Source organism: Wolffia australiana, chromosome 3 (genome assembly GCF_029677425.1).
Source record: "Wolffia australiana isolate 7733 chromosome 3, ASM2967742v1".
NCBI classification, from domain to species: Eukaryota; Viridiplantae; Streptophyta; class Magnoliopsida; order Alismatales; family Araceae; genus Wolffia; species Wolffia australiana.
Genome location: NC_135837.1, coordinates 16,552,895 through 16,697,073, shown reverse-complemented (window position 1 = coordinate 16,697,073; position 144,179 = coordinate 16,552,895). Strand labels below are relative to the sequence as shown.

The following is a 144,179-nucleotide window of genomic DNA, read 5'->3' as shown; positions in this document are numbered from 1 at the left end:
AGGGTTCAGCGAATTCCCTCCTATCTTCGATCATCTGCTGTCCAACATGGGAACGACGTCTTGTTGGAAGAGGGGGGTGGATCGGAGGCTCTCGTCCAGCTGCTCCGTTCAGAAAATTGTCGTCTTGCTCCCTCTCCTCCCCTCGTTTTCTTCTTCTCTCGAGGGGTGAGACCAAGATAGAAACACAAGACAATCACAATTTTCCTTTCTTCCTGGTCTGATCTTCTCCTAGGGCGGCCTTCTTCCTTTATAAGAGGGAGAGGCTAATTGGGCCCTAGGAGGACACAAGGGTGGGGGATAATTGTCCATTAAGGGGCCCCTTATATAATGGACCCCCATTACCAAAATAAAGGGAAAAACAGACATGATAAAAAAAGAGAAAGGGGAAACCCGGGAGGGGAGTCCAAAATGACTAGGATCCCCTCCCACATGACGACGACATGACAATGAACACATACGGACAGGCGACAGAGGCATTGCGATGCGAAGAAACACAAAATATGACTACGAAAACGAGGGAAACCAAAATAAGATAAGACAAGCATGATTCACCCGGGCTATCGACGACGGCGGCGGCATCTCAGGTGACTCCTTCGATGGGTCACGATTTGGTGCGCCATCAAGTGCCCCCTCCAAAAAAAAGTATAGAGACTAATAATGTGGAGTAAAATAGGGGATGTGGTTTTGGGGAGTTATTAAAAGTAGGGTATATTATTTTAAATCAAGAAGCAGAAAAAAATGTCATCTCTTGAATAAGTAGAAGGCATTAGTTGGTTATGCTATCTCCTCATGTTTTTGAATGGCATTTGAAGAAAAAATATTCCTCCATTAGTTGTCACCCACTCCATTAGTTGTTACTGACGTCACCAGATTTAAAGGAGAACCACAGAATAACACACTGATGAGTACGCCCAAATAAACATCTTAGCCTTGGATACAATGATAATGTCAATAATGATCAATTATAGAGATTCGAAGACTTAAACATTGAAATAGAGGCAAACTGATATTTGGAGTTCCCCATAATGTCACATAAAGGCGATGAGATCTTCTAATGCGAAATTAGAGTTAATAGGCTAGAAATTTTATGGACTCCTCTTAAGTCAAATATATATTGTATGGACTACAAATGGGACCCCATAAATGTTTTCTATGATAAAAGTAAAATCCAACTTAGTATACTTGCTGCCATTTTTCTCGTTGGGTCTTTGGTGATTTTTGCCATAGTTACATTCATAAGGGACGCATATTATGACAAAATTATGTAGCCTACAAGACAATCATATATTTTGTCATATTTAAATTCATTTTAATTAATATTTTATTCATCATCACACTCATGTTATGTTTATAATGAAATCCTTGAGTATATGTAACATTTAATTTAATTATGATGAGATCACAATATAGTGATAATTAGTCTTTAAATAAATGTTTGAAATATTTCTATTTGAAGGGTACTCAGGATTGACATCAAAATATCTATATAAATCATTATAAAATGATTTGTATGATGGATCATGTAGCTATTACTCTGGAGACACTAAGGACAGATAAAGGGTGACATTTAGCGAAAATATTATAGTGCTATTAGGCATCATTTCAATGCTGGAACAAGTAGAGTTTATAAACATCATCTTCATGGTTTGGATTTGTACAAATCCGTGAGTGGCATTTTATCTAAATATGAATCATGCTGATTCATGCCATACTTGTGTAAGTGGTCCTAAATTTGAGACACCAAACAAACCTTTTGGTTAAACATTTATGTTTTGACTATAGCTTAAAAGTCTATGATCATATTCTTCCAGCCAGTCTTAGCCTAGATGCAACAAAAAGTCTAGAATGGTGATTATGTGATCAAGATTGGATTTTGGACCCTCGACTAAAAGGATATTGAGTCAAAGAAGAAGATGCAATTAAATATGTGGCCAAGGTAGTGGAAATATCAAAGAAGATTTTTGTGAAAATTTTGACATGCATCAATACTATCGAAAATGTTTGAAAACGTTTATATTGTTAAGCATGCCTATAAGATGGTGTGATCAAAAGAGTTGATATACTCCTTTGTATATAGAATGATCGAAAGAGTTGAGATACTCCTTTGTATCATCTATAACATGGTATGAGGCTTGGCTACCTATGGGCTAACACCACATGTCACTGACAAAACATGTATTGGGATCTACAAGTTGGCTTTTGTCCTGGTGGTCGGTTGTTGTTGAGGGGGGGGGGGATTTTAAAAAAACGCTAAAATGATTAACCCTATTATTACAGTGATAGTCTGATTTCTGATATATCTCATATTTCATTTTTAATAGTTTTCATATTTAATGAGATCTTATTCTTAAAAAAATATTTCTCCATTGGAATATAATTTTATAATTTATAACATTTTTATGTATAGGGATATTATTTTCTAAGTTGATACATATTTTTTATTTTTATGAATTAAAATAATTTTATGGTAATTATCTAAGAAATTTGTTGTTTTATTTCCTGCCCTACCATTTATAAGCATTTGACTTACTCAAATGGCGACAAATCATCATTTTTTTCCTGTCACTAACACAACTAATCATTGCAAAAGGTACTATTATTACATTACAAATTACAATGCTATAATGATCAATCGGCAACTAAAAATTTGTTTTCTTTTATATTTTCAAAGTGATGTGGAACTATGAAAAAAAGGCGATATTAAAGTTGGAACGAAGACAGTTTAAAATTATGACATGTGGCACCTCCAAAAAATCCTAAAAGTTAATTTTTAACATATACCCTACCTCCCTGGAAACACATAAAGATATGTATCACATTTTGATGGGTGGATAGTGAAAAGTGCGTTGATTTGGCACCATATCATGCCTTAGTTGCAGTGATATTACTTTGATATCCTTTATTCTTTGAAGGACACATATTACAGTCAGACCTTTTTCTTTAAAAAAACTGACAGTCCGAGCTGTCAATATGGAATGACCCATAAATCTGTTGTTGAGTAATATTTTGAGAAATTAAAGATACAAAACCCTAAAAGTGATGTGGCAGTGATGCAAATAAGGAGAGATAATACTTGCATAAGATTAATAGGCAGGATTACTTGAAATCCATACCTTAATAACTTCATCTTTTTATCCTCTATATATCCAAGGCCTCTGATCTATAGTAGAGCTGTGTAAAGGTGTAATTTTTTTTTAAAAAGTTCTTCCTACATTTATAGGTTATTTGGAAAGAGAATGAGTAGAGAGATCAATCAAGCCCATCCTTGGTATCTTGGGCTCTCAAGGAGAAGCAATAAAGGTGGAAATTCTCATAAAAAAATATTCTTTTGAAATGATAGTATCATTTATGTTTTGTTGTAAAAAATTAAAAATAATTGATGTATAAATTGATCATACATTTATTCATTAATTTTTTTCTCAATCCATAAGAGGAAATATTAATGATAGAATATGCTTTATTGGTATTTTATTATAGTCTATCATTGCTTTTAAGAATAGGAAAATACAAAAATTTGATGGTTTTATAAAAAACTAAACGAATAAAGGGGTACCAGTATAATTCATGTTATGGAAAAAATAAGAAAACAGTGGAAATACTTCCTCTCTTTAATGAAAACAGAATGACTGAAATTTGGTAATATCTCTCTCTGTCTCTTACGCAGCGAGGAAAGCTCTCCTCAAGTATGTGCCACATCAAGGTCCGAAGATCCAAAAGTCTTGAAAGAAAGCTCAGCTTGATATTTCAAAACTTTTGATGATTTATTTCTGTGATATCTTACTTTTTGATAAATATTTGATTGACCTGCTTATCTGGATTTATGACTACTTCTACTGATATTTTCTTGACATTGTGTTGCAGAATTATCTTGTGATATATTTTCTAAAATAGAAAGATAAATATCTCATCTAAAGATATATTATTGGGTTTCTCAATGTAAACTTATTCATATATACAAAACATAAAGTGCCTTAAAAATTCCAGGGGAAAACAATAAGTAAACAGATTTTTACATCTAAATATTATTTCATTTTTTGTCTTAATTGGTTATGAAGATTAGACGTTGATAATATTAAAACTTTTATTCATTTATTTATAAAGAATGTTCAAAATCCCTTGCACTAAAATTCAGCGAGTGAGAACTATCATCATAAAAATTTGAACCAGCACTGTAAAATAGTTTTGTTTTGAATTTTGGTTTTCTTTGAATCAAAGTTTAAATGTGACGTAAACATCAATAATTCATCCATTTATGTGAGAACAAAATAGGTACACTTTGAAAACTCTTTTGAGAATTATATCATTAAAGTTTCAGATAAACCTATAACTCTTTGTGTTAATATTTTTTATCAAGTTCTCATGCAAGGTCCATAAAACTTATTAATGACACTATATAACCATACTTAGTAGATCATGTAATTATAAATCAGTTACCTGTTAGTATTCATCATGAATATTAATTCATGAAATTTAGAGTAGTTTTTGGAAATCATTTTGTGCCAGTTTATATAATATATTATTTTGTTCAATTTTTTTTTAAAATTTTTTTGTTTATTCAAAGCATAAAATTAGGCTCAAAATTATGAATTATTTGGATGATTTGTCATGTCAAATTATAAATTAGTGATTTAATATTACTGAACTAAAATTTACTTTAAATGTGACCTAAAAATGTTATGGTATCTAATTGTATTAATCTGTTTAATTGTTATATAGATATATTTTGAACCTGAAGTTAATCCCATTCGAATCGGGTTCTAATTCGACAGTTATTTGGACAATATTGTTTTATTGAGTAGTTAATGAGATATGCATCCTAGAATTCTTATGTAAATTATTCTGTAACTTCTCCCTTGAATAAAATATTTTATTTATTTCTTATACATTTAAAAGTTACTTTCAACGCAATTTTGCTTTGAATTGAATAATTCACTAAGAGTTCTAGATTTTAAGAAATAAAATTATAGGTCGAGATCTTTTATATTACATTGATTTCATTCTAATTAATAGTTTAATCCAATATATTCTTTATTAATAGATAAATGGATGATTGACATTGATTATAAGATCAATATACATTAAATTAATGGATTCGGAATATCTTATAGTCAAATATAAACAAAAAAAAATTATCAATGTAATTTAAGTCCTTTGTTGAGTTTAGAGGATACTGAGAATAATGAATATATTGGATTGGATGTTGGTATCAAATTGATAGTTTAGTTAAGAGAAAAACGGAGGCTAGCATGTTTTTTAGAGATTTCATTTTCAGAAATGGAAAATTTCTAGAGAGAAAAGGAGAGATAGCTATTGAACATATTTATTAACTAATCAATCAATAAAAAATATCATTTTATTTATATTATCACTTGTGATAAAGTATAAGGAAATATTATATGATATATACATCTTTAACTTTTGCGTTGACTCAAAAGGATATTTGTTTCGGCTAGGGGGAGTGTTGTTTCTGACTTAAAAATGGCTTTCGTATTTGACTTGTTAGATCCACAGGAGTCTTGCATCGATTCTCAAGGATGACGAAGATCGTACATGAATGTAAATCAATGTAAAACATACCTCGATCCATCGCGTCTTCTCTTAGTTGAATCGAACAATCTTTTGGGGAGGCCTTTTGGATCAATACCGGATGACTTCCTGAAGTCTCTCTGAGTAATGGGATGCTCAGGAGATAAGTCAATTACCTTATGACCCAAGGACCTGGCCCCTATTTTTAGAAGAGGAGATACTTAAGCCTCTTTAGCTTATCTTAATTAATCCCATCATTATAATTAAGATAGGCTTAGCCTCTACACAATTTATAACCATACTTATTGTTATAAGTGTCTTAATCCCATCATTAAGTGAGTCACATATAAATTGGGATTTGTCACTGATAGCTTAAAAAATATGCAATTATATACATACATATATAATTGTTCATAGATTAAGAAATTAATCTAACAATCTCCTACTTGGACAATATAAATACGTTCATGAAATATTGCATATCATCACTGTAGGAGCTCAAAATTTTTGCTATCATTACTAGGACATTTCAACCAATCTCGTCCATCACAAACTGGTATAGAACCAAGGGGCTTTTGTTACAATAATAGTAACTAAACCCAAACAATGATCACATACACCAATTTAATGAATGGCATAGATGAAGTATAGATGTGTAGCATGGAAATTACACAACACGTGATTCATACGTGTAAATTTCCAACTTAGTCCTCCGGATTCTGAATGGAGATCAACTGAAGTTTTTTCAGACATGCTTAAATTTAGGAGATTACTCATGCATGAAAAGAAGCTCCATAATGTGTCTATTACTTAATGAACATCAAAATACTAACTCCCACTGAATTACATATCCTCATGAGCTATTAAACCCATATGAGCAGTATGCTTATGAAAGACCTTTGGCGGCAGTTCTTTTGTGAGTGGATCCGCTACCATGGAGTTTGTCCCAATATGCTCAATGGGCAACTGCCCTGTCTGAACTTTTTCTTTCACAACTAGGAACTTGATATCAATGTGCTTTGATTTCGTTAAGCTCCTGTTGTTATTGGCAAACATAACGGCTGATTGATTATCACAATAGAGCTTTAGCGGTCTTTCAATGCATCAAAGATTCTCAAGCTTGTGACAAAATTCTGCAGCCTATTGCCTTGATTTGATGATTCATAGCATGCTATATATTCTGCTGCCATAGTAGAAGATGCTATCAATGGTTGCTTTGCACTTCTCCAAGATATAGTGGGAGTAAATACATCCAGCACTAATAAGTGGCTTATGAAAATTCATAAAACGTGTCATCTAGAGTAAAAGAAGACTCACAATGAGTCTTCAGTTAAATTTGTTAGTGTCTCCGAATTAACTAGGGAAATTACAGTGTAGTTGATTTTACTGCTTAGTGTTGGGAAAGCTGCAATTAGGTTAAGAAGGTGTACTGATAAACTCTATTTAGGGATAGCATATATATTAATTTATCTCACTTAGTTCATGAGAAAGAAAATCATAATTTTTTTCACTTAGTTTATAGGAAACATCGATCAAATCCTTAGAGAGTAAATGTTTTGGAACAATTATAGTAAGTGTAAAGAAGAACTTATTTATGAAACTATCTTTTTATTTTACATGGCTAATTTACACTAAATAAAAATTAGAAGAATTAGAAATAGAATAAATTGATTTTGATCTTAATTTATGGATTATATTGTGAATAAATAAATATAAACCTCTGTCAATACTTGGTGTATTTAGTTGTGGCTTCACAACCCTTGGCATTGGTCAGGTAATGGGTTGTGATAACATTAAAATAAACATGATAGTTATGTGCTACAATTGAAAAACAATGAATTTATCGAACCAGAATTTTTTTTTTTAATTTGATATTTGAAACCAACCCCACTTGAATATTTTCGTCGATTGGATTATTTCCCATATTTTTATGGCATTTTATTAAAATGCAAGTTTATATATTTGAATAAGTAACTCTGTACGTAAAAATACAGTAGAGAGAATATTCAGACCACAACTTTGGTAATTTACAGGGAACTTGTTCCGCCCATGCCTTTATCTCTTGAAAGATTTTTATGAAGTCATTCACATTTCCAGTCTCCAGAAGTATCTTCATGATCAAGGGACTCTTAGATCTCTATTTCTTATTCCCTTATTCTTCTTGAAGATCTTGTCAATCTTCTCGCCATCAAGATTAGTTTTTTATTGCAGGAGAAAGAGATAATGAATAAATGCGGTGGGGTTCCTTGATCTTTCTGGCCTGGGTGCCTAAAATGGGCGGCCCTTTCCTATTTATACTCTACATAAATATTTCTCAAAAGTCCCTTGAATAAAGTATATTAAAAAATGTCAAATTAATCTTGTTAGTTTAGGTGGCAAAGGAACAACCTAAGGGGGGGGGGGGGAATTAGGTTCTCTATTTATATTTTATTTTTATTTTAATTAGCCTAGGATTTTTCTACTCAAGAAATGAGGTAGAGGAAATGGAAGACACAATTATTTTTTTTAGACAGCTTAGACTAATTCTTAATGCTGTTCGGGGTTATCCGTCCCGAGGTGATGATGTGCCCTAACCAAGTTTGTGTGGATGCCCCCCAAGAAAATGACTTGGTAATAGGGTTGAACAACAATACCAAGAAAAAGAAAAAGTCGATGAAGCTTTGTCGTCCTCAACCCTCAAAGGCTTCCCCGAAATGACGCTGCTTAACCTTCTTCAACTTAGCCCCCAAAGCCTTCTTCTTATGGCCTCCAAAGCCTTGACCTGAGTGATCACAAAGATCGATCAATAACAGTTTATTTATGAGTAATGTATTCTCCTCAACAACACTTAGTATTGATGGCTACTCAAAATAGTATTCAAGACAATGATCAATTTTAAGAATTTCAACAAGAAAACTTTTATGTCAATATTTTATTAATTCAGAGTTAAATACTCATAAATCTAACTATGACTTCCCTTGAATAATACCTCCTTGTTGGGGTAGTTCTTTCTTCAGCCATTTTCTCCACCACGTTTTTCTTTGGATAAAATTTTTGATTCCCGTTTGACCTTTGATGCTTAAAGTTCAAATATATTTTTCAGTCCTGCACCAAATGTAATCATTCTACCTAGAACGGTTTGGTAACAAAATTTTTCACAAATACTGTCTGGCATTAAGTATTCAAAAATGAATCAGAGAAATCTCTAGAGATCAATCTTTGAACGTCTTTTGTTCACCCTCCGTGTCCAACTTCAAACCCCTGTAAATCTTTCCAACTCAACCAAATGATGCAATTCAAATTTCTTTGGTTTTGTATGGATATTAGAAACAATTCATATGTTAAAAAAAGCTCAAAATCAGTTTTAAAAATATGCTAAAAATTATAAACGTATCACAGGGTGGAAGATGTGCAAAGTTTGGATCCCAGCCCTCTTTTCTTTGAGTCTTGAAATAGCCTGCACCAAAAATCATGATTCCAAGTTCTATAGACTTGGAGTGATGTTAGCAAAAAAAGATCGCTTCAAAGAATGCTAAAAAACTGCTTGAAGATTGCTCTAGGACTTGAGAGATCTCTCTAGCTTTTGGAGTGCAATTTTTAAATGACGAGGATAAGGGGATTTGAAATTAGGTAATATGTCAAAAGTCCAACAGTCATATTCATTGATTGTGATTAACCAATATAAAATAACAATCATCTTAATTTTGATTTTTTAATATTTACAATTTTGCCATCCATTCAAAATACCTTTCAAGAGTTAAGAGCAAAAACTAGCCGTTATGCTAAGGACTTGAGATTTAAAATAATATTAAACTTTTAGATATGTTTAACACAACATTTAGAAAATGTTATATCAGGATTCAAAAATTATTTTATGTCAGAATGTAACATCAAAATCCTCAAGATTACTTCAAAGTTACAAAATTTAAATCATTGCACTAAAAATGTGTTTAATCATGTGTGCCTTGATAATACACATACATAGCTAGTGTAATGGAAAAATCTAAATATCATCATATTAACCTAATCGGAATGCGTGTTATCAATAATCCCTTGTCCTCATGAAAATCCTACATGACTTAGGGTATGGTTAGTAATGAAACCGTAATCTGTCATGTAGTTAATATAGATGCATAATGGGGAATATTGAAGAGCAACTTCTCCAATATCATCATTGCCGTGTCCACATATTTCATGAGTCAATCTTATTTTATATGAAGGTGGGGCAATCCTGTCTTCACCACTTAATCATCTGAGTGTACATCTTAATAGATCTGAGCTAAGGCTGACATGAATTCCATAATGATAGTGTGATAATCTGTAGTAAAAACATAATCCTACATCCATGAGATGTTTTTGTTGTCTCAAGTAAATAAATCACTGATACAACCATGACATAAATCAATCTTATTGATGTTTGGGTATAATACAAAGCCATTACCTCATTATATTTTGAGCCTTACTAGAAAGCAAAGGGTTTTTTTGCCACTATTGATTGGATTTTGTCCAAGGGGAAGATTGATGTAAATATATGTGGTTGTCCAGCCAATCAGAAGTTTGACATCACACTTTTTATCCATTAATATGATGTATGACATATAGTGCACATCTGATGCTTGTAACAAAGTCCATCAAAATATGATATGACTTAGTAAATTGTGTTGGGTTCATAATACAATAATCACTAGTATTTAAGCATGTGTTCTAAGGTTTGTGGATAAAGTAATACTATCTAGTTTCACTCATAAGATGAGTTTGCCTGGTGTTGAGGCGTTAGTATGGAGACACTAATAATAGGTAGTGCATGATCTTTCACAGAAAGATATTTTACCATACTTTCAGTCAAGTTTATTCACACCATGGTTGTGCAAGTGATCCTTATACGTGAGACACCAACAATGTATTCTAGATGTAGTTTGGGTGCAATATAAATTTTGTAATGTCTATTAAACTCTCAAGATGGGATCGTTTGATTTTAATTGATGAGGAGATACCTCAATGAAGATGGTGCGATGTACTCATTGGAGATGGTATTGGAATATCATAGAATAAGATTCTGATGATTGCCAACACATCAGTTCTAACTTTGATGTCTAATTTGGGTTTCATAGTTGAGAATACTCTAAGTCGTCTAAGGAACATTAAACAGATGACGAACGATACATGCACAATAACAAGGATAGACATGTTCCAGACACGAGTCAATAAACTGCTGTGTATATTCCAGAGCACAAGGTGTAGCTTAGCACCCCAGGGCCTAGAGACTCGACCTATCGATTGTGTTAACTAAACCCTTCTTTAATGAATCTATATGATGATATAGTTAATTAATTTGGAATTTCACTAAAAGATATATTTTGATGATTCACTAGAATGATACATGTGACTAGACAGTCACACTAAATGGTTTTCTTTTGGATGTTGAAAAATATTCTTCAAGTTGGGGATTTTTCTTGAACATATCACTCAGTATAAATCCCAGAAGGCCATAAACAAGATTTCTCCTCTCGATTTTTGTTGTACTTAATGGAGCAGGAACAGGGTTGGCCAAGACAAAGTAGGAGGTTTGACTTGCTAGGGTTCATGTGCATACAACTAGAAGATGCACACTTGAGAAGCTCTTAATCATTAAAGTATATTTTAATGATTTTACAGGTCCAATTCAACTTTCATCCTCATCTTATTCCCCTTGCCTTGACTAGGAGAGCTCTCACACTTTTACATTTCAATGATATTTTAGATCTTCCAATACTATCATTTGGTGTTGGAGTAATCTACACCTTTCACTTTTCTTGTCTGTAAGCATAGCATTCCTGGTCGAACCACCGAACCACACATCTTTTTTGGTGGGAGGGTACTCAGAGTAGTGGGTACCTTGTAGGACGTCGACCCGCCTACGCGGATCTTGTATGGATATGCAGGAAGGGGTGCTCCTAGGTGTATGTAGGGGGTTCTCCATGTCAAAAAATGGTTGTGTGGAATAGAATCAATAGATTTACCCAAGGTTCAGTATCTTAGTCAGAACACAAAATAATGTTTAAATAAGGCATTGGCACATACCCGTTAATTTCCATAAAATTCCCCTGATTATTTCTTTCATTTCCATTTCTTAAATGTGACACCAAATTTTGTTCTCCCACAAGTTTGAAGAAAACCAAAAATATATAATAATAATAATGGCATCCTAAATGTGCAGTTCATTTTGTGATATCACATGATGCCAAGTGTGATGTCCCTTTCAAAATATTTTCGAATAAAGTTACATGCAAAATAAAAGTATAAAAAATCAGGGAATTATTCTACAAATAGAGTAAACTCCAAACCTTTAGTTAAATAAGTCTAAAAATTTATGTTTCTCTGACTTATAAATATATTTTATTCAATAACTTAATATTATTTAACTATGTTAAATTACAAAAAAATCCATAAAAGTCATGACTTCATTTTAAAATGTAATAACTTTTGAAGCTTTAATAACATGCTGTTATTATTACTATTCGAAACAGCATATGATTATGCACAATGGAATAATGCCTTGTATCACTGGCACAAAAGTAATACATGTGTTGATGCTGTATTTCCAGTTTGCATCATCAATATGTGAAAAGAATCATCGCCAATAATCCATTAATCTCAAAAAGTGGAGACTCATATAATAAACAAGTTCTAGGTGTAAAATTTGTACTCCTTCTTTATGTTTATTTAGATATATTAATTTTCACACATATTAAAAATAAGAGTAGAGTGTATACAATAATCACAGTTTTTTCCAACTTACCATTATTTTCATTTCACAGTCTATAAATTTCTTTTTTTAGTTGACCAAATATTATGATATTTTCCCATATATCTTTTAGTAAATTATTTTGGATATCCAATTAATGATTTTCGGTTAAGGTTGGATCTTCCAAATAATGTTTTGACCACCACATCCTCATGCAAGTCCTATTTTTTAAACAGTGACTTTTTAGAGTTGTATCCTGGGATTCAGACATCAAATTTTGCATAATTTCTGATTATTATGAATATCTCATTTGTATATAGTTTTGGATTCGTTCATTTCACTTATATAGTTTTGGATTTTTTTTAATTTCTCAATTCTTGAACTTGACTGAGCTTTATAAATTGGTTCATGGTGTAAGCACTACCTTTCAGTATTCATAGTATGTTCATAAATCTTCTTCAAAATATTTCATCCATAAATGGTAGACGTTCTCTCTCAATCTAGTCTCTGTAAATATAATTTTGTAAAAATATCTTACCATATTCTCCTGTGCTCAATGGAAAGTCACATGCTAGGTCAACACAAATGAGTTGGCTTGTACATTGATTTTATCCCTATTTAAAATTGTTAATTTTATAATTATAATATTATATTTACAGTCAATTTTGTAATATTCTCTGTAACTTAATATAACTATTCTACAACAATTATACAATAGTTGTATAATTATAATATTATCCTCCTATTAAAATATAAAATTAAAAATTTGGTCTAAATATTAGTTACTTGACGTGGTCAACCCTTATGAATGAGTTTACTTGTTCATTTAATTTTACTCTAATTAATTGTTTTTAATTTAGTTTAATAGGGCTAATATACTTTTATAATGATTATACCATCTTATGAAATGATTTCACTTTATTCATCATTAATTTATAAAATTGGCTGAGCCAATTGAGTAGAAGTCAACACTTCTTTTCAAAATATTAGACGAATACAGATTATTGTGCTTGAGTTTTTGATGGCACACGCCATCAAAGATCGTCGACAACATCGTCTGCGCCGCCCAAAACCGATGTCGAAGGTCAGGTGAAACTGCTCGAATTATCACATTTTGTTTTCTTCGTTCTTTCTCATGTTTTGTGTTTTTTTCATCTCGTCATTGTGTTTTCGTCGTGTCCGCGACACATCCTTACATCCTTCGTCATCGTCACGGGGAGGGATCCTTAGCCATTTTGGGTCCCCCCCTCGTGCCCTTCTTTCCTTGTTTTCTCTTCTTTTTATTTTTAGTTTCCCCTTTTATTTTGTAATGAGGGGGCCCTTATATATAAGGCCCCTCTTAATGGACCCTTTCTTCCCCCCTTGTCGACCCAATTGGGGGCCCATTGGCCTCTCCCCTTTATAAGGGAAGAGGGGGCGCCCTAAACATTCAGACGAGGAAGAACAAAGGGAAATTTCGTTTGTCTGAAGTTTCTGGTCTCCCCCTTCTATAGAGAAGTGAAAACAGAAAGGAAGGGGAGCTGAAGGAGAACGAGGAGGATTGGAAGAAGGAACTCATCGGCCACCAGATTGAGTTGATTCTCCAGTTCGCGGACATGTAATTACTGCGATTTTGGTGAGCGATTTCCATCCGGCGCAGGCCAGGATCATTCACGACATCAACAGACTACACCGAATGATCAGAGATCTTCCCAATTCTGGACAGGGATCCTTCGAACGTGATTCTTCGCCAGAGATCATGAAAGGGGTGCCCAACGTGCGTGCATTAAGGAGAACTGGCCAGGCTGACCAACGTGCGACCACCGAAATCAGTAGCTTGCCGCTGCTAGGACAGGGAATCTGCAGTAAATTGGGGCCCCTGTTCCCTCGACGACGGGCCGTTGGGATGATCATGAACTAAGGATATCAGGAGGCATTGGGAACTCTGATAATGACCAAGAGAAAAAGGAATAGGGGGATTCTGATCCTACTGACCGTTCCTCAATCGTTTCCCCTACCTCACCACATCCCACACGTTCCTTCCCACCCCCTGCCGTTGGTGCTCTTTCCCTTGTAGGGTTAAGGTGGAATGAACATCAAGTTCATCTTCCCCCCTTGGCGCATTTGGAGTCATCGGTGTGGCCTCTTGGTCGCACTGGTAACCGAGAATCAGCTGTTTGCCACCCCACGAAACATCCCTTGCCCAACCCCTAGAACAGACATGGAGCAGCACCTTGACATGGGAGAACCCGACGTGGGCCTTGTTCCGCCAGGTGCTCGACATAATTCCCCAGGCGTTGGCACCAGTTCAGCCGACTCGCACATCACGGGACACCACTACCCCTTGCGGCTAAGGCTCCAAGGTGCTGAGTGAAATCGACCAATTGCACATGCCCGACAGCCATCACATCATCAAGCGGGAGTTCTGCCTCATTGGTGGAACCTCCCGTTGCCGCTGATCTCCTTATCTGCCACCTTCGTCGAAAGTGAGCTACCTCCGGTTGTGCCACTAAGACCAGTGGCTGGCTGGAGCCGTGACCGTTGCCTTGCTCGTCTCCTTGATTCCTATGACCTTTACGTATAGCTCCAGCATCATCTTGCTTGTTGAGCCGCTGTCTGCTCTCCGGCGTCTCTCTGCTCCACCCGCTCCGAATCGCCATCGACGTCGATGAAATACTGCACTGCGAGCCACTCCGATGTGGTACGCCATCCTCTCACGACGCTCGTTTATTTACCTTTTGCAGTATACTTTCGTCTCGACTACACAGCGCTTGGGCTAGGTAGGTGAGAGAGGCAAATTGAGAGAAACCTATGACATTTGAGTGTCTTACCAGTACGGATGAGCACGTCCGTTACATGCGAGCCCTACGGATAGATTCCGTTCGGACGTAGACACCTTTGTTGATTCGACAAGGTTTGAGAGGCCACCATCGCCGTCAGCCGGCGACCCCGTCCAAGCTTGGAGCTCGGCGCCCCGTCAAGTTGGAGAAAGTATACTGTCAAGGGGAGAAACTCTAAGACAATGGTATGCAAAAACTATGGATTGTAAGGTCACAAACTCTAACGGAATGTAGATCTGACACAAAAAAGAGAGAGACATAAAGATAAAAACTAAAAACGTAAATAGGTATTGATCTAGATTCCACAAACCTAAATAGAACCATGATATTTAAAGATCTGGAAACCCAATTCCGGTCAAAATTTGAAGGCAGCTTCATCTTTTTTTCTTTTTATCTACAACTGGAGGTGCTGAATACTGGAAAACCATCTCCTTTCTTGTTCAGTTGAAGAAGTTGAGTTGGATATCCATCAAGGTGTTATTGTTGTTGTTGTTGTCTATTGAAGAGACGCGACGAGAAGAGGAGCATCTATAAGTTGTCTTTCTCTTAACAGAACTAAGTACCATGTTCTGATCTTACCATTACCCTCGTCGCTCCAGCTCTCACCATACAAGTATCACACCCATTTAAAGAATATCAGTTTCGTGATCACTGCTTACGAAACGGATCACACCCATTTCGCGATCAATTTCGTAAGCAACGGCTGTCGTCGGCCGCGGCCGCACGCGACGGTCATTGTCGTCTACGACCGCAGCCACAGCCGGTCACGCTCGCAACCATAGCCGGTCACGGCCGCAGGCATAGTCGGTCACGGCCGCACCCACAGCTGGTCACGGCCGCATCCGCAACAACAAGCCATGACCACGCTAGTGGCAGCCGAGAGCACCGCCACTGCCACTCTCGGCTGCCCTCGGCTGTTTGCGGCCATCATCAGGCGCCCACGACCGGCTTGTCGTATGTCCTTTGATTGCACTCCACCGCGCTCAGGATATAATAGGTGAGAGGATAAACAGACACGAGTGCATCTAATGAGCGTCTTCCCTAGGTACCGGCCGAGCCCGTCCGTTTCGTGAGAGCACCAACAGATTTAATCCGTTCGGCACTATAGACTCCTTCGTCGCTCCGAGGAAGGTCAGGAGATCACCATTACCATCATCGGTCACCCACCTCGGAGCACGGAGCCCAGAAAACCCCATGACTCGAGGCATACATGCACCGTCACCTAGGGTTATCACCACATCACGTAATCGCATCTCTGTAAGTCCACACCGACGGATGACGTCTACGATGACTTCTACGTATCATCGCTCTCTGGATACAAGAACAGTCTCGCATACGCCCCCCATCAGGACGACATCTGCAACGTCGCCCTACACTATCTCGGCGATGCGATGAACGCTGGTGGCATAGTTCACTTCTCATTGATTTCACTATTTTTTAATAATGTCTTTTCTTTATTGGTTTGAATTATTTAATATATGATTCATTTAAATTACTCATTTATTGTTTCTTCCAATTTTGAGTTTATATGTTTTTGTGATTTTGAAATTTCATCATGTCTTAAAATGACCTCATGATTTGTGTCCACCATTAATTTATTGAAAAGGGTGACATATGGGATTGCTAATTAGATGCACATATTGACAAATTATGAGCTGATGTTCTAAAATTTTACTGCACACAGAAAATAAATGGATTAAAAGTAAAATGAATCTTATTGTTGATGGATGGGCACATGGTGCCTTGAAAATATTCCCCAATTTTAATTGTTTGCAAACATGTACGAATGTAGTGCACATAGTGAAAAATTATAACTGATGTTTTACATTTTACTGCACACAGAAACTAAAATGGATTAAAAGTAGAATGAATCTTATTATTGATGGATGGGCACATGGTGGCTTGAAAAAATTCCCCAATTTAAATTCTTTGCAAACCTGTAAGAGCATTGATGTAGGAGTTCCGAGTCACAATGACATTTCAGGGACTAAATTAAAGATTAAAGATGACTTTCTTTTCTAGTTGTGGGGACACGTCTTGCTGATAAATGTAGATCAAGGATGGCCATATATCATTTCCAATCATAGGAGGATCCTTTGCAAATTTTAAGGACACAAAAAACTAAAGTGATACAAAGGAGATGCTAACAAGGATAGAGAAAAAATAAAATCAACGACTGAGATTGCATGCAAAGAAAAGCCCAAAATTTTATGTTCTAAGAAGACCAAAAAATGTGAAATTTTGAGGTCAGCTTCATCTTTATCCTCTCTGATTGATATCTAGAGGTGCTGAACAGTGTAAAATGGTATTTAAACTTTATTTAAACACTTTTTACCTTAGGGGAAGACATTTAATGAGACATCCATGTAGGAGTTATTTGTGTTTTAATCTAATTTAAATAAAGCAGCGTACAAAAGGAGTCGTTCACTTGCATTTTCAAGTTTCCATGGTCTTTACAGAACATTAGGGTGTAACGTTTGTCTCTTGGCCTTACATTGTTTAATTTTTCATCAAAACCCATCTACCTTAGATCTGTCCCTTCTTTAAACCACACAACACAAAATATTTTCCACTTTCTAACCCTTTATATTGTGCTTTCTCATCTTCCCTTCCTTCCGAAACTTACATACCTATTTTTCTAACCATCTTATACATATACCTATATATCTCTTTCCACTCTCTCATCCCAACGTACTCTAATTCAGTCATCTTATAACTTCCTCAAATACCCTCTTCTCAAAATCATTCATAATCACTGATTGTGAACAAATTTAAACAATCACCTTCTCAGCTCCCCTTTCAAGCATTACTGCTTCCTCTGGAGACGCATTCAGTGTGTTCATGTAAATCCAGTAGTTACATGCAACACATTCTCAGATCACATCAATTCTGTGGTCATATTCAGTTTGCTTGCGCCTTCCTAAATTTTTCACTAATTAATTAACTCAGCAGAATTCACATTGTGTATGCACTCAACAACCGATATAAGATCTAATGTAAGAAATGAAGGAGTCCTTGCATCCATTTTTCAAAGGTGAACACATTAATAATGCATGATTCTACACCTGTCCACTTCAAAGACTTGAAGACAAGATGAGGTACCTCAAAAATTTAGAAAATAATTTTGGGAGTTGAAATGCGAGTCCTTCATCTCAAAGGCAGTGGGGTTCCAATATGAGAGTGCCAACCATTTGATCCTTATTGATATGTAAGGCGATGGTTTAAACATCTTGTATCAAAATTAAAATTTCTGAATATATACATTGGAAAGCTCAACATACTTATTTAGCCAAGAAATTCAACCCAAAGATATGAAAGAGCAAGGTATGGGAAAACTTTTCTGCTTTCGTTAACCCATTTACTAACCACAATCTGTGCGACAGCTGAATCATACCATAATTTTGTCAACTTGTGCAGGAAACATTGTCCTGTAGGAACTGTAAAGCTCAATCGCTCTTGTGGGTCAAAGCAAACAAGCAGGCATTGGCCCTATTGCCTGATGTCATTCAATTTTATCATCTGCTCTATTAGAAAACCATAAGCTTCTCATTAAATGTGTCAAGTGATACAAACAGAGAATACCACACAAACTATTTGTGGGAAAATATTTGTGATCAATTCAGCTCATTGAATGAATTTTGCATAAACAAAATAATGAATACAACCCCAATATTCTCATTGCATTATAAAGTATTTACTTTATTATTTAAATAAACGCTTATTTGATTATGTTGGAGGCATGTTAGTTTAATTGATAGATAGAGAAGAAAATTCTAAAAAATGATTTTAGGCAGCCACATGAATCATGTGTAGTAGAAATCTAACAGCCAATGTTAAAGTCATTTATTTATGCCGCTGGTTTTTGCATCCATTTCCTGAAAACATTTTATGGTGATGGAAATGCAAGTCCATACCTTGTAGCTACCTGAAACAGTCCGCATCTTATAAAACCCAAATCCACCAGGAATTATCTAAGAGCGTTCCCCTCCTATAAAACCCAAATTTTCTCTCTCGTGATGACACTACTGCTAGAAATTAAATTTTCCTATAACCAAAAATGAAGAAATATCCTCTTCTCAATAATATTGATTCTTAGATCCTTTCCATCTGTGCGGTGACAACCTCTTGCTCCTGAAGAGAGGGCATAGAATGAGAGCAAGAGAGAGGACTACAGATGACAAACCTGAGGAAGGATGTTGACGGAAACCACCCAACATGGCAGAATAATATGGTAATTTGACGTTCAGATACCACATATAAAATAAAAATAAATTGAGTTAAAATGAAAAATTCACACGTAAAAATAATAAAACATCTTATACACATTTCATCAAACACCTTGCCACTATATCATTTTCTCTTTAATTTTACTTATTATGTTATCAAATTTCCATTAATAAAATTCATATAAATACCAAAAAATTTGGGGTTAAATTACCATCTTGTGTGGCTCTATTTCATTTCACATGATTAGAAACAACCCAATCTGAGTATAAAACACTAGAAAAATACATTTCCGCTCATTTTGGTACTTTTGTGAAACACATGGTGTGCATCATTTTTATTTTCTTTATTTTACCACTCAGTTTGTCTTTTTTGATAGCTTGGTCTCATCCGAACACTCTTTCATGCTTTTGCATGCCCATACGTATTTATCTTCCCATTTTTCTACTTAAAGTTTGTACACTAACAATAATGTCCCTTATTAGTGTTATGATCTTATTCTATTTTATCCCTCGATTATATTCTATCTCTATAGTGACAGTTGCCCTGGAGATGACCACACAACTTTGATAGATTGACAGGAGCATTGGTCTAGGGGGAGGAGCAAATCTTGCCCTGGAGTCTAGCTACCTCTACACGAGTCTCACACATCACACCACTCAAATAGACTTTATATTCAAGCTTCATCAGCTACATATAGGGAAAGGCTTTGAATCCATTCTTTCAGAACATTGTCTTTTGGTTATCCAAAGGTTATGAAACATATTTACTTCTTCTTCAGATTCATATTCATTGACTTCATAACATTCATATTCATGGGGTCCCCCAACACATTCTAAAAATATAGCTTAATGGGGATCCCAAGATACTAGATTTTTAATGGAATCGGGTATTAGGAAAATACCATCTTAGTTTATTTGAATAGAAACTTTAGCTTCCTCTTTAAAGGGTAAAGGTACGACCTTCCTCTCAACGATACATTCCTTGAAGAGATTAAAATTTTATGGATACTATTTGATCAGAGTAAAATTAATTACAACAATGACTTAACACCGGTAATTTGCTTCATGGCCTATCTCATCTGACCTCATCCATTTTTTTCATCTTCTCTCTAAGACCCCCATAGGCTTCTCATTATGGGAGTGAAGGGATCTTACATAATGATACCATAAAATCCAGGAAGGGAAAAACTTTCTTGATCTTGCTGACTCATTTAGTAACCCCAATATGGGTTTCTGCCCAAACAATCAGCAAGTTTTTCAACATAGACAGCTATCTTGTTCATTAGCATGCTGTCAAGGCCCACTTCTCTTGTTGGTCAATTCATAAAAGCCCACAGGGCCCCTATCACCTGATGGCATCCAATTTTCTTATTATATGTTAAATATTTCTATGTTTTACTCTTCATGTTAATCACTATCAACTATGTCTTGAAATGGCTTCCAAGAATGAACTTTTAGGAAGCATGAAGAAAACTGAACTATCTACAACACTGATAAGTTAATTGGACATGTCGGATTCACCTTGTCCTCCTCGTTTTATCACACACCTGTATGTTTTAAAAGTTATTTGATAAATGGCATTCTAAATTCAAAATACTGACTATAGAGATTCCACGCATTAATTCCTGAACTCTAGTATACAGGAGAATATTTCCAATTATCTTCCAATTAGGACATTTTTAATTAAAAGTCTCGGGATAGTGACTGAGGGACAGGTCCTACCATTATAAATCAGTAGTGTTTAGTTATGATATACCTTCCTTTTTTACACAACCTTTTCAGTTATTTTTGGAAATTCATTAAACAGGAATGATGGGTATATTTATTAAACTCATTCAATTGATTTTGTTCAAGTTGACAATGTTTCAAATCGACTTACTCTCATATCAAACGCCCTCCTATCAAGGCCATGTAGGTAAAAAATGGCCTTAATGTTCAATATGCCTTAAACTGAACTTTTCATAAAATTGTGATAGATTTTTTAATATATTGAATTTAAACCAGAATAAAATATACTCAACCTCGTATTTAATTTCATCATAAATACCAAATCAAATTACCAATGATATATGAGAATTTCGTTGGGAGTTTTCTATGTTTCCTCTTTTATTCATTAGTGATAAATGGAGATTTTGGTATACAATATGATGTTTATATTGAGTTAACAAATAGTAATTTATAAAAATCTACTAGTACAATATATTTTTAAGTTAGTGACGAGGAAGGGTTGTCTCCACACGAAACAGTTTTTTAAAGCTTTTTAATGTTCTTTAAAGGGTGATTAAAAATGGAATGAGAGGATATACATATAAAATAGGTGATAGGAGACAGTGATGAGATAAGGACTATGAGATGAGATAGGGATAATGGCTTGGTGATGATCATGGACAAAGAAAAATCATATTCCAACTCAAAAATTTATTTTCATTCAATATATGTTGTCAGAAAACCACTCACAACTCCTAAAAAATTAACAAAATTCAAAAAATAATTTCAAACTAAATTGTAGGCTTTATAATATGTGTATATAATCAATTTAATGCAAATAAACATGTAATTATAGTCCAATAAACCGACTAAAAATGTATGCCATCAATTAGGTCTCTTCTAGGATAGGTTAGATATCTATAGGTTGAGCCTTCATACTAAAGTTTCCAAGAAGTACTCTCAAAAGTCATCATGGAATTAAGATTGAAATAAATATCAGCCAAAGCATAAAAATGTTATTGGGATTGAAATCAATAAAATTACACTATAAGATACTTATATTGTGAATTTTATATGCCTTCTCCTGGGATTGATGTTTCAAATAGGGACTGTCCAGACGAAGCTTCCTCATCAAGACAGATTTAGAATTTCATTGATCTCCATGGGATCAACCTATTAGCATATGGGTTTATGATAAAGCATTATATGGGTTAAATGTTGAAGATTGAAGGCCATTGACGAGAAGTTACTGTATGAATTTTGATAAATTTCCCTTATGAAGTCTACATGGAATTTGGTAACCCATGAAACTCTATCAACCAATGACAATTATATTTTTTAAAAAAATTGAAATCATGTCCAGAGATTTTTTTGATGAGTTGTAAATTTCCTGACACAGTGAACTTATGCTCATACATGCACAAATCACCTATGGTCGTGGAATGCCTTAACATAGTGAACATAGCAAGTAAGGTCAGTGGAACAGACCGACAAATCTTGACTCCCAATTGGGACAGTGAACCATATAATTCCTGTGAGACTGGATCCCAAATTTCTAGACTAATCAGAGGAGAGAGAATGCACAAGGGGCATATACACAATTATTTTTGGGCCGCGTTCAGCAGCAATTCCAATCTTTCTAAAGGACTTTTCCGCAAAAAGGAGAATTCAAAATACGCCCGAAAATGAGAGGACGACACGTCATGGCGTGTTAGAAAAATGAATGAATAAATAAATGAATTTAAATCCACTGGCTTAAATTGGTTTAAAATTCATTTATTTATAACTTTTGATCCTGAAGTCCGATTGAGATGATGTTTTTATGGATTTTCTCATCTTAATCCCCTCTTTCTATCTGTATGTTTGGATCATTCAGAACAAGCCTATATTGATAGATAAAAATTAATTACTAAACGGGGGTAAAATGGTAATTTTGACCATGTAACCTAAGTATAAAAGCTAAATTTCGAGAGGGGGAGCTCATTCTTGATGGTGCTCTATCACAGCTGCAAGACAGAGAGGAGATCCAGCTTGGATCGACATATTTGGTATTTGTTTTTCTTTGTATTTGAACTTTTGGTGTATTTTGGATGTTCTTAGTTGCATTTCTTAATCGTTCTTCTTGATCCCTGTCTGACCTTCTAAATCGCTTGGCTTGAGCGGAAAAGCACTGACTAGGATTGAGAGGAGAAATTGAGAGATTTCCTAGCTATTCCAAGTGCATATAAAAGAAAACTGTAAAAAAAACTTATAAAAGGGTTTACATTCTAGGAGATTAATTTTTTCATTTCATTATCCAATAGAGTAGTTATTACTGAATTGGCAAACCTAAATAACCAACCAAAACACATCTAAATTTTCTTCTTAATCTCTCTCATTGAATTCTTTGATCCTCTCAATTGGATCAATTAATTCAACTTAAAGCCCCTTATTTCTTCTACTTCTCTCATCTCTTCTACCCCGCTCTCTAACCTCCGTGTCTAATTAAATTGATTTGATCTTCATTGAAGATCAAATTAACTCTAATTAGGGTTGAATTATCAAGAAAATCATCAAATTGAATTCCTTACTAGCTTCCCTTGGATGATACCTTTACTTATCACTATACATCTTAAGTTAGGGTTTTATAAGTTTTATTGTCTAAGCTAAAATTGACAATGACAATGGTTTAAAATTGCATAAAATTCACCCCTATTTTTAGTTTATCAACCATCATACACTACATAATTATAAAATTCTATAGTTAAAAATAAGTTAAACTAGAAGATTTAAAAATGCCTAATTCACCCCCCTATTAGGCATAATTTAGCCGTAATAAACTAATAAATTTGTTGTAGATTGACGTTAAATTTTACGGGCAGTTTAGTAAAATAATGTAAATGGATGTTTTGATGAATGTTAAAGTAATGCATGTCGTAATAAGGTTTGTGACCAATCACAATAGGTCCTCAGTCAAATAGTTGACTAATAGTTAGCAAAAAATCAATTAGTATCTATAGTTATATTAAAAGACAACTTAGTTTGACCACTTGATGAACAGGTGAAATCACTGATTTAAGACTTTGATTTTCTATGACACAAATATAAACATATTCTCTAATATTGTTCACATATTCGTGAAGATTTAACCTCATTTGATTGGTTTAAAGACTTTGTCAAATAGCTGAATACTATATTCAAGTATTTAATTATGAATTTATTGATTACTTTATGAATATTAAATACAAGAATATATGACTATCCATTTGTGATCTTTAATAAAATTGTGTTCTAAACATTTATGAACTTTCCCTTTTTACAAAATCTGAGGTTGTAGGCATAAATAAAGACTAGGTTTTAGTCTTGACACTTAAGAGGGGCTTTAAATTATGGAAAAACGGTAACTATAAAAATCCAAAAATAAAGATGATTACTCTTTCATATTATCTAATTAGTTAATACACATGACTGGAGTCTTGATAAATTTTGATTATGCCTATTCAGCTTTTTCTAGGCCATACATACAATTGTGAGCCCTAATTGCAAATCCCCTTTTCTCCTTTCTCTTTTAAATGACTGGAGTCTTGACAGATCTTTTAAGTTTCAACCAGTTTTTTTCAGCACTTCTTTGCAATGATATTTGTTCTTAACATCAATCCAAGTCCATAGAACTTGGAATCATATTTTTTGGTACAAGGTGATTCAGGATTCAGAGGAAAGAAGGCTGGCCTCTGAATACTGCATGTCCTTGACCCTTGTAATGAGATTCATATCTATAACATAAGTTTATATTGATTTTGAGAATTTTCAACTTATCACTAATTTCTTGCATTCATAAAAATCCATAGAACTTGAAACTGCATTATTTGGTTGATTATTGAAAGAGTTAGAGGGGTTTGAACTTGGATGTGGAGGAATCAAATAATTGACTAAGAACATACAAATATCAAATTTTTGAGATTGATTTTGAATATTTTGGCTCAGATAAAGTTGTTGGTAATTATGTTAAAGATCCATAAAAGTTCATATTGTCTCGTATGGTGCTGGAATGAAGAATATATTTTAGTTTGAAGCACTAAAGGTGAAACACGGATCACTGAATTTCAGCCAAAGAGAAACGTGGAGTAAAAGAGTACTAGAGGTAAGAGCAACCACAAACTGGGAGGTATTGCTGCAAGGAACTTAACTACATTTGAAAATTATTCAATTTGAAGTAAAAACGTTCTGATCTAAAAAAATTTCTGTTAAAATACATTAAATTAGGCCTTCTCTTGAACACTAATTATGGAGACTGATGATAAATTGTGTTGTTGAGGGGAAATATATACTGTTGAGAAATATGTTGTTCTTGTCAGATTTTCATGGTCATTCAGGTTAAGGCCTTGGGGGCATAAGAAGATGGCTTTGGGGGCCAGAAGAAGGTAACCTTGGGAGCCATAAGAAGGAGACATTGGGGGCCATAAGTGTTGATTTAAGTTGCTAGAGGTATCCTAAGGGGGTGGTGAATTAGGCTCTATCCTTACTCTTTTCTTTTCTCCCGTTAAATCTTTTATACTCACGAGTGATATGTTATATATAGATATCTCAGATACTACTTAGACTTTAGATGAGGTAAAGGAAAGCACACTATATTTTTATACAGGTTAGGGCTATTCCCTTACTCATGTCCCGGGATATACTGGCGGAATTTATAATCAATCCCTAACCAAGTTCTTCAACCCCCGAGCTAAAACAGCTTGGCAATAGGGATACATGGATATCACCTAACTAGGAATTGAAATGGAGAGTAGTCTCGGGCCCCCTTAGCCTTCACAAATTCCCTCATCCTTTCAACTCCTTCTTGGTCAGACCACCCTAGGCTTTGTGACTTGTTGATGCTCCTGCAACTTAAGATATCCACTTCTATACGTCTGACTTACACAGAATGTAACCTGAAAAAATGATTGTGCAAAGTCTACTGATCTTTTAATAATGAAACTCTGATACAGACCTGTAAAACTTTGTGCAAAGTCTTGACACTTCTCCCTTTGGAACTTAGAATTTTCCAATATCTTCTTACCTGCACCGTGAGCCTTTCTCCACTACACAACTAGGAATATCTCACAATATATTAAGTAGACTCCCTTTATCAAGATGATCTTCAGATAACACTTACTGACTAGGTTTAAACACAGATTATTTTCAGCAATGAAATTCACCTACTATGATTTCCTAGTTAAAAAACTCGATATCAATCAAATGATCGACACCTCAAGTGAAACACCAATCAGTTGATTTGAGATGCCATAAATCTTACCAATCTCAGTTCACCGCAGATAAACTAGTTCAGCAAAATGATATGTTCAGTGTGGATAACTTAGATCATAAAAGTTATTAGTTCAAAGAAACTTTTTCAATAAAAAAATTCAGAATTATACTTTCAATGCAAATCGTTCGAGCAAAGAAATACGATCAGAGCTGTAGTTTTAATGCAAAGTTTTCGATCAGAGAAGTGCGACAAGAGTAATAAGTTCAATGCAAATTTTTCGTTCAGAGAAATATGCTCAGACAGTTTAATAAGATATTTTCAATCAGACGAGCATTTAAAGGTTTAACAGTTCGACTTCAAAGGTTCTGCAGCAGCTTTAGACTCATGACTTTCTAACTCAATGTACGTTAAATCAATCCACAATTAAAATTTCTCTGATTCCTCTAAGCAATTTAATCAAGGTAGAATATCAAACAATGCAATATAATTATAGCTTAGATTCAATACTTCCTTTTTACGTAGGAGCTCTTTCGGTTGCGAGATCAAGCTTTTTTCAGAGCACAGCACTGGAGATTTCTACACCAAAATCCTTTCACCACTTTTCAACTTTCTTCTCGCTATTCTATACTTTTCCCCTTTTCTTTTTTTTCAAATTTCTGCTCTTGTACCGAAACTGTCCCTGCATTCTCAATATAACGGCTATTTTCTTCTAGGGTAATAATGAGAAGATAGTAATGTTAGCATAAGTTATGGATAACACTTCTAAAAATAATATTAATAATTCACATTCATTACTGGTCACATTTATCTTAGTTATAAATTTGGTCACAAAAACATTAGTAACTTACTCACTTAAATTCATCAAAACATCACCCCGAAATGGGATGATCGAATTGATTGGCTAAACATCAATCTTGAATAAGAAGATGGCTTTAGGGGATATAAGGAGGCATTGGGGGCCATAAGAATATGGCTTTGGGTGAAAAATTAGAGATGGCTTAAGGGTCAGTTTGGAGTAGGTAAAGCGATGTCACCTCGCGGAAGACTTTAGGGGGAAAGGAAGATAGAGCTTCATCAAAGTTTTCCTTTTTGGTATCCTAATTGAGCCCTATTTCCATGAAATTTTCTGGGGGTGGGGGTGGGGGCATTCACACAAATATGGCTAGGCCACATCCTCACCTTAGGAGGGATACCCCCCAACAGCATTAGGGATTAGCACAAGTTTTCTGAAAAAGTAACTATGTCTCTTGTTTCCTCTACCTCATTCACGAGTTGTAAAAATCCAAGGTTACTGACAAAGGAAAATATACTATAGCTAGAGAACCTAATTCACTCCCAGTCAGGTTATTTCTTGGCCACTTAAACGAACAAAGGTTTTTATTGTTATAATATTGTATATAGAAAAAGGGAAGTCCATTCCCATCCCTTTAGCCTCAATCTCTCTTCATCATGTCTGGCTCTCCCTCTTGTGCTAGTGCCTCTTCACCACCACAATGAGTCACACCCCGTGCCACTGCCACTACCTAAAATAGTAAAGTAATCAACCCAAAATTAGGGTTAGAAATATTGTTCAAGGCTTCGATTTTATGTGATAATATTTATAATCTTTCTTATGAGCATAGGGAAATGAGGAGTTGAATCCACATGGTGCATGTATTGAATAAATAAATTTTAACTTCAATCTTTATTTTATACTTATTTTAGGAATTAAATATAATTGATAATTTTATACCAGAAAAAAGTAACTTAAAATAATCCTAGGAAGGGTAGAAAGTGCTAATCATATTTAACCTAATAGGGATGAGTCTTATGGTTGACTTGATAGTCAACTTGTGGTGCATTCATTCTAAACCTTTCAAGATCACACAGGATTGGGAAGCTGACCTACCTGCGATATGTGTGGATTGGGGATGTGGGTTGACAACTTCAAAGAGCCAAGGGTGCTGGAAGCAAGTAGGATGCAACCAGAGCTCTTGAAGTCACACCATGGGAGATACAAGGAATAGAGTTTTACGAAAGGATTCCAATGAACTAAGGTTGATAACTAAGAGCAGGAGTGGATTAAGTCATAAATTTGTGCTGAAACGTGACTTGATCAAACCCTCTAGGGGTTGAACAAGGTGATTAGAGGCTCCAGGTTATCTCCCTCGGGACTAGAACATGTGATTTCTAGTTATTTCACCCCTCTAGTTATTTCACCATGAAGTTGGTAGTTTCAAAATAAACCAGAGGAGTCTTCTAGGCCCAATTCGCTATTTCCTTATGGATGGAAATATATGTGATTAACAAGCCTATCACACATTCCCTATCTCATTACATGTTCATTAATAGACCATACTTATTATAGTGCACAAGTAATGCTTATAATTAAGTCCATGAATACACGATTTGACTTACTGACTTATGATGAGATCATAATACACAGATCACTAGTTTTTAAGCATGTGTTCTAAATATTCCTATTCTAAGGAAACTCAAAAGGACATTGAAGTATCTGGATAGAACATCACTATCTAGCCTCACTCATATGATGAGTATGGATGGTCCCATAGCCATTAGTGTGGAGACACTAAAGACGGATAGTAGGTTTTCTTTAGAGGAAAGAGTTCACTGAATGTATCTATATGAATCCCTGAATGATGTTATACCAAACTATCAATCAGGCTGATTCATGTTACAGTTGTGTAAGTGGTACTTGGATTTGAGACAACTAAGATATTGTGTTGACGAAGAATTGTTCTTTGACTATGACCTAGGAGTCTCTAACCATGGGTTTCTAAACAGTCTTAGTTCGAGTGCATCAATAATTTCAAGGTGATGATTAAATGTCCAAGATGGGATAGTCCATCCTCAATATAAGAGGAGACAACTCAAGGAAGATGACAAGATGAAGTCCCTAGCCAAGGCTGTAATGTTTTGTGAATGCATTAGTACTAACTCAGATGACCAACTAGGGTTTTAGAGTTGACCACACCCTAAGTCGTCGTAGGAGTGTCCAGTGGATGAGGGACTATATGTACATGGTAACTAATGGCAAACAGTTTCCATAGATGAGTCGACGCACACTCCTTTGCGGAAGATATACCTAAGTCTTGGGGGATTTTAGATAAGATACCCACACAGTACGGATTGTCCAACCAATATCCGTCCAATATCCGGTATTAGACAACTGATATCTGATATTTGGACAAAAAACGGGATGATGTCTGCTATCGGATATTGGATATCAGACGATATCCATCATTTAGGTGTAGACGGATATCAAAGATGGATATCGGATGGGAAAGAAGGAGACGGATCTTGGATACCCAATATCAGATATTGTTATCCAGATATCAAAACCAATATCCAGATATCTATATTCGATATCTTGGTATTGTTTTCCATACCCCTGTAATCCCATATGGAGGAATTCTAAAATTTTGAAAAGTATATATCTTGTCCAGCAATTTTTCACATATGCCCTTGTTTAAAGTTGCACGTGCAAATGGATGCAGCCCGTAAAATATTGGAGAAATGCCCTCCTCTTCTCTATTCTCCAAATTTCACTAGATAAACTATAGGAGAATCAAAATTAATTTGTCAAGCCCCTATCAATATTTTTTTGGATTTTTACCCATGCAATAAGTAACCGAGAGTTGTTTTTTAGGCTCATATTTCAAAGGAATAGTGAAAAAATTTCCTCGAATTTAGAAACTATTTTTATTATCACTATACCATGTTTCTTGTAAAGAACTAAAGATGTCATCTTATCCACAAATTTGTAGAAAAATCTTGAAAATTCTGTAATTAATCCCCACAATATATTGACCTGGATTTAATTTTAAGAAAAGCAATTAAATTTTAGTTTAAGTAATTTCTGGCCCTAATGAATTCCACAAAATACATACATTAACAAAACAAATTAAATAGAACCCGCGTTCAATTTGAATAATAATTTACGTATAAATATTTTAAAAGCTCTTTAAATGGTTGAAAACCTGCTATTTAGTTGAGTTAAACACATTATGATATAGAGATTGAGTATCTCATATCTTGATTTAAACTGAAACTAAGATGTAATTATAGTGGTTGCAAGATTATTATTCACTAGCTGTGATATTCATAAAAAAATTGAATTCCATGAAATTCATACATTAACAAGACAAATGAAATAAAACCCAAATTTACTTACGCGTAAATATTTGATGGCGCACAAATTTTAAGCTCTTTAAATGGATCGAAATGTGCTTTTTAAATTACTTAAACACATTTTGATGTATAGTTTAAGTATCTCATATCTTAATTGAAAGTAAACTAAGATATATTTGGAGAGGTTGCAAGACTGTTATTCACTAGCTGTAAAATTCATAGAAATATTGAATTCCATTAAAGCCATACATTTACACAACATGTTCCAAGAAACCCGAATTCACTTGGAATAATGACTTACGCATAAATATTTGTTGACGCACAAACTTTAAGCTCTTTAAATGGATGGAAATATAGTGATTATTAAAGCTCTTTAAGTGATGATTTTTCATCCAATGATGAAAAATCATCCCGTCCAGTGATATGGACAAATTCTGGGATGAAAATTTGTTCCAGGGATGACAGGCCTGGATGATTTTTGTTCCATTAGACAAAATAACTGTCCGTCCGTAAGACACAGACGATGGACGGACGAATGCTGGACAGAGAGAAAATTGAATCAATGGATTAAATTCCCCAAAAAATGTATGGATTTCCAATAAAACTTTAAAAGGTTAATATGCAGTCCCTAATTAATGAAGAATATAATTAACTTTTATACATGTCATTATCATCTTATTATATTGTTTTGTTTTTTTAATTAATTGTGTGACATTAATATTTTAACATATTTTTTGGGTAAATTAAAATTTTCAGAATACCAATTTTATTTGGATTAAATTCCCAAAAAAAGCAATAAAATTGTAGAGAAATGCAAAACTGTAATTACTTAATCCCCAGCAGTATAATATTATTTTTATTACAATTGAGTCCTTTTGCTATCAATTTATTCTTTCCTAAATCCTTCCATATGTGTGCATATATCAATGGGGGCCCTAAGAAGATAGACAGACAAAATGAGAGATTAAGGGAGTGGGACGGTAAAGGAGAGGAAGAGAGACCGATGTAGATACAGGAAAAAAGGGTGAGGAAGATAAAAAGAAAGATTAAGGGAGTGGGACAATAAGAGAGAGGAAGAGAGATAGAGTTAGATTCAGAAAGAAAGACTGAGGGAGAAAAAATAGAGATGAAGGGAGCAGGAGGGTAAGAAAGCGGAAGAGAGGCAGAGTTAGATTCAGGAAGAAAGATTGAGGGAGATAAAAGAAAGATCAAGGGAGTGGGAGGGAAAGAGAGAGGATGAGAGGCAGAATTAGATTCAGAAAGAAAGATTGAGGGAGATAAAATAAAAGATTAAGGGAGTGGGACGGTAAGAGAAAGGAGGAGAGACAGAGTTAGATTCAGAAAGAAAGATTGAGGGAGATAAAATGAAAGTTTAAGTGAGTGGGAGGGTAAGAGAGAGAAAGAGAGACAGAGTTAGATTCAGAAAGAAAGATTGATGGAGCTAGAATGAAAGATTAAGGGAGTGGGATGGTAAGAGAAAGTAAAGGAGACATAAAGAGGAAGAGATCCATAGTTAGATTCAGAAGGAAAGATTGAGGGAGATAAAATAAAAGATTAAGGGAGTGGGAGGGTAAGAGAGAGGAAGAGAGATAGAGTTAGACTCAGAGAAAAGATTGAGAGAAAGATAAAATGAAAGATCAAGCGAGTGGGATGGTAAGAAACAAAGGGAGACAGATTTAGTTTCAAAAAAAAAAGGTTGAGGTCGATAAAAAGAATGATTAAGGGTGTGGGAGGGTAAGATAGAGGAAGAGAGACAGAGTTAGATACAGAGAAAGAAAGACTGAGGGAGAAAAAAAGAAAGATTAAGGGAGTGGGATGGTAAGAGAGGTAGAGGGGTAGAGTTAGAATCCGAGAGAAAGATTGATGGTAACAAAGAGGTACAAAGGAAGAGGAAGAGAGACAGAGTTACATTCACAAAGAAAGATTGATGGAGATAAAATGAAAGATTAAGGGAGTGGGACGGTAAGAGAGACGAAGAGAGGCAGAGTTAGATTCAGAGAAAAGATTGAGGGAAAGATAAAATGAAAGATTAAGCGAGTAGGATGGTAAGAGAGGAAGGGACACAGAGTTAGATTCAGAAAGAAAGGTTGAGGGAGCTAAAAAGAAACATTAAGCGAGTGGGAGGGTAAGAGAGAGTAAGAGAGACAGAGTTAGATTCAGAAACAAATGTTGAGGGAGAAAAAAAGAAAGATTAAGGGAGTGGGATGGTAAGAGAGGTAGAGGGGTAGAGTTAGAATCCGAGAGAAAGATTGATGGTAACAAAGAGGTACAAAGGAAGAGGAAGAGAGACAGAGTTACATTCACAAAGAAAGATTGATGGAGATAAAATGAAAGATTAAGGGAGTGGGACGGTAAGAGAGACGAAGGGAGGCAGAGTTAGATTCAGAGAAAAGATTGAGGGAAAGATAAAATGAAAGATTAAGCGAGTGGGATGGTAAGAGAGGAAGGGACACAGAGTTAGATTCAGAAAGGAAGGTTGAGGGAGCTAAAAAGAAAGATTAAGCGAGTGGGAGGGTAAGAGAGAGTAAGAGAGACAGAGTTAGATTCAGAAACAAATGTTGAGGGAGATAAAAAGAAAGATTAAGGGAGTGGGAGAGTAAAAGAGAGGTAGAGAGACAGAGTTAGATTCAGAAAGAAAGACTAGATTAAGAGAGTGGTACGGTAAGAGAGAGGAAGAGAGACAGATTTAGATACAGAAAGAAAGGTTGAGGAAGGTAAAAAGATATTAAGGGAGTGAGACAGTAAGAGAGAGGAAGAGAGACAGAGTTAGATTCATAAATAAAGATTGAGGGAATGATAACATCAAAGATTGAGCAGTTTCCTTCGTCATCACTTCTTCAGTTTCCACCGCCGGTTAGCACAGGTGCTGTAGAACAAGATATGTGACAGCAGTACAACAAAAATATGGTGCACAATGGAAATAGTTGGGCATAAGATAGTTTTTTATTCTGCCCAGAAAGCTTGCTCCATCAGGTTTATCATCCTCCATGAGAAAAAAGATTCAAATTTTCTAAAATATTAGCTTATGTTCGTCCCATTGGAGCCAAAAACATCAAATAGTTCACAGCTAGGGTGAAAATAGTCAAAGCAACAGTCTAATTTGTGGCTTGTAATGCGAAGATAAGGGCATCAAAAGCAGGAGCGATGGTGGCTTACTTCTCTGAAAGTCAACTGGAAGAATTTTGTGAAACTCAGAATAAGAGCAAGAATGTTGTATAAAATGAGAATGTGAGAATAACTGCATGGGTGAAGAAACAATAGGCAAAAATACTTTTCTTTTCCTTGTTTTTCTGTCTTTCTTTTGTCTCTTCCTCCTCAGAATCGGAAATTTCAAATTCCGAGTCTCTACCCACCCAACCCCTAAAAACGAGATTCATCATTTCGGAGATATAAAAATTGTACAACAATTGAAAAAAGGGATGTAGCGCAGCTTGGTAGCGCGTTTGTTTTGGGTACAAAATGTCACGGGTTCAAATCCTGTCATCCCTACCTATTACTCCTCCTATGGGCAGTAACGGCGGATTAATTGAGATCACTTAAAATTAGACATAATCTTTCATTATTATCCTACTCTATGCATCCAAGATTTATTTTCTTGATTTAAGCTAAGCGTACAAAAGGAATTCTTTTCCCTACAGTTGTATTTTCTATCATAAGAAAGCGCTCTTAGTTCAGCTCGGTAGAACGTGGGTCTCCAAAACCCGATGTCGTAGGTTCAAATCCTACAGAGTGTGACTATATTCTTTGTTGTAGTGAATAACAATAAACTACCTTCAAAAGTTGAATTACAACTGCAATTTGACCTCCTGCAAAGAGGAGGTCAATCAAAAAAAAAGATTGAAATCTTACTTAATCAATCAAAGGTCCAGTTGATCACCCCATCTGTATTGTAAATACGCCGTTACAAATAATCCTGCCAAAGTAATAGGAATTAGCCTAACACAATTCCAAATAGAAGAACTTCAATCATTTCGATTTATTTTTTGTTTAAGTAAAGGAAAAAGGAGAGGTACAAGTTATTCCTAAATATTAATCTGAATCATATATGAATCTCAATTACCCTTTTTAGCAATTGACATGGAGAAGAACCTTAGAATACTTGAAATCTCATAGAAATATTCGTTGTTTTTTATTCTTGACTCAGTTAACTTCAAATAAGATGTATTTTGTTCAAACCAATGAAAAGCGCTGAGGTTATAGTTGAAGCAGCCAACAGAAAACCGAAATAACTAGTTATAGTAAGCATGAAACACCCAAAAAAATATATTCTTTTGCTACATATACTCATAAAACATTTACCTAAGCTTCTATTTTTTTTTTGCAAGATACAATAAAAAAAAATACCAACAGAATAGAATTAATTCAAATTTAAAATTCTTGATTCATCAGTCATTATAAACAATACTAACAAAGATCGAATGACATAGAGATAAAAAAAGATTGAATTTTGTGAATCTAAATTAATTTAATATAATCCTATAATTATGAATCGGCGATTCATTGTGCAACTCGTACGTTAATGCTTGAACCCTATTCATTTATTTACTATTTTAACTCATTAGATTTAGCAGGAAGCAATTGACCATAACATAATAAATCAAAAATCTCCAATCCAATAAGAAGATAAAAAAAGGTATCCGATGATAGTATTTAGTAAATAAAATAAATTTTGACTTTATTTTTGGGGGTACAACTCAATTCGAGCGTTAGGAGTTTCCACTACATTATCTTTTGAGATTCTCCAGTCTTTTTTGACATATCCTCTTAGGTAGTTGGATCATTAGATTCTAATTCTATTCTGGTTAGGTCCAAAAGGAACCTTTCCTTTAGCTGAACTAAAGGTTGCATTATAAATGTAAATTTCTAGAACTATTGTTTTATTTGTTCTCTTCATTAACGTCTATATCTTATTCTTTTATAGTCTATTGTATGACGCATCCACTTTTTGAAATTAAATAAAGTTAGAGTAGAGCAAAAAAAAACTTTTTTTAAAATGGATTTAGCATTTATTGTATTGCCTCAATATCAAAAAATTTAATATAATATTTAATTAAGAATTATATTAGAAACAGAAACCTTTTATTCGAACTTTACTAAAATCAGGAATTTATATTATTAAACCAGCAATAAAAATTTTTATTCTTTATACTAATAAATAAACACGTGAAGTTTAAGTATATTGTGTTGAATAACATACACATAGACAAGCAACAATAAAAAATAGGCAAAAATTCAATAGGATTTCATTTTAATACTGTTCTAAAATGCGTTGCTGTGTCAGAGGAAGGATAGCTATACTGATTCGGTATACTCTAAATACACCTTCGGTACAATATTGACGATCTTACAAAGATGTTATATCAGTAGTTTTCTATTTACTGATCCCATCTTTTACAGAATCGATTCCCCTTTTGACTGTACAAGAATATGTGGAGCTCAGCATGTCTGGAAGCACGGGAGAATGTTCTTTTGCTGATATTATTACCAGTATTCGATACTGGGTAATTCATAGTATTACTATACCTTCCCTATTTATTGCGGGTTGGTTATTCGTCAGTACGGGTTTAGCTTATGATGTGTTTGGAAGCCCTCGGCCAAACGAATATTTTACAGAGAACCGACAAAGTGTTCCATTAATTACTGGACGTTTTGATTCTTTGGAACAACTCGATGAATTTAGTAGATCCTTTTAGGAGGTCCCCAATGACTATAGATCGAACCTATCCAATTTTTACAGTGCGATGGTTGGCTGTTCATGGACTAGTTGTACCTACCGTTTCTTTTTTGGGAACAATATCAGCAATGCAGTTCATCCAACGATAAACCTAATCCAAATTATAGAGCTATGACACAATCAAATCCAAATGAACAAAATGTTGAATTAAATCGTACCAGTTTATACTGGGGGTTATTACTCATTTTTGTACTGGCTGTTTTATTTTCTAATTATTTCTTCAATTAAGGTTAAGGGAAAGAACAAAATAGTAAGGATTCTCTTATCCCATTCGGAAGGATACTCTCTTCATAATTATCCATGACTGTTTTTGTCTCTAGCATGATTACTTGATGAAATGTGGAGGAAGGTGGGATAAATGGCCGATACTACTGGAAGGATTCCTCTTTGGCTGATAGGTACTGTAGCTGGTATTCTTGTGATTGGTTTAGTTGGTCTTTTCTTTTACGGTTCATATTCCGGATTAGGCTCATCTCTCTAGTAATAAGATGAGCAGAATTGGACACATCAAAAACTAATAACTCAGCAGGACCATACCCTCGAATCAAATAAAATAAAGGGTACGGTCCTGCCGAGTTATTATATGACTTTTTTTTTAGAGTACAACGAACCTTTAAGTCATTCCATAAGCTAAAAGAAAGCAGGAAAATTATTTATTCAACACAATCACTAATATTTTTACTTGTAAATAAAATATCCGAAAAAAAATCGCTTGTTCTGATATTTTAGTTTAATACTTTTAAAATGGGATTCCTTTGATTTGGATTATCTCTATTTTTGAAGAATTGAATTCGTTAATGAGAATTGAGAGTTGCTCCCTTCTCTATTCTTACTCTATTATCTCCTTATCATTGATGTTCCATTTTTTTCACTTTTAAAAGTAATGGATCCATTCTATGGATGATACAAATCAAATCCAATTCTATTTATACGTAAGAGCAAAATTTCACTGCGATAATATTATGAAAATAAAAAGGTGTGTATAAATTATTCACTTTTCAATATAGTATGACAGAGCCTAAGAAAAAAGAAGAAAACAAAAGATAAATAACTTGCAAAATTTTTGTTATTAATTCTTTTTAAAATAAAATTAAGGGAATTGACTAATTGATTGAAGGAATTCAATTTTATCAAACATTTTTTAAAAAATCATCCGCCCTTTTTTGTTTGTTCACTAATTCTTATTAATTTAAAAGTTCTAATAGATTTGTAAAAGGACAAAAAAGTCATTTATCTTTCACGCACAGGAGAAAACAAGGATTATATTGTTCTTAGATTCGACACAATAAAAAAAGGAATATCCCTTTATTGTGTCGAATCGAAGAATAGAAAGACTATAAAAACCCCTTAGAAGCATTTGTCTTTTCTTTGTTAGTTATACTTGACCAGGTAGTTGGTTCCTGTGTATTGTCTTTGTATACCTAATATCCATTAGTAGTACTATGTACTAGAAATTAAAGGTAATAAAATCTCGATGTCTCTCAAAAAAGCGTATAAATAAAACAGACAAAAAAGACTGTACAAATCTTTATGATTATTAAAAATGATGCCCTCAATCAAAAAAAGTTCGTCCTTTCCTTTTTTTATCAACTTAGTATTAAGAAATACCTATATCTAAAAATTCATTTCGAACAACTGAACCTTTTCAAACTGTTTCTTTTTAAGAACTAAAAAGATTTGTGCTAGAACAACTGATGCTAAGAAGAACAAAAGACCTTGGACGCGTGCGGTATCTTGAAGGACTATCTCAGCATCTGCCTGACCAAATCCCCCCACATTTGGATTACTCGTTAATAGTTGATCAAGTTTAATAGACTCACCTTCTGAAACAAGAAGTTCCGGTCCTGGAGGTATAATATCAATCACTTCATGCCCATCCGATGGATCAGTTATGGTTATTTCATATCCCTTTTTCTCTTTACATACTATTTTGCTTATTACACCTGCGGATGTAGCATTATAGACAGTATTGTTACTCTTGCTGCCATCAGGATAAATCTGACCCCGTCCCCTGTTTCCCCCTACGTATATAGGATATTTTAAGAAATAAGCGTCCTTATTAGTTGCGGGGTATGGAGAAAGAATAGGGAAGACTATTTCCCTATTTTTCTGACCAGGCACTGGACCCACGACAATAATATTTTTTTTGGTCGGACTATAACTCTGAAAAGAAATATTGCCGATCTTTTCTTTCAGCTCAGGAGAAATATGATCGGCAGGGGCTAATTCAAATCCCTCAGGTAAAATAAGAACAGCCCCCACATTCAAACCACCTTTTTTGCCATTAGCAAGAACTTGTTTCACTTGTGTATCATAAGGAATTCTAACTACTGCTTCAAATACAGTATCAGGAAGCACAGATTGCGGAACCTCAATATCCACGGGTTTACTAGCTAAATGACAATTGGCACAAACAATTCGTCCCGTTGCTTCTCGTGGATTTTCAAAACCCTGCTGCGCAAAAATGGGATATGCACTTGCAATAGATGTCTGAGTTATTACATATATCCCGATCGATACAGAAATAAATCGAGTCATCTGCTGCTTTACCCAAAAAAAAGTATTTCTATTTTGCATGGTCCAATTATTCTTATTGATCCCCAAATTTCTACAATAAATTAGGTAGGTAGCTAGTCTAGTTCCCTATCCACGAGTCTGTCGTTGTACTGGAATACAAATACTTTAACTAAACAGGTAGAAGTATAAAGAAACAGTAAGTCAAATTAAAATTTCGTTATGTACGAAGCAAGATTCAGATTGGATTAATATAAGGAGATCCAATAAATCCTTCAGTCTCATTCATTCATCGAATGATAAATCACTACCAGGGACGGAGATACATGATTTAAATAATGGAAAATCCAATATTTTACAATTGTATCTAGAATAACTGGAAAAGTGGAAACAAGACCGGATATAATTTGATCATTATGTGCCAATCCAAAATCGTTGTATACCGAACCAATCATTAATTCCCAACCATGTGGAGAATGGAATCCGATCCATAAATCCGTGACTAAAAGAATCGAAAAGGCTTTTATTGTGTCACTTAAGTTATATAAGAATTCCTGAATCCAAGAATTAAGAATGACAAGTTTTTTATTACTCAGAATAAAATAACCACTTAGAATAGCGAAACAGATTATATTTGTCGAGAAATGCAAAATACTATTTAAATTATATTCATTATGCATTTTGACCAATTGTACTGTTTCTTTGTGGATCCTATACGAACCTTTTGTAAATTTATCTCGGGTACTCCTTTATAATTTCACCCAACAGCAAAAGTTCTTCTACTTCTATGAATTTTTCTAGAATGTTCTTCTCTTGAATATCATTCAAGAAAGTTTCGATTGCCTGTTATTTAACCAATCAGTCATCCAAGGTTCCAGACATTTAGTAAATGAGAGAGAGACCCACCAGTGTAAAAATACCATAGCTGCAATATATGGAAGGAAAATAAAAGCTTTATTTTTTTTTTTTTCACTTTGTTCTTTTCATTTTTGAATTGTTACTAAACCTGCTTCATTTGTTGATTTCTCTTATATGATCTTTTCTTGAAGCATGAGTTATATAACAAGCAAGGTATGGAACCTATGGATCTATTTCCATTTTTTATATAGAGATAATTATTTAGTTCATTTCTTTAGCCTTTAGATCTAAAATAGAGAACTAGAAAAATAGGCTTTTGTTTCGTATAGAAAATAAGCGAATAGAGTTCTGAGCTATTTGAATTGAACAAGAAACAAATGTCTTGCATCCTTTTTTGTTCTCTTTTCAATTACTGCTTGAAACAAAACTCAAATAAAGACTAGTCTTTGTTTGAGTTTTATTTCAAGACAAAAAAACTCCGTCTGTGGATCAACTCATTTTTTGAAAAAGTTATACACCGAGGAAAGAAGATATTTCATATTTATGAAAAATAGTGATGATCAAATCGGAAACAGGTGGTAAAACTAAAGTAAAGATTAATTTTATGATGATAAGAGATCCAAGTATTTCTTTCGTCAAAACCAAGAAGATAAAAGATCAGTTGACAAAAAAAAAATCACTGAAATTTTCTTTTTATCTACTTAATCTATCAATTATAAAATGGCATATTTTGCTCAACTTAAAACAAAACATGAATTCCATATTTAAAAATCTCCGGTTGGGGTATATGTGATCAATCTAGTCTTATTAGACTTGTTAATAGTCTGAAAAACTTGAGTTGAATTACATACACATAAAAAAGGGCAGACGAAAAAGGAATTCTTATTATATTTTAGTCGTTTTATTGCAGATGCACCCCCTCCCTTTTTCTTTGATTTTTTCTATAGGTCACCACATCAACCCAACAAATATATACAATATAACATGTTCTACTCGAACAAGCGTTGTGAAGATAAACTTGAGTTTTATTAAAAAAAGACGAAGAGTATTCCTGAATTCCTTCCCTTATACTTAGCTTAGAAAGTAGTCATTGCACCCCCATTTTAGTTCAAAAACCTTCAATTGGTACGCGCAAGAAATAGGCTAATTCCGCAGCTTTTTGTGCAATTTCTCGTGGAGTTAAATTTTCATCAGTCCGAGTTAAGGGAATAGTTCCTTGGCCCCTGACTTCCATATAAAGCACACGTCGAGTATAAAGGCCTTCTTTAACCTCCACTCTGATTGATTGAACATCACTCATAAGGAATCGAAGGAATATACGACGATTTTTTCCCGGAAATCCCCAACGAAAAATAGACACTATTCCTTCTTTTGTATCGAATCGATCATAACCACTACCTACATTCCACAAAATAGTGGACCACAAATAGGAACTAATAAATAGACCCGCAATTCCATAGAAAGACATTACAATCCCTTGTGGAAAAAAAGAGATTTCCTGAGATGGAAATAAAGATATCAGATTCCTACCAAGATAACTAGAGGTTCCAACAACTAAGAATCCTAGTGAACCTAAAAAAAGGATACAGGCCCAGAAAAAATTACTTGTTTTTCGAGACCCTGTTATAAATTCTATCCATATATGGTCTGATCGCCAGTTCATACTATACTAGATCCAATTGCATTCGATTGGAATTCGGAGAATAAACCAAATAAATTTGACTTGTATTTTCCTGCTCCCGAGGTAACTCTCATCAACTAGCACTTCATGTGAACCATTAAGAGTAATTGGTTAGATACATTGATTTTCCACTTTATATGAAACCAAAAATATCGGATGATGTTTTTTAAACCAGCTAGACCTGCATATACATGCATTTATACGGATATAATGTATACACGTGGAAAAGGTTTTTTTATGAATTTGTCATTACAAGCAATCCCATAGCATATCAACATTCTACTTAAAAATAGATACTAAAAAAATGATTCAGTGTTGATTAAAATAACTTTGTGAGATTTGGTCCCATAGATGAGTTATACAATCTTATTTTTTTGAACATAAAGAAATAAAGAAGCCATTGCAAATGCCGGAAATACTAGGCCTACTAAAGGCACAAAAATAGAGGGTAAGTTGAAATCTGTCATAGAATGGGTGCCTCGATTTAATATTTCAACCTCTGATAAAGATATCTTATGATAAATATATATCTATTATAAGTAATATTTAGTAGTTAATAAATGGAAAGTAATATAAAAAGTCCTATAAAGTAGTTAATAAATGCAACAAATGTAAAACTACGTTAAGTGGACCCTTTTTTTTGACACGAATATGTATGATAATTCCATTTAATAAACTTATTCGTTTTTTTTCTTATCTTCTTTCTAAAAGAAAACTAAAATACTACTAACTTTTTATAAGTTCGCGACTCTAACTAATTCCAGGGGGATTGATAGTCAAAAAAGTTTCGGACGTTAGAGAGGTTACATCAATTACTACCTACTTTTGTATTTTATCAAATAGGTATATCATAGGTATATTTAATCTTTTTTTATTTCATATTTATTTTCTTATATTATCTAGAAAATAAAAATAATTTTTATTTCATTATGATATTTAATTATTATTTAGTACTTTATAAATTCTATTCTATATATAATTTTATATAAATTATGAAATTAAATCTATTTTTTTATAAATTATATATAATACAATTTTGACATTCTATTTTTTTAGGCTATTGAAATTTAATTCTTATTTATAGTTTAAATTTATCTATATTTTATCTTTTATTTATATTAGTATAATTTATACTAATATCTAAAAACACTATTTATATATAATATAATTTTCATTACTAGATATTTATTCATTTATATCTTAAATTTGGTTATATGTTCACTTTTATTTTGATATATTACATTAACACTAGTACATTTACATTAAATTTCTATTTTTTTGACCTAAAAAAAATCAAACAGATAAAATATAAATAAGATTAATCTAATTAGATTAAGTAAATAAAAAAAAATAACAAACAAAAAAAAATGAATAACTAACAAAAAATTTAAGTCAAAGGAAAGAAACCGTGGAGATGACTAGTATGATTATTCCAACTAGATTGAGTATCATACATGTAACGATAACAGTATCGACTAGTATTTTTAGATCCACTATTCATATAACTCGAATTCGGGGAACTAGAAAAAGAACGTTCTAGTTCAGTGATAAAAGTACTCTCATTGTCAATCTCAAAAATCTGATTTTCAATATCAAAATATATAGAAAAACTGTCCCCGTTACTATCCCTAACTAAAAAAGTGTTGTCAGAAATGAAACTCCAAATGTCTATGATATCCAAAAACTGGTCAACATTACTGAAATTACAACTCCCACTCTCATTCCAACTGGAAACGTTCTTATCCATAGTATTTTAAACCGGGTCTTCACTTGCATTGGTATATCTAATAGGACCAAGACTATCCATCGATCTACTTAACCTAGACTTGTTTCTAATTTATCAGTAGAGAAGAGAAGATCGAGTTGAACCAAGGGTTTTCCATATAGTATTACCACCGCTTATTTAAAAATCTAATAGATGAATAGTCATTCGATAAACAATTTTTTGTTGGATTTAGAATTAATAGAGATTCAGCCCTTTTGTTTGGACCGCTACGTTAAGTAATACGAATAAGTTAAGTATTTATTTAATTTAAAGAACTAATTAGAGTGTTCTGGAATACGGGGTCTAATATCAATCTAGATTATGATTTATCATATTTAGGTTTAGGATTTAAATCATCGAATCTTTTGCTCAATTATAATACAAAAGAAGGATTTATTCTCATATTGTGTACAAATTATCATCTTATTCAAAGTATAAATACTAGTTTACTGACTTCATTCTCGCTTCACGCGACACGGAACGAAAAAGACAATATACAGGATCAGTGGAAGGCACGTTTCCCTAGCTTGAGCTATGGTCTGCAACTCTGGTATATTAACTAATCCACCAATCCCAAGGATCCATAGGATTTATTATGTATAGAACATAAGAAAAAAAGAAGTCTTTTTTTTTAACCTTAACTTAGTCTTGGATTTATATCGTGGATATATTGATTCTAAGTAAGGTCCTTGTCCCTGTACATTCTGTATATATTGATACATAAAAGAAAAGATATATGCAAAAAAGATATATGTAAATACAAAAGATCCTCATTTTTTTGGCCCAATCTTTTACTAATAAAGGATTGAGCCGAGTTTAATTGCAATTAGGAGAAAAAACAGGAATTACTGAATTAGGTAAGCTTAGTTTTTATTTAACATCTAGCTTATCTACTGGTTCGAATTCAAATTTGATCGCTTTCCAAACTTCACAAGCAGCGGCTAATTCAGGACTCCATTTGCAAGCTTCACGGATAATTTCATTACCTTCACGAGCAAGGTCACGTCCCTCATTACGAGCTTGTACACAAGCTTGTAAAGCTACACGGTTAGCTACTGCACCTGGTGCATTACCCCAAGGGTGTCCTAAAGTTCTGCCACCAAACTGTAGTATGGAATCATCTCCAAAGATCTCGGTCAGTGCAGGCATATGCCAAACGTGAATACCACCTGAAGCTACAGGGATAACACCAGGCATAGATACCCAATCTTGAGTGAAGAAAATACCACGAATTCTGTCTTTTTCAATAAAATCATCACGTAATAAATCAACAAAACCTAAAGTCATCTCACGCTCACCTTCTAGCTTACCTACTACGGTACCAGAGTGAATATGGTCACCACCAGACATACGTAATGCTTTAGCTAGTACACGGAAATGCATACCATGGTTTTTCTGTCTATCAATAACCGCATGCATTGCACGGTGAATGTGAAGAAGTAGACCGTTGTCTCGGCAATAATGTGCCAAACTAGTATTTGCAGTGAATCCACCAGTTAAGTAGTCATGCATAACAATTGGGACACCCAATTCTCTAGCAAACACAGCTCTCTTGATCATTTCTTCACAAGTACCTGCGGTAGCATTTAGGTAATGCCCTTTAATTTCACCAGTTTCAGCTTGTGCTTTATAAATTGCTTCATCACAGAATAAGAAACGGTCTCTCCAACGCATAAATGATTGTGAGTTTACGTTTTCATCATCCTTGGTAAAATCAAGTCCACCACGTAGACATTCATAAACCGCTCTACCGTAGTTTTTCGCAGATAATCCCAATTTTGGTTTGATGGTACATCCTAATAGAGGACGACCATACTTGTTCAATTTATCTCTTTCAACTTGGATCCCGTGAGGTGGGCCTTGGAAAGTTTTGGAATAAGCAGGAGGAATTCTCAAATCTTCCAGACGTAGAGCTCGTAAAGCTTTAAACCCAAATACGTTATCTACAATGGAAGTAAACATGTTAGTAACAGAACCTTCTTCAAAAAGGTCTAATGGGTAAGCTACATAAGCAATATATTGATTTTCTTCTCCAGCAACAGGTTTGATATGGTAGCATCGTCCTTTGCAATGGTCAAGACTGGTAAGACCATCAGTCCACACAGTTGTCCATGTACCAGTAGAAGATTCCGCAGCTACTGCAGCCCCTGCTTCTTCAGGTGGAACTCTAGGTTGAGGAGTTACTCGGAATGCTGCCAAGATATCAGTATCTTTTGTCTCATACTCAGGAGTATAATAAGTCAATTCGTAATCTTTAACCCCAGCTTTGAATCCAGCACTTGCTTTAGTCTCTGTTTGTGGTGACATAAGTCCCTCCCTACAACTCATGAATTAAGAATTCTCACAACGACAAGGTCTACTCGACATGGATTGGGCGTGAATGAAACATTTGAAAAGAAAATAAATTCTTTTACAAATTTTTTTAATTCAATTATCAATTAATATTCTCAATTAATTAATAATACCATGTATTTGATTCGTCAAATACATCATTATTGTATACTCTTTGATATGTATGGCGCAACCCAACCTTTGATTTGCAAGTTTGTAGTTTATCACTTTCTTGGTTTTATTTAAATGTCTTTCTTATCTAAATAGTTATCTAACTGTCTTATTTCAATATTAAATATTCTCTAAATACTCAAAAAAATCCCTCTTGACAGCGATATATCTTGTATATGTAAATCCTAGATGTAAAAATTAACCTAACTCATCCATCAAAAAGGTATATTCTAACCCACAAATGGGCAAAAATCCTTCTAAAAAAATAAAAAATAATGACCAATGAGATAGAAAAAATGAATAATAGATAGAGTTCAGGTTCGAATTACATAATTACATAAATCATAAAATAAGATATGATATGTATGGAATTATCTATAATGGTAGATAAAAGAAACACACTTCTTCATGCTTCTTAGTCATCTTCATCTACTTTAGTTGAAAAAACAAATTGTGGTTAAACTTGAAAATTCATTCATTGAATGAGTAAATGATTGAATTAGATTCAGTTGGATAGTACCAACTAAATAAAGTGCTAACTTTCATTTATTATTGAATTAACCGATCAACTTGCTATCAGACATTTTTTTATTCGGAAATATAATATTCCAAAAAAGTTCGACATATTTCACTTTATCATCATTATGCAAATAAATCCTACTACTTCTGGGACTGCGGTTTCACAATTGGAAGAAAAAAAACCTAGGGCGTATTGCTCAAATTATTGGCCCAGTACTGGATATCGTTTTTTCCCCGGGTAAAATGCCCAATATTTATAATGCCTTGGTAGTTCAAGGTCAAGATGCGGATGGTCAGGAAATTAAAGTTACTTGTGAGGTACAGCAATTATTAGGAAATAATCAAGTTCGAGTTGTAGCTATGAGTGCTACAGATGGTCTAACGATAGGAATGGACGTGATTGATACGGGAGCTGCTCTAAGCATTCCAGTCGGTGGAGCCACTCTGGGACAAATTTTCAATGTTCTTGGTGAGCCTGTTGATAATTTAGGTCCTGTAGATACTCGCACAACATCTCCTATTCATAGATCCGCACCCGCCTTTATCCAGTTAGATACGAAATTAGCAATCTTTGAAACTGGGATTAAAGTAGTGGATCTTTTAGCCCCTTATCGCCGTGGAGGAAAAATTGGACTATTTGGGGGAGCTGGAGTGGGTAAAACAGTCCTGATTATGGAATTGATCAACAACATTGCTAAAGCTCATGGAGGTGTATCCGTATTTGGTGGAGTAGGCGAACATACTCGTGAAGGAAATGACCTTTACATGGAAATGAAGAATCCGGAGTCATTAATGAAAAAAATATTGCAGAATCAAAAGTAGCTCTCGTCTATGGTCAGATGAATGAACCGCCTGGAGCTCGTATGAGAGTTGGTTTGACCGCTCTAACTATGGCGGAATATTTCCGAGATGTTAATGAACAAGACGTACTGCTATTCATTGACAATATTTTTAGATTTGTCCAAGCAGGATCCGAAGTATCGGCTTTATTAGGTAGAATGCCGTCTGCGGTGGGTTATCAACCTACCCTTAGTACAGAAATGGGTTCTTTGCAAGAAAGAATTACGTCTACAAAGGAGGGATCCATAACTTCTATTCAAGCAGTTTATGTACCTGCAGACAATTTGACTGACCCTGCGCCTGCAACGACATTTGCGCATTTAGATGCGACTACCGTACTATCAAGAGGATTAGCTGCTAAAGGTATTTATCCAGCAGTGGATCCTTTAGATTCAACGTCAACCATGCTACAACCTGCAATCGTTGGTGAGGAACATTATGAAACTGCGCAAAGAGTCAAGGAAACTTTACAACGTTACAAAGAACTGCAGGAGTGTTAAATCCTGCCATGAACAACAGTCCAAACTTAGATTTGCACAACAGTAAAAATGAATCAAAATGGAAAAATTAAAAAGGAAAAAAAATTGAATGACCAGATATTCCTGCATGGAATCAGGGCTGTAATCATTTGGCTCCTTGATCGAGATGTCTCAAGCATGAAAGATGTTGGACATAATTTTATATAGTGTTTTCTGCTAAGATGGTACCCATTAGCTTACAAATTAATATAAGGGAAAGAGTTCTTATCCAGTCAAATGAGATAAAAGGTATATTTAACATAACTAATGAATAATCAAATCAACTTGACCTAAAATTGAATAGACTTGAGATCTAACTTCATGTTGAAAAAAAGATGCAAAACATATCTTTAGCTATGAAGAAAACCAGAATAATATTGAAATGACGATATGATTTCATAGATAAATAAGTTAGTTTTATGCATTAAGTGAATATGAAGCGCAACAAAGTCAGTTTCATGGGTAATATTTAAACCAATAAATTTATCGTAAATGAGTGCGAGTTTGCAATCATCTAAACCCAAAGGATATAGTGTAAAAAGATGGCATAATAGCACAACTTACATTAAATGTCAGAACGTATCAGCAATGTAAACCCGTCCAATGTGATCATGTTGTTCCCCCTTTACTCTGTTACATAAAATAGAGACATGTTAACGCCCATGTCAGAAAGTGATAGAATATAATGCACGAGCACTTGAGCTGTCATCATTGTTGGAGTCATCATCAGAGATGGAGGAGTCCTGGTCTACACGACGGAACCATGCTCGAAGCATCATCAGCATCCCAACGCTCTCTACATCCAAGTGTGATCTTCAATACATGGTGATGCCTCGGCCAACTGAAAAAAGCCGCTCCACTGGTGCACTGGTCTGATTCGAGACAAGAAATTGGCAAGCAATTTTGGCCAAATTTAGAAAGCATCACGGCCCGACATTCTTCAACCAGCTTAGATGATTATCCTCCTCACTGCATGGGATATTTAGATACCTTTCCAGCTCTTGTCTAGGCGTTGAGCATGGTTGCTGACGATTGCACTAACGCGTATACTACTTCTTGGATGAAACATATTGTGGTGGACGGTGACTTTCCGACAGTTCTCCCTACTATGAGTCACATTCAGTTGCTTTTGTAATATATGCATACTCTAAGAGACGGCCAAGATAGGAAAGTACACTTTGGCGACATGACAGATGCACAACTTCTATTCTAAATAATGGATCTAATGTCGCTGTTGTAGCAACGGTATGATTGTCCCAAATTACCATTGCATATTGGGTCAACTTGTTATGCATAGCACTACACGCCGACCGCAATGCATCTCTCCGCTCAGCATCCAATGTTGTCCATGCATTGTACGTAGCCTGCTCAAGGTGAGTCTTAAGCACCGCGATCAATGAAGTTACCTCAGTTATTGGCAATTCGTTTGCCGAACACACAAAGTCAGTACCTTGGCATAGTGGGACGAGGATGCGCATGTATTCATCAATCAACACCTAGTCCTCCTGACATAGGCTGTAATCTTTGGTTGAGGTCGAAAGGAACCTCATAGGCATATGGTCCAATACCTCTCTCTTGGCAAGAGCATGCTCTAACATAGTGAAAGTGGAGTTCCAGCACGTTGGGCAGTCAACATTTATCTTGTTCAAAATTGGGAGCTTAAACATTTTGCACATATCAACATATTTTTCCATACATTGTGTGGATCCCTAAAATGCATTAACGGCGGCTCTCACGCGTGAAACGGCTAGTTCCAAAGGTGCAATTGTCACCGTAGTATCTTCCTTGACCTGTGATTTGGTTGGTTCATCCGTGTCCAATGTTATATCTGAGAAAAAATCTCAGACACGTAGCATATTACTTCCCAAAGGTTTTAGATTATGAATGACCTTGATTCCGGCCTAGACTACGAGGTTTAGTACATGAGCAATGCATGGTACATGTCCGTCCATAGTGAATTGTGGGCTTACAGTCTTTAGTTGATCCACAATGGAAGCCAGCATCGTTCCGTCATTAGACGCATTGTGCGTGGTGATGGCACAAAGCTTTGACTCGATGTCGTATTCATATGCAACGTTTACGATGATCCTCGCTAAGTTGGTGCCGCAATGGGATCCCTTGATCTGTCAGACACTAAGAAGAAGCTCATAGAGCTTCCAGTTGGTGTCGATCTAGTGAGCAGTGACACCTAGAAGGGTGGGATTATTTTGGAATGTCCAAGCATCCACGGTTAGAGAGACGTTGGGGATGTCAGTCAACATCTCCACCAACTTCCCTTGGACTTCTCTGTACATCTTTTTAGTTGTCGCATTGACCGCATTTGGACCAGGGATGTCCCCAACCACTTGTGTCTCGTAGAACCATAGTCTTCGAAAAGGCTTCTTCTTCACAAGACGCCAAGGAAGATTGTTGTCACAAATGAACCTAATGAACTCCTCAAGATGAAGCAGAGAACTATTCACAATACACCGAAAGATTGTTGTCGTCTGCTCCATGTTGATGTTGCGTAAGTACAACTTGCAGGAGAGTAATTTGTAATGAAGAATAGTTCTCTGCTTCATCTGGACTCCCTTAATTTCATCGTCATATTTATAGTGCGCTTTCTCGAGATGTCTCCAAAATACATACGTGCTCTTATCTTTATTCATCTTGATGATGATGATGTCGCATGTCATCTAGGACGTCCTCCAGTCGACACCGAGTATGATGGCTCCGTGCTGATAAAGAATAGCGGTAACAAACATCGACGGTGTCATTGTTCGACGGATAAACCCTAACGGGTCGATATAACTATGATGCACAAATGAATGTCCTACGTATCCTACGTGCAGGCTCTGACTCGAGGGAGGCACCTAGCTCCAAGCTTGGACAGGGCAACCGAGTGACGGTGATGGAGGCCTCTTGAACTTCATTAGAGCAAACTAGGCATCTACGGCCGAACAGAGGTTATCCATTGGGCTCGCACGTAATAGAGGATCTCGTCTGTACTATTAAGACACTCAAAGTCGTTCGTAGTTTTCTCTATTCTTTCCTCTCTCACCTACCTAGCCTGAGCATGGTGGAATCGAGACGAAAGTATACTGCATAAGGTAAAATAACGAGTTGCCGAGAGAGGGTGGACCTCGTCGTTGGGCAGCTCGTCGTGTAGGCTGTTTGTCAATGCGTGGACGGAGCGAGAGCGATGGAGAGGAGCCAAAGAATAAGCAGCAGCTCGACTAGTGGCATGGCGCAGGAGCAACTATGAGATCCGGAGTCGAGGGAGGATGAGGGTACAGTGGCGAAACAGCTCCGGCAACGATGCCCCTCCACAAGCGCAACCTATGGGAGTGCGGCGCAAGCAGAGATCCACACGGATGCGTTCAGCAGCATCGGCCCAACATGTGTGTCGCGTCCGATCAAATTTGGGCGGGGGGGAGTAGCAATTCTGCTCCCAAAGAAGTCTGGCGGCCAAGGCACGGGAATGGCAAGGCCGGCGAGTAGGACGTCAGGGTCGTCTCTAGGCGGAAAACTCCTGGTCGGTGGCAACACTCGTTGTCTTGTCTGAGCACCCGAATTACCCCTCGTGTCAACTCCATGGAGGAGAATAACCCACTGAGTGAAGGCAGCGACCTTTAACAGAGCGTCTGACTACCTTAATCTCAGAGGCATTAGTTCGCCCAACCACTAGTAAGAGGAATCACCGGGTTTTCCTTCCCGCCATTGCAGGGCGGCAAGATCTGCCCAAGAAGAGGGAATTGCCAGTTTCTTCCCGCGACAGAAGGGCGGTAAATTCATTTGGAATGAAGGGAACTCACCAATTCTTCCTGTGACGGCAAAGTAGTGAGATCTCAATAATCGGAGAATCGCCAATTTTTCATGCGACGGTAGAGCAGCGAGATCTGCCCGGTAAGTTGGGAATTCACTAATTCTTCATGCGACGGCAGAGTGGTGGTGACCGTTGATTCCGAGAGAAAGAAGGCGAGAAGGTTGGTGGAGGGTGCCTGAACGAATCAGAAAAAAAGCCCTCTCAATGCCTTCAACACAGTCGTCCTCTTCCCTTCCTTCTCCTCCCTCTCCTCTTCTCTCCTTTCTCTCTGAACGAAAAGGTGAGACCAAGAAAATCAAACAACAACCCCAATACGATGAATTCCTGATCTGCCTCTTAGGGCGCCCCCCTCTTCCTTATAAAGGGGGAAGGAGATGGGCCCATAAGTGGGTCAACAAGGATGAAAGGATCCACTGGGGGGGCCTTATATAATGGGCCCCCTCATTACAAAATAAAGGGGAAAATTGAAATAACAAAGGAAAAGGGAAAAAGGCTAGAGGCCCCTTCCCGTGATAATGAAAATCTGGGCACGAGACACATTGTGGTGCGACGAAAAACAGGACGATGAATGAGGAAAACATGAGACACGACTAGGAAAACGACGAAAATCAAAACAGGATAATCGAGCACCTCTTCACGCGGCTTTCGATGACGGCTGCCGGCAGCGTGGACGAGGTCGTTGATGATCCTTGCTGGCATGCGCCATCAGATGACCTTACGGGTGGGGTTCTGTGCTTGAGAAAGTATACAGTGGTACTCGTCCAGGCTAACTTCAACAAATTGATCTAAAACTTCAGACCTATTGAGTCTTCCTCTTTGAGATGAGTTGTTGTCATCAACCTCTATTGGGACGCACTCCGCGGACACTAACGGCGTAGCCCTAGCCTTCAACTTTGGAGTGGTAGCAGATGTGGACTCCATTACTCTACCAAATTAATTCACAAGATATAACCATTCGTACAATGCATGTGACCCACAATTTTCATGGCACTGAGATATAAAAAATGAACGATACTTAAATAATTATTTTCCAAGCTGGAATTTCACAAAAATTAAAAAGCGCATAAAATAATGATGTTGTATTACTATTAATCACGTGAAAGACACTTATATCATATGGATAGCCACCCATTAATAAGATTTTCTCCATGGACTGAACAAATCCTACCCCATCGAGTAGAACAGATTGATGGATCCATTGCACTAGTGGAGATGAGAAGGATGATGTCTGGAAAATAACCCATTTCTTCTTCTCCATATTGCATATCCCATTTAGTAATGACCATTGATAATTAATCACAACTTTCTAACCAACTGAACTAACTATAGATCCACGGATATAAAACAAGACTGACTGACTCTTACACATTCATCACAGAACACACAACAAATTGATATATATTTAACTAACACAGTTTGCCTCTTTTGGATCAACGATAAATACACACTAGATGAGGCGCCTACGCTCGACTTATATTTTGACCTACTGAGCAGTGGCGGTAGTGCCGTGTTAAGTGATGTCGCGCGGACGTCTCTGAAATCCAAGAAAGCTAAGGTAAAATTAGATAATTGAAAAATTCCAAATAAATTGACAAAATCTAGAAATCAAGAGAAAGAGTGAATGAGCGAGATGGAGAGTGAGAGAAGGGAAGAATAAGACAATTCGGAAACATGATCATTAAATAAAGAAACTGAGATTGAATGAGAATCAACCATCACGTTCAATGATAAGAGAGACATGGATGGCCAGTGATAAAGAATAAAGACAGAGACGATGGAGTAAAGAGCCAGAAGACTTAAAGAGGAGTATAGAAACAAACTCAAAGAGGAGACAGACAGTGCCAGGGATATATAATAGTAAGATGGAACAAGACGGACCAAATAGAAGAATGAGCCATATAGTCTCTAATCTCTAGTCTCCACTCTCTCTCTGTCCTTCTCTCCTCTCTCTCTCTACCTTTCTCTGATATCTCTCTCTTCTCTCTATCTGTCCTTCTCTCCTCTCTCTCTCTACCTTTCTCTCTCTTCTCTCTCTTCTCTCTCTTCTCTCTCTTCTCTCTCTATCTTTCTCTCCCCTGTTTGTCTACGCTCTCCCTACCTTTCTCTGATCTCTCTCTTCTCTCTCTCTATCCTCCACGCCTCAGCTCCACCGCGCGACATCACTCTAAACCCTCTTACAATCTTTAATATCTACTCTATTATCTAATCTCTACTCTATTCTCTAATCTCTAGCCTCTACTCTCTGTTTTCCTCTATTCATCATCTTCCTAATATATGTCATCTATATCATTTATTAACATGTTAATTATCTTAGATTGACTTCATTGTCAAGTCTCACCATCACATTACCTCTGTACACTCTGTAATCACATGTTACCTCCTCTATATCACCAACTTGACATTATCTTTCTCGGCATTTACCTTGTATGAGTCATTCTTTACCATGCTCCCGCCATTCTTCGCCTTATCATTTCATCATTGTTGCACTCACTCGACCTCCTTCAATCTTAGTTATTGCTATCTACTAACTACTATCTCACCTTGCACTTTCCAAAATTTTATTCAATATGTATCTCCTCTCACCACAATAATCATTCTGTCAAGATATTGAATCCACTCACCATTCCTCATGGAGACAATCTCTGCTCATCACTCGGTAAAATTACTAAGTAAATAAAGGATTTTATTTTTACAGAATAATATCAATAATATCAAAAACAAATTAAAATCCTCATTTTTGACATCAACTATTTATTTAAAATTTATAAAATTGCAAGAAAGAGTTATGGATCATCAGAACACATTTATAATTTCCTTCCTTGGTCTTGAGTTATTAATATATTTGATTTACTATAGGTTTAAATAGAATAATAATAAATATTATTTCTTATGAACATTAATAATAATAAGAAATTCAGGTATAAATATGGTTAATGATAAGGCTGTCCCCAATGGTAGGGCATTGCACTCAAATATGTGGCAACGGTATTGAGGTAGCATGTTATGGATAATTCTGATGTAAATAAAGTCAAATATATGAAAAAATAGATGATGTTACACATGAAATATCAATCTAGTGAGAAAAAGTATACTTATCAATTGTGATTGCCAATTTGATGGTCTAAGAAGCCTTCTTTTATAATATCTGGAAGAGGCTCTTTTAGAGTTCTTATTTGTGACCATATATAATTTTTAAGTGGTCTTATATATTCTATAAAAATATGTGGCTTATCAAGGAGCTCAGGCACAAATATGAGAGAAATTTATGGTCTGAAAGCCACAATACAGAGCAAGACCAATTTTGGAGTCCACTTTAGCCCGCTCAAGAACTGGGTCAAAAGAAAACAATGAATGTTGAATAAACCGACAAATATAATTTTGGTTACCCAATAAAATAAGGATATCACACATGTATATAAAGTCAGCCCAGCCCTTCTTACCCTATATAATCGAATCTAAAGTCTAGATGAAATCTGAACAAGTTTTTTACAAGATTTTGTAAGAGATGTCCTATGTTACTCAAAAAATATAAATTGGTAAAACTTTGTGATCCTACATTTGATCAATCTAGGTTTTTCTAGGTTTAACACTCCATCAAAAACCACAAAATTATAATTCTTAATACAAATAAAATAAAATTGTGATATAAATGAAGTGTTAAATAAATTATTCTCTAAATTAAAACATCCCAATCATACTCCAAAAATCAATAAACCTTTTATTGCAAAATTTCAAATTATTATAGGAATTTATGGAAACTTTCTTCTTCCAAATATGTATAGAGTAAGCATTTCATAATTGAATGAACTTTTTGGACATCAAATGATTCACATTTTAATGTATTTGGTTCATAAAAACTAAAATGAAATAAATAAGTTTTATTATTTTTTATGATTTAATTGACATTTAATATATTTTTATATTATTTCACTCAATAAATTTGAAATCTATAGAGAGAGGTAGGTTCAAAGACGACAACATATATGTTGATTATAAATGGATTGAGAGGGATCTAGAGATATAATACTTTTTGATGTTACAAAATAAATGCTTTATGTTCAAATGAATGTTTAGGGATAATAACCATCAAATATGAGAAAGATCTTGATACGTGTTTACAGGATTTCATGACCAACACCCTATTATTATTACATACATACATTTACTACCGAATTCTGATGTCATGCGGAATAAGATTCAGAAAACAAGCTATGCTGTTTTCTAGAAATGGTCTATTGGAGAGGGTTTATCACTATTTTATCACAAGCATAAAGAATTGACTTAATTAATTATGTGAACCATTTTTAATGTCATGGCAATATAAAGGTATTTACACATATTTTTAATTTTCAACTGGATTATAATTGTGCGCAAGTTTATTCAAATAGAGATTAACTTTATGCTCTACACTTGATAGATTTAATTGTGAATATTTAGTATCTACCTCAAAATCCAAATGTGAATAAAATTTTCATATACCATTGCTATATGCTCATTATTAAGTGAATTTTATGAGAGAAAAATATGCTTGCAATTTTGAATTATATTTTATTATAATTTTAGTACACTCAAAACTGTACTATATTGTATAATAATTTTGATAGTGTATCAAGAAAACAAAACTCAAAAGGGTCACTAATCATCATGGTAGTTATTTTTGGGTTCTATGGGCTTAACTGACTATGTAAAAAATAATTCAGGCAGCAAACAATGTAGAAATCAAATCAAAAGAAAATATCAAACAGCAGATGACTATATGTGTAGTATATTACACGAGCCATTTGTTGTATTTATTTAAGCCGTTCACATGTCTAAGATCTAGATGTATCCACGGGTCTCTTATATGTTGCATCTCTTCTTGTATCTATTTAAGACCTCTTGAACATCTAGGTAATCTTCTCACATTAAAGTCCCTTTACACAGATGTTTTCATGGGCATAATTATGATTATGATTCATAATTTGTAGTCAAACAACAACTGTCTACCCACAAGGTGTCTTTAGTTTCTCAGGTCTAAGAAACACTTAGACGACCAAGAGGATTCAACCCGATTGATGTTTAAGTATAGTAGCATTGAAGGATTTGTGCAAATCAATCAGTGAACTCTTACCCTGAATAGCACCCACCATTCATCGTTAGTGGCTCTACGCCAATGGCCATAGGATGAGCTATACTTTTCATATCAGCAGGATTTGATTTTTTTTCTAGAAACTTTGATGTTCATCTTGAGTGTAATATTTAGATTATATGTTGAAAGATGAGTGATCATTGAATTATGATCTCATCATAATTCAATTTGTCATTGTATGTATTAAAGGGCTTCATCATGAAGATCATAAGAGAATACTAATGAATAATTGAATTTAAAGGAGACATAGAAGCATGATTCACTTGAAGGACAAATAATACTCAGTTGGGACTGATTTATTAGGTAAGTGATTAAACTTGGTCATCATATTCAGTATCATTAGATACATTAATGAAAATTTCTCTCTCCATGTATTATTTCTCTCTCTTTTCTTTTCAGGCTGTCATTATTCATAAGTTATGATCATAATTTATGAACAAATAGGTGACCTTCATAAAATAGAGCAAACACATTAGGCAAGAAAAACACATCCAGCTTGTCAATTAGAAAAATGAGGAATGTTTCTTCCTACATTTCCTAAGTTGCCCCTTCTTTCATTGTCCACACAAGTAAGAGGATCCAAGGATATCGTTTTATAATAGTTTTAGGGTTGTGAGTGTAGGTTATGAAGTTAAAAGGTTATAGAGTCAAAACACAACATTCTTTAATAAATTTGGCTCATTTTTGGCAAGGCAGTGTTTATCATCCTATAAAACCTTTAATGTCAGAACTAACTAAAAACTATTATCTTAGGTGAATAATAATATGGAATCATATGGAGGTATCTCATAATTTCTTACAATGGCTGATATGTTCATTTCACTGCCTCTCACTTTGTAGGCATCCATACACATTGTATTAGAAATTTTATTGTAAATTTTGACGTGAATACTTAATTTTGAACCCTCTAACGCTATTCATAAAATCTAATTAAAATAATAGAGTCGGGTGAAATTTCACATACTTGCTAATACATATATACATACCATGCTATAAAATACATTGTTATCATGCATTTACATGTTATCTCTCATTATTTTATGCAAGAAGAATGATGCACATTATTGATAGGTCCAAATTTAGACATTTTATGTCATTGTTTTGATTCAGACTTAATCAACAATGTTTATGAAAAATTTTCACTTAAATACTCTATGATTAATATAGGGAAAGTAAGGGGTCGATCCACAAAGAGGCAGAAATTTAATTTCAGATTTTTTTTCTTAAGCTTGGGGTGAAGCAAATGATTTTATAAGTGAAAAATCCAATTTCTGGGATGTTTCTGGATTTTTTGGCAGTTTATATGATTTCCTATGATTTAAATTGAAACAGAAATACAACGAAAAAACAAAAAAAAAAATTTACACTAATTTTACTAATTTTGTTTAACAAAATAAATCAAAAATTAATATTTTTAGAAATTTATGAAATTTAATTTACACCAAAAACCACAATAAATATTAAAAACAAGAGTTAGATATGTTTTAGAATTTTTGTAGATGTTATAATGAATGTAAATTGATTTATATGAATTTTATGGATTTTCCTCATTTTTTTGGAATTTTTAAATGCAGAAAATAGTTTTTTTTCAATTTTTTGCATATTTTTGCTGATTTTTTAAATAATTTATAAACACTAAAATAATAAAATTACCTGCTCCAGCAATCGTCGGCAACGGCGATGGCGGCAGCGGACCCGATGAGCCAATGGGGCTGGTGTGGCCCGTATAGGGCTGGCCTTAGTGTGTCAGCCCACCAAGGCTCAGCCCAATTTGGCTAAGTCAAGACTTAACCAAATGGGCTAAGCCCTATTGGGCTTGACCCAATATGGTCAGGACTTAGCCAATTTGGTTAAGTCCTACACAGGGCGACCTCTGTGCCCTGCAGTCCTGTGCGCTGTCCGCGCGAGGACCGGTGGGCAGAGGGCTGTAAATGTCACACAAGCACCACATAGCACCGCATGGCAGCGCATGATGGCGGCTAGGGAAGGGAAATTTTGAGTTTTGAAAAGATAAAAAGTGGTATTTAAATGCACTTTTTTTGGGATTCGAAGTGAGGAATGCTTGAGGATCTGGAGAGAGATAGGGAGATATTTTAGAGATATAAATAAACTTTTTAAGAGAGAGAGAAAGGTTGAAACGAGAGGATAGAGAGAGAAAATGAAGAAATGGTATAGAGAGGGTTTGAGAGGGAACCGGAAGGTGTAGATGGAGGAGATTTTTTTTGAAATTTTGAGGGGATGAGCTAGGGATATGGATGAAGGTCTAGAGAGAGAAAGAACCATTCTAAAGAGAGGAAAGGCCGAAATGATGAGATAGAGAGATAAAATGAAGAGAGAGAGTAGACAGAATTTGAGATAGAATTTGAAGGTGCAAATGAAGAAGATTATTTATGGAATTATTAGCGGAGTAACTAGCAATATTGATGAAGGTCAAGAGAGAGAAATAGCCAATTATAGAGAGAGAAAATGCCAAAATGAGGCGATAGAGAGAGAAAATGAAGAGAGAGAGTGTAGAAGGAGTTTGAGATAGAACTTGAAGGTGCAAATGAAGAAGATTTTAATGGAATTCTTAGTGTAGTAACTGGGGATATGGATGAAGGTCAAGAGAGATAAATAACCTATTATAGAGAGCGAAAGTGTAGAAAATGTGTATTTGGAGTGAGAAAATGATGGACTTCAAGGGTAAATGGATGGATCATGATGGGAAAAATAGAAATCTAAGATCCTGAAACCTCAATGCAAGTTCACTGAGCCCTCAATGCTTCATATCAATTCTTTATCCTTATATTTTTAGGATCAGGCATTTTTCAATGCAAACAAGAGATGAGATTAAGAAAAAACTTCAATAAACTAACGTTAAGCAGGTTGAATAACGTGGATTTTGAAAAATGTATTGTCCTGATGGCCAACCACCTGCTAGAGCACATCCAGAATGAGGGGATATGAGGGAGAAAAGGTCTATTTATACATTCATATAATTACTAAAATACCCTTTTGGGCATTTTCTATTCTCGTTTCTTGCCATTTTGACTCTTTTTCTCCATTGGTTGAGAGCTTTCCCTTGTAATATTTAGCGTCTTTCTTTATAGTGCTTTTGAGATCCCAATGGATAGGTCAGGTAGTGGCCCATCTTCCTCATATTTCTCTTTTAATGGTCCACAACTCCACTTGATCCTTTAAATCCCCTTTGTAGAACCACTAAGCTCACAAAAATTCTCCAACTCTTTAAGAGTTACCATCTTCTTAATCTGGTAAATTTCTGCACATGTAAAACCATAGAATAGTCATCAGTACCACAATTGGTTTACTTCAAAGAATTCAAGGATTTTAGTAAAAAACAACCATTATGTGCAAAAATTAGAATTTATATCTGGTGCATAAATATTTAGTTAATTTGAGTGATAACATGATAAATTCTAAATTAATAATACCAAAAAATCTAAAATTTGTGAAAATATAAATGTATTTATCATGTTATCAATTATCATATTCATATATCATATTATCATTATTCATGCGTAATATTATTTATTATTTTATATGAATCATATGTAATTTGATGAAATAGCATACATAACAGTATTATGGAACGTTTCCCAGTCTAATATAAAATTTCTAAATTGAAATGAAATTTTAATTTATGAAGGATTTTATTTCATAAATAAATGATTTATTTAAATTATAATATATTTTGATTTTTTATTATGATCTAATTCTGGAATTGTGGGCTTCTCAGATCTGCAATCTTGTTGAGGAGGCTAATCCAGAAGGTTGCATGTTCATAGGTTGAAGAGTGAGTTCATGGATTTGGATTGTGTTATAAGGTCACAAGAATGATGTTTTTTATGCCAATAGGGATCATGTAAGTGGGCTTGTAGAGAGGGAAAAATTTTGATCAGAATTGGCTGATTTGATTTAGAACAGATTGAGAATCAAATTTTGAAACATTATATATGCGGTGTACTGAAAAAATACTGCAAAATCCATGATTGGGGAAAAACACACGCAATGCTAGTGTTGTGATTATGATCAGATGCCCATATTATCCTTGAGATAGACTCGCCAGTTTTTTGTTCCCTTTGAATCATCAACATCAACTTAGAGCATCATTTTGAGTTTTTTGGAAAGTTGAGATCCTTGTGTTTCTTGTGAATACAATTTCACATGAATTTATGCTCTAACGGCGTGATGATTTTGCATCTAACGGCATGGCCATGCTACATCCACACATGAGTTTTTTGGAAAATTGATAAGCCTAAAAATGGTGTTAAAATATGTCGTTGTTTGGGCTCTTAGACTTATGCAATAAAATTTATAATAACCCTTAATTACTAAATACTATGTATAGAGTGAGAAAGGGGTCGATCCACAGAGAGGCGGTGCATTAATCAAGACTTCGGTATTAGTATAAGAGGGACGAATTAGGTGAGAAGATAGGAGTGAAATGGATGAGAAGAATAGAGTGAATGTGGAAAGAGGGGTTTCGATGATTCTAAAATATGTTGGAAGATCAAAATTATCGAAAATCAGAGAAGATATTTTTGTTTGGATGGTTTTATCATAACAGATAAAGAAGACTAACACAAAAAATCAAACTACAAAACACGGCATTCCAAAACATGCGGCCGATCAATCTAGTTTTGTCGCACTCCAATTGTCTCTATCGGAGTTTAAATTTGCGCCAAAGCCTGGCGTCTAACACGATAGAAAACAACCAAGCGAAGAATACCTAGAACTCGGATAGCGACGCCTTGTCTCCTATCCTCAGTCCTCGCGGGGTTCGTCTGTCATGTCCGAACCTTGAGCGGGATCTCAGAAACAACGTAAGCTAATCTTCGAGGCAAATCAACCAATGCAAGTGAGAAGAAATAACTTGATCCGCCAATGTCCCCTTGTCCCCAATGGCTCGAAACATACAAGACGCGGATCAAGCGAATCACGAAGGAAATTCACGAAGAAGAAGAAGATCTACCGATCCGAATGCATGAAAACGCCATAAAACTTGAATTGACACGGTTGACTCATCATTGCGTTGTTTCCTTCTGGCCAACAATTGTTGGGACGGAAATCAAGGTCAACCTCTCTACTCAAGATCAAACAAGAACACAAGATGAACAAATCTAATCCAAATACTATGAAATAGCCACAATAGGACATGAAAAACACAAGATCTAACATAGAGAGCACATAAACTATAGAAAAACATACCTAAACATGATAGTTTGATCCCTAGGAGTCTTCCTCTCCATGGCCATCCTCCATGAGAGACTACATTCGGAGATAGAGATTTTTGGAGGCTGGCCTCCACTTTTTTACAAAGCTAGTGTTTGGGAAGGAAGAGGACGATGAGACGATTATGCCACTGAAATTTCGGCCCGATCCGACGGTTGGATCTTGAGATATCGCGTGTTTAATCCCTGGCCGTTGATCTCATGGTCTGCCTCAAATAGGCGCTTCCAGATCGCACCACGTGGCGCATTCCTATTGCGCGTTCTAAAAAAAAGGGCAGACGCATCTCTCGCCGTTGATCGCGTGGAGCGCGATCAAACGGCTCTGCTTTTAGCTCCATCCAGCGGTTCAGATTTGTGGATCTGGTTTAAGGCATCAATCGAACGGTTTAAATGCGCCGCAGATTCTTCTTTTCTGTCCTTTGTGGCGCTGTCGATCGGAGGGCTTAGAGACGGCCACGTCCGCTTCGATCGACGGCCCTTTTTAACCCATGAGATCGTGACACGTGTCGTGATCTGTTAAGTTTCTACATAGGGGCCCTCAATAAAGATTTATTGCATAAATGTCCCTTTAATCATATCCTTTTCAGATCTTTATTTGCGCCTATATTCCTAACGCAAATAAAGTCCTCGAAATCGATATAGAATCATAAAAAAATCATTTTAATCATATAAAAAATCCAGAAAATTATTTTTTGCCCTATAAAATTCATTTCTTCATGATTCAAGTGCCCATAAAATATGCAAAAATTACATAAAATTAGGAAATGTCATGAAATTATGATAAAGGCAAAATTAATCAGTTTTAATCATGAAAACATGCAATTTTAATTAATTTAACTCATATATATGCATGAAATGCATGAATTTGCATGTTATCAAGATCCTATAGGAAACTTCTGCCCTCAGTCCATGATTACACCTTTGATATTGGGTGCTCTTTGTACAATCCTGCATAACACTGTCTCTTTTTCTCTATATGTTTTGTTTCAACCCTTTTAATCTATTATTTCTAGCTCAAGCTATTTTTTAAGTAAATCTTTCATATACATATTTATTGCCATTCAATGAGGTTAAGTGATGTGATTGATGCCTCAAATCTGATTTTTCCAGAAAAATTTTGAATTACAATGGATATTCTGCAATGAAACCCAAACATGTTTAAGATCTAATCATCCTCTGTAGATGTGAATACAAACAAATGTTTCCTTAAATTATTCTATTTATGGTATCCATGTTTGGCCTCTAGATGTATCCACATTGTCCTTGGTATACCAAAGTTTCTAGTCATCATCTTGAACAGCACCACGAGAGATCCCCGAAGATCTCCTAACCATTCTACTATCTTCTAGATAAGAAGGATGCTCAAGATGACAAAACAAAGAAGGATAGGGTACCCCTTTAAAAGTTGCATGGGTGTTTCTAAGAAGAGGGCTTTTCATTTTGTATTGAGATTGAATTTTTTTCATAGGCCTGTACAATTTAAATGTATAAATATCTTTCAATGTGCAATAAGCCATATACATGTGACTAAAGTGGAAGAATATGATTAAAATACGAAAATGGGGAGGAGATAAACTAGATAAATGATGTATTGTCAGATCTAGATTCATTCCTGGTTAGGAGCTATCCAAGAAGAAAGGGCTCAAAACAAGGGAAAAAAATGTATAAATAAGGGAAGATTATTTTCTATTTTATTGGTATTGAACGTGAATTTGGAGATTCTTCTAATCCAAAAACACACTCGTAGAGACAATATCTTCAACAGAGACCAGGAGCCTTATTCGGTCAAGAAAGAATGATTTTTTGAGAAAAAGACCAAACAAGAAAAGCCTTCAAAACCTTAAAATGTTATAATGAAAGCTTATTTCATTCAGCCTGATGCTTCTGGAGTTATGCTCTAAAAGTGTGGCGATTGAAAAAGGAAGGGTTTTATACATGGCACATGTACAGCCCAAATTCTCTTTCCTCCCTAAATTACTCATAAATCAGACGTTTTTATAGAAAAAAAGGTTTTATGAAAACATATTTATAGACGTTTTTATAAAACTGATTTTTTATAGAAAAAATAATTTTCTTGCTCAAAGCTTTCCTCCAAATTTTGGCTTGGGAATTATCTCCCTCTGCTTACTAAGCCTTTGTGTTAGCTCCTATATTGGCCCATCTCCTTCCTCTTTATCAGATTGACATCTAACCATATACCTAGCTGTTGAACATAGTTACAATTCAAAATATCATTAAAGACTGCCCGCATGGTCTCTATGATTTTTTAATGGTACTCTAAACTACATTTAGAATTATATCATAATAAAAAATTAGGAAATGCGCTTAAGGGAAATGTCTCATGAAAAATCATCAAAACAAATAATAATCTATAAATATATATTTTAAGTAGTGGTTTTGAGGAATCTGATTAAAAGTAATTCATCAAACTATTTTAAGTTGTGTAACACAGTATTTCTCAATTTCAAATTCGTTCGAATGTCAATCTATGTTCCTGGGTTGTTTTTCAATAAATGAATATGATTATTGGTTTAAAATATAAGATAACTGCATGATGGTGTACATTTATTAACTGTCATCTGGAGAAATCCATATTCCTTGGAGTCCCCAATGGTTCCACACATAATGAGTATTTCATGTCTCATTGAGTGTCTAAAAATATTAGATTTAGTGACATAACAAAGCCGATTATTTCAAGCCGTAGTGCCAAATGACAACTTTGTTCTTCTAATTTGTCTCATTATTAGATGTGTCATGTGTCCTGAATCAACAATTTCGTCTCATTAAATGTGACGGCACTTCTAATTGAATGGTGGTGCCACAATTACAGCGCTGCCTTTCATCATAAGATACTCATCAAATATCATAAAATCCAACAAAATACTTTTATTTTGGTGGGACATTATTCAATCAAACGGCAACACCTATTTTGAGGAGATAATCTATACCCCCTGGGTAGAATTTGCGTGCAATTTTTAGAAAGTTTTGTCACAGTATGTAGCGATAAACGCATGATTTATGACGAGTTCATTACTTTTATCGTATCTCCATTTCAAAAGAAAAATAAAGAAAGATGGATTCATAGATTCTAGTACTCTTATGACAGGAGGTCTGTAAATCTGCTCAATTATTGAAAGAAAATGGAGAGATGATGGACGATTCGTGAATTATTCAAATAATGTTTATTAGATTTGGAATAAAACGAATAGGAATGAGATTCTTAAATTGCATGAATGATAACGACGAGACGGTGTAGTTACTACATACCGTCACATAGCATAATACATCATATTAAAATTTCATCTCTTTATTAGCCGAAATAATACTAAAAAAATTCTAATGCCCTGAATGGTGCCACCGACTTTTCGTAAATGTAAGTGAATGGCGTATCAAGAAATCTTAAAAATCTACCGGAAGGACAAACATTCGTCACAACCTTCACTGATATTTTCTAGGCGTGTGGCCAGCGTGGGTACACCGTTCACTGATATCCCTCCATATTAGGAGGAAATCTCTCTCAACTTCCGTCCAAAATTTGGCTCCGGGCTCAGCTCCCTCTGCGCAAAGCCTTCAAATCAGCCTCTATATTGGCCCGTCTCCTTCCTCTAAATCAGTAATTGAAATTAAAATGGATACCTATATCTTGAACATAGTTTACGATTAAAAATATCATCATAGACTAACAACTAGCTTTCTACGAGTTTGTGTGGGACTTCTGAAGTAAATATATGTCAGTTATAATAATATTAAATAGAAAATATATTTAAAGGGCATGATGCAATATTTAAGAAGTGTGTCGCAACGTTTTTGACATTTGTTTTAATGATCTACGTTGATGTTATAAATATGCCTTATCACCTGCATCCAACATTTTGAGAAATCTTATAAATAAGAAAAAATGTCAAGAAAAGAAAAATTAATTCATCAAACAATGTGAAGTCGGGTAATCTACAATTATTCTAAATTAAAAGTTAAAAATCACAGTAATGTATCTCCATATGTTATGAATGTTTTCTAAGAAATGGATATATTTATGGATTCAGGGTCTGAAATAACTGCAAGGTGATGTGTGTTTTTTCAACTGTCATCTGAACAAATCGATACTCCTTGGATTCGCCAAAGGTTCCAAACTTGATGAGAGGATTTTTCATGTCTCGTTGACGATCTGAAATCACCTCTATCAGAACTGTCACAATGTCCTTGTGTGAATTAAAATATGTAGAAAATTTTAGTTTTTATGACCCAACGATGTTGATTTTTTCAACCTGCAATGCCAAAATGACGATTTTCTTCTTCTCATTTCTCTCATTATGCCATGTGTCATGTGTACTGAATTAACAATGTTGTCCCTTTTAATGAGACTACGGTTCCATTTTAATGTCGGAGCCACATTTACGCGCTGCCTTTCACCATATGATACTTCATCAAATATCATAAAATCCAATAACATACTTTTATTTTGATGAGATATTATTCAATCAGATGGCGACACATATTTTGTTCAGATTATCTATTTCCCCCGCGTTAGAACATGCGTGCAATTTTTAGAAAGGTTTATGACAGTATATGGCAAAAAATGGACGATTTATGACGAATCATGACTCTTATCATTTCTCCATTTGACAACGAAAATAAAAAGATTGATTCACAGATTACAGTAGTCTTAGGACAGGTCTGAAAATCTGCTCAATTATTGAAAGTAAAGGAAGAGATCTGGACTATTCATAAATTATTCATAGATTTTATATTAGACAGAGTCAAACGGATTCGGATGTGATTCTGAAATCGCTAGTATGATAAAGACGAGACAGTGTAGTAACTACAAACCGTCACATAGCAGAAATACACAATACTAAAATTTCAACTCTTTACTTGCCAGAAACAATTTTAAAAAATTGTCAAAAAATCATTCTAATCTTCTGAATCGTGCCACCAACTTTCCATAAATGTTCTGAGTAAACGAAGTGTCTCCAAAGCCTGAACATCTACCGAAAGGACAAATTTTAATCACGACCTTCAATTATATTTTCTACAGCTGTGACCAGCGTGGGAACACGGTTCACGCGGGGACCTTTAAGTGACCGCCGAGCGGACACATGTAAACTTATAAAAAAGGACCACAAGACAAAACGCCATATCATATTCTCCATCCTATTACAGTTTTTACACCCTGATATTCTTACCCTCTTACGCTCTTCTTTCCCTCAAGGCTTCAATAGTTCGGGCTGTCTTATGCGTTTACCAGAGCACAGTGCTTCCTAATCTCCCCCTTCTTGCCCGTGCGCACGCCGACTCTGCCCATCTTGATCATCGCCACCCCGAAATCGTGAAAAAACTGGGGAGTGTTCCTGGCGTACGCATAGACCAGCTCCTTCGTTACCTTGCTATGTAGCAGGGCAGCGTCAGAAGCGAAGAGCCCTCTCCCTCGGATCACTCCCCTGTAATAGCTAGAATCGAACTTCAGGACACTCCCCCTGTCCATCTCTACGATACTGTTCTCATCGCCCCGTTTGCATTCCTTCTTCAGAGTCAAGGCGTACTGTTGATCCAGAGACGGGTCGCGGTCGCCCTTTCCTGTGAAGTTGTAGAGCCTGCCGCTGAATGAGCTGCAGTGCGCGTTACCGATGGTGTGAGCTCCTGAGTGACAAACCAACCCATCAAGAAATAGTCAGGGCACTCCGAACTCCATACAGAGACCTTGAAGAGAGGATAATATGAGCGCACGCTCACCTGAGAGGATAGCGAGGTCCTTTACGTTGAACCCCTTCCTGGCAAAGTTCGCAATTAACCCTTCAATATTGGCGTATTCAGACGGGAGATCAGCGACGGCCTCAGACGCCTTCGATATGCGTCCGTCGTGTCGGCCCGTCTCCACTGCCCAGCTCGGTCCGCCCTTCTGTAGTCAACAACCATAGAAACATAGTTGGTATGGCTACCGATCGAAGACAAGTTATGGTCTTAAACTCGCTCTATCTCCGTTTTTCGCCTGCGCTTTCAGATAGAATGATGATTTACCTGAGAAACACCGTCCCTGGCGCTAAGGGCCAAGATGTCGGCGCAAGACACTGTACCGGGGCAGACTTTCTCGATGGCCGCCTTCGCAGCATCGATAACGTGGAAGCCGTCGAGGGTCAGGTTTGGCGAAGCGTCCTTTTCTGCTGTGTTACCGATAGTGGAGTTGAGAAGCACAGATCCGTCGCAACCCTGTCGTGATTAATCGTTGAAAAAATAAGCAGAGAATACGACGCTGAGGAGCAGTAACAACGATCAAAAGAATTGCCTACCCTGACAAAGCAGTCGTGGAAATGCAAGCGGAGTAACGCTGCGACGACGGCAGGGTCTTTCACAACAAAGCCCGCCACCGTTTCCCTAACTATGGCTTCGGCTTGTGGGCAGGTCTTCTCGTAATAGCCAACTCTCAGTCGCGTAGCGTCCGCCACTGCCAAGAGGACTGTCAGTAAGGCCACAACGAGAGAGAACTTGGAGTTCTTCATCCTCTGCTTCTCTTCTCTGGTCTTCTCTTCTATGTTTTGCGCAACGCGTTTCCCACCGTTTTTCTCTCTTCTCTTCGGCGCGGTATGAAGAGAGAAACATGCTACTTATACACTTACCCAAGAAGAGATCGCCATTCGCAGCGGATTCGTTTCTTCAAGAAATCCGCCTTTCAGCGCGCGCCGTGGCTCCAGCCAATTGTTTATGAGAAAAGCACTCGACAGATGGGAGTATCCCTTCTGTTTAGTCGCTGATCACGACAACAAAATCGTGCTCATCCGTGTCTTTCGTCTCTCACTGTCTACCTTATCACTCCAATAGAAACTTAGACTGAGAGAAGAAGTATATCTAGACTGGCCGTGCGCGTGCAAGCCACGCGTTTCATCGTAAGTCGTCATAGATGACGAATCATGAGTGTCTCGTGGCGATGAGACGATCCTTTTCCAGACTTCTTCAGGATAAATTCAACAGTGTTTCCTGTGAGTCACAGCACGCGGTATGCCGAGGGTTTTGACCATTATGGTGATGGCGGGGCGAAACAAATGACCGGCCATAAAAGAAATGCTTGCTGAAGTTGCCGGGGGAACGTTGAACGTGGCTTGAGGAGGCCACGCGTCCTCCACTGTGAATCAGACAGCTCATTGAAATGGACATAAAGATAGATGTGGACAATACTTTCTTACTATTTTTCTTGAAGAACGCGTCACCAACTCAAATCTTATGGCAGCAGCCACCTATTTATTTACAAGCACATGTTTAAATCTCATTCCACCGACGCCCTAAAGTCAAGTTACCGAATTAAGCAATTTAGGATGTCGATCTGATTTCAGCGATCGTTTGTGCCGATCAGTTCCAGAGGATACTTACTTGAAACTACCATCATCTTATACAATCCAAGTGGTCCTCTTGAGTACGCATTCTAGCAGAACCATGTAAAACATTTTATCTTCAGATAGGTCGCGAATAAAAATCACACAAGAACGCTTCAGCATATATTTTTCTTTATATTATTGACCCATCGATCCACATCCAAAAACTTAAATGCTTTAGACTTTGTTTTATACCTGCCCAAAGCTTATACGGGTCATTTGAGTTGCTTTAATTGGAACCCTATCTGGTAGGTAAGCTGCCGCCTTCAGAGCTACTCCCAAAAAGGGTTCAGGTAAATAAGATCAATCATACTTCTTACCATGTGTTTGACTCATCTGTGTTTTCTTTTAGCTATATCATTCATGCTTGGGGATCCTAGCATAGTGTACCGAGGGTCTTAGATGTTGTTTACCTAAGTCATCATTTCTGCGGTAGTATTCTCCACCATGGTCAGAACTAATAGATTTGATTATTTTTACAAGTTTATTTCTACTTCACCCTTATATAACTTTTTAACATGACTATTGCTTGAGATTTCTAATGGATGAGATGCAAGTATCCATATCAATAATTACCACAGATGAATGAGATAAAAAATTGTTGACTATAGGGGTTTTCCACAAATGTTTAAATGAATAAGTTCTAAGCCCTATGAAGCCTGATTGAAACTTGTTCTCCTTGTGTTTTTTCATTTTCTATTGATACATATGATGCATGTAAAAATATTTTAAAAACAGGGAATCAAGAATTCCTTCTGACATGGGCACTGCAATTCTCTTTTGAGAATGTGGCCCAATATTTTATGCCATATAGATGATAAATCCTCATTACCCAACTTGCATTTTGTACCAAAAAAGTTTGTATGGAAGGACTGGTCTTACGAAGATGCGATATTGCCAACTTATACAACTTATTCGAAAGCACCAAACATCTATTATCTATGATTACTAAAATAAAATAAACTATCTATCTCCAAATGGAAAATGATAACCATATTTGTCCAATACAGAAGTAGATATTAATTTACATCCAAAAGAAGCTATAAAAAGAATCTGATTAATTTACATCCAAATGCGATATTTTTAAATTTTAACTTCAAGGCACCAACATCATTGGCTTCCATCACTTAATCGTCACCATGGTTGATGAATTTCTCATTCTCATTCAGTCTGCTTCTGTTGAGGCAGCCCTATGTTCATACATCAATTTGAGGAGAAACATATGAACCTACCCACCATGTGTATCTTGGTACTGAATCAAGGTTAACTTCAACATAAATAAGAGAAAAATGAGTGCTTGTTTTTCATTTATGATGGACACTTGAAGGAAGAATGTGCTAAAGATGTTACTTGGTGCAAGAAGAAAGGCTAACTTCAACATAAATAAGAGAAAAATGAGTACCTTTCTTCTTGCACCAAGTAACATCTTTAGCACATTCTTCCTTCAAGTGTCCATCATAAATGAAAAACAAGCATTCACATTCCTCATGTTCCTTCCTGTTAGGTGGACCCTCAATAGCTTTCTTGCCCTTGTGCTTTCCTTTACCCTTGGACTTTCCCTTGGAAGAAATAATGATGTGAGCTCATTGTGAAAGTAATTAACCAGAAATTAGGGTTAATTCTGTCACATAAGGCTTATTGTTTATGCAAAAATATTTATAATTTTCCATACAAGTATAGTGTGAGTAAGGTTTGAATCAATAGGTGAGGAAGAATTGAAATTACTACGAAAAATAGCATGTTGTATTTTGTTGTAAGAGAAGGGTACTCAGATAGGTATAACTCGCCGAATTGAGCTCTATGCAGATAATGCATTCTTCAGGTAGCTCCAAGAATAGAGCCTTGAGCTTGGAACAAATATAAGGCATTTCAAGGTACTCTCTTATGCTGTGTTTACCTTTATACCACATGGTAGTTAGGCGATTCATAAAGGTACTTATCTCTCAGATCTATCACTTTTGTAATACATCTTCTCAACTCTTGAAGAAGAATCGTGGCTTCATGCCTTTAGATATGTAGATAAGAATTGAAGTTCAAGTCCATGGAACCAAGATAATGTGTCGCAAATTATTCCCATTTTATAAAATTTGATCATTAATGACACAGATATTGAGTACGTTCATAAGACCATATTTACATATTTCTTTACACTAACTTGATTACGAATGCATATTATAAAACCTAAAATGATTAAATTTATTTTTTCTAATGATATTTCTAATTTTATGAATTTTTAGGAATATTAAGCTATTTTTTCGACATGATACTCTGAAATAAGATAGTTTTTGGAGTAGGAATCTTATGGTTTCATTTTTCTTCCTTAGAAAATCTATTCCGCATATTTGGTCTAATATTTAATTTGATATGAATTAATTAATGGTTCTTCTGGCCTCAATCACAATTGTGTCACATGTCACCATTCAACTTGTCAATTGATGACCATCCAATATTTCTGTACTGACTAGCACACCTAATCATTACAAAAGGAAGTCATTATGACTTCACAAATGGTGATGCTATAACAGTAAATAATCGATAGACAAATCCTTAATTTTTTATTCATATTGGTAATCTGGCATCATCACTAGAAAGTTTATGGCAGGGCATCACATGGTATTGAGCACGCATCATTAGTATTCATGACTAACTAAGAGAGGGCAACTAGATAGTGGATGCACTCGCCAACTATGTGGTACGCCCTTTCACCCACTCTCTTTGCACTACTTGGCAGGATCTTCCTCGGGATGCGGGGCAGTCATCGTATTGAGAGACTTGGCCGGCCAGCTCTTCGTGCATGTTAAACCCTTCGACATGACAGCCCTTGTGAGCGATGTATCATGTGGAGTGATGAAGGGGGGAATCGATGTCCCGCCTAGGTGCTGATTACTTTGCAGATTTCTCTGATCATACCCCATGACCAATGGAGACAGCACCTACTCCATGCATTGCCATCTCCAAGGGGGACAAAAAATGAGATGTTGGCACCCAATGACTTTTCAGGGACCTACAGAGTTACCACTATTGTATATTTCTTCGTTTGTTTCATGGGTGTGGGTGAGTGGTCCATTGGACTCCCATAAACTCTTACAAACACTCAACCTTTTCATTTATAAAAACCCCCATAAGTGGTTTCCAGGACACTGCAGGATCAATCTACTAGCATGACCTTGGTTCCGTAGTACTCAAAACCCTGCTTTTTCCAATAAAAAAACATGGTCCAATAAATAAATATTAGAATTACTTCACAATTAATGCAATGTGCGAGCCAAGTAAACAAGAAATCAAAATAATTTGCTAATTTACTTTTTAAAAAATAAAAAATGGCAGCGCTTAATACATGGCATGTGGAGCCCATGCATATTCGTGGAGAGCCATTGTCAATGGGGGATTGGAGTAAAGATTAGAAGTGATGACGAGGTGCACGTTGAATCTTCACCAGATTAAACACTTTCACTCATCATTGGTTCTCAATCTTGTCGTTTCTGCATTGTGATGTGTGGTGTGCCATGAGCCATTGATCGAGAATGATGTGTACAAATATAGGCCAATAATTGTATAGAACTTTATAGATTTTAAGTAATAACTCCAAAGACAATGTGGTGACGGTGTCAAGAACAAGGAGAGAGGAAGAATTAGATTAAATAAACTATCTGGACTTGTCCAAGTTTAGGGCTTGATATTTAATGATGCAAAAGGTTGGTCGAGGTGGAATTTTAAGGATACCTTCCTATTTATCTTCCCTATTCGTCTTTATTGTTGGATCTATAAGATGGGCACCCAATTTTTGTAAAACAAACATTGGCCTTGCTTCCTCCTTAAAGAGGCTAATTAAAAAAGAGTGGTGTTTTGAAGATCTGTCAAGTGTCCCTAAGTGCTTGGAGAATATCAACAGAGAAGAGGAGAGGCTTTCCTTCATCGCAAAATTTTTGTTGAGTTGGTGGTACATGATGACCTATGGTAAGTAATCTTTTCTTATCATTTCATTTTACCAACATCACTACATCTCATGCCATCATCTCTGTCACATCTTGTCTTCCAACCCTCATTTTAAAAATAATTCAAATATTTCTTCTTATCATTTCCCCTTATTTATTATCTCATCTATATTACTCATCCTCATTTGATCAATTCACATCCTCCTATTTTCTGCTCTTACAATGACTTGTCTTATTCTTATTAAATATTTATTGTCATCCTCTCACCTCATCATTTCCATCGCATTACTCTTGCATATTTTATACATATTCCATCTCATTCCTTTTGAATCACCATTGAAAGAGTACAAAATCCCTTTATCACAAGGTAGATTAGTTTAATCAGTATCATTTTATATAAATTTATTGGTTAAAAAACTCAGAATTTGAGCTCCCCTCCTGCATTTAGGGCCTCTCTATGTGCAACTTCCGCAGAGAGAAAGCTTATGTAGAGAGAGAGAGAAATAGACCCAAAGGCAGGTGATCTCCGAGTTAGAGAGGGAGTGAGAGAGAGAGAGAGAGCTCCTGAGAGAGAAAGATTTGTCCCCATCCTCAGCGGTCATCTTTCCTCATCACCGCCAGTCATTATCCCCATCCTCGGTGGTCATCTTTCCTCATCAACACCAATCATTATCCCCATCCTCGGTGGTCAGCTTTCCTCATCATCACCAATCATTATCCCCATCCTTCGCATTCAGCTTTCCTCATCATCGCCAATCACTAGCCCCATCCTCGGCGGTCATCTTTCCTCATCACTGCCAATCATTATCCCCATCCTCGGCGGTTGTTGTCCCTGTCTTTAGCGGTCGTCATCCCCATCCTTGGTGTTTGTTGCCTCGATCCTTAATGATTGTCTTCCCCATCCTCAGTTGTTATCTTCCATGTCATCAGTAGTCATCGTCCCCGTTGGTGGCGATTGTCATCCCAATTGTCAATGATCATCATTCTCATCCTCAGTGGTCATCTCATTCTTGATGGTTGTCATTTCCATATTCGGTGCTTATCATCCCTGTCCTCGGTAGCCATCACCCCATCTATGGTGGTTGTTATCACTGTCATTGGCAATTTCCATCCCCGTCCTTGGCAGTTGTTTCTCTCTGTCATCAACGGTTGTCCTCAGTGGTCATAGTTACTATTCTGGGGATAGTCATCCCACTCTTTGGCAGTCATCGTTCCCTGTCATCGGTGATCATTGTCCCCATCCTTGGTAGTTCCCTGTCATTGGTGCTCGTTGTCCCCATCCTTGGTAGTCCCCTTCTCCATCCTCATCCATCCTCGGTGGTTGTTGTTTCCCATTGCCAGCTGTCATAGTCCTCGTTGCTGGCAGTTGTCGTCTTCATCCTTAGTGGTTGTTGATGAAGCAAAAATGGGGTGTTAATTTGTCGTTGTCATCATTTTTGCTTCAATCAAATAAAATTAATGAATCAGTAATCTTAAGCAGAAATTTATAGGGTAGAGTAACGTCGTATCCACAGGGATTGGCTCTTAGATGTAAAATTAAATAATGAGTTGGGGGAGTAGAGAGGAAGGATTTTAAAAGGATAGTACTAATATGGAATTTTGTGACTAATGAATATTTGTGTTTTTACAAAGAGAATCCCCCCTATAAATTTTATTTGAATCTATTATTTTGTAAACAAATATTGGAGGTAGATTAGTGATTTAAGGACATTTCTACGAAATTTTCAAAAGTCGATTGATAGGAGAATTTCCAGAGTCAATTTGTGAGGGAAAGGTGTTTGATAGAATGCCTAAGACAAGAAAATGGATTTATATTGTATTTATATAAGGAACGACATCAATTTTTAATGTATTTTTATGAGTAAATCAGTAAAATAAGTAGTAATTCCTATATTTTATTCATTATTTTAAATATTTTTTTACTTGGATGATAGACATTAAGAAAAGTTGTTTAAAAATTTGTTAAAAGTTGGTTTAGAAAAAATACAGATTAATTGTTTGAAGAAATGCACGAATGAACAAAAATGATTTCTAATAAGATTTTTGACTGATTCACTTTAATTTTTTTTCTTATTTCGATAAAGATAAGACTTAAATGAATGTAATTTGTGACTTACCAGACTATGTCGTCTGGTGGATGATCGTCGTGGGCTTCAGATATCCACGCTTGGTGGTGTCATCTTCCTGGTTTGGCACACGAATTCTTCCTCCTCTTTTCACACTTCTCTCACATATATCTCTTCAGGTCAAGATTCTGTCACAGCCATTGACCAAGAGAACTAAGAAAAATGAGAAGAAAGTGGAGGATTGCATTTCTGCAGCAGCTCTAGGTTGCTGGCGGCTCTAGACCCCGTTCCAACCACGTCGTCCTTCAGGTAAGAATTCCTTGATTTCTCCCTCTTCCACTCTTCTTCCTCACTAATCCCCCTTCAGGTCGCAACTCTATCACCGCCGTTGATCGAGAGAGCCAAGATAAATAAGAAGAAGACAGAGGATCCTCTCCTCCGTCATTTTTTTATTTCAGAAAGTCAATTCAAATTTGGGTGAGAAAGATGCTTTTCCGGTGATCTACAGCTCATTTTATAGGTCATGAACGGTGTAAAGACCTTCCTCACCAATATGGGACCTTTTCGTCGTCATCACCGACGACAAATTGACCAAAATCTGCCTTCTTGTTGTCAGAATAATGGCTCCAGCAACGGAGATGGCAGCAGGAGGAAGAAAAGGTCGGTGCTGCCCTTGGACCATTAGATCCACACTTTGGGGATTCAACGGCTACGATTAAATCGTAGCTGTGGACCCCTTTAAGTTTGATGGCCCCCTCCCAGTCAGCAGTGTCCATGTCAGCCCAAACGTCCACGTGTTCACATTTGATTCGTCCATGTTGACGCGCCTCGCTGAGTTGTCGCATGAAAATAATAGAAAATAAAACGGAATAACAAGGATTGATTTTGACCTTTCAATCTTCTTAAAGAAGATCAACGGTCAAGATTATATTGTGGGCTTTAAGAAAAGTCCATACCATTATGGGCTTGGGCCTGGGCCATGTGAAGCCCACATGTATGCCCCTTTATAATTTTCATAACGGCGGCCCGTAGACTCATTCACCCTCCTTATAATTTCCTCGGCCAGGCCTGTATGTTTTTTAAACCTCTATTGTATTAATCTCATATCGATTTTTTTGAAAGTTCGTAAATGATATATAAACTTCGAAATGGATATGAAATGATTTAAAGCGAACAGGACTTACCTTGGGCGCGGGCAGTTGTTACCTTAGAGCCGCTTTGAGTAGTTGCACCCGCGGCTGTCCCTGCGGTTGCGGCCTTGGCTGCACTCCTTGGCGGCTCCTTAAGAGCTCGTTATTATTATTTTTTAATACTTATTGTTAGATATATTTATTAATTCTATAGATTGTATTATTATTTTTTCTCTACTCTATCAATGAGTCACATAATATTTTATAGTCACGCAATATTTCTTTAAAAATGGAAAATTTTACATAATGAGTGAATAATTGCATGAAATGGAATTTAACATGAAATTGCATGTTAATTTCATTATATGACTTTATAAACCCTTAAAAAATATTAATTTGTAAGCATGATTTGTGATACATCAGTCGTCATCATTGTTGCCCCGCAATCATCGTTACCCGTCATCTACGGTCCATCCCCATTGTCGATGGTTCTCGTCACCTCCTTCATTTGTCTTCATCCCCATCCTAGATGGTTGTTGTTCCCGTCCTCAGGGGTCCTGGCCCATGTCCTCGAAGGTTGTGGTCCTGTCATCAGTGATCCTGGTCCTTGTCCTGGACGCTGGTTCCTGTGGTTGGGGTATATATATGTATCTATATGTATACACTATATATATCATATATTTCTTCACATTTCTGTCGTCCTTTAACATCATCAGTCATCCTCACAATCGTTCCAAATTTTCGTCATCAATCATCCCCGTCATCCCTCATATGTGCCGGATGACTGAATACAGTTTGTTCAGTCATCCGTCAGTCGCTGCGGATGATGGTAGATGACGATTTTTTGGCTGGAATGGATGATTTATGTCGGTCCTGCAAGCCTAGCTACAAATGATTACTCAAATCTTATCGACATGATAGATTGCTTTATTCGGTAGCCCGACTTCAGGGAATCGGTAGAATGGAAATACGCTTAAAAATACGTAGATACGGCCATTAGCTTTGACTGGATGACGTGTTCTTGAAAGCATTGTCCGTCTTATCTTCTCTGTCGATTTCGATGAGCTGTCTGATTCATAGTGGAGGTCGTGTGGCCTCCTCAAGCCATGTTCAACGCCCCCCCAAACCCAACTTCAGCAGGCAATCATTTTCTAAGAGGTCATCTTGTTTCGCCTCGCCATCGCAATAATCGAGAAAACCCGCGGCGAACCGCGTGCCGCGACTCACAGGGAACGCGCAGTTGAATTTATTGTGAAGAAAGTTGGAAAAGGATCGTCTCCTCTCTTCATCCACGACCACGAGCCTTGCCCTCTGTTACCCACCAGTCGTTGCCAAGAGGGATCCATGATTTCGTCATCTACGACGACCTATCATGGAGCGTGTGGCGTACACGCGCACGCCAGGCTAGATATTCTTTTTCTCTCACTTTAAGTCTCTATTGGGGTGATAAGGTAGAGAGGGATGAGCACGAGCCAGTATTCTGGGTCAAATAAACTCTTTTCTAGAAGGGATACTCCCATCTGTCGAGTGCTTTTCTCATAAACAATTGGCTGGAGCCACGGCGCGCGCTGAAAGGCGGATTTCTTGAAGAAACGAATCCGCTGCGAATGGCGATCTCTTCTTGGGTAAGTGTATAAGTAGCATGTTTCTCTCTTCATACCGCGCCGAAGAGAAGAGAGAAAAACGGTGGGAAACGCGTTGCGCTAAACATAGAAGAGAAGACCAGAGAAGAGAAGCAGAGGATGAAGAACTCCAAGTTCTCTCTCGTTGTGGCCTTACTGACAGTCCTCTTGGCAGTGGCGGACGCTACGCGACTGAGAGTTGGCTATTACGAGAAGACCTGCCCACAAGCCGAAGCCATAGTTAGGGAAACGGTGGCGGGCTTTGTTGTGAAAGACCCTGCCGTCGCCGCAGCGTTACTCCGCTTGCATTTCCACGACTGCTTTGTCAGGGTAGGCAATTCTTTTGATCGTTGTTACTGCTCCTCAGCGTCGTATTCTCTGCTTATTTTTTCAACGATTAATCACGACAGGGTTGCGACGGATCTGTGCTTCTCAACTCCACTATCGGTAACACAGCAGAAAAGGACGCTTCGCCAAACCTGACCCTCGACGGCTTCCACGTTATCGATGCTGCGAAGGCGGCCATCGAGAAAGTCTGCCCCGGTACAGTGTCTTGCGCCGACATCTTGGCCCTTAGCGCCAGGGACGGTGTTTCTCAGGTAAATCATCATTCTATCTGAAAGCGCAGGCGAAAAACGGAGATAGAGCGAGTTTAAGACCATAACTTGTCTTCGATCGGTAGCCATACCAACTATGTTTCTATGGTTGTTGACTACAGAAGGGCGGACCGAGCTGGGCAGTGGAGACGGGCCGACACGACGGACGCATATCGAAGGCGTCTGAGGCCGTCGCTGATCTCCCGTCTGAATACGCCAATATTGAAGGGTTAATTGCGAACTTTGCCAGGAAGGGGTTCAACGTAAAGGACCTCGCTATCCTCTCAGGTGAGCGTGCGCTCATATTATCCTCTCTTCAAGGTCTCTGTATGGAGTTCGGAGTGCCCTGACTATTTCTTGATGGGTTGGTTTGTCACTCAGGAGCTCACACCATCGGTAACGCGCACTGCAGCTCATTCAGCGGCAGGCTCTACAACTTCACAGGAAAGGGCGACCGCGACCCGTCTCTGGATCAACAGTACGCCTTGACTCTGAAGAAGGAATGCAAACGGGGCGATGAGAACAGTATCGTAGAGATGGACAGGGGGAGTGTCCTGAAGTTCGATTCTAGCTATTACAGGGGAGTGATCCGAGGGAGAGGGCTCTTCGCTTCTGACGCTGCCCTGCTACATAGCAAGGTAACGAAGGAGCTGGTCTATGCGTACGCCAGGAACACTCCCCAGTTTTTTCACGATTTCGGGGTGGCGATGATCAAGATGGGCAGAGTCGGCGTGCGCACGGGCAAGAAGGGGGAGATTAGGAAGCACTGTGCTCTGGTAAACGCATAAGACAGCCCGAACTATTGAAGCCTTGAGGGAAAGAAGAGCGTAAGAGGGTAAGAATATCAGGGTGTAAAAACTGTAATAGGATTGAGAATATGATATGGCGTTTTGTCTTGTGGTCCTTTTTTATAAGTTTACATGTGTCCGCTCGGCGGTCACTTAAAGGTCCCCGCGTGAACCGTGTTCCCACGCTGGTCACAGCTGTAGAAAATATAATTGAAGGTCGTGATTAAAATTTGTCCTTTCGGTAGATGTTCAGGCTTTGGAGACACTTCGTTTACTCAGAACATTTATGGAAAGTTGGTGGCACGATTCAGAAGATTAGAATGATTTTTTGACAATTTTTTAAAATTGTTTCTGGCAAGTAAAGAGTTGAAATTTTAGTATTGTGTATTTCTGCTATGTGACGGTATGTAGTAACTACACTGTCTCGTCGTTATCATTCCAGCAATTTAGCAGTTCACGAATGGTCCGCCATCTCTCCATTTTCTTTCAATAGTTGAGCAGATTTAAGGATTTTCTGTCTTAAGAGTACTATAATCTATGAATCAATCTTTCTTTATTTTTCTTATGCAATGGGAAAAAGATAAGAGTAATGAGTTCGTCGTAAATCATGCGTCCGTTGCAACATACTGTGATAGAACTTTCTAAAACTTGCATGCATGTACTAACCCAGGGAATACAGATTATTTCCTCAAAATAGGCGTTGCCGTTTGATTGACTGATCTCTCACCAACATTAAAGTATGTTGGTGGATTTATGATATTTGATGAGTATCATATGATGAAAGGAAGCGATGTAATTGTGGCACCGACATTAAAATGGAATCGCCGTCTCATTAAATGGGACGAAATTATTTATTCAGTCCACATGACACATGTCATAATATGAGAAATCAGAAGATTCAACCTATTCCAAGTCATTCTGGCACTGCAGATTGAAAAAATCTGCATCGTTGGGTCATTAAAACTAATTTCAATTCACAAAAAGACATTGTGACACTTCTGATAAAGGTGATTTCAGACAGTTATTGAGACATGAAATTCCTCGCATCAAATTTGGAAACTTTTGCGACGCCTGGAAGATGGATTTGTTCAGATGACCTTGCAGTTATTTCAGATTTTGAATCAATAAATAGGTATATTTCCTGGAAAAATCCATAACAAAATGAGATACATTATTGCGAATTTTAATTTTTAATTGACAACAATTATGCGTCACATGACTTAACATAGTTTCATGAATTATTCTCTTGAAATTTTTATTATCTATAATTTCCTCAAATTTTTGGATCCAAGTGAAGGTAACTATTGATTTAATAAGTGTTACAACTTTTTTGACCATTTATCATGCATCATATTTTATATTGTTTTAATATAATTGAATTATTAATTTCCTCAATTTTTGGATCCAAGATGTTAGTCTATAATGATACTTTTATTTCAAACTGTGTTCGTGGTCTAGGTATCCATTTAAATTTCAATTTCTAAATTAAAGGAAGGATAAGGGACAATATAGATGCTGATTTAAAGGATTTGGGCGGAGGGAACTGGGCCCGGAGCCAAATTTTGGAGGGAAGTTATGAGCAAAAAACTATGTTTTCTCTGTAAAAAATTCTTCAGTTTTCCTCCTAATAAGGAGATATGCAAATTCATCTTTAATAATGTCCATCTTAGAGTGATTTTGGAGGGAGGAAGGGAATTTTAGGCTATTAAAGCCCGTTTTCTTTCCCCTCTCCTCTAGTCATTTGAAGGCTTTGAAGATCGTTCTTGTTTGATCATTTCGTTAAAACTCATTATTGCTTGCTCAAGTAAGGTCCCTGGTGTGGGTGGATGGTACAGTCCCTGGTGAGTATGTTTTGGATTATAATTGTCTCCAAATTCATGGTCAACACCTACAAATAACAAAAATATCTTTTCTTACTTAATCTATATTTTCTGTCCCCTTTATCTCTCTCTTGTTCTTCTTGGATAACTCGTTATCAAGCACGTATGTGAATCTGACAGTCCATCATTTATCTAGTTTCTCTATTCCCTATTTCCATATTCTAATCACTTTGTTCCTCTCTATTCGCAAACAACACTAGGTATCAAATCCCCGAGGTTCAATCCCCACAGAAATGTATATGATGTGTGGAATAACTAAGACGAAAATATATAAACATGTCGCATAATCTGAACATAAAACAACAATAGGGAAAACATTTTTTTATTTATCAAGAGGGAAATAAGATAAGAGAAAAAGTAAAGATGAAAAAAAAAGAACTCTTACTAGACAGTCTAAAGTGGCAACTTGGCCACTTTTTGGGTGATGCCATGGTCTTAATTGTTTGGGCATTTTTTGGGCCTTTATATGGACTTGGGTCATGATGGAAATATATGTGTCAAGCAAGCCAATCACACATTCCACATCTCGTTCGATGTTCATTGGTAGAACATATTCATTATAGCGCACGTGTGATGCTTATAATGAATTCCATGAATACATTATCGGACTTCGTGAATGACATCCCTGAATATGGAGATCGTAATACAGAGATCACTAGTCTTTAAGCATGTGTTATAAACATTCCTATTCGACGGATACGCGAGAAGGACATCGAGGTATTTGGATAGAATGGCACTATCTCTTCTCACTCATACGATGGGTATGGCCAGTCCCATAGTCATTAGTGTGGGAGACACTAAGGATAGCTATTGGGTGCTCTATAGTAGAAAAAGTTCACTGAATTGATCCGTATGCATCCCTGAATGGTATTATACTAAACTGTCAATCAGGTCAATTCACATCACGTTTGTGTAAGTGGTCCTTAGACTTGAGACACCAAAGATTCTTGTGGACAACGGTTGTACTTTGACTATGACCAACAAGTCTCTAACCATGGGATTCTAAACGGTCTTAGTTCCGATACATCAAGAAGTTCACGAAGACAATTGAGTGGTCAACATGGGATTGTCCACCCTCGATAGAAGAGGTGACAACTCAAAGAAAACGATGCGGTGAAGTCCTTGGTCATGGCAATCGACTATCAGAGAAGAGTTCTCCGATGATTTCTGAATGCATCAGTATTAACTTGGAAGACCGATTAGGGTTTGACAGTTGACCACACCCTAAGTCATCCAATGAGCGTCAAGTGGATGAGGGACTATACATAAACGGTAACCGATGGCGAACAGGTTCCATAAAGGGATAAAGTCCTTTGTATCTTCTAGAACACGAGGTGTAGCTTGGCACCCCACGTGTTGGAGACTCGACCTATTGATTGGGTTAAATTGATCTAATATTAATTAATCTATATGATGATATAGTTAATTAATTTGGAAGGCCAATAAAGGTTATTGGGTTGTTAGCATTGTTAACTAGAGTGATACATGGACCTAGAGGGTCATACACAAATGATCTTTTGGACATCAGAAGATATACTTAAGTTTTGGGGGCTTTATGAAAAATGTCCACTTAGTATAAATAGGGAAAGGCCGTGAATGAAATTTACCCAAGCCAGAATTGTTCAAGGGCCTTTCCCCTTCTTCTCCCTTCTCCCCACACCCTCTCTCCAACCCCGATACGATCAAGACGATATAATGATGACGATGAAAAAAGAACGGAGCTCGTCAATGAGAAGGAGGAGATCCGACGTGCCAAGGGTCGTGTGGATACATCTAGAGGCTGCACATTTGAGTAGCTCGACTCGGCTCACTCTAGGATCCAAGAAATCACAGATGCAATATATGTAAAGTTACTTTTGATGTCGCACAACATCTAGGACATCATCCAGTCCGCACCGAATATGATGGTTCGGTGCCGATGAGGGATAATGGCATCAAACGTCGACAGTGTCATCGTCCGACGAATAAACCCTAATGGATTGCTGTTACTACAATCCAAAAATGAATGCCCAACATGTCTTACATGCAGGCTCCGACTCAAGGGAGGCGCCGAGCTCCAAGCTTGGACGGGTTCGCTAGTGACGGTGGCGGTGGCCTCTCAAACCTCGTCGGAGCGAAGAAGGCGTCTACAGCCAAACAGAGTCAATCCGTAGGGCTCACACGTAACAGACGGTCTCGTCTATACTGGTAAGACACTCAAATATTGTAGTTTCTCTCAATTTGCTTCTCTCATCTACCTAGCCCGAGCGCGGTGGAGTCGAGATGAAAGTATATTGCAAAAGGTAAATAAACGAGTGTAGGGAGAGGATAGCATTCCTCGACGGCGTGGCTCGTGGTGCAGAACTTCATCGACGTCGGTGGCGATTCAGGGCGGGTGGAGCGAAGAGATGCTGGAGAGCAGACGGCAGCTCGACGAGCAAGGGATGTTGGAGCTCTGATAAAGGACAAAGGAGGGGAGGGTGGCAAGAACAGCCTGAGGATGGTGGCAGGTGGCTCAAGTGCACATTCTGGTTTGGCAGGGGCGCCCAATGCGGTGGGCATAGAGAGGCCAGGAATTGTGGAGAGCAACAGCAGGCACCGCGTCTGACCGGCTCGAAGGCTCAGTGAGATGTCAACATCAAGCGCAGCTCAGGCGCCCCAAGTTACCCGACTAATGGCAAGGAGGGGCTCGGAGTCGGCCCTTCCACACTTGGTTTTGATGGCGAGGTCCTTCAACGATCTCTTAGTGAGCGGTCGATAGCCCGGGAATGAGCCCACCCTCGTCAGGAACCCGACAACGGCGTGTCTTCCTTCCTCGACTTGGCAAGCTCGAAGGGGCCTGCTTCGATTGGTCAAGCCCCGCCGGACATGCAAGCTGCCTACGTCAGGTGGTTTTTCTATTGACCAATCTCCCCCTTACAAAGTGTCAGAGTCAGGGGTGGCCCGAGTATCAGTCTTCTATTCCCTCGTGACTCAACGAGGCTCTTAGAGGAACCCAAGTCGAGCAGGATAAGGCTTCACCAAGAGGGCAGGGTCACTGGCGTTGGTGACCCACGATGGGCTAATTCTCTTTAGGCATGCGATCAAAGTCTAGAGACACAGTTGGCCAGCCTCTCGCCCATAATTTCGAGTCCTTGACTACCAGATTCACAAGCAAGAGGGCAGGTGATGGAGGACCATCTAGTCAATCACGCCCCGATCTAGTGTTCGCCCGTCCCGATGCCGGTACCGGATACCGGTATCGGGATGGATGCTGGACGGATGCCGGTACCGGAAACTTCCGGTACCGGTTTTTTCCGATATCCAGATACCGGATATCGGTATCGGATATCGGTTGCTACAATGCCGATATCCGATACCGATATCCGTCCGATACCGTGATCCGTCTCCCATCTCAGGGGGACAGATGACGGTATCGGATATCGGATGCGGATATCGGTTTTCGATATCCGCATCGAATTTCATAAACATTTCATATAAGTTAGTTCTTTTATGAAATTTCATATAAGTTACGTATTTCGAATTTTTAAAGTTTTGAACCTTGTTTTCTGGCAACGGCGGGAGCAGGCATCGGCGAGCACTGGCGGGCAACAGCGAGCAACGGCGGCAGAAGGCAACAGGGGTAAGTCGATTTTCAGCTCTCTCCCTATCTTTCCTCTTAGCTTCCTCTTTTTCTCTATCTTTTCTCTCCTGTTATCTTCGTCCTCTCTCAATTTCCTATCTCTCTTCGTCCTCCCCTCTCTCACTTTCATATCTCTATTTTACTTCTCCCTTTCTCAATTTCGTAGCTCTATTTTTCTTCTCCCTCTCTCAATTTCATATCTCTATTTTTGTTCTCCCTCTCTCAATTTCATATCTCTGTCAATTTCCTATCTCTATTTTTCTTCTCCCTCTCTCAATTTCATATCCCTATTTTACTTCTCCCTCCATCAATTTCATAACTCCATTTTTCTTCTCCCTCCCTCACTTTCATATCTCTATTTTACTTCTCCCTTTCTCAATTTCGTAGATCTATTTTTCTTCTCCCTCTCTCAATTTCATATCTCTATTTTTGTTCTCCCTCTCTCAATTTCATATCTCTGTCAATTTCCTATCTCTATTTTACTTCTCCCTCTCTCAATTTCATATCCCTATTTCTCTTCTCCCTCTCTCAATTTCATATCTCCATTTTACTTCTCCCTCTCTCAAATTCATATCTCCATTTAACTTCTCCATCTATTAATTTCATAACTACACTTTCCTTCTCCCTCCCTCAATTTTATTACTCCATTTCTCTTCTCCCTCTCTCAATTTCATATCTCTATTTTACTTCTTCCTCTTTCAATATCGTATCACTATTTTTTTCCCCATCTCTTAATTTCATAACTCTATTACTGCTCTCCCTCTCTCAATTTCATATCTCTCTTTCTCTTCTCCCTCTCTCAAATTCATATCTCCATTTAACTTCTCCATCTCTCAAATTCATATCTCCATTTTACTTCTCCATCGATTAACTTCATAACTCCATTTCTTTTCTCCCTCTCTCAATTTCATATATCTATTTTACTTCTCCCTCTCTCAATTTCATATCTCTAGTTTACTTCTCCCTCTCTCAATTTCATATCACCATTTTACTTCTCCATCTCTTAATTTCATAACTCTATTTCTCTTCTCTCTCTCTGAGTTTCATATCTCTATTTTACTTCTCCCTCTCTCAATTCATATCTCTAGTTTACTTCTCCCTCTCTCAATTTCATATCACCATTTTACTTCTCCATCTCTTAATTTCATAACTCTATTTATCTTCTCTCTCTCTCTCAGTTTCATATCTCTATTTCTCTTCTCCCTCTCTCAAATTCATATCTCCATTTTACTTCTCCATCTATTAATTTCATAACTCCATTTTTCTTCTCCCTCCCTCAATTTCATAACTCCATTTTTCTTCTCCCTCCTGCAATTTGAAATCTCTATTTTTCTTCCCCCTCTCTCAATTTCATAACTCCATTTTTTCTTCTCCCTCTCTTAATTGAAGACGAGCTTGTCTGATTGAGGACCGGCAGAGTAGAAGACCCACATATGGGCATTATTACAACTGAAGAAGAGCTCTTCAACGGTATTTCTTTATTACACTATGGATTTTATTGTTGATTTGGTGTTTAGGTGTCAGTCTAGGCAATGTGATTTTTATGGTTAACTTAGATCTACTTTTCGCGCATATTTTATCACTTCACGATTCTGAAAACAAACGTCGAAATTGTGGGGAATATGTTAATTACGATGATGAAGATGGAGGTCGTGATTTTGATTATGCCAAGTTTTCTGTACTTCCACTATTTCGATTGATTATTAATGTATCTAGATTTGAATTTAATTGGTCCAAAACATGTAGGTTAACTTGAAATTGTGCAGAAAGATGAATCCAACTAGAGGCGGTGACCCAGCCCAAGAAAGAGCTGGGTCAGGAGTCGTACGTCCTGAACGTACAGAGGAGGGAACTTCCCGTGTCGTACAGAGTTGGCCTCGTACGAATCGTTCCCTCATCATCGACTACTTCGAGCTGACGGAAGATGGGTACTATATATGCTTACTGTGCCGGGAGTTGAACCCGCACAATAAGAGGAGACCCATTAAGAGGCAGGCGGACAGAAGCACAAATGTGTTTTGGCGCCACTTCAAATGATGCCATCCAGATCGTCATGCTGAACTGAAGGGCGAAGTCCCCGAAGAACGTGATCAGACACGCATCACCGACAGAATGCAGAGCAGGCAACAGGGAGAGCCAAGCCGACGGGGGCCGATCAGGGGGCACACCCCAGACGAGACAAAGAACTTCATTGCGCGGTTCATATGCCTAACAGATTCTCCATGGAGCATCGTTGACAACGTCACATTCAAGGATATGTGGCAGTATGCTACGCTTATAGACCTGGATCCTCCAAGTGCGAAGGTCATAAAGAGGTGGACCATCCAAATGCACGGCCAAATAAAGATTGGTGTGAGGAAGCTTTGGGAGACCGTGGCCCGAGTATCACTGACTGTAGAAGCGTGGACTGCGGACAACGGGACCGGGTTGCTAGGCATCACCGTCCACTAGGTGGACGACTCGGGACGTACAAAGAGCGGGTTCTTGCCATCCGTGAAATCGTCGGTAAGCACGACGGGGGGAACATGGCGTCCATTGTTCTCCAAGCACTAGATGAGTTCTGTTTGCGGACGAAGGTCAGAACTCAGCGTGTTGTTTACTTAGTAGAGCTTGCTAGTTTTCTTGTCTAACGTAATTATGCAGGTCTATGCTGTTACTATGGACAATGCGACGGCGAACAAGAAGATGTTGGCTTTGTTGGCGTGGAAGGTCAGGAGCGTGAACCCGACGTTTACTGCCAGGAGGCATGTCCCTTGTGTCGCACATATTTTAAACATTGTCGTGCAAGCGGCGTTGAAAAGATTCAACATTCCTTCGGCCTAGAGCGTGGAACCTGAAGAAGGCGATGTGATGATGACCACAGAGCAGTATGACAGCGACCAGGACAATGAACTCGTAGATGTCTACTCAGTATCCGATGAGGTTGACGGGCCGCGCAAGCGATTATGTCTGGGTGACGCAGTTGCGAAGGTACGCAACTTAGTGCGGAGTATTCGAAGATCTATGCAACGACGAGAACTGTACACCCAAGCATGTGAAGACGACCCCGAAGTTGAGGACACCAACATGATTGTCCTAGACTGCCCCACCCGATGGAATAGCACGTACGATATGCTGCCGGCCGCCATAGAGAAGCGTGATGTGCTGGACGAAATCTCGACGGCTTTCGGCCAGAAGGCGATGTCCTCGAAGCTGTCGAAGGACGAGTGGGAATTGGTCGGACAGTTCTGTCGCATCCTTGGCCGTTTTGCCGTATCCACAGACCATGTTTGCAAGTCCGTGACGCTAGCGATCTGCAATGTCTTACATCTCATAGACGGCATGAGGGTTCACATGGAGGAAGTGGTAGAGCAAATTGAAGACGGCACATTCTTCACATCTGTTTGATGTTTGCACGAAGAAGATCGGTCGAATATGGCACAGGCGTGTAGAGCGATGCTTTCCAAACTTAAACAGTACGCGGAGATATTGTGGGCGACTGAGGCGACCACTACTGCAGTGTTGATGGACCCAATCCACAAAGGGTCAATGCTCCGCCTGGGGGTTCGAGATGCGACTATCGCATACGTACAGTCGTTGTTGCCCGGTGACAGGTCGAGCCGTGTTCCGAGAATGGCCACTCAGAGGGGGCGGCGAGGAGGTGCAGAGTTGGTTGGGTGGCTTAGCACCACTATGCGACACGTGGAATCGGCACCGTTGACAACGCGGTCGGCCTGGGATGAGTTCGACCAGTTCCTTGCAGAGACTGTGCCGAACGAGGGTGTCTACACTCCACTGTCTTGGTGGGCAACGAAGGCGGCGTTTCCCTTGCTTGCAGCCGTCGCGAGGACTTGTTATCCGTATGCGACGAGCGCCCCGAGCGCATGTTCTCAGTTGGCAACGCTATTGTCACGCATAAGCGTTCCGTCTCGCCGATAAGCATTGAAACACTCATCACCGTGAAGTGTTGGCTCCGTGCGGACAACAAACGTTGGTACAATGATGTCGAGCTAGGCGAGGATATTGAGGACGACGAAGATGGTGGGGTTAGCTGTTCTTGAGGTACACGTCACATAACTCAACCAAATGTTATTTATACATATTTATCACTACTTATCACTTCTCTTATGCAACGCAGGTGACGATCAGGTGAGCAGAAATCTTTGACAGAGACGTTGGGCTTATGTTTTTTTGACATGGCTGCATTCATAGCATACCCGTAAATTTTTTGACCGAATATCGAAAAACCGGATACCGGCGAACACTACTGTATGGTGTCTTTTGTATTAGTAGAGTTTTAATGCACTGGCCAGTCATGTAATTAAATATCCCGAACTTACTACGACAATACAGTTGAATGCACTTGCCATTAATTTCTTCATCCCATTCACTAACTATCAAACTCCATAAATGAAAATTAACTACAACCCGTGAGTATGTTCGCTTGAAATGAAAATCGTTTCCAGTTCTTAATTCAATTAACTATCTATGAAACACCATAAACTCAATTAACTTAATATGTTCGTTACTCTTAATAACTAAATCTGCACTCCTCAATACACTAACTACAACGTGACTTCTACGCTCCCAAATACACTAACTACGCTCCCAAATACACTGACTACGCTCCCAAAAACACTAACTACAACACGGGACTTTGTTCACGTAAATGAAATTTGTATTTACTCTTTAATTCAGTTAACGCAAATTTATTATTATTTTTATGAAATACATCACGTAATTCTGTTAGCTTAAAATAAAAATTGTTTTCACTTCTTAATTCAATTATGAATTATTTATTACTATTTTTTACTGTTTCTGATAACTACAACACGTTAGTTAATATTTTTGTTACCTACATCTATGCTCCCAAATACACTAACTACAACACGGGACTTTGTTCACGTAAATGAAATTTGTATTTACTCTTTAATTCAGTTAACACAAATTTATTATTATTTTTATTAACTACAACCCGTAATTCTGTTAGCTTAAAATAAAAATTGTTTTTACTTCTTAATTCAATTAACAAATATTTATTAATATTTTTATTAAGTACATCACGTAATTCTGTTTACTTAAAATAAAAATTGTTCTTACTTCTTAATTCAATTAAAACAATTTAATAATATTTTTTACTGTTTCTGTTCAGTATAACACGTTAATAAATATTTCTGTTAACTACATCCACACTCCTTAATACACTAACTACAACACGTGACTTACTTCTCTTAAAGTGAAAACTCCATTAATTTATTAATTCCACTAACAAAATATCAAATGCCATGAATTTTCCCAAGATAACATTAAAATTCTTAGTGTTTTTATTAACTGCAACCCGTAATTCTGTTAGCTTAAAATAAAAATTGTTTTTACTTCTTAATTCAATTAACAAATATTTATTAATATTTTTATTAAGTACATCACGTAATTCTGTTCACTTAAAATAATTTTTTTTTACTTCTTAATTCAATTAAAAAATTTTATTAATATTTTTTACTCTTTCTGTTCAGTACAACACGTTTATAAATATTTTTGTTATCTACATCTACACTGCCAAATACACTAACTACAACACGTGAGTTTGTTCACGTAAATGAAAATTGTATTTACTTTTTGATTCAATTAATACAATATTATTATTGTTTCTATTAATTACAACCACACTCCTTAAGGTCATTTTGAAATGTTAACATCGTTATTAATGGGCCACGGGGCGGCTCAAATGCGTTTCAATTAAAAAGTGGGCCGCCCGTACTTATACTCTCTCGGAATTTAAAATTTTCCGGTATGGGATAGCAAAAACTGTACAAACAATTTGCCGGATATCGATTTTCGATATCCGGATATCGAAAACCGATATCCGGTATCCGAGATCTGCCACGTCCCTACCCCTCCGATATCCGATATCGATATCCGTCCACCACCTGAGGGACGGATATCGGCCGATATCCGATATCCGAGATCCTATACCGTACCTCTTTAGTCCGGATATCGGATATTGGTTGTCCGATATCGGATATCGGACGGATATCGGGACGGGCGAACCCTACCCCAATCCATCGCCAGCCATGTTGTGAAGCCCGAGCGGACGTGAAGAATCTACGGTTCCACTACCAAGCTTGAGAAGCAACATCGTCTTAGCGCTTCGCGTCGTGTATCTTTACGTTCTTTCTTTCTTTCGTCGTCTTTGGATTGTCGTGAGGCCCCTCCTGCGTGAGTACCGGCCTCCCCCTCATACGTGTTTTATTTTTAATCATGTTTAAGTGTCATCTTTAGGGGGAGGAAATCCATATTGGGCTTCTTCTCCCCCTAAAGATCCCTTTTAAGGGGAAAGCCCAGTAGGCCTTCTGCTTAAAAGCCTCCATAACTTCCACCCCCCTCTATAAAGAAGAGGGAGGAGTGGACGTGGAGGTCAAGAAGTCATTTGGTTGAGTTGTGAAAATCCAGATCTAGTTCAGTCTATTGGCAGTTATTTTTTTGGTTGTTCATCGTTCTTGTTGTCTGAAAGAAGAAGAAGAAGATCTCGTCTTCCATTCTTGGTTGGATCAGGAAAAAGAAATTGGGAAGAAGATACCTCTTCCACTTGAATCACCCACCCCAAATCTCTAGTGGTTCTGGTTGTTTCCCCACGCAGATTCGATACAACTTTAAAAGAAGCAGACGCAACGTACGTCGACGTGAAAACATTGAAGCTTCCAGGTTCGGTAATTTTGTTGTACCGCCATAATCCTATCGATCTTCTCTTCTACTCGTATTGCCGAATCTTCGGCAATTTCAGTTGGGGTTTCATTCGTTTCTGTGAAGTCCTGCCATCGTCGTGAACGTAACGCCCCGGGTTATTGGATCTTTGACTCTTGTACCGTCGTATCCTCACGACGACCTGCCTCCATAGGTCAAACCAAACTCCTTCTATAGGCCCTCTACAGGCCGTCGCGATTGTGTGTTGCTGACATCCTCACAAACAGTCCAGGAGCCTTCTTCCCCAGTTACTAGTTACGCCAAAGTGATTGCAGATTCTCATGTTATCAGCAATTTTCGTACCTCATTGACATCAATATTGTCGAAGGGGTGTGGTTGCGGCCAGATTAGGCGTGACTAGACCCACGACCTGAATTCTCCACCGCCGTCTCTACACGAACAGCAGCCATAGTGAATGGTTGTTGCTCTTGTGCCTACGCCATTTGACCAGACTTCTGCTCGCCAACGATTTTCATATGCTATAGTGAAATTAGATGGAGTGGATGTGGTCATCGCCATCCTTCTGCCGTTGAAGCTGTTCAACAGTCGCCTGATTTCTTCCTCTCTTGATTTGCCACTCATTAGATGCAAACCTCTGGCCGACATCTCCCGATTGATCAACGTTGTATTCACCGAACAGGCTCCAATATTGTAGTAACATCTGGTCACTTTGGAAGCGAGCATCCAGACCAAGACCTGCAATTACAACGGTCTTGCCACTAGAATTGACAACATTCGCTATAAGCTTATCTAGTGCCGAGCCCCAGGTTTGTCTGCTCTCCCTTTATTCTTCAGTGTTAATTATCCACTTCAGTCCTGATTTTCGACTGCTCCACTGCTCGAGTGAACTATACATTTTAGGATTAGCCATTTTCTTTGTGATTGAGTTTCTTATTGGCGGTGCCAGACTGGTGTCGTTCTCGGTGAAGGTCTGGACCTCTTTGGATGAGACGTTCCCCACTTGTCGTCTCTCGATCTGCTCACACAGTAATAGGAAACTTGTTCCTGACATAACCCGTCACGCGGCGTCCAATTGACTCTCGTCTCGGATCACTCGACTTTCGTTGTGTTTCTACTTGAATTTACTTAATTATTTGCACTGTTACTTTGCATTTCATTGCATCATAGAACAATCATCTTCAGTGGAACACAAACCACTCCGGGTCAGTCGTCGTTTCACATCAACAGGGGGTGGTTCCTGTCGATAGAGCAAGCTTGGGAGACACGGCGTCGCCCGAGTACACCTCCTTGTCGGTGATCATTAGGGACCCAGTGGACGCCCGATGTGTCCTTTCCTCTCCCAAGAAACTTCAGGATCGCAACTTAGTGCCCAAACATTTCGGGGAAACACAATTGGCACCGAAATCCCCAATCTCACAGTCGTTCGGTTCAGTTCCAGCGTCCGCAGACGCTGAACGCGATTTCACCGGTCGTCGATGAAAGTTAACCGCCATAGGTCGACCTTGGAGATTCTGGACAAATTCTGACAAACCGAGTTCTCCTCAGGGGCCAGGTAGCGGATTGGAGCTGGAAGACGACCCTAGTGGCGTTCTTCCTGGTCCGATTCCTTCACAGCTTTCTTCTCCCTCCACTTCCCCTCTGTTTTCATCTCTAGAACAAGGGGGGAGACCAGAAAGAGGACAATGGTCTGCCTCTTGTAAAGGGGGAAGGAGATGGGCCCTTAAGTGGGTCAACAAGGATGAAAGGGTCCATTAGGGGGCCCTTATATAATGGGCCCCCTCATTACAAAATAAAGGGGAAAAGTGAAATAACAAAGGAAAATGGGAAAAGGCTAGAGGCCCCTTCCCGCGACAATGAAAACACGGGCACGAGATGCGTCGCGGTGTGACGAAACACAGGACGAAGAATATGGAAAACACGAGATACGACTAGGAAAACAACGAAAATAAAAATGGGATAATCGAGCACCTCTTCACCCGACTTTCGATGACGGTGGCCGACGGCGTGGACGATGTTGTTGGTGATCCTTGGTGGTGTGCGCCATCAACTTTGTTTCCTGGTTTTAATGATGTCATTCATTTCCGTTCAAGTCTTCCGCTATGGAATATTTTGATTTATTCATCCATGTCAAGGCCTCTAGAACCCAACACATTCCACAATGGATATATACAAACTGTAATGTTTTTAAGATTTTTTTTTTGTTTTCAGCATAACATGAAAAGGTGCTCGTTTAGAAACATCCATGTAATTTTTAAACATGGTGCCATACCCTTCTTCTAGCTCTTGTCTTGAGCTCCATTATTATATATAAGATATAGGAATGGGGAGGAGATAATTAGGGATATCTTGTGGTTCTGTCTGAGAAGATGACTACAAGCTTCGACATACCAAATACCATGTCGATACATCTATAGGCAGAATATTGATGCCACAAAAAAATCGTAAAAGGATTATTTTTGCAGATTGAAATCTGCACAACTTATTTTCACTTTTCATTTTAGCAGAACCATTATAATTCATTTTTTTGCATGACCTAGATTTGGAACATCAATCACATTACAGAACCTAAAAATAAATCTACAAATATGAATTTTATTTTATACTAGAAGGAAAAATAAGTTGGGTTAAAATAATAGATTAACATGGTTGGATAAAATACAAAGGGAGAAAGAGACTGAGAGCTAGGCAAGTATATCTGAAAAGTGCCCACCAGCACTATTGCAAGTTTGGAATGAACGCATAGGTTCCCTATCAAAGCTCACAAGCAGATGTGGTCATGGGCATGATGTTACATGTATACTTCTCGCTAGTTTGTCTCCATAGTAGAACATAGGATCCCCCTTAATACAAAAATTAAACATAGATCTTGACGCGTATTTGACTACACAAAACAACACGACATGCGAGATATGAACATGAACACGACATGGTTGATATGGACACGACAAAAACAAACATATGAACACGGTAAAAACGATGAAGGCGATATGAAATCAAAATGCAAGAGAGATACGGATGTGCTTTCACCTGGGGTATTTGACCCAAGGTGTCTTCATTGACGCCTTGGTGTGTCGATAGGCCTGGACGCGAACCGGCGGGGCTGTCTATGATGACGATTGTGGCTCTGAAGACGTCTCCGGTGCAATGGGCTGGTGTTCTCCGTCACAAACTCATCTACAGCAGAATAAACCAAACTGAATTATAGGTTAGTTACCATTTTTTAAAATACCAATAGTGTTCCTTCCTTTTTACACATGTAGTGAAAGATTCATCAGAAAATCTGAGGTCTGAAAACTATCACTCATTGGCCCTTGATGATTTCAAATAGAAGTCAGGATGCCAAGACGATTTCGCGGCTTGATATGGATGCAGACAGAAATTTTTTCTATCGAGGAAAGAAAAAACCATCCCATCTATAAAATGGGACAGACGTACTAAATTTCCATTTTATGACTTTTTATGAGTCAGAACGTCTACTGTTTTCAATTTGTCATGTCATATGGAATGGGGACTCCATGGTTGGGCTGGTTTCGCAACGGGATGTACTGAAATCCTATTTTATGATTTTTTTCTATGGATCAGAACAAACTATTGTTTCTATTCATGATGTCATATGGATTCGGGACACCAAGGATAGGCTGGTTTCCCAAATTGATGGTTCCTGACGGGATGATTTTGGACGGGATGATTCTCAATAGGATGGTTCCCGGATGAAACGATTTGGGGCAGGACGGTTCTGGAACAGGATGGTTTCTGAAGACCGTCCAGCCGTCTCTGTCCCAGATGATGGTGCACTCTATTGATGTGATTGATGCTCAACATCAATGTTATGATATTATGAAATAATGTTAGATGGTGAACAACATCGTGATTATAGTACATGGACGAGGATGGGCCAGTAATCTTGTCCGTGGAGAAAAAAATTGTCCCGTCCAGCACTTCAGACAATAGACGGGACAAAGAATCGTACACCCGTCCCCTGACAGGATGATTGCTGCGTCCATGGACTAAATAACCATCCCATCTGGGGCCTTGGACAAGGGACAGGAAGGTTTCTCCGTACTGTGGGAGTATATTATACGCCTGATAGGTCCAGCTGCCCGACGCATGTGTTACGCCACGTGTCAATGTCTGAGTGGTCTAATGCTGACGCACACCCTGTCTCATCTCGGACCGGACGAGAATTTCTTGGACAGGACGGTTTCTACAAGATGGGTCGTGGACAAAAAAATGGGACAGGATGATTTAAAAGAAACTCTAAAAATTGGAACGTAGGATGGGACAAATTCATCCATCCCGTCCATTTAGGCGATTGAAGTCCTAGACAATCTGGAACTATAATCGTGATTAGTGTTTGCCCGTCCCGATACCGGTATCGGATGCCAGTATTGGGACGGATGCTGTATCGGATACCAGAAAGGCAATTTCCGGTATCCGTTCTTTTCGATATCCAGATATCGGATATTGGTTGCCACAGTGGCGATATCCGATACCGATATCCGTCTCGATGTCGGCATCCATCTCCGTCTCAGGGGGGAGGATGACAACATCAGATATCGGGTGTGGATATCGGTTTTCGATATCCACGTCGAAAGTATACTTTGAAATATTATTAACTTATATGTGTTCGCGATTAACGTGGGCAAGAGAGTAATAAGTGAGGTGTTTTATTGTTTCCACATCTCGTTTAATATATACAGCCAAATATTTTTAATTTCTTCCATGTGGGATAACAGGATTCGGGTTTGGTGTCAAACTCCGAATCCCTTTATCCCATATGGAAGAAAATATAACTTTTTACTTCTATTTATTGGAGACGACGTATTAAATAATAAACAAATATAATGTCCATTAAATATGGAGAGTATAGATTAAAATAGCACTTTACCATTTAATGTATAGTCGGACTCATTTTATACATACAGAGAAAGGTTTCTACTTCTTCCATGTGGGATAACGGGATTCTGAGTTCACATTACACTTCGATTCCTGTTATCCCATATGGAAGAAAATAAAAAATTTACACTCTATATATTAACTGAGATTTAATATAGATTAAAATCATTTGATGCTAGCGTATGTAAGTCATACATTGATATGAAAATCGCATTGATATCCGTTTACCTCCCTCGACATACGGTACCCGGTACCGATATCCGTCTACCCCTTAGAGATGGATATAGTCCGATATCCGGCACCGTCCTATTTTTTCCCGGATATCGGTTGTTCGTGATTGAAGTTTCACATCTAACATTTTTTGTTTACAAAACAGAGCCTTGTTGCTCATTATCAGGCGCTAAATGAGAGATAAACCTTACAGAATTGGGAGAAATTTCCTCTGGGTACTTGGTCGGCAAAGAACGATTTTTAACTGAATTAGGTGAAATTTCACCCCAAATCTTCAGGTCAATCCGCCAGCTACCTACCGACGGAGTAGGCGATCCGTGAACGTCTTCTCCCAGCATCGCCACCCTCTTCCGCGTCGAAGGGTGATCAAATTTTCCTGATTTTCCATAGTTTGCAGTATTAATTCTGACGTTGCTTCATCTCTTCCCACGCCTGCTTAGATCCGATTTCCTTCTGGCCCTGCCACGTTCCTTCTGGCCATTCCCGAAGGTCAGTTCTACATCCATTCATTGTAGAGGTGCGGTCGAATTTACCTCGAATTTCTTTCGTTTTTGTTTGTGGAATATCGGCCCTGGATCTGACAAACTAGACAAATGCGCGGTAGGCTTTAGTGATCGTAGATGGTGTCGAAAAAATTAGGGTACTGCTCCGTCTTTTATTGTCCTTGACTCCGTAGATTTTGAAAATAATCAATTTTTGGAAAACGGTTAAAAACTGGCTAAACAGCATTTTCGATATCATGTTACGTTTTTGTGCGTAGATCTGAGTGTCCATGAGTACTTTTTGCAGAAAGCTAACGTGCGGAGCTTCTAAATAAATTCAATCATTATTTTCTTAACCATATAGCCGATTTCCGGCATGATGATTAGATTAAGGGTGGAATCAGATTTCTTTCTTATCAGTGCGATCATGGGGTTTTCAGGTTTAAATAGAATCTGACGAACATCATAGACATCGGAATTAATCAGTTTTTAACATGGAGGCTTCATGCATAAGGCTACTCTCTGCTGGCTTTGGCTCCAACGGCAGAAAACAACATCAAACACAACTAAGTTGGCGTGGTCATAAGCATCTTTCTTTTAAACAGATATTTACGGTACATCTCCTTCTCTCTGTCTTTTTATTTCTCTATCCCCATCTGTCTGTCTATCTGACTCTCTCTGCCTCTGTGTCTCCTTTTTTTACTGAAAGCCCTTCGAGCCCCAAATCATTATTTTTACCGACAATTTGTTAATTCAATATCTTTAACAATAAAAAGCTTTGATGATGTTCTCATGGTGTTTATCTTGTATGAGCAATAGCAATGAACGATACCAGGTCTTATGTGTTGGTTATCCCCAGTAGGCAACTTGCTAATCACTCAATCTTTGGAAAAAAATCAATGCACTTCAAATTCTTTGTAAATTGTCCCCTTAATGTTCATGTGTGTTTTTATTCCAATTATTAAATTAGTAAGGCAAATTTAATGATTTCCTTTTACTCATTCAATCAAAGAATTTTTTTGATGTTGAGAACTCTGTTGTGCCCAGTGTCATAACTTCAGTGCTTGTACTTTTACGATGAGGATTTAATATGATGCTTTTTTATTCTTTACAGAACCTCAATTGCATCTGCCACGTTGGAGCAAACAACAATGACTACACGTTTAACAAAAGGATGACCGTTGCTTACTCTAATGGCAACAGTGATTCTTCTAGGAACAATCTAACGAGTGAGGAATCAACTGAGGAAACAACGGACATTCAGCCAAACGGAGCTGCTTCTGTTGAAACTAAAAGAACTGCCAAAATCCATGACTTCTGCCTTGGGATCCCTTTTGGTATGTCACCTTCTAAAACCTTATAGCTCTAAAGGCTGTGATCTTATGACAGTGTAAATGATGATACATTCGAGTAAGTTTTGGCTCTTTTCTTAATCAGGCGCAATAGTAACGAGTGGAGGATTTGTTGGATACCTTTTCTCCCGAAATACGGCAACTCTTGGTGTGGGACTTTTATTTGGGGCACCACTCCTCTTCTTGAGTTGTGTCAGCTTGAGGGTGTGGAGGCAGGGGCAGTCCAGTCTGCCTTTTATATTGGGCCAAGGAGGTATGTCAGATTTCTTTTGTAAACAAGAGAGAACCTATGTAGGTAGAGAGAGAGTGAGAGAGAGTGAGAGAGAGAGAGAGAGTTAATGAGGAGGCCGAGAGAAAAAAGAGAGGGAGAGTGGGCAAGAGACATCATAGAGGTCCAGGCCTCCATTCTTGAGTCTACGAGTCGAGTTTTATGGGCACTTTAAGTTTTCACTCTTTTAATTATCTATAAATTTGGACGAATTTTGATGAATGGGTACAGGCCGTAATAACAGTCAACCATTATGAATGTTTTTGCTATTGTATGCTGCGCTAATAAGGTGTACTTTTTTTAGGCTCTACATTTTACATCATTCTTGTATTTTTTTTCAGCTCTGGCTGCTGCTCTCTTCTGGAAGCATTTTCAGAGTTACTCCATCGTAAGACAATCCCCTGTACAACTAGCTGTCCTGATTTGCTTGTTATCACTTTAATGGAGTTTGATCTTTTGCAGACGAAGAAATTCTTCTTCCCTGGAATGACTGCACTATACAGGTTATTCTTATTGTTCTTGCACTGATAATTTTTTTATTGTGTCGAGACTCTTATTGCTCACTTTGTGCTTCTTTTATGGGCAGTGTGGCGATGCTCTGCTTCTACTCCTACATCCTTCTCGCGGGAGGAAATCCGCCTCCAAAGGCAAAGAAAGCAGCTTTAAAGTCTGCTTGAAAGCCGGTCCGAACTCTGTTTGCGTTCTTCTTTTGATTTACATTATTGTCCAGATGCCATGATAAGCAAGAGGAGGCATTTGTCAATGGGGTTGTTTCAATGAATTGTTCAACAAGTAATGTGCAGGACATAATGGCACTATGGATTAGCGATGAGCAGTACTGCATACCAAATCGTTGGACTGGCCCATAACTGTTAAATTTAGATATAACAAGTATTGTTTTCAGGTGGATTATACATAGAATTTGCATCAGATTTTGGGACATGCATGTGATGGACAAGATTTACCGCTGCTCACCTAATTTTGGTGCTGCATCATGAATTGTTAGTTTATAAATAATGAAACTTCTTTTAGCCCACTTATATACCGTAGTTTCACTAGATGTATATTTGCTATTTTCAGAAAATGTGTATAATGGCTGCTGACTGCACACAGCTTATAAAATAGAGATAAAGGCTCTATAATGGGCCAGTTCTGGCTGAGAGGATGGTTTGTTTTCTGCATCTGATTCCCCATGACATGCATCACATCATAATTAGGTAGCAAATTGATACGTTCTTGTATCAAATTGGTAGTAAATTCAAAGGAGAACAAATTACTTCACTCGATCTTTCAAGCGAATATCCCTCCAGACTCCCGTCGTCGTCCCACCAGCATACACGAACCCACTCGGATGTTAGGCCGAATGCAGCCCGTCCTCTAGCTCTCGTAAGCCCAAGAAGTCTTCAACCGAAGTGCCTTCTCCTCTCTAGCCTTCTTTATTTGTAGTATCTTTATTCCTTTCCTAAACTACCAGTCAAGAACTAGCAGTTATTCTGCCAGGTCAGCAGTACCTGGACCCGTGCTCTTTTCTATAACCTTTGACCATGTTTTCTGTCCTCACAAATGCATGAATGTAGCACCCGTTGGATGTTGTGCTTCGAATACTATAAATATGTACCGATTCTCTTCTCAGATTTGACGTTATTATCCCTTAACATTCATTTATACATGTACCATGCTTTTAGATACACCCAAAAATATCATATCCATATCCCTCTCAATCCATTAATATTCTACATATACATTTTCATCTTCTAACATAATTCCTTCTGTCGTTTATTCCCTTATTCTAAATCTCTCAATATCAATGTTCTTTCCGGATTTGTTTTCCCTCACTTTCCCAACTAAAATCCGTCATCAAATTCATCAATAAATTGCCCTGAATAGTTTCTTGCTGATCCTGGTTAACCTACATTACAACTATTTTCTAGAGGACATTGATCGACAACTTACAGATATAGGATCGTCCATCTTATAAGTACGTCAAGTGGAGTTAGAAAAAAATAATAAATGCATATAATAATAAATGTTAGTTAAAATAATTTTCCCTTAATAAGTGATAAAGTGTATTCATCGTAGTTTTTGGATGAATAAATATAAACTGAACGCAAAAAATACATATTTTAGTTTGTGATTATTTCCAGCCCCTCCATATATTTTCAGATGAATGTTTTATTAGAGAGGGAAAATCTGATCGTGATGAGCATGGTGTGATCCATGATGAGCAACTCAGGATTGCTGGTTTTCCTTTGGGTAAATACGCCCCCTGAAGTTTCAGATATATTAATTTCTTTACTCACCAAATCCATCACTTCCATTCCTCTTGAGTTGTGGAATGGGAATTAACCCAACTTCAAGCATGTAAAACTGTGGGAGTCCAGCACACAAAGCACATAACCTAGATATACTAGAGTCTAGAAATAAGAAGTCTAGATTTGACGGAGATTCACATGTCATTGTAACCTCATCAGATGAAGACTTACCCCCTGAATCTGTTTAGACACATGATGTAGTTATGTAACCTACAAAGCTGCTTCAACATTCCATATATTGTTCCTTGTTCTTTAACACAGATCATATTCATTATGATGCACATGTTATGCTCATAATGAAGTCAATGGATATATGAAATAATGGGTGAATTGTGATGAGATCATAATATTGTGATTAATTCACTAAAAATAATAAGAATATTGAGATCATAGTATTATTTAAACATAGATATTAAAGCATTCTTACTCAAATAATATCCTTCAAGGATAATGAATTATACAGATAGAAGAATATTATCAACCCATGTTCATGTGATGAGAACAGTTGATTCCATAACCATTTGTGTGAAGAGACTAATGATAGGTAGTGGGTGTTTTATATGGACATAAGTTCACTGAATTGATCCATATAACTCTCGTAATATTTTCTTACCTAGATATGATAGGTACATTATGAACATTTCTCCAATTATTTTTATTTTTCTCTCCTACATCAAAATTTTTACCCCTCCAATGCCCTCTCTCCGCAATCCGTCATTTCTTGCTCCCGTGCGTTGACTTTGTGAAAAGGATACATCTTTAAAATGTCAATATGATGACATTTATGTGTTTATTTGTATTTGATTGATTATATATGCATGTTATCAATAATGACATGATTAAATCTATTTTTAGAATGTTTTTTTGAATATTAAGATATTTAAGCATTTTAGGATTTTTCTGACATTATATTATGAATCAAAATTTTTGATTCAAAATATATTTTTCCCTGAATTCCTTGACATTATACCCACAAACATATGAATTTTCTTAGTGAGGATACATCTTTATTTGCATTTTTTGGACTCATATTTCATTTGATATGAATTAATTAATGAAACTTTAGGTTAATTGTTGGACATCCATGTGGCATATCACCAATAATTGAAAGGTAACATATCACCATTTTCTGTGATGAGTAGATTGCTAATAATTTCCAAAAATTGTCATTATGGTGTCTTAAATTGTGATGACATAACAACCAATAATTGTCTAACATTTTTATCTTTTCAACCACAGGTGTGATGTGGCCCAATAGAAAAAGGCCACATTTTACTTGCAATACTAATTTCTCTATCAGATTTCATTCCATGTGTCACACAGGAAAATTCAGGCACAAATTTGGCAAAGATGTGGGCACATGGTGCTCCATAGAGTTATTCGATTGGTAGAATGTTAAAATGGGTGGATGTGGAACAGGTTTATGCCATGCCATGTCAGGCTAAAAGCATTTAATTTTCTCATATTCCTTGCTTTTATATTTTTCTTGCAGGGTCACCTGGCAGAAATATGGTGATTGATAGAGAATGACATGTGATGACCCATTAATAAGTGATGTGCTAATGACATGGGATGACCAGGCCAATCATTGCATTTAATGATGAGCTAATGGAAAACCCCTAAAAGTGATGTGGCAGCTACAACGAGGATGAGGACAGAGAAGTCCTTGGTCGAAATCACTGGACAAAAATTGTCCAACTTAAGGTTGATGTATAATGATATAGAATGTTTCTCAAGCTCAAATTTTGAAGGCTGATTCTCCCCCCTATCCATCCATATGGTCCTATATATAAAATGAGTCCCAGATCTTTGTATGAAACATCTTCTAACTCCCTTCCCCCGAGACAGGATGATTGAAAGACAGTGATATTTTTTATGGAGCACGCCATCTTTCTCCCTCAGAGACGACTTCAGTGTCATCCTTCCATCATCGATTGCCGCCGGTTAGCGTTCCGCCCGACCGGTATGCCAAGGCGCCAACGAAGACATCGGGCTTCTAGCATCCCGGGTGGAAATATCGCTTATATCTTTATCGTGTTTTGATTTCTTTCGCCCCGACGTCTAGTCGCGGTTATGTTTTTCTCTGTCTTGTATAGACGGCCTTGTCGTGTCTGTCGTTCGTCTGTAGTGTACTTGTGCATTTTATTATGCTTTTTGAATGTTACTAAGTTTATTTTGGGTCCCGTCCCCCTATCCCTTCCATGTTTCTTTTATTTGAGTTTATTTGATTGTAATGGGGGCCCATTATATACGGGCCCTCTCATTGGACTTCCTAGGGCCCATTTGACTCCCCCTTTATAAGGGAAGAGGTGACGCCCTAGGAAGATTTAGACCAGGTTTTTTGTTATTGTGGAATTTTCTCGTCAAATCTGGTCTCATCGTAAGACACGAAGAAGGAAGAAACTGATCGTGGAGAAGGGAACGAGGGGACGAGAGATGGGAGACCTGAGTGGATCTTTGATGTCGGACGTCGTTGATGGTATCGTCCAACTGGTAATTCACTAAGTGAATGTAACTACGTGGATGCAAATGTCCAAGGTGGAGTGTACGTGCAGGGCTGACGGGTGGGAATTCACCAAGTTCCGAGCTCCAGGCGGGCGACCGATGACAATAACAGAGACCTTCTAACCCTTGTCAGAGCGACGACGGCGACTACGGCACCGAACAAAATAATTCCTTAGGAGTTCGCACGTAAAGGACAGGCTCAACCAGTACCTATGAAGTCGCTCAAATCGTACTTTTCCCGATAACTTTTCTCTCACCTAAACTAACCCGAGTGCGGTCGATTGCAGCCAAAAATATACTATAGAAAGTAATGTAACAAACGAGCAAGGGGAACAGCGTACCTCATCGGTGGCGGCGTTCTTTGTCAGTGTCTTTGTCTGCGCAAACCGGTACAGGCAAGAGCGGTGAAGGGGTGCCAGAGATAAGCACGTGCTAGCTCAATAGGCAGCAAAAACTGCCGCGCTGGAGCAGTAATCAGAGGTCGGAGGCTTGGATGAGTAGAAAGAGTCATCCAATGACGAAGCAGATCAAGCAATTGGTGGATTGGGCAGAACAACTAAACAGGTAAGATGCAGGCGCGAGTATTTCCCAATAATGGTCTCAAGGGGGAGGTGGGGGTTAGCAACGTTCCAGATGGATGTGTGTGTGGTTGAGGAATCCACACAGTCATAGTTAAACGTCGTCGGCTGAACCCGCCCCAGGGTCGACGCATGCACCAAGTTCTGGGATGTACGCCCAGAGGGGATTCAGTCAACGCAACACACACTCGAGGGCACGTCCGGCGTCGGTGGGTGTTTTCGAAGACCCGCGTCTGGGCCGAGGGGATTGACTGACGATTGTTGTGGCAGCTGGGGAGCAGATCGACTGGTCCACAGAGGTGAACAGGCAGAAAGGCACAGCCCGTTCGCGTACAATCAACAATGACGTTGACGTGAAACGGGTGCGGGCAATCGTCCCGTTGGCACGGGAGTACGAGTCGGCACACTCGTCGTGTTGTTGGAAGGCGCGTGTGTGCAGCTTGTTTGGCCACAGGGAAAGTCTCCCCTCTGGTATCAAGAGACCAGGCGTGGGGTCACTTACTCATTGAACCGGAGCAGCAAGTCCGACAGTATGTCTGTGGCAGGCCACCATAAACACGGCCGCCGCGGAGGTTGACTGCCGCAAGATCCGATGGGGCGCTTGTGTCGAGAGACTCGTTCTGGGTGTCGGTGGCCAAAAACGTCCGACCTATATTCCCACACTTCTAGTCCTCTTTCTTCCTCTTCCTCCTTCCTCCTTTTCCTTTCTTCTCCTTGGTGAGATCTGAATGACAGACTGTGACTGCAAAACAAAAAAATCCAGATCTAGGGAAAAGGTGGTCCCATCATGGGCTTATATAGGGCCATGAGGGGCCCATTACATGGAGTCCATCAAGGGGGAGTCCAATAAGAGTCCCCCTCATTTGCAACACAAATAAGAAAATAACAAATAAGATGACGTGAAATTAAAACGGTACGAACAGATACAAAACAGGGTGATACGGACGCGTCACGATGAGTAGGGTGCACTCGTCGTGATGAATAAAAAATGACTGAAAACAAATAATTAAAACACGATGATACGGATGTGGATGTGCGCTACCGGGGGTATTTAAACCCGGGCGTCTTCACGGACGCTTTGGCGTGCTGGTCGTGCTGGACACGGATTGGCGCTGATGCTGATGATGGCGAAGATGGCTCCGGTGACATTTTTTCAATGTCATTTGGGTGCACTTCATCAATCTTAAAGTCTCGCCTTTAAACCCCCCCCCCCCCTTGATGTGGAAAAGGGTGTTGTGTGTCCCAACGCCCAATGGACAGGGTGCGTGATTGCACCCCATCAGGAAGACTGATCGTTCCCTCGACGCACAGGCTCACCCTACAACTCCAGCGGAGTCAACGGCATGAGGCTTCTTGAACGACGACATGGGAAGGATGGCACCACGGACCATACCTCTTCCCCTTCCCTTGTCACGCATGTACAATGAAACCACCTGCCAGATCTGGGACGACGGTCCTCGATGCCACAACGGTCCTTCACTCGCCGGATAGTAAACGCATGTGATGATTGGGCCCCCTCCCAGATAAACAGAATTGACTTATCTTCCGTCAGCCACGCGACGGGCACGGGATAACGCCAGACACCTCCATTTGAGTGTGTGGCTGTGTACTCCTCGCTCGACCTATGTTCGCCATGCGTCCCGGACCCAACTCGGGGCTTCATCCGCGGCGAGCCTCCAAGCGAGACATCTCTTGGGTTTTTCCCCCACCCTGGTACATCCCACGGATAGCACCTCAGGTGTTTGACCAAGAGTCTCATCAGACCTCTCGGGTTATAGAGTGTCCACCTTCTCTGTTGCTGCCACCTCTGCAAGCATCGTCAAATTACTCCGTTGCTCAGTTGGATCACCCTTGGATTACCTTCTTTTGCCTTCCCATACTAACTACTATAGGGCCCAACAGCCTATTCCTTCCCTCCACGTCCACGATCGTCTCTGACTTCAGCTCCTGCGCCAGTTTGCCAGTCGAGCCACGCTAAACCTCTCCGACTCTTTTGCACCCACAGCCCACACTGGCCATTGCAATTGGCAAGGATTCTACACCACAGGCTGAACGCTGACAAGGTACGTTGCCCTCCCGCTCGCTCGTTATATTACCCCTTGCAGTATATCTTTGGTTGTCTCCACTGCGCTCGGGCTAGATAGGTGAGAGAGTATTGAGAGATACTACGACACTTGAGCGTCTTATCGGTATGGGTCGAGCCCGTGCGTTGCGTGCAAGCCCCTACAGATTGATTCTGTTCGGCGCGGTAGATGCTGTTGTCCCTCCGATGAGGTTTGAGAGACCACTGTCGCCGTCTCCCGACGACCCCTTTGGAACTCAAAGTTCAGCACACTTCATCGAGTCAGGGCCTGCAAGTACGACCAAGTAGGACGCATCATTCCATTGTAGTTACATACCCATTAGGGTTTATCCGTCGAACGACGTCGCTGACGACGTCAACTCCACTATCTAGGTAGCCGAGCATCGATTCGATACCTACCAGATGACGTCTAAGACAATGTCCAGCATCAGTTTTTGAAGACCCGTCAAGGCTTCTTGATATCTTGAGCGTTTGAGTAATGTCAACAAAGAAGTATGGAGAGTAATATTCAGAATATGATTTTTCTAACTATCGACATTAAATGCAAGAAGATATCATTTTTCTAAGTCAAAATATCTAATTTGTATTTTTTGGCCTTTATTTTATTAAATCATAAATTTGAATATATCTATGTCCTTTATTTCATGACGCCATGTGTTGCCATTCAATTTGTCAAATAGCGAGGAATCATGATTAAATATAATGATTAACAGATTCTGAAAGAAGATAATTTTTTTAGTCAGGATATGATTTTTGGAATTTTTCGACATTAAATGTGTAAATATATGATTTTCTAAGTCAAAATATATATTTATTTGTATTTTTTGGCCTTTATTATATTAAATATAAAATTCATAATATCTTTTAAGTTCTTTATTTTGTGATGCCACATGTGGATGTTCATCGAACGGCAAGGAATCAAGATTAAATATAATGATTGACAACAGCCAATCATGAAACTTAGTCAAATGATTGGCAAACAGGTATTGAGAAAACAAAATATTAAAAAATTGGGAAATAAAGCTAAAAAAAAGCAGAGGTAGACGTGGCATGCATGTGTACCACCGTAATCATGAAACAAAGAAGAAAAAAATAAAAACGTGATGATGCAGCACGCAAAAATACGTTAGACGATTAGGAGTATCTGCCTCTTTTTCCCTGTCATGAATGGCAGCGGGTCATTCACTCAAAATGAGAACAAAGAAAGAATAATCCATGACGTGGCGTGGTGACGCGACACCACATCATGGAATGATCAATTAAGAAAAAGCACCTTTTTCTTTTCCACTTGCAGGAACAAGTGGCCACTTTGAAAGACGTGAGCGGAGAAGATGATGTGACATGGAATTCTAACGACCTCACAATGAACGAAAACAAAAAATAAGGGCAAGGGTTTGTCCAAATTAAGACTGTGATATTTGACAATCTACATATCAGTTTGAGCTAAAAAATTTCGGCTTGCTTCGTCTCCCCCTCCTCTTTCTATCCATACCTTTTGATCTGGAAATATAGGCCTGGATCACTATAAAATTCATCTTTAACTTTCTTCCCACTTATGTGAGCTGATTGAAAGATATTGAGTTTTGAAATCCAGCAAGTATGTTCTTGGTGCCTTGAGTGTATGGGAAAAAGCATTAGAGAAGAGAGGGAGCTTATTGGCACTCGTACATCCACATGTCTGATTGAGCTGAAATTTTTAGGCTTGCTTCGTCTCCCCCTCCTCTTTATATCCATACCTTATGATCTGTGAATAGAGGCCCGGATCACTGTGAAATTCATCTTGAACTTTTTTCCCACTTATGTGGGCTGATTGAAAGATACTGGGTTTTGAGATCCAGCAAGTGTGTTCTTGGTGCCTTGAGTGTGTAAGAAAAAGCATTAGAGAAGAGAGGGAGTTTATTGGCACTCGTAAATCCCCATGATCCTGGCAAAACATTAGGATCTAAGGTAAGCATCGTCGACTTACGTTGCTCTCTCGACATGGTTGATAGCTTAACGGATTTTACTATCATCTTTTCACTATCACACCACTTCCTTACATCCCCATAATCTTGTCTATATATCATCATATTGTTCACTTCAATCATTATCGCATACTACCAATTCTCTGCCTCATTCACTTAATGCTTTGGCTAATTCTACTTTCCCTTCCTCTTTTTTTGCTAACTGTGATTTTTAATTATAGCTATTTAGAACCATTTACTTGATATAACTATCTCACCTTTCAAATTCTCATATATATCTATTCTCATATCAATAAACACTATATTAAGAAATCTTAATCCTATATCATTGTTCTTTGTTGAGATGATCTATAATCCTCACTAGCTAAATATTCTTTGGTAAATACTGGTATATATCTATTTAATAATCTCAATTACCGATAATGAATTAAAACGCTAAAATTGAGATTATTACAGTTAAGTTGGAATTTTTTAAGGGATATTTTTCTTTGACAATAATGTCCTTGGGGATCGAAGATAAGATATTTGCCATGGCACTGATACACGACAAGGTGAGGATACGAAGTTGCTAACCTAATCATTCCCCTTTCTACATGGCTTTTTCATCTCTTTTCCTTTCCCTCATTAAAACATTATTCCTTTTTCTCCCACTTTAATACTTCCATCTATTCTCTTGTCCTCTTAGCTCAAGTGAAAGAGTTACAGTCTCATCAAAAGTCAAAGCACATTCTGAGGTGATTTCACTTTATTAGGGAGATCATTGCATGAGGAGATATAATGATGGAAAGTGTTTCATCGACCGATAACATAACAAACCCACTAACTAAGCCATTAGCTCATGAAGTTTTTTGGCGTCATTGTCAAACAATGGGATTTTTGAATAAGGGTGATTGCCTTTACTCCAAGTGGGAGATTGATGAATATTATGTTGTCACTATGTCATTGTATGTATTCATGGACTCCATTATAAACATTACACTAGATCATGATACAGAGATCACATTGGGATTAAACATGTATTCTAAATATTCCTTTTCGATGGATAGTTGAGATGGACATTGAACTTCCCAGATAGAATTTCACCAACTGATCCTACTATTAGTGTGGCAACACCAAGGATAGATAGTGGTTGCTCTTGGAAATAAAAGTTCACTAAATTGATCTGTATGAATCCCTGAATGGTCTTATACCTAAACATCAATTAGGTTGATTCATGTCATTGTTGTTTAAGTGATCCACTAACCAAAGACACTAAGGATATCTCATGATTGGATGACTACATTTTGACACTAACTTATGAGCCTCTTATCATGGAATTCAAGAAAGTCATAGCTCAAATGTAGTAAGAAGCTCACATAGAGGATTGAGTGGTCAAGATAAAATCATTTGCCCTCGAATTTGTGGCTCATGACGCCACAAATTCTAGGCCTGGGTAATGAGGATACAGGAGAAGACATTCTCCAATGATCCCCGTTACACATCAATACTAATCAAACGGTGGACTAGGATTTGACGATCAACCATACCCTAAGTTATTCTAGAGTCTCTTACGGATGATGGATTATACATATACAGTAAGTGATGATGGTAAAGGTTTCATGAGAGAGTTCAAACATTATTTGGTATCTTCTAGAGCACAAGGTGTAGCTTGGTACCCTATGGGCTGGAAACTTAACCTATCAATTAGGTTAAATCGACCCTTATTTAATTAATCTATATGTTGATATAGTTAATTAATAATGTTGACCAATAATTTTTATTGGCCACTAATGTTATTAATTTGAAAGATACATGGGCCTAGAGGGTCACACGCGTAAGATCACAGGGGCATTGGCAGATATATTTTACTTTGTGGCATTTTTTGAGAAAAACTTAAGTAAAATATAAATAAGAAAGGGGAACTCATTTCAAGCACCCAGGCCAGCCAGAATAAGAGCCCCCCTTTGTCCACTCTGCTCTCTTCTCCACTCAACCAAGGGGAGTATCTTCATGGTGAGAATATCTTTAAGATTTCAAATGAGAGTTGAAGAAGAAGAGGTTGAGATCCAAGAGCAATGTGATCGCGTGGATACTTATAGAGGCCGGGCATCTGAACGGCTTTAGAAAAATCTCAAAGTGAGTAATTCACGGGTAGAAAAAGTTTCCCATAAGGTACAAATAATGTATTGACTTTATATAACGATTGAGAATCAGTTCACGCTCCTGCATCATGGAAAACCTGTTTTCATGGTTAAACCAAGGCACCTAACCCATCATGCTTTTCACATAGACCATGTCAACTAGTTGAATGATGATGTATTGGGCTTGAGCACAACCCATATTAAGGTATGCATTACTTTTAGCATTCATCAAAAACATAGTAAAGTATTTTACTAAAATGCTCTTAAAGATTAATATTCAATTAATATTTTTATCAGCTTGACCAAGGAAAATGCCCTTGAGAGAATTTAAGCGACTCCAAGGAACATGTCATTTAAAGGCGAAAAAAATCTTAACCTTTTTATGGATATAGGAACAATAGAGGGTTAATTATATGGTTGAACGGATTGATCCCAAAATAAATCCCATGAGAGGTTCTGTTGAGACCTAACAAAATTTGAAGTGAACATAAAACCATATCATTCAGTAGAAAATTATGAGATGAGAATAGTTAATTTCAAATTTTCTTACTTACAAATAATCCTTGTAGTAAAGTCATTGGAACTATAACGGCCACTTAAATGTCATGACATTTTCTGGATGTGAAGGATTAAATGGGAGCAGAACTGAAATCATTCCATGACCTTCCTAACATCCAACATACTAGTTCAGCTGAAGAGAGTAACATCACATGCTAATAAATCAGTGCTCAATTTTGTGAGAACGCAGGCTATTTTTTTATTGTGAATACATATTTGCTATATCAGATCATATTTCTTATAAAAACTATTTATCAATAATACGGGAAAATTAGTTTCTTTGGCTGCAACTAACCATTCCATATATTTAGACGATATCAAACTCAATCATACAACTAGTTTTCATTTATCTATAAAGCACTTCTTTGTACCTTAAACATACTCTTAGAGGTTTCATGAATTCAATATAATGAAGTTCATTGAACTGTCTGATCAAAATTTGAATTCGTGAAATAAAGATTACAAGAAACAGGAGTTTTTCAAATAAGAATCATTTTCCAAATTGGACAATCAGGGTCAGAAGAGAAGTTCCACACATTCAAAGAATGATATAATTAAAACAACCAGAATGACACTAAACTATTTTATCTTTGTATCGAAGATTTTGTATCAACCTCGTCATCAGATTTGGAGTATATCTAAACTCCATCCCTGATCCCACTGGTTCTTGTTTGAAATTTCACCTTTTTCGTAAAGGGTGATACATTTTTTTTAGGCCACAAGTTCCTGCGTGATTTTCAAGAGGGGCCTGCACGAGCCTCCCTTTTTGTATGGGTCCTTCTCTGATATGTCTTGGATAGGTTTCTATCATTACAGTTGTGTGGAACAACAAAATTACCCCAAATTTTGACGGAGGTTTAGTGTCTCTGAAATTACTCCGCATATGTTGCTTTTCCATGTTTCTCTGAAGTTAGGCAAGTTCTTTCTCTTGATTTAAAAATGGATTCCATCATGATTGAATAAGTCAGAATCATTTTGGGTATACCTTCAGTTTTCAATCATGAGAGGTTAGTCAAGTTCTAAAAAATAGTGTTGGCTTTCTCCTTCAGGCTTAAGGAGTTTTGAGATATGTAAAACAGGTTGTATCAGAGAGGGGGGTTTATAGAATATGGGTACTAATTTTACAAGGAAATTAAAAGGACCAAATATTTGGGTGATAATTTTTTAGGAGGTTTACAGCTTAAGGATTTCATGCGGTCAATCTATATGTATGATGTGTGCCAATTTGCAATTTCAAATCTGTCTGTGAAATTCTGCCTTCTGCTTCAGTAAATTTCAAGGCTTAGATTTATGTAAGTAGATATTCTGTAGAATAAAATCCTTGTTAGTCCATATTTGGTCTAATGAATCAGTAGGAGAAAGTGATCACCCATAGAATATGGATCTTTATCGGTGCCATCTTGAGGGAAAGGTGGTATGAAACGATATTGCTGTATTCTGAACAACAAAGTCGTCTGAACCATTACATGGTGCATCTTGAGGGAAAGATGACAATTGGTGATTAATAAATTAGTTCCTTGTATTTTTCACAACCCCTGCCAGAAGAAACTTCTAAAACTTCCACCATTTGAAATACTGTCCATGTATATACCATGAAGTGTCAAAGTTTCCTTCGCAATTATTATCAAAAATTCATGTGTGCTAAATGGATCTGAACACATACCTTGCATCCTTAAGTTCCTGTAGTATTAATTGAATAGCAATTAATTGTTTAGAATGTTAATATTTTTTTATAATATTATCTCTTGATGTATGGACTAGAGTGATCTGATTGTGTACCATTTGTGATGACTTGTTTGTAGTATTAAAATATGGGGACAACATTGATTTATTCTTCCATAGCTTGAAACTTGAGGATGTAATTTTATATCAATCCAGATAATGGGTCCGCCACAATATTTATCTCTGTTTAATTTTTCTGATATCAAAATGAAAACCCAATGATTTGGAAATCAAGTTATCAACATTGTGTTTGGACTTGATTTTGATCATTTATGAATCTCATACTGAACGGGTCAATAAAAACTAAAAGTGTGTTGAATATAAATTAATTCTACCATGTGAGTACTGACCACACAACTGCCGTTTTCTATTTCATAGGTTGATTTGTTTGTGTTCTATTTTTAAAAAATACACAATGGTGTTAGTTTCTGGACTAACTCATTTTCAATTCAATATCTGGGAGAGTCTGTTTCAACATTAAATTAACCTGAAACATATGGGAACCACAGCGTTAGGATTGTTGATAAAGCTCAATTCATATAATTAAACTCATGATTAGTCTGATCGTCCCACTTGAAAGCATTTCTTTTCAAAAAGGTTGTGAGCAATTGGGCCTTGATTGGATACCAAGTAATTTTAATGATTATTCAATTCAAAGAATCCTCTATATTTCTTGGGTGTGGTTGGCGATGCCATTGAACAATGGTTTTGATCTTTTCTAATTAGATGGCTATTGCTTGATGGGATGTCCAATGTCCCAAGCAGTCAATATTATCTTTAAAGAATATGATTTTTTTCTGTCCCATAGTTTGTGTTCACAAAAGAGTTTGTGGACCATATATGATTAATCATAATGCCCAAGGTGAATAATAATATAATTTCAAATTTAAGGAAAAATATGAGTATATACTTGTTGAGGCATTATTTAATCCAAAAAGCATAATAGTAAACTTGTAGTACCCTCACTGAGTTTGGAAATCCATATTGGATATATTATCTTTTATACATTCTGACTTGATAAGAATTAAAAAAAATTTGGTAAAAATGTTGGATCCATGTGTTTCTTCAATAAGAGAATTGGATAATTAGGTACTGCAACTTTGGTAAGGCTTCGCCACTGAAACACAGAATTCATCCCGCATCATTCTCTCCAACCATCAATTATAGGCTATGAAAAGGACAGGATGCATGTCTGATATAATGTGATTCAAGAAACTTTTGGCTGATTTTTGTTTTTTTCTGCCAGTGAGAATATTTCTTGGGCAAGATTTGGATAGGTATCTAAGTTGGCAAAAGATGTATTTATGAGTTAGGTTCTTCTTGGCAAGTAAACTCAACAATGGAGCAAAATGGTAGGATGTATGTCATGACATTGAAAAAATGAAGCTAAGTTGGAGGTTAAATACAATCAGGCAGTTCAGGTTGAAAGCCTCATGTACCTCCTTTCATTTTTGTTTCCTGCACATGTCACCCTAGGAAGTCAGAGCTATAGAAATACCTTGGGTAAAAATTCTGCATCGCTTTGAAAAAGTTGGATGCACTTATTCATTAAATATTGAGATTTTTTAAATTATAGGTGATGCAGAATCACTACATCATTTTCAAATGATAGACTCCAAATATGTCTTACATATTGTTCAATGTGACAGGAGTAGATACTCATTTACAGTGCATGCCTTGAATGTAGATGAAAAGACACATTTGGAGTTTTGGACCACTCTGTTTTCCAATTCTGCATAACCAGAACTATACCATTTGGACGTTGGATAAAATTATGTGTCACTCGCCCATTCATGAGAACAAAAAACTGTTGCCTTTTAATACTAGCCAGAGTTTCACTAGAACATTCTGAGGAGAAGACTGATATAAATGAAAATAAATTTGGCAAGCAAAAATTGAAGCTCCCATTTTTGGGTTCTCGACCCTTTGCCCTTGTTTATTGTTCCAAAACAAATAGAATTTACTGGACTGAATGGATGTTGTAGGAACTTGTCTTCAAGTGGTTTCTCTCTACAGGTGGATGTTGTAATCAACACACATATTTCTTCAAATTTCTTCCAGGAGTACTGAGTTATTTTACCTTTGGGTTTGATGGCCACTTCAGAAGTCCAAATTTGGGTTCTTTTATGCTCAAATTTATTTTAATATTTATTTTTAAAATGATATTTATCAAAATTTTAAACTTAAATAATCTATAATTAATATTGGGAAAGTAACAGGCCAATCCAAAGGGATAAAAAAATTAATTCTCGAAGTTTTTTGATGCTTGGGAATAAAAATAAATGTGTTTACATTAAAAATATAATTACATTAGTTCTTAATTTTTTTTGGTTAGATATAACTTTTTATGTGACTTATATTATTTTCCTAATTATATTTAGCACTACAAAGGATAATTATATTTTTGTATAACTTTTGCCTTTTGAATTAATTTCAAATTAAAGCTGAATAGAGATAATAAATACGAGTTTAAAATATTTTCTATAGTTTATTTCAAGGTTAAAATGACGACAAAAGCAATAAAATGAATAAACTACCCTATATTATCTATGTGGCTGTGGCAGGTGTTATGATAGGTGGTGAGCACACATTCTTGGGAGTTCAGGTCAGATATCCCAGCACAGCTGCTTTGGCTTGGGTCACTCAATTCACCTGGTTTTAGACTCGGGGAAAAAATTGGTTTTGTCTAAAAGAGGATGAAATTTGGACTACACAAGTGTAGGCAGTTTCAGATGAAGATGAAATCCTGGTTAAAAAAGGTTAAATGGCAGAATGTTTTGGGATTCTTTATTAATAAAAAATAAAGATGGATAGGGTATTTGATATACTAAGGTATGGATAATGGTGAGAGAATTTTTTTAAAATAAAGTGATAGAGAGAGAAAGTGAAAATGGTGAAATGGGATGAAAATTTGTCTGAAATTTGAGGGAATAAACCAGTGAGTCTGGTGAGTGTTAGATATGCAAATAGATGATTCTAGAGAAATAAAGAGGTATAAAGAAAGAGATAGACATAGAAAGTAAATAAGGAGAAATGGATGGAAAATCTTAAAAGGGGATATAAGTTCTGTCACCCCTCAATGATTTTCACTCTCATATGTTGTCATTTATTATCTCCTTTTTCTCATTGTTTGAGGGCTTATTCTGAATTCAATATGTCCTCTTTTCAAAAGTAATAAAGTGGTAAATAGGATGATCAATATGTGACCCACACACATCTAATTTATCCTATAATAGCCAAAATCTAAATTAAGCCCTTTAAGTGATGAAAATATATGGCAGGCAAGCAAATCACATATTCCATATCTCATTCAATCATTATTAATAGGACTATTTATTGGAATGGATGTGTGCTGCCTATCATATGTTCCATCAATATATGCAATGATTACATGAATTATGGTGATATCATAATACATATATCGTAAGTCTAAATATTCAAAATATCATATATTATTAATAATCATGTATGGATAGAATAACACTATCTAAGTTCCATGCATAGGATGATCATATTTAATCCCATGTCCATTATTGTGGATACCCTACACGGAGCTAGTCGGTGCTCTTAAGTTGAAATTTGTTTTTACTGAGATAATACATAATAATTCTTTAATGATATTATGCGAATATAGAAATAAAATAGATTAGTGTCATGGTTGTGTAAGTGACTTATGCCTGAGATACCCTTGGTATAAGATGCGAAAGCACAAGGAAGACAATGCAATAAAGCCCTTGGCCAAGGTAGTGGAATATCAGACAAGAGTTCTTTGATGATTTCTTTCACATTAGGGCTAACGGGTATGACCAAATATTTTTTGTCGGCTGCCCATACCCTAATTCATCCAACTAGCATAAAAGTAATCACAGAGTATATGTAAACGGTAACCAATGGCAGTAAGATTCCATGATTGTGTCATTATACTAATTTCTATCTTCTAGATCACGAGGTAATGCTTGACACCCCATGGGCGAGAAACTCAATATATCACATGTGTTAAATCAATAGATGATTAATTAATCTATATTGATAATTAACATGACCAAAAGGAAATTTTTTATCATTATTTTTTTATAATTAATAAATTGATCTTAATTTTTAAAAATATTTCTAGAGTAAAAAGGCATTTATATTATTTTTACAAATAAAGTTATACATGTGCTTGTTATCGATAGGGAAAGAATCAGCCCATTAGGTAGTTTATAGAAAGATATAAGGGACAATGCATCCCCAAAAGAGAAACCTAAAGACTTCATCTGACCAAGAGAAATATAACTATAAGCAGTGTCCATGGTGCTTCATGATTCTGTTTCTTTGGTAAATGTTCATCTACTATTTGATTGCCCAAAATCAAAATGTTTCTCACATTAGAGAGGGAAACATTGGGTTTTATCTTTCAGTTTTTTTAAGGATTTTAGACCTTATTCTTTTGAAACATATCTAATACTGAATCCATAACAAAATGATAGATTTTAAAAGCTATTGAATTCAACGCCAATATTTCTTCCTCTCTGCAAAATGAACACTTCTCAATATTTTAAATTTGATTTTCAATTAAACAGTTGGGTATATTGATATGATTTCTTCATAATTTTTTTTATTAGAGTCAAATATGACTCATTTGACTACATGAAGACTCAAATCTGATCTTCGAATTGATAGTTCTTGTTGGTCAATGTATGACATGCAGAAATACACTGCAACTTGTTTTTTGAAAAGACATCATCAATTCATTCCATTGGTTTTAATTGCATTATTAGATCCTCATTACATATTGAAATATCATTTTTGTTATATTTCTGTTTTACTATTTGAAAATAATAACAATCTTAATTCACATTTTGAATATGTAACCTTTCCTAAATTGAATCAAAAGTATCTCATTTTTAACATGTTTTATATGTTTGGCTTGTGAATCCTAAACCATAAATGTGAATTAATTCTTGAATCTGGTCATTTCTATAAAATATTCATTCTATATTTTCTGTAATTTCTTTGACTCAATTACTGCCTCTCTGAAATTTGATTATTGAATAATTGATTACATCTCTCATTACTAATTTCAATCTGTGGTTGCTGATATACCAAGAAAATTCTTATTTTCTTTATTAAAGTTCCTGATATGTAGACTATTTAATTTTTTCTGCAGCTTCAAATATCAGATCAGAAATTATTTTTCTGTAATCCTCTATTTTGAATATTGGCTTAGAAATCAATTTACCTGAGATCCTCTACTTGAAATATTCATACCTGATGTAATATCCACCTATTTTGCTTTGATAGTTAAATGATAAAATTGATTTTATGTTCTTGAATCTTGAATGGGCATTAGGTAAACGTAATAGAACTGTTATCAACAATGTTTCAACAAGGAGCATAATGGTCAGTGTCAGCTTACTTCTTGAGAAGCTTGTGATGGAGACCATCACATAAAGCTATAGAAAATAAAATCCACATTGAAGAGAGTGTTTGGAGTGTGATGGTGTGCTAATGGAGGTGGTATGAGGTCTAGGGGGAGTTTTCCAATACCTGAGAAGAACTTAAAAGAGTGAAGCTTCAAGACAAGTGTGCACATAAGTGCTGCCTCAAATTTCTCAAAAGTGGACAATAGTGTATTCAATTTGCTAAGAATCATTCAGGTGTCCAATTGACCCATCATAGATGCATTAAGTAATAGATCTAACTAGTTTGATGCCCCTGATTAGGGAAATAATCTTTTGTCTAGGAGATAAGTGAGTTGAGGGACTCAAAAAGTAATCAAGAACTAAAATTTCTATACATTAAGTATCAAAAATTTCTATATGTATGATTCACCCTCCACCTTAGTATTGTACAAATTGGAACACTTAGGTTATTACTGACTGATACATTGTATTACAGGGTTACACACAACTGGTTTCTTTGACGTTGAAAGGTATACTTCAACTTTAAACATTTTTATAAAAAAATTAGATTTAAGTATAAATATAAGAAAGCGCTGATACAAATTCACCGAGCTAAAATTTTTCAAATTCTTATTCTTCCTTTCACTTTGCCCCTTGGCTACCCTAGCCTCTTGATGCAATCAGCATGGTAAGATGATGTTGGTGGAGCGATAATAGGGCTCATAGAGATGGAGAATATTTGATAATGATGGGGGTTGTGTTTGTGTGTAAATGGCAGAAAAAAGGACATTGCAACATGTATCGCTTGGGAATGGGAAATCATGGATCAGATCCATGCAAGTGATTTGATCATCAAGTTTTGAGCTTCCATTAAGATTCTATTTAAGTCTTCCGCTTCAATAATAATTTAATTTTCACCTCAATCACTCCCCACGACCTAACATTCAACCAATTGGCTCAAGTACCTCCAAGGAATGATTCTTGATCAATGAATTAGCTCACTAATAATTGGCCCATTTTATTCATGTAAAATTCTACTCATAGGGAACTAGAAGTATTCATCAGTAAAAAAAAACTAATTTTGATGAAGTCAAGGAGAGCTAATTATAAATATCCACAAAAATCAGAGAGTGAAGTTACTATGTGATTAAGTAATATTTGTTAGTCCAGGAAATATCATGATAAATTCAAGCTTCATCAGGCTAACACATCTTTGGCCATGCTGGCTGTATGGCACCTTATGAATTAAGGTTAAAAATCCCTCATCTCCTTGAGTATGTAATGGAATTTATGCATCTAGTGTTGGGAATTTTGGGCCTCTAGATGTATCCATGAGATCACCAAAATTTTGGATATGATTTTATTTAAATGAAATCTAATTCTGCAAATTCATTTTCCTCTCCATCAAATCTCCACCAGAAAAATCATATTTTGCTAAAGGAAGAACAAGACAAGAAAGAGAGGGGACACTCAAACTGACTCACATGAGTATGAAATGAGGGTGTCCCTCTCCATTTATTCTGTCCAGAAAAAAAGTCTTAGAAGTCCTCAGGAAAACTCCAAAAAGTCCTGAATGAGGTTTTTCATGTCAGGTACCTATGAGGGGGTCCCCCCAAATTATGCATTAAAAGTATCATGCCTCTAATGGCTAAATGAGTTTAATCTCTCCCATCCTCTCTCATCTTCATGGTCCTCAAATAAACCTCTCTTGGATGTCCTAGGGCATCTTTCTCCAAGAAAGGCTCTTGATATTAAGGCACCAACACCTGAGAGAAAGAAGAAGAAGAAGAAGAACAACAACAACAACAAAAACAAGAACAATGACAACAACAACAGCAACAAAAACAACAACAACAACAAGAAAAAGAAGAATAATAATAATTTAAGTTGTTTTGATTTTACCACTCACAAGGATATCAAGCAACAAGGATCAATCATCCATTCTCTTCTTGGTACAACTATTTCAACGTGTTCTTTGTGCACTTATTACATGTGATCTGAAAGAGGGCTGGACATGGGAAATAGAGGAGAAATTACAAAATAAAAAGGGAAGAGAAGAGTGGAGAAAGAAAGAATTTAAGGCATATAGATGGTACATGATTTCTAAACCTTATTCATTAAATACCTTAGTGATTAGAAAGAGAAATTTCCTAGACTAAAAATAAGGAGGTGATGTGCTCACATTTTATGAAAGCCATTCGTTGTTTAGAGAGTGAAATTTATTGGATTTCAGAGAGAGAACAATGCAAATAGATTTTGGAGGTTAAGGAATATGAAATAATAAAAATTGATGTTGTTTGAGAGGATTAGTGAGAATTTTTTACGAAAGTATATCAGGAATTAGAGAAGGAAAAAAGTTGTGGATTAGAGATTAAAATTGAGCATAACAACTTTATAAAGGTGTTAGGAACGGAAAGACTATAAGTCATGTATTGAGGAGAGACGATTTTTTAGAAAAAAAAAGGAAATATTTGAAAAATAAATATGTCTGTTTAACTTTCCTCAAGATGGATCCAATATGACTTATAGGAGGCCCAAAAATATCTATGATAGAAGTCCCAAATAAACTGACCATTCAGTCCCCTAAAATCTTCTTTAAATTTAGCACAATATTCGTCTGAATGACCCCACTAATCAGTCTATTTTAATATTCTTTTTTGGGAGAAATTAAATAATTCTATTGAGCTCATTGTTGAGGAAAATTAAGGATTGGATAGAGTGAATATAAGTTGGCTAAATTTGGTGAGACTTTGAAGGTCTTCATTAAAGTCTTCATGGGCCAAATTGTGAAACTAATAGAATCCTTTGTTAGATGATTGGGCGGGGAAAAGTAATGAGTATATTCATAGTCTTTGTGATTGTGAAATTTATCTAGTCAGTTTACTATACAAAAAGTTGACTAACCTAGTCCAAGATAACTTTTGAATTATTAGGACAAAGATTCAAACACAAGAAAACATATCATCCAATATTATCTATCATATTTGGATTCCTAATGTTTTTCTTTACTTTAGTTATTTAAGTAGTTCAGAGAGTATTTTTAAATTCTCTATAACATCCAAGGTGATAATCATACAAAAGAAATGGAATTTTCTAATTTTTTAGAAAATTTAATTTAATTAGGCTAACACTCCCTTTGGTAGCACCAGGTGATGTGCATAGTGGCCTAAACGGAACACCAGACCCAAAAAATATTTTGAATGAGAAAATCTCCCTACTAGTGTTAATTAATAACATTAGTAGAGCATGTAAAGATAGAAGAGAGAATTAAATATTATGTTGACTTATTCAAAATGGTTGGGGGATGTATTTATAGATTTGAAAGCATGTAAAGATAGAAGAGAGAATTAGAGACTACCCCAAAATATTCTGACTAAAATTCATTCTAGAACATTAGATATTACATTTTGATGTTAGATAACTCTGGTTATTTTTAACTCCTTGATCTGGATCATAGATTCCAAACTGGCTTAAAAATCTCATATTAAGCAAATATTTTTCCTTGAAATATGATATTGAAATCACCTTGAATCATGCACTCACACGTGTTCTTAAATTCCTAAAAAAAGGCCAATATTTGGGATGAAATATCATGTTTTTGATAAAGTATGGACACATCCACAAAATTGTCAAAAGGTGATAATCATTCACTTTAAATGCCATCGTTTAGTTATCTTACAAAATCCAAATTTTCCACATGTACCTAAAAAAGTAAAAAATAAAGGGAAATTGTGGTGATTTATACCTTTTATTATTTGTCTAATCATAATATCCACATGTACTGCTGCAAGAAAAATGTAACCAGCGCATTTGTGAATCTCTGATTTTCTCCATTCATCATGCATTACATGTGTTAGTCATCATTTATAATGAAATTTTCTTCTATTGGCTCCACATTCTTTAACGTAGAACCAATTGATAAATCAAAGAATATAAAAAAGTAATCTAATCATAATATCCACATGTACTGCTGGAAGAAAAAAGTTAGCAGCCCAACAGTAAACCTCTGATTTACTCAAATCAAATAATATAATTTAAGTAATTTATATATTGGTTCCATTTCTTTAATGTGGAACCAAATGATAAATCAAAACATATAATTTCAGTAATTTAGTTGATGATTAGACAAATGAAAAATTGCATGTAATACAAATGGATTAGATTTTGATAGCTATGATAGTCAACTCTAGTTTTTAATATAATTCCTGAAAACCAGGAATGATGAATTATAATTTTAACATAATGAAATTTATTTTCTGACTTTTAAATTTTTATTTATGAATTCAATATCATAAAATCTTTCTAAAAATGAGAAAATTAGGAAAATAGTAATGTAATTATAAAATATATTAAATTATTTGAAGCTTAAATAAGATGCATTTCTAAACATTTTAATGTATATAAACATGTACAATTTGTGAATTTGCAATCAAAATTATGATGTGAATTATTAGTACACACATTCAAATAAGTGGCTGAATCGGTGTTGTCCTGTAGAGAAATCAGTTGGGTCTACTCCTTGCTGGCTTGCAATAAGTCCAAACACCAGCCTTCTCCCACTTATTGTGATAAGACGTGCTAGCTCTTTTCTTGAGGGTAGACCCCTCTTATTGGTAGAGTGATGATTTATCACTTTAATTTGTAATGGGGCATGCACGTACCTCCATCCTTGTCTGTTTCTTCCTCCTAAAACAGGCAGGTTCTTCTTACAATTTCAATTTGGCATGAAAAGTCTACATATAGATAACTCTCATCAATTGTCATAATTGAGTCAGGAGTTATCATTAGGACACCCATTTCATATGAATAAAAACATTCATCCATCAACTACTACAGTGGAGGATGTCTCTGCAGTAGTATTTCACTCACTATTGGTTTCAAAAAAATGTTCATTTTTTGATTTTTTACCTTTTCCCTATGGGAAAAAAAAATTCAGAAAAAATACGATACGTATAAATTGGAATCCAACATCCGGATATAAAGATCTGCTATGACTATATGCATAAAAAGTATGGATATCATTTTGATATGCAATATCATTATCTGTCACTCTCTTGACCCCTTCAGCATCAGTTCTAGACATCTGGATATAAATATCTGCTATGACTATACGCATATATAGTATGGATATCATTTTGATATCCAATACCATCATCTGCCACTCTCTTGACCCCTTCAGCATCAGTTTCAGACAACCAAATCCACATGTGGAGCTACTCTTTATTTCAGTCACCCAATCTTACATTATCTTACTTTATATTACTCCATATCTTTCTTATTTCAAATATTACTCTCCCTTACCTTATTTCTTACTCCCTTTCTTTCTTTCATTTAATCCTTCTCATTTTTACTCCTCTCTTTTTCCATTTTTTTCTCCAGTACTATCTTGTTAGTCCGACTTTGGGGGTTTTGAATTCATTGTTTGAATCTAGACTTAGCCAACAATATTCATGGAAATTTCCTTTTATATATTGTATCGTTAATATAGGGAAAGTAAGGGGTCGATCCTCAGGGAGGCACAAATTTAATTTTAGAATTCCTCCTAAGCTTGGAAATTAAATAAATGAGTTTAAACTGAAAAAGCTAATTTCTAGGATTTTCTTGATTTTTAGTTAACTTATATAATTTTCTAAGATTTAAATTGAAGTAGAAATGCAAAGAAGATCACTAAAGTATTAAATACCAATTTTCCTAATTTTAATTAGCACCAGAAATAGAAAATATATACTTTTAGATTTATGTGGAATTAAATTCACAACAAAAACCACTAGAAATAATAAATGAAATAGTTAGAAACTTTTTCAGAATTTTTTTCAAAAGCTAAAACTAGAAATTGATTATATTAGTTTTATTGATTTTTTCCTAATTTTTTTGCAAGTTTTAAATGCAGAAATAAATTTATTTTACCTTTCGAGTGAATGCTGGCGACAGACATCCAAAGTCGCGCCTTTGGGTCGGCTGGCCTGATTCGGCCCCTTCTAGGTCGGCCCAGTTCAGTTTGGCCCACCCGATTCTGGACTTGGCCAAAATTTTGGCTGTCTTGGAGGAAGAGCACCCTTCTTCTAGGCGGGAGCGCGTGCTATCCGTGCACAGACTGGCAGGCATACGGCCGCGCCTGCCGCACACATGCTGCACAGTAGCGCGCACCTGCACACAATAGCGATTGTATCTGTTTTCAAAGTGTATCTGATGAATTATTTGTGCACTTTTCTAGAAAGATGAAGTAGAGATAAGTTTGATATTCTATTGAGAGAGAAAGAGGCGTATCTTAGTGAGAGAAAGTAGTCAAAATGAAGAGATAGAGAGAGAAAGAGAAGAAATGGTGTAAGAGATGTTTGGGATGGAGTTTGAAGTTGAAAATGGTTGAGTTTGTTTACTAAATTTTGGGGGAACATACTAGAGGTATTGTTGAAGGTTTAGAGAGATACATAGATGATTATAGAGAGAGAAAGAAGGAAAAACATATCTTTAGAGTGAGAAAGTGATGGAATCGAAGGGAAATAGGAAGAGAATGGTGGGAAAATGGAAATCTAAGCTTGTATAACCTTGATGCAAATCTATTGAGCCCTCTATGCTTCCTCTAAAGTATGTTATTTTGTGAGGATCAGGCGTTTTTTAATGCAAATAAGAGATGAGATGGAATGAAAACCTCAACAAACTTACATTAAGCAGGTTAAGCAGCTTGGATCCTGAAATATGCCTTGTCCTGCTAGCCAGCCACTTGCTAGAGCACGTCCAGAATAAGGGAAAAAGTGAGGGAAAGAGAGTACTTTTACATAGGAATAATCACTAAAATATCTCTTTCTGAGTTTTTATTCTATTTCATTGCCATTTTATCTCTTTTTTCCCCATTGGTTGAGAGATTTTCCTTGTAAAATTTCTGCTTCCCTATTTTATGAAGTATGAGAGAGAACAATGAGAAAGTCAGGTCGTGGCTCATCTTCCCCTGGTTGTTCACTTGAAGGCCCGCAACACCATTTGACAATTTCAAACTCATTTGCAGAATCATTCAGCACCCAGAAATTCTCTAGCTCATTAGTAGTTGCCTCTTTTCATCGCTGAAAATTTCTGCACAGGTGGAACTATTAAGTTTTCGTCAGTAATAAAATTTCTTGATTTCAAATAAGTCAAGGAGGTTACTTAAAAATAGTTATAATGTGCAGAAACTGGAATTTATTGCTGACACATAAATATTCAGCTATTCTAGATAATAATATGAAAAATTCAAGATTAATAAGACCAAATCATCTTAAATGTATGACAATAGCTATGCATTTATCATGTTATCACTATCAATTTATATTCCACAAATCTTTTTCTCCTATTTAACCTCTTTTTTTCTCCTGATCTCACTCTCTCTTTTTTCAAATATTGCTCTCCCTTACCTTATTAGCTTCTTACTCCCAGCCTTACTCATTACTACTTTCCATATCTTCCAATCTTAAAATCTAGCTCCCATGTATGCTTTCTACGTCTTCATTCACTTTACCTTTCTTCATATGTATCTTTATTTCAACCATATTGCATTCTACTTCTCTCTTTTTCAGGAAGAATTCTAACTCTGTTACTATTTTTTGTTCCACGTATACTTTTTTCTATTATTTGATCTCTTTCTTTCTTCCAATTTTTACTATATGTCAATTTTTATTAAAATCCTACAATCTTTTACAGCCTCTTTCCTGTCCCAAACATTTTTTATTAGTTTTCCAATGACTGTCTTCCTTATCTATCCTCTCTTATTTCCTCTATATGCTTCATATGTCTGTTTGATTCAATTATATTGTCTTCTACTTCTCTCTTTTTCAGGAAGAATTCTAACTTTGTTACTTTTTTGTTCCAAGTATCGTTTTTATATTACTTGATAGATTTGTTTCTTCCAATCTTACTTTCTTTTACTATATCTCAGTTTTTATTTAAATCTTACAATCTTTTATAGTCTCTTCCCTGTCCCAAAATTTTTTATTAGTTTCCAAATTATTCTCTTCCTTATCTACCCTCTCTTACTCCCTCTATCTGCTTCTCCCAATCTTACTCTAACTCTCTTTCTTTCTCACATTCTTTTTTCCTTCTCGTCAGTTCTCATATTCCATCTTCATTACTCTTTGTTCTCTTTCAACCAACTCCCCATTCTCCTTTTGCATATCCTTTCACTACCCTAAAACATGTAACAGACCCTGGCAATCTTTTATCATTTTCCTCAAAGCCCATTGCAATAAGACTTCACCACAATTAACTTATTCCTATCTCTTCAGATCCCCCTCTCACACAATCTCTTTTCCTGTCATACCCTTCAGTGGAACTGCAAATCAACATTAATCAATACCATTCAACATTACAATAACCAATCTAATGGCTCATTTCTCCGCCTTACCTTCTGCCACCTTAGTTATGAGATTTTTTGTTAATAATGATTCTTAACATTTTGTGTGTGGTTCTGTGATCTCGTGGTTTCTTCTAATCTAAAATTTTATTGGGTAGTGTTGCACCATCTAATTAAATTAAATTAGGGATATCTAAAATATTCCCTTGGTTTGTAATTTCGTAGTCCCTATTTCATGGATTTAGGTCCCCCTCCAACAGGATTGAACCCCTTTGGATCACCCTCAAAGAATATTATATATATAATCTAATGTTAATTAAAATTAACATTAGATCCATGAGTCTTTATGCCACGTGTGTAATTGATCCTGAGACCTGAGACACTAAAGACATATTTTAGATTGATATTTATATTTTGACTATAATCTATGAGTCTTGAATTATGGGATTCCAAACAACCTTAGCTTTGATTCATGAATTTATAAAATTATGTTTGGCTTGAAAGGCACTTTCACATTCCATGTCTCATTAATTATTATTCGACATAAATTAATTCTTATTGTGAACATGATATACATATAATGGCGAGTTTGCTAAATTGATCCATATGAATCCTTAGATGGTATATACCTAACTTTCAATCAACTCAATTCATATCTTGGTTTGTATAAGTTGTCTTTTAAGTTACATCTTTTGGAGGGATGGTTGCTTTGTTAGAGTTATCAAAAAAAGTCATAATGAATTCCAAAATATCTGAGTTTAGATGCAAAAACAAGTCCATTAAGGTAATTCTGTGCTCAACATGGGATCATCCCAACCCCTAGTTTAAGAGGGGAGAACTCAAATTTTATCCATGATGAATTCAACTAAATTTTATATATAGTTAATTAATGAGATTAGCTAATAAATGTCAACAAATAGTCGTTAGGTTATTAAAGTTATAAAAGTAGGTTGAGTATACAGAAGTAGAGAGTCACATGAAAAATATTTTTCTGACATCAAAATAAATACTAAGATTAGAGGAAACTTCCAATAAGTTTTTTGGTTAATTTAAAACGCAAAAACCCCCAAAAATATCAGCAATGAAAGACTTCATTGGGATCCCATTCTCAACTACTTCATGGGTATGGATATGTCAAGAGTTTAAACACTTATGGAGCTCATGAAAATTCATTTAAGGAAAAAAAAATAGCACATTTTATTCTGCACAATATGATTTTATAATGATTTAATTTTGCTTCCGGTCACTGTTTAAGGTTGTCAGTGTGCACCATGCACACACTAGGAAGTTGGTATTGCATGGATCAGATTTGATCAGATCAGCTAAAGGTGAGGTCCCTTGCAGCCTGGTGAGCCACTGACTAGCTTGGATTAGGTCAAACTAGTTTTGAACATGGGAAGACCTTCATGCATTGTGACACTAGCACTTGGTGTGGATCGAGTCAGCCCAAAGCAAAAAACAGTTGGGCCATGGTCGAAGAGCACCATGAAGCAGAATCTACCACCTCGCTACTACCATATGGGTACATTATTCCAAATAAATTCTTTAATTTCCAATAAATCTAAGAAAGATTGAGAAATTTTGAGAAATTTACATTTTTTATATCCTAGCTTATATTTTGGATTTTAGCTAGAATTATAGATTCCTAATTTATTGAGTGAAATAATTTATAACCTGATTTAATTTTATTGAATTATAGAACAAATAACAAATCTTCTTTATTTTATTGTATTTTATTAAACCATAGATATAATTATTTTATGTCATTAAAATCTTCCTAATTTCACTAATTTATGTCATTAAAATGCTTATTAATAAACCGAAATGAGTCATGAAAACATACATATATTAAATCCATTCTTTGACCATTTTACTGATGTTATGTTCATTCTTATATGGATTCTCATTTCGAGCATTAAAAGGAGCAGTTAATCAAACAAAACTGTTTAATGTAATTTTTTAGATAGTTCATTGTCTCATTAATTCTAATTGATAATATGTATTAATACTATTAAATGTCGGGAGTTCAATTCGTCTCTCTCTAATATGTTATGATAGACTCTGTTGGGCTAAAGTCAAATTTAAAAAAAAAAATAACAAGAAAGATATAGAAGAAGGAAACAAAAAAATTGATTCTAAAGAGCGGAGCCCTTCAAGTGTAGAAGCGCTCAAGTTCACTACAGGCAAGAAAGAACAGAGAGCTAAAGCCTGCTTATAGCTGGCGAGTATCAACGCACAAGTGGAATCACCACTCGATTCAGAGCACAATGTTGAGTACACATCGTTTAATTGTAGGCCCACATGCAGACCAGAGTCAAATGCCCATGCCGGCATAGGGGAATGGTGTATTTTATTCACTTCTCTGTTCTGCTCAAGATTTATATGGAGCTTCAGTTTCTAGAATGTTTCACATTAACTTTTGTCTCCTTTGAAAACAGAAAGTGAGCCGGGATTATAAAAGATAAGAGAAGGATTGCAGCATAATGAGTTGTAATCTTAAGATAAATAACAGTACATTATGATCGGGTTTCAAGTCAACCCGGCCTAAAGCCCACGTTGTAACGCGCTTCTTTAAGTACTATGGTATGATCTCAATCATCCAATGATGGCGCACACCACCACGCACTATCACTGGACATGACACCACTACCGCACGAGACATCCCGTGTCATGACATGTCGCCAACATCAATTTCAGAACCAGGATCCGAGCGTCATTTAAAATTAGATTTGAATTTTATAGTTATCTTATATTTTCTCTTTCCTCCAAGGCCTATACATAGGCCAATGCTGTAATGGACTACTTGTTGATTTTTCTTTTGGAATTGAAATTTTTCTTCTTCTAAGAGAAGTTGCCCTAGTCCCCTCTATGCTGTTGTCGCCACCTCTTACCGCCTTTGCTACCGTCGAGAGAGGAGTTTTCTGCCCTTATCTGTCAGCCCCCCCACAGCGCGCACGTCCGCCTGCGCCCGTTGCACGTAGGGCCGCCTGTCTGCAACACAGCGCGCACGGCCGGCCACCTGCACCTGTTGCGTGCACGGCCGGCCGCCCGCGCCCGTTGCACGCACAGCTGCCTGCCCGTACCCGTCGCATGCACAGCTGTCCGCCTGCGTCCGCCTTCGCCCCCCCCCCCCCATTCGGCTGTTCATGGTCCACTAGGCTGTCTGCGCGCACCGACGTTGCCCATTGCTTGGGTGTCAGCAGGTGATCCCCACAAACGCCACCCAACAGCAGCACTCTGCTGGACCAGCCACTACGGTCGATACTATCGACGAACGTCTGTCCCCTCCGCTCCGGCCTACATCTGAATGCAGCAGCGCCGTCGTGCTTCGGGCGTTCGTCTGTGCCGTTCAGTCTCTGCAATCCCGCAGTTCGACTCCTCACCTCCACGCTCCTTCGATCCGCTCTTGTGCTCCCTGCCAGTCGAGCTACAACAGTTCTCTCCGGTTCCTCTCTGCCCGTAATCTTCCCCGGCTGATGCAATCGACGAAGATCGTAACAGCGAGTATCTCACCGATGAGGTACGTTGTCCTCCGCTTGCCAGTTACATTACCTTTTGCAGTATATTTTTTATTGCCTCCATCGCGCTCGGGCTAGAGAAATAGGTGAGAAAGGATTGAGTAAACTACGAGAATTTGAGCATCTTACCAGTACAGGTCGAGCCTGTTCGTCACATGCGAGCCCCTGCGGATTCATTCCGTTCAGTTCCGTAGACGCCGTCGTCCCTCTGACAAGGTTCAAGTGGCCACCATCGTCGTCACCCGGCGACCCCTTCGGAGCTCAGAGCTCGACACACTTCATCGCGTCGGGGCCTGCAAATACGACCAAGTAGGACGCATCATCTCATCGTAGTTACATACCCGTTAGGGTTTATCCGTCAGACGACGACACCGTCGACCTCCGACCTTACTATTTAGGTATCGAAGCATCGCCTCGGTATCGACCGGACCACGTCCTAGATGACGTCCGGCAGCACCCAGAGTCCTATTTTTTACACCCATACAAGTTTCTCCTTAGGTGTCCTCCTTTATGAAAGTATTTTGATTTTAGTTTCGGTGATGTGATTTGGTTTGTATAAAATCATGTACATACATCATGTCACGGACTACCAAGCATGGCTGAACCCAAAAAAATTATATAGTAAATATCATCTGAAATGAATTAGAATTTTTTAGTCCCATTGATGCAAGTATGCGCGAGGATGACAAGTACGAACTATGGAGAGGAAACTTTCCAGCCACATGTGCATCCTTGCTTGATGGTCCTACAAAATTTCATTGCCTAACAAGTTTTCTTGCACCCACCCTTGATCCTCGTGGTACTTTGAGCCATGTGTATCTGTAAGAGAAATATTCCATTTGCACCTTTGTTCTAGGACTCGCAACTTGTTCATATCTTCATTTCAGGATATTTAAAATATAATGCCTGCACTGTTAAATTAAAATATTTCAATTATAGTATAAAATTTCACATTATAATGGATGTCATCAGGTATTTACATCCATGGATGCATCACTTAAAGATGAATAAGGCCTATATATAATAATTGAAGGGTTAGTCCATAATCATCATAATTCCAAATGAATACACATTAAAATTGGCAGATCCATAATGATTAAATGTATAACATAATGAAGACTATAAATGTGCAGGATTTTATTTATAGAACCTATTCAACTTTGATACCTACATCCATGAATTTCAATATCTTCATATCATCCATTACAACATGAAACTTTATTTTATCAATTTTTTTCTCAAACACAATTATACAGGTCTACAAAGTATATCAGCTCACTTGTGATGAAACAGTTTTACTTTATCTTTGTTACAATGTGCATGAAATATGTGACAACTAACTTATTTCTCCCAAAACGACTTATAAAGTCAAAAGCTTCCGTTATTTAATATTTGATGAGGGAAAACTTATGTAATCCTGAGCTAATGTTTTTTTACATTGAATTTTATTCAAAGAAAGGATTTTCTGTGTGTTACTTTGAAACAAGTTCTAAAGGGGACATGACTAAAACTCAACTGCTCTACAGAGAATATTTAATTCTTATGTTGAAATAATAACTTGAACAGAAAATTTTTTACTTCCATCTTTCATGCTGACAATGGGTGGTACATTTACAAAAAAATCCATCGACTCGATATTCATGCAGATATAATATAATATTTTTTTCATCAACAATATGATGTGACTAATGATTGGGAAGATACTTGATTTTCAAGTGAAAATAACACAAAAATAAGTCAGTATATTATTAAGACTAATTAGACATCATCAAAATATACTACCTATGGATGAAACATGGGCAGATCAGTAAACCATGTAACAGTTTCAAAACAGTCAAACATTATCCATCCCTAGAGGGCAAAGGAATTACCCGAAAACTGAACAAACAGGCAAACATTAGGCTAGAAATACCCGCAACTGACTGCTCAAAGCTACCACACACCTTTTCCAAATCATTGATCAAGTCCAACTTTTCAAACTTTGTGAATTTGATGGTTTCTGGTATGATTAAATCATGTCAAGAACCTTTTGGAATTGACATATTGGGAAGATCTTCCTACTTGGATAAAACAGTTTTGGAATATTAAGTAGAGTTGAAAATGTAAAAGTCACACACATAGATGAGAAACAAGATAGATTTGAGATCTCTATCAAGAGATCTCCCTCCAGGCTGTGGTTGCTGTTTTTCAGTCAACCTAGAGCGCCTCTGATGACTTGTTGAAAAAGATGTAACCCCTTTTGTCTCCCCCTCCACTTTTATTTATAAGTTCCCCCTGGCATGCCAGTTTACCTACGCGTGCGAGCAAATAGCAGCATTCCTCTTGAACATCTTGAGACACATTATTGAAAAGAGGATATCAGTTTCATATCAAATTTAGTTTATCATTTATTCTGCTTGAACTCATTTTTTAGTGCTGTAATTGGAGTAGATGGAATCACATTGTTTTTCTCCACTGATTGATTTTTTACTTACAAGAATGGGATAACTAGTAGTGTCCATTCGTCCTACGCCCAATAATGGAAAACTATATGGGGATGAATGTTGACCGGGATATCAGAAATTGAATATCTGATATCCAGATATTGGATGATGATATCAAATATCAATTGCTACAGTACCATTATCCATCCCAATATCGTGATCAGTCTTTGTGTCAGGGGTTGGATGACAATATCGGATATTGGTGTCCACTGTCAATTTTTTTGATATCCAACCTATAAATAGACATATAATTTAAACAATACATCATTTTACTAGGAAACATAATTAAGTAGTAGGAGTTATTCTGGGTCAATGGTTTCATTAATATTCAATTAAGTGAGACAGTTGGCAATCAGTTTCCTTGGATTAGTCCGGCCCAGCCTGAAATGGGGCCAACACCGCGAATACCCAAAGAACCAGTTTCCTTGGATCCACTTAATTTAATGCCCGATGTGTACAGCTCCATGCTTTTTTACTACTGTTTTCTTTCCAAGCGTTTATAATCAATTTCCCTTCACCTTTTTCCCACATGAGACAATAGGTATAATTGTTTACACCAATATCTGGTTATTGGATATCGATATCCGGATACCCATTTTCGGTACGGATTTGGATATCTGATATCCAGATGTCATATTCCATCCGAAATCCGATATCTGAAGTTGTCTCCATTTCATCCGGAATTTGAATATCGGACAGAATTTGGACGGCCAAACACTAATTACAAGTTTGCTTCGACTGTCAATTGTTTGAAGATCCAAGTGAGCATTAATCAGAAGGTAGCACTAGCATAAAAAGTTTTTTTTTCTCCCATAGGATTCAGATTTGACACCTGCGTGTGAAACGGGTCTCTGATGCTGAACATCTGAGAGGAGGTACTGAGGTTGAATGCGAATGAATCACATGTAAAGAGAAAATCCATGGCGTACAATGAAATGCATCAAAAATAACTCGTATGGCGCGTAGCAACCCACAGAACTTGACTGAACAATGAGACCCGACATGTCCATATCACGATTTCGTCATAGGTGGGTTACATAATTACATGACGTGTTCCAGAAATGTTTCCAACAACACCGTGAGAGCCAGACTATACCGATTAAATGCAGTTTAATAAGACGCACAAATCTTGTTGCCACGCAATTCAGATGAAAACGACAGGGCACTGGACGCATCATAATCGCTGCACAATGCTTGTTCGAGACAGGAAAGAAAACAGAGCGGAAATAACGATGTTTTGAAAAATACCCAATGATATCCCCACATGGCGTTGAACTCCTATCATACACTGCGGAAAAAATATCAGTCGAATATTTAAAATACCTTTATATCCGTGAGGACCATGCCACGGGACCGGTTTTGAACTCTCGAGAAACGATAGAACAGATAGAGAGGAAATTATCGCTTGAAAGTGTGCATGAAAAAAAGGTTAATATCAGTTAAACAGAGAAACACATGAAGCAACAAAGAAATCAGGGTCTTACCCGGCATTTACTGTGGGATAATCCTTCCTTGTCCATGAAACCATGGTTATTATCAGTTCATATGGGAGCCCCATGAAACAAGAAAGAAATCGAGGCCGTACCCGGCATTAACTGTGGGGTAATCATTCCTTGTCCATGAAAACATGGTTAATATCAGTTAGAGAAACCCACGAAACAAGAAAGAAAAATCGAGGTCTTACCCGGCATTTACTGTGGGATAATCCTTGCTTGTCCATGAAAGCATGGTTAATATCAGTTTTTTTTTTGAAAAACGCACATGGTTAATATCAGTTAAAAAGAGAAACCCACGAAAGAAGAAAGAAAAATCGAGGTCGTCCCCGGCATTTACTGTGGGATAATCCTTGCTCGTCCATGAAAACACGGTTAATATCAGTTAATAAGAGAAACCCATGAAACAAGAAAGAAAAATCGAGGTCGTCCCCGGCATTTACTGTGGGATAATCCTTGCTCGTCCTTGAAAACATGGTTAATATCAGTTAATAAGAGAAACCCACGAAACAAGAAAGAAAAATCGAGGTCGTACCCGGCATTAACTGTGGGGTCCTCCTTGCTTGTCCATGAAAACATGGTTAACATCAGCAAAAAAGAGAAACCCATGAAGCAACAAAAAAACTCGAATGAAAACATGGGTAATATCAGCAAAACAGAAAAACCCATGAAGCAACCAAAAAAAAAAAAATCAAAGCCGCACCCGTCACTTACAATTCGACAATCCTTCCTAGTTCATCGCAGTATCATACTTGCTGCAAAAATCGAACTCCTCAAAAGGGGTAGGACCGTACAAAGAACACCCACCGACCTGAACCAAGGGGAATAAGATACGACACGTAGGTGGGTGGGGGGCAACGAAGCAAATATCGGCAACCCAAGGGAGCAGAGAAAAAAAAAAAAACCGGGAGGGTCGAATCTCTGGGGCGGTCATGCGCTCTAGGTCGGAGATAAGAAGGGAGTGCAGTCAATTACGTGTCTGTTCTGAGACCGTGCAAGTGGAGGACGAGGACCGTTGACTAAGCTTAAGAGAAAGGCCCCGGGGGGCGGGGGGGGGGGTCTCGGGTACCGCGTCGACCGCGGTTCGGAGCGCGTGTACACGCGGGTATATTAAGTGGAGGCCGGGGAGACCCTCGTTGCTGGTGGACGATTCAGATGATTCAGTCTCCGTACATGAAAATTCCACCGCCGTCCGCCGCCGAGGACTACGCCGACGTGCTGGCCTTCTTCGAGGAGGAGGGGGGAATGAAGGAATCGGAGGAGGCGCCGAGGAAGAGGAGGAAGACGGCGGCGATATCGCAGCTGATCGCGGCGATGGCGGCGGCGGAGGAGGAGGGGCGCGCGCCGAGGCGCGCGGAGGCCGCCGGGCCGCGGGCGGCGGGGGGGGGCCCGGGGGAGGCGCCCTCGGACGGGGAGGAGTGGGAAGGTACGATGAGGGGGAGGCGGGTGAGGGCAGCGGCGATGACGGCGGCGGCGGCGGCGCAGCCGCCGGGGCGGCGGCTGTGGGTGAAGGACCGGTCGAGGGCGTGGTGGGACCGGTGCAGCCACCCGGACTTCCCCGAGGAGGAGTTTAAGAAGGCGTTCCGGATGAGCCGGCGGACCTTCGACAGGATCTGCGAGGAGCTCGGCGCGGCGGTGGCCAAGGAGGACACCATGCTGCGGGCCGCGATCCCGGTCCGGCAGCGGGTCGCGGTCTGCGTGTGGCGGCTCGCGACCGGCGAGCCGCTGCGGCTCGTGTCGAAGCGGTTCGGGCTGGGGATCTCGACCTGCCACAAGCTGGTGCTGGAGGTCTGCGCCGCGATCAAGTCGGTGCTGATGCCGCGGTTCCTGCGGTGGCCCGAGCCGGCGGAGGCGGCGGCGACGGCGGCGCGGTTCGAGGCCGGGACCGGGATCCCGGGCGTGGTCGGGGCCATGTACACGACCCACGTGCCGATCATCGCGCCGAAGATGAGCGTGGCGGCCTACTTCAACCGGCGGCACACGGAGCGCAACCAGAAGACCTCCTACTCGATCACGATCCAGGGGGTGGTCGACCCGGACGGGGTCTTCACCGACGTGTGCATCGGCTGGCCCGGGTCCATGACCGACGAGCAGGTCCTGGAGAAGTCCGCGCTGCACCAGCGCGCCGCGGGCGGGATGCTCGGCGGGAAGTGGGTCGTGGGCGGCGCCGGCTACCCCTTGCTGGACTGGGTCCTGGTCCCGTACGCGCACCGCAACCTGACGTGGACCCAGCACGCGTTCAACGAGAAGGTCGCGGAGGTGGAGCGCGTGGCCAAGGAGGCCTTCGCCCGGCTCAAGGCTCGCTGGACCTGCCTGCAGAAACGGACCGAGGTCAAGCTCCAGGACCTGCCCGGCGTGCTCGGCGCTTGCTGCGTGCTGCACAACATCTGCGAGATGTACAAGGAGGAGCTCGACCCGGAGTTGGAGTTTCAGCTCGTGGACGACGACATGGTGCCCGAGAACGGGATCCGTTCCCTCGCCTCCATGCAGGCCAGAGAGACCATCGCTCATAACCTGCTCCACCGGGGCCTCGCCGGGACCGCCTTCTTCTAGCCTTGTCATTCTTTTTTCTCCATTTGTTCAAACCGAGAAAAAAAAAGGGGGAAACTACTCACTGACTTGACGTTTACTTGGGGCGAACATCTTCTGAACTTGGAATGATTTGAGGGGAATGCGGACCCTGCGATAGATGCCATTCTTTCGGGTCGAGCAACTCCGGGTCGAGCACCCTCCGGGTCGATAGATGCCATTCTTTCGTTATTAACAGACGATATGATTCGTGGAATGCATGTTCAAACAGACGGTTAAGAGCATATTGTCGCAGATTTATTCCAGGTACTGTGTAGAAAATGGACCGCAATTATGATATGTGCCATATTTTTGTTATTCTTTTTCCTCTATTTTTCCTCCATTTGCTCAAACCATAAAAAAGGGAACAACTTACTGACTTTTACCTCGTCCAGACTTGACGGTTACTTCGGGCGCGGATCCTCTGAACATGAAATCTTCCGTTGTGTAGAGACGATGCGATTTGTGAATGCATGTTCAAACACAGGGTTAAGAGGATATTGAACGAGTTTAGTCAAAGGTTGCCAGAGGTTTAATTCAGGTACTGTGTAGATTGTAGACAATGGACCGCAAGATATGCACTCTTTCTTCACGCGAAGAATGCCATGTGATTTCTTGTTTAGATGATGTGGTTCATGACCCGCGTTGGCTGGCGTTTCAGAAAATTTTGACACGAGTGCGATTCCAGAAGATTCTGTCTGAGAATTCCGATTTTTAATTTTGATTGAGGGTTCTTGAAGCACCTGAATTTTAATAGTTTGTCTAGAGAACAAAAGTGCATTTTTTATTTAAACGAAAGACCTCATAACGCTGACCTTGTTTGTCCCCCTTCCCAAAAGTCAGAATTACTCGAAGTCGGCACTGGATGTTCGTATCAGAACAGTTTTTCAGGAAATGATTTTTATTTTAAAGCTGCTCCGGACAAAAGTACAGTGCCAACCACGAGGAATGATGCACTTCTGGGAAGAGGGAAGAACAAGGAGAACGTGACGAGGTCTTTCATTCAAATAAAAGGTTTCCAAGGGAAAAATTCTGAGCTTAGCCTTTATGGATGGATATCAGGGAATTCTTGATGCATTGATTCAGGTTCATAAGAATGCCACTGCATATATTTATAAATATCACCTGAAAAATGTCAGAAAGCAAAACGGAGAACTACAAAGGCGTCAAGGAACAAAATTCATTTAGCAGCCTCGATGCAGATTAATTAAATAGCTCAAAAGATCCTCAACAAATGATGATTTACTCATTTGAAAAAATAGAAACCCGCAGGACGGTGGAGAAATGGTAATCTTCATGCAAACACGCTGAAGCTAGATGCTTTGCCATCATAAATCCAGAGGTATTGATTGCGATTAACATCGGAATATTCACGGACGAGATTGACAAGAAAATTGCAAGTCGCTTGCAAAAACTATCCAAGAAATGAAAGGTCTCACCGAGTACAAATGATGATTTTCGAAAGAACAAACCGTGCGTTAATTTTCCACGGTAAAACACTCGAAGAAATGTTTGATTTCTTCCTCCGACGACGAACAAGAATAACCTGAAATCCTTGACGATTTCCGCGGCTTTAAAAGCCACCATTACCGGCGACCGAGCTCTTCTCCTTCCTCTTTTCGCATACTGAGCCTTTATTTTATACTCTCTCGGATCTAAACCGGCCGAACCGGATCAAAAAACCGGCCTACGTAAGTCCGGTTCAGGCGACAGATGACGGATGACAGATGACGGGTGATGACATCTTCATCAAAGTCTCGTCTTTGCTATCGGCGACAGCAAGAATCGAAGAACAGGGAGAGGAAGAAGGCGGAGCGATGTCGTCGATTTACGTACTCGAACCTCCGACGAAGGGGAAGGTGGTGTTGAACACGAGCTTGGGGCCGATCGATATCGAGCTATGGCCGAAGGAAGCTCCCAAGGCCGTCAGGAACTTCGTGCAGCTTTGCCTCGAGGGTTACTACGACCGCACGATCTTCCACCGCATAATCAAGTCATTCCTCGTGCAAGGCGGCGATCCGACTGGTTCCGGAACCGGTGCGCTTCCCACATCCTTTCTATTCAATCATCGATTAACTTCTTCACTCGTCGATTTGAGCTGTTTTTTTTTTATGAGAATGTTGTATTCATTTTATCGCGAAGATAGTCGTAGGAATAATTTATCAATTTATCGCGAAGATTGCGATGAATCTTCTAGAGTTTTTAAGATATTGGGCGTCTTTTAAACCCCTAGGGACCCTCTAATCTGTAAAATTAAATGTTTTGGGATTCAATCTTGACCCTATTGTGAATCGAATGTTTTCTTCTTTCAACTCACAGGCGGTGAAAGCATTTACGGGGGTTCGTTTCCTGATGAATTTCACACTCGTCTGAGATTCAACCACAGGGGTTTAGTTGCTTGCGCTAATGCCGGAACGCCACACTCCAATGGAAGCCAGTTCTTCATTTCTCTTGATCGCTGTGATTGGCTCGATAAGCAGAACACCATTTTCGGAAAGGTATTCAATTCATTCTTATGAGTTCCTCGCTCTCTTTGTGAATATCTAGCATTTCGGTCTGATTCCTCTGATTTCCCCTTTCGAAGGTCACTGGAGATTCCATTTTCAACCTTCTGAGAATCGGTGAAGTTGAAACAGACAAGAACGATCGACCAATCAGCCCTGTTCCCAGAATTAACAGCGTCGAGGTAAAATTTCTTCATTTAATGTAAGGTTTGTCGATATGGATTGTGCTGTCTCATAGCCACACTAGTTGTGTAGCGCAGGGATTAGGAAGTACATGTCATAGAACCTAATTTAGTTTTTTTAATCAATTAATGCTCTACGATCCGTTGAATATTATTGGACACAGACTAAAATTTGTATTTTTTGTTCCTAGTAATCCTCATGAATCGCCTCGAATTTTGTTGAATTTCAATGTCTGAAACAGGTTCTGTGGAATCCATTTGATGATATTGTTCCTAGGAGAGTTCCGGAGGCTGAGAAAGGGCCACCTCCCGAGAAGAAGGAAACGAAGATTAAAGCAGTAAAGTGAGTTTCCTTTTATTTATTTTGCTAAAATTTATGTTTTTTTTTTTTTTCATCTTGTTTGCAAATGGTATGCGTTACAAAACTTGTTTGCCCTTTCTCTAAAGGAACTTTAAGTTACTCTCTTTTGGAGAAGAGGCCGAAGAAGAAGAGAAAGAGTTGGCATCTGTAAACAAAAAGATCCAGAGCATACATGACGTACTCAACGATCCCAGGTTCATTAAAGCTGAAGTGGAGGAAACTGAACAGGTACTTCACTCTTCTCTATATTATCAGTTTGTTTTAAATCTATAATTAATCTTCATTAGTCTTAATTGGTCATTTAATCACTTAATTGGGGGCTAAGCAGGACAAGGTGGGGTCCGAGAGGAAGAAAGAATTACAAAAATCAGTGAGAGAGTCTTTGACATTGAAGAAAGTTAGCGATGCCGAAACTGCTGGTAATCTCGGAGCTCGTGCGAAAAGTGAAAGCGACGACGACGACGACGAAGAAGAAGATGGGGATGAGGCAGAATTCGACGCAAGAATGCGGTCATATATTTTGAGAAAACGCATAGAACTGGGAGACGTTGCCACTAAAGTCGAGAAATCAGGTGCTGATTTTTCTATTTATGAAAGTCCAAATATTATCTGATGTCCGCAGCTCCCCGGCAGACTAATGTTTTGTTGCGTTCTCTTGGCAGAGAAAAAACGTCCAACAAAGGACGCTGGAAAGCCTTCTATTAGGTAGGACATTTTTCTTCCATATTTATCTTTTTTATTTACTTGCTCCCGTATCTTTATTAATAAAAATACTGGAAATTAACTCGAGATATTTGAACTCATTTCATTTAGAGAAAATGATGAAGATGAAGAGGGTCCGCGATCCAAGGTGGAGAAGCTATCTATGAAGAAGAAAGGGCTTGGTTCAGAAGCTCGATCCGAGTTCATGGCTATGGCGGATTCAGATTTGCAGTTGCTCGGCCGAGCAGAAAAAGAAAGACAACTCCAGAAGCAGAAAAGACGCAGACTCCATGGCCGGGAAGAAGAGGTATTTTTATTGAATGTAATTCAATTCTGAATCAATCTCCAGTCATACCTCACCATCTCAATTCAAAATTAATATCATGCAGCCTTCATAAAAATTGCAGAAACCACACCCATTCCAAAATCCCAGAATCTTCAAACTCTCTCTATTTCCCCAAATCTCCCAATTTACTTCTCTGTTTGAAACAATTGAAGTTTCTAAAATGTGTCCAGAAAAAAACGTTCGGTTTTCTGAAAATCTTGTGCTTTCTAAAAACTTTTTCTCTGGTTACAACGCAGACACTGGCGAAATTGGAGAAATTCAAGAAGGCTTTTCCAACGAAGGCGGCTTCCTCTTCAAGCAAAGAGCTGCCCAAGAGCAGCACCGAAGAGGACGACGTATCGACATGGATGTCGAGCCAGTTGAAATTCTTCCGTGATCCCTCTGTGAGGGTAAAATCACTTATCCTCCCCCTTTTCTCTCTCTAGATCTCTCTCACAAGTCCATCTCTCTCTCCTGCAGGATGATATGGCCAGGAAGGACGACCCAAATGCATATGTTGTCTATGATCCCCTTCTGGAGAAGGGCAAAGAAAAGTTCAACAAGATGCAGGCAAAGTTGAAGAGGAGAGAAAGGGAATGGGCAGGCAAATCTCTGACATGATGCAACAGATTATTTGATGATCAAAGAAGATGAGCATATGTAATGGACGATTGTTCTTATGTGCATAAGAGTATGATGATCTGCTCAATTTACATCATAATACCTGCCAACTTTGTTTTTTTTTTTGTTTTTCTATGATCCCCTTCTGGAGAAGGGCAAAAAAAAGTTCAACAAGATGCAGGCAAAGTTGAAGAGGAGAGAAAGGGAATGGGCAGGCAAATCTCTGACATGATGCAACAGATTATTTGATGATCAAAGAAGATGAGCATATGTAATGGACGATTGTTCTTATGTGCATAAGAGTATGATGATCTGCTCAATTTACATCATAATACCTGCCAACTTTGTTTTTTTTTTTGTTTTTCTATGATCCCCTTCTGGAGAAGGGCAAAAAAAAGTTCAACAAGATGCAGGCAAAGTTGAAGAGGAGAGAAAGGAATGGGCAGGCAAATCTCTGACATGATGCAACAGATTATTTGATGATCAAAGAAGATGAGCATATGTAATGGACGATTGTTCTTATGTGCATAAGAGTATGATGATCTGCTCAATTTACATCATAATACCTGCCAACTTTGTTTTTTTTTTTGTTTTTCTATGATCCCCTTCTGGAGAAGGGCAAAAAAAAGTTCAACAAGATGCAGGCAAAGTTGAAGAGGAGAGAAAGGGAATGGGCAGGCAAATCTCTGACATGATGCAACAGATTATTTGATGATCAAAGAAGATGAGCATATGTAATGGACGATTGTTCTTATGTGCATAAGAGTATGATGATCTGCTCAATTTACATCATAATACCTGCCAACTTTGTTTTTTTTTTTGTTTTTCTATGATCCCCTTCTGGAGAAGGGCAAAAAAAAGTTCAACAAGATGCAGGCAAAGTTGAAGAGAGAAAGGGAATGGGCAGGCGAATCTCTGACATGATCCAACAGATTATCTGATGATCAAAGAAGATGAGCATATGAAATGGACGATTGTTCTTATGCTGATCTGCCCAATTTACATCATAATACCTGTTAACTTTGTTTTTTTTGTTTTTCTATGATCCCCTTCTGGAGAAGGGCAAAGAAAATTTCAACAAGATGCAAGCAAAGTTGAAGAGGAGAGAAAGGGAATGGGCAGGCAGATCTCTGACATGATCCACAGATTATCTGATGATCAAAGAAGATGAGCATATGTAATGGACGATTGTTCTTATGTGCATAAGAGTATGCTGATATTCTCAATTTACATCATAATACCTGCTAACTTTGTTTTTTTTTTTTTTGTGGTGGTCAATCCACCTGCGTGAATTCAAGCGCATTCCCATCTGGGTCTCGCGCAAAGATCGCAGGCCTTCCAGAACGGCTGAGAGTGTACTGAATTCCTGCAAAAGTTGACGAACATGATGAACACGGAAGAACATCGAGGGAATTGAGAGAATACTGACCAGCGCCATCGAAGATTTCCTTGAGCTTGTTCACGTCTTTAATGGCGATGCAAGCATGGCGATCGCGCCCCCCGTGCTCGGGCCGGCCAGTGAGAGGATCAGGATTTGGGAGCTCCATGAGATGGATCATCTCCGAGCCCACCCAAAGCCAAGCGCCTCTGTAGGGAAGCTTCTCATGGGGTCGATCTTCGTTGATCTCCAGGCCTGGCGCACACGGAAAACCCTAACGCTCTATTATCGAGGAAGAAGAAGTGTTTGGACACTCACCGAGAAGATCTTGATAGAACTCCAAGGATTTTTCTAGGTTTTCGCAGAGTAATCCGACGTGATGTATGCTCACGACCCCGATTCCTGGAAAAATCGAAGAATGATATGATAATGCACTGCGATTGTTTAGAACGGATTGACGGACAAGGGATCGGACTCACCGCGATCGATGGTTACAGTTCCGGATTCCTTCGCGGCGAGATCCCCCGATTTGGCGCTAATTTTCAGAGAAAATCTCTTCAACCGCTTCCCGCGGACTCCGGCGGATGGCGAAGAGCGCGGGATTATCTGTCTGTTCGCCTGCCTTGCGAAATTCCGGGGAGAAATTGTTGAGATTTTCTTCAGCGGGGCCAGCAAGAACAGAAGAATTGAAAGGATGAATTGATCGGGGAAAAGATTGAACTCACCGAACATGCGAGAGGTTCGATCAAGGAGAAGCAGCGGAGCTGCGCTGAGGCCATCTCTGCGAACAAGGAACGGCTGGTGGGGGAAGCAACGATAACACTTTATCTGACTTTCCATCATTTAAAATTTCATAATTTTCTTTTACGATATATTTTTTAGTGGCAAAAAGCACGGTGCGGGGTAGACATGGTTGTTCTGTTCTGTTAGTTTGAAACTAACAAATTGGAAACGGCACGTCGGGGACGTGACGCCCCAGACGTGACGGGATGGTGACGAATCGTGACGGGAGGTGAAAATTAAATTATTATTGAAGCGGAAGACTTAAATAGAATCTTAATGGAAGCTCAAAACTTGATGATCAAATCACTTGCATGGATCTGATCCATGATTTCCCGTTCCCAAGCGATACATGTTGCAATGTCCTTTTTTCTGCCATTTACACACAAACACAACCCCCATCATTATCAAATCTTCTCCATCTCTATGAGCCCTATTATCGCTCCACCAACATCATCTTACCATGTTGATTGCATCAAGAGGCTAGGGTAGCCAAGGGGCAAAGTGAAAGGAAGAATAAGAATTTGAAAAATTTTAGCCCGGTGAATTTGTATCAGCGCTTTCTTATATTTATACTTAAATCTAATTTTTTTATAAAAATGTTTAAAGTTGAAGTATACCTTTCAACGTCAAAGAAACCAGTTGTGTGTAACCCTGTAATACAATGTATCAGTCAGTAATAACCTAAGTGTTCCAATTTGTACAATACTAAGGTGGAGGGTGAATCATACATATAGAAATTTTCGATACTTAATGTATAGAAATTTTAGTTTTCGATTACTTTTTGAGTCCCTCAACTCACTTATCTCCTAGACAAAAGATTATTTCCCTAATCAGGGGCATCAAACTAGTTAGATCTATTACTTAATGCATCTATGATGGGTCAATTGGACACCTGAATGATTCTTAGCAAATTGAATACACTATTGTCCACTTTTGAGAAATTTGAGGCAGCACTTATGTGCACACTTGTCTTGAAGCTTCACTCTTTTAAGTTCTTCTCAGGTATTGGAAAACTCCCCCTAGACCTCATACCACCTCCATTAGCACACCATCACACTCCAAACACTCTCTTCAATGTGGATTTTATTTTCTATAGCTTTATGTGATGGTCTCCATCACAAGCTTCTCATGAAGTAAGCTGACATTGACCATTATGCTCCTTGTTGAAACATTGTTGATAACAGTTCTATTACGTTTACCTAATGCCCATTCAAGATTCAAGAACATAAAATCAATTTTATCATTTAACTATCAAAGCAAAATAGGTGGATATTACATCAGGTATGAATATTTCAAGTAGAGGATTTCAGGTAAATTGATTTCTAAGCCAATATTCAAAATAGAGGATTACAGAAAAATAATTTCTGATCTGATATTTGAAGCTGCAGAAAA

At 37.6% G+C, this 144,179-nt stretch overlaps 6 protein-coding genes, 2 long non-coding RNA genes and 2 other non-coding genes across 13 annotated transcripts; 6 read left to right on the top strand and 4 right to left on the bottom strand.

Annotated features, from left to right (window-relative positions):
* The first annotated feature begins 33,754 nt into the window (after positions 1-33,754).
* TRNAP-UGG (transfer RNA proline (anticodon UGG)) lies at positions 33,755-33,828 on the top strand. Its single transcript has one exon. It is a non-coding gene; the product is annotated as a tRNA-Pro (tRNA).
* A 171-nt stretch (positions 33,829-33,999) lies between these two features.
* On the top strand, positions 34,000-34,073 carry TRNAW-CCA (transfer RNA tryptophan (anticodon CCA)). Its single transcript has one exon. It is a non-coding gene; the product is annotated as a tRNA-Trp (tRNA).
* Positions 34,074-59,032: 24,959 nt separating this feature from the next.
* On the bottom strand, positions 59,033-61,761 carry LOC144701096 (uncharacterized). The gene is made up of 2 exons (XR_013580923.1): positions 60,933-61,761; positions 59,033-59,462 (listed from the first exon to the last, which is right to left on the bottom strand). It is a non-coding gene; the product is annotated as an uncharacterized LOC144701096 (long non-coding RNA).
* A 4,657-nt stretch (positions 61,762-66,418) lies between these two features.
* On the bottom strand, positions 66,419-68,021 carry LOC144701095 (peroxidase 27-like). The gene is made up of 4 exons (XM_078572792.1): positions 67,719-68,021; positions 67,450-67,638; positions 67,165-67,330; positions 66,419-67,071 (listed from the first exon to the last, which is right to left on the bottom strand). The coding sequence occupies exons 1-4, from the start codon at positions 67,926-67,928 to the stop codon at positions 66,665-66,667; spliced, it is 972 nt and encodes a 323-aa protein (XP_078428918.1). The 5' UTR covers positions 67,929-68,021; the 3' UTR covers positions 66,419-66,664.
* Positions 68,022-77,483: 9,462 nt separating this feature from the next.
* On the top strand, positions 77,484-79,178 carry LOC144701093 (peroxidase 27-like). The gene is made up of 4 exons (XM_078572790.1): positions 77,484-77,878; positions 77,959-78,147; positions 78,267-78,432; positions 78,526-79,178. The coding sequence occupies exons 1-4, from the start codon at positions 77,669-77,671 to the stop codon at positions 78,930-78,932; spliced, it is 972 nt and encodes a 323-aa protein (XP_078428916.1). The 5' UTR covers positions 77,484-77,668; the 3' UTR covers positions 78,933-79,178.
* Positions 79,179-96,404: 17,226 nt separating this feature from the next.
* LOC144701092 (Transmembrane proteins 14C) lies at positions 96,405-99,173 on the top strand. Of its 3 annotated transcripts, none has more exons than XM_078572789.1 (8): positions 96,405-96,583; positions 96,662-96,738; positions 97,144-97,317; positions 97,818-98,040; positions 98,141-98,308; positions 98,665-98,711; positions 98,786-98,826; positions 98,910-99,173. In XM_078572789.1, the coding sequence occupies exons 3-8, from the start codon at positions 97,198-97,200 to the stop codon at positions 98,998-99,000; spliced, it is 690 nt and encodes a 229-aa protein (XP_078428915.1). In that variant the 5' UTR covers positions 96,405-96,583; positions 96,662-96,738; positions 97,144-97,197; the 3' UTR covers positions 99,001-99,173. The 3 variants fall into 3 exon arrangements, with proteins under 3 accessions (XP_078428915.1, XP_078428914.1, XP_078428913.1); XM_078572788.1 differs by having other exon boundaries at positions 96,406-96,583; positions 96,662-96,710; XM_078572787.1 differs by having other exon boundaries at positions 96,406-96,710.
* A 33,660-nt stretch (positions 99,174-132,833) lies between these two features.
* LOC144701091 (uncharacterized) lies at positions 132,834-134,293 on the bottom strand. 2 transcript variants are annotated; one of them, XR_013580922.1, is made up of 3 exons: positions 133,555-134,292; positions 133,355-133,482; positions 132,834-133,274 (listed from the first exon to the last, which is right to left on the bottom strand). It is a non-coding gene; the product is annotated as an uncharacterized LOC144701091 (long non-coding RNA). The 2 variants fall into 2 exon arrangements; XR_013580921.1 differs by having other exon boundaries at positions 132,834-133,482; positions 133,555-134,293.
* A 195-nt stretch (positions 134,294-134,488) lies between these two features.
* LOC144701089 (nuclease) lies at positions 134,489-135,992 on the top strand. Its single transcript, XM_078572785.1, has one exon. The coding sequence runs from the start codon at positions 134,519-134,521 to the stop codon at positions 135,914-135,916; it is 1,398 nt and encodes a 465-aa protein (XP_078428911.1). The 5' UTR covers positions 134,489-134,518; the 3' UTR covers positions 135,917-135,992.
* A 1,702-nt stretch (positions 135,993-137,694) lies between these two features.
* Positions 137,695-140,736, top strand: LOC144701088 (Cyclophilin-like peptidyl-prolyl cis-trans isomerase family protein). The gene is made up of 10 exons (XM_078572784.1): positions 137,695-137,968; positions 138,251-138,429; positions 138,516-138,617; positions 138,860-138,960; positions 139,065-139,206; positions 139,307-139,550; positions 139,641-139,683; positions 139,792-139,987; positions 140,263-140,415; positions 140,486-140,736. Exons 1-10 carry the CDS (start codon positions 137,749-137,751, stop codon positions 140,624-140,626), a joined length of 1,521 nt encoding a protein of 506 aa, XP_078428910.1. The 5' UTR covers positions 137,695-137,748; the 3' UTR covers positions 140,627-140,736.
* Positions 140,737-141,773: 1,037 nt separating this feature from the next.
* Positions 141,774-142,872, bottom strand: LOC144701090 (Lactoylglutathione lyase / glyoxalase I family protein). The gene is made up of 5 exons (XM_078572786.1): positions 142,730-142,872; positions 142,484-142,622; positions 142,323-142,406; positions 142,056-142,259; positions 141,774-141,992 (listed from the first exon to the last, which is right to left on the bottom strand). The coding sequence occupies exons 1-5, from the start codon at positions 142,781-142,783 to the stop codon at positions 141,901-141,903; spliced, it is 573 nt and encodes a 190-aa protein (XP_078428912.1). The 5' UTR covers positions 142,784-142,872; the 3' UTR covers positions 141,774-141,900.
* Positions 142,873-144,179: the final 1,307 nt, after the last annotated feature.

Bases quoted from the DNA above. Each gene is read 5' to 3' on its own strand.
- LOC144701095 (XM_078572792.1), bottom strand. From the start codon at position 67,928: ATGAAGAACTCCAAGTTCTCTCTCGTTGTGGCCTTACTGACAGTCCTC. The intron at 67,331-67,449 runs GTAAATCATCAT...TGTTGACTACAG, and splicing joins CCAGGGACGGTGTTTCTCAG to AAGGGCGGACCGAGCTGGGC. The intron at 67,072-67,164 runs GTGAGCGTGCGC...TTTGTCACTCAG, and splicing joins GGACCTCGCTATCCTCTCAG to GAGCTCACACCATCGGTAAC.
- LOC144701093 (XM_078572790.1), top strand. From the start codon at position 77,669: ATGAAGAACTCCAAGTTCTCTCTCGTTGTGGCCTTACTGACAGTCCTC. The intron at 77,879-77,958 runs GTAGGCAATTCT...TAATCACGACAG, and splicing joins TCCACGACTGCTTTGTCAGG to GGTTGCGACGGATCTGTGCT. The intron at 78,433-78,525 runs GTGAGCGTGCGC...TTTGTCACTCAG, and splicing joins GGACCTCGCTATCCTCTCAG to GAGCTCACACCATCGGTAAC.
- LOC144701092 (XM_078572789.1), top strand. From the start codon at position 97,198: ATGGAGGCTTCATGCATAAGGCTACTCTCTGCTGGCTTTGGCTCCAAC. The intron at 98,309-98,664 runs GTATGTCAGATT...ATTTTTTTTCAG, and splicing joins TTTTATATTGGGCCAAGGAG to CTCTGGCTGCTGCTCTCTTC. The intron at 98,827-98,909 runs GTTATTCTTATT...TTTTATGGGCAG, and splicing joins GGAATGACTGCACTATACAG to TGTGGCGATGCTCTGCTTCT.
- LOC144701089 (XM_078572785.1), top strand. From the start codon at position 134,519: ATGATTCAGTCTCCGTACATGAAAATTCCACCGCCGTCCGCCGCCGAG.
- LOC144701088 (XM_078572784.1), top strand. From the start codon at position 137,749: ATGTCGTCGATTTACGTACTCGAACCTCCGACGAAGGGGAAGGTGGTG. The intron at 137,969-138,250 runs GTGCGCTTCCCA...TTCAACTCACAG, and splicing joins TCCGACTGGTTCCGGAACCG to GCGGTGAAAGCATTTACGGG. The intron at 138,961-139,064 runs GTGAGTTTCCTT...CTTTCTCTAAAG, and splicing joins ACGAAGATTAAAGCAGTAAA to GAACTTTAAGTTACTCTCTT.
- LOC144701090 (XM_078572786.1), bottom strand. From the start codon at position 142,783: ATGGCCTCAGCGCAGCTCCGCTGCTTCTCCTTGATCGAACCTCTCGCA. The intron at 142,623-142,729 runs GTGAGTTCAATC...TTCGCAAGGCAG, and splicing joins TCGAACCTCTCGCATGTTCG to GCGAACAGACAGATAATCCC. The intron at 142,407-142,483 runs GTGAGTCCGATC...CGATTTTTCCAG, and splicing joins AACTGTAACCATCGATCGCG to GAATCGGGGTCGTGAGCATA.